At 40.2% G+C, this 121,896-nt stretch overlaps 2 protein-coding genes across 2 annotated transcripts; one reads left to right on the top strand and one right to left on the bottom strand.

The window, feature by feature from the left end:
* Positions 1-5,413: 5,413 nt before the first annotated feature.
* On the bottom strand, positions 5,414-92,487 carry LOC126455645 (UDP-glycosyltransferase UGT5-like). Its single transcript, XM_050091414.1, has 6 exons — positions 92,366-92,487; positions 55,386-55,623; positions 54,699-55,294; positions 26,349-26,571; positions 25,964-26,183; positions 5,414-5,880 (listed from the first exon to the last, which is right to left on the bottom strand). Exons 1-6 carry the CDS (start codon positions 92,393-92,395, stop codon positions 5,595-5,597), a joined length of 1,593 nt encoding a protein of 530 aa, XP_049947371.1. The 5' UTR covers positions 92,396-92,487; the 3' UTR covers positions 5,414-5,594.
* LOC126459114 (double-stranded RNA-binding protein Staufen homolog) lies at positions 19,993-20,600 on the top strand. The gene is made up of 2 exons (XM_050095837.1): positions 19,993-20,137; positions 20,190-20,600. Exons 1-2 carry the CDS (start codon positions 20,030-20,032, stop codon positions 20,403-20,405), a joined length of 324 nt encoding a protein of 107 aa, XP_049951794.1. The 5' UTR covers positions 19,993-20,029; the 3' UTR covers positions 20,406-20,600.
* Positions 92,488-121,896: the final 29,409 nt, after the last annotated feature.

Here is a 121,896-nt window from a genome sequence, read left to right as displayed (position 1 = left end):
TTTACTTGTATTTTTCAAACAGTATATCATTTATGTGTTTCCCATGCTCACAAGAGCAGTTTGTTTATGTGACACTTATCCCAAAAAGGCAGTTTTTGTAGCAATCATTATTATACCCCAATTATGTAACCATGGTTGTAGATCTTTAACATTTTCATACCATCAGCACCACCACCTCCATCACCATCACCACAGTAGCCATGTTGCGTGCATGTCCTTTATTTCTATCTCCAATAGCTTATTTAGGAGCTCAAGTTGTCCACTTTTCCCAGCCTCTCAAACTCGAGGGCTTCTCAATTTCTTAACAATTAATTCCCCCACAGCATGCATATTCCTTGTTAATTTTAACTTAGGCACACTCCCTTTTGAATTTCTAAGTTTCTTCCTTTCTACTGTCCCTGTGCTTTAATTTCCTCTTTCTTGGAGTTGAATGTGATGGGCCAGGCTCAGTCACATAAATTTTTTCCTCTTCATTCTGTGCGTCAGCCTGTAGGAAAGGTACTGTACTTTACACAACCTGTCCATAAATCATTTGGTATTAAATAGTTACAGTATGAAGTATCAATCTACATATAAATACTATGGTTTATGCATAAATGAAGTGGTATTGTGGTTAATTCAGTTACCAACAACATGCTGTAAAAGTGTACCCCACTTTTAATATATACAGCATCACACAACCATTATTGTACAGATTGATTTCACATATATTTTACAATGTTTGAATTTTATTTGCTTTGCAAAGCTCCATTTTTGTTCAAGCAGGAGTTTAATTGATCACTTGGTTGCAAGACTGAGTATTTTTCTAACAGGTGGTTTTGAATACTTTCACACTTCAGCTCCCTCTGCCAGAAGATACTTTGGAGAAAATTGATGATGGCTTTGAAAGGAAATGGAACTTCTCAAATTCCTTTGGATTTATTGATCATAAACGTGTTGCCATTGAATGCCCAGAGAACAGTGAAAGCATTTATTTTAATTATAAAGGACATCCCATCATTGTTCTAATGACCATAGTAGATGCCAGTTATTCGTTTACCTGTTACAGTGTGGGATGCCAATGGTGGAGTATTTAAATACATGTACTATGTTCGCCACCCCAAAACAATTTACAGGCAGAGAACTGTGCTTTCCATATGTTATGTTCACTGATGACATTTTCCCATTATTCCAGAACATAAGTACATCATTCTCTGTGGATCTGGGAAAAAGTTTTCCAATACTAGTATACATTATAGACACAGCAGGGCTCATTGCACTGTGGGAAAAGCATTCAGTTTAAAGATGTCTGCTTTTAGGACATTAAAAAAAACCAATGCAATTAAAAGTGGAAAATGTTATTTTATGTGACTATATTGTGTGTACTTGCACAACTGTCCATGAAAGCAACCAAATCTAGAAATATTTACACTCCTTTCAGGTCACTGGATACTGTGGATGCTAGTTCAGGAGAAGTAATTGCAGAATCATGGAGAAACATAACTTGTTCTGATATACTTCTTATGGCTGTACCAGGTACTCCAAAAAACCACCAATTGACGAAAAAAAAAAAAAATCAGAGTTGAAGTTTTAGAATATTTTATGACTGAAAGAAGATCAGTGCCCTTGTAACACAAGTATATTTCAAACTAATCATGAGTGTAATACAGATCTCATAAATATCTAAATCTGTGAACCTAAAATGTATTAAAGAAAATTTTACTATCTTATGCTTCATACTGTCTGCCTCATTTGTGGCATTGTATCTATCATGAGCAGTGGCTTATTTGTGTCCTTTAGAAGAGATAATGCCAGAAAAGCAAACCAATGTGATGTATAACTTTCTTCTGCCACACTTCCACTCTTCCCGTTTGGGAGTTTTCATATTCCTTGCAGAAATGAGAATGGAGACTTCCAGTTCCTCACCCCACTGCAAAGTCAAGACCATACTTGGTGGCATTCTGCCACAGAGTTTTATTCAAATAATCTTTCAATGGAGGGTTCCATAGCACTTCACTTTCCCTGAAATCTTCAATAAATTTGACTCTTTATAGAGTTAACAGACATTACTGCCACCAGTAAGTCCCTTGAAACACAAAAACGACTCGGACACAAATGTGAGCATCAGCTGATCACAGGTACCTGTTGTCTGCTAATAAGCACAAGAGATTATCACCTAAGACAGGAAGCAATGTGCTTTTATGCATGGCCACTGCTTTGAGGAAATTATGTGTGCAGAAATTGACATGTATACCTGTGCTGTTGGAAATGTAAGTGCATACACAAAGCTGAACAGCAAAAAGGCATACTTTTTTTTACTTCTCTAATATTATAGTATTACTTACTTTCAAACTTTACATACCTCTGATATGAGGATATTTGAACTATGAAGTGCAAGAAAAAATTAGAACTGTAAAATAGCCATTTTATTTCAGCAACATCCTCCCGCATTTCAGCAACTTATCAATGACAAGACATCTTCTGTTGAGAAAAACAGTATTCATACTTCGATCATTTTCCATTATTTGTATATTGAGAATGGAGAACAAGTTAAAGTAAACATGAACAAAGTGAAGTAACCATTAAGAATTCCATTAACAACTATCTTTAAACTGCTATAAGCCTTTTGTACTAACATTAACTTTGACTTAGTAAAATTGGTAGGAAAGCCATTACTTTCAAAAAAGCTGCTGTTTCCTCAGTTATGTTAAATAGCTGCTGTTTATCACCTATTGCTAGCTTAATATCTCTATGATGGCACTGAAGTGAAAGAGGTCTGATCAGACCTACTTTTCGAACTTATATCAATCTTAAATTATAGATAGTTCTTTGAAGCAGTAACTAATAACTTATGGTTTTAATTATACAGGTCTCAATTTCACACTTCATGGCACTTCATATCACAATATAGATCCCCTCCTCCCTCTGGATGCCACAAAAGAGTTGGATTATACACAGCAATTATTTTTCTGCCTTATACTGTGATTCTGTAGACCAAAATTTTACTGAAACTGTTTTTTGTTATCAGTGACAATATCATGGAGGAGTAATTATGCTAGGAAGTGGCTGTAAGATTGGTTCATTTGTACCTCATACACACAAAATACTGGCATATTAATATAATGTAATTGGATAGATAAAAAAAATCTACTCAACAAACAGTGGCAGGACAGCACACACTCAAAAATGTTTAACTTATGCAAGAATAGTTGAGGGGGAAGGAAGAAGGGCGAAGGAAAGGACTGGAAAGATTTGGAAAAGGGGTAAAGTTCAGAAAAGTCACTCAGAACCCCAGGTCAGGGGAGATTTACCGAACTAGATGAGAAGGAAAAACTGACTGTTGGGGACTGCACCAGACAAGATTTGAAAACCAGAGAGCTTAAAGGTGGAAGATAGGGTAATTTCCACAATAGAATTACTGCTAAAACATCATGCATGAGTTATTAACAGTAAAATGCAAAACAGATTCGCGTATTTAACAGAGACGGAGGGGAGAAAGCAAAAAATAGACAGGTTAGAAAATGAAAGATGTAGAAAACTAAAATGGAGTGGAGAAAGGAGTAGGTTCTGTGGAGAAATGCTGAGACAGAAGGCATTCATGTAAATTAAGGCCAGGTGGGTGGCAAGAACAAGGACATGTTGTAGCACCAGTTCAAACCTGTGGAGTTCTCAGAAACTGGTATCTAGGAGAAGAATCCAGGTGGCACGTGTGGTGGCAAAGGCACCAGGGTCATGACTGTCACATTGTAGAGCATGCTCTGCAGCAGGATATCATATGTTGGTAGTATACACACTCTGCCTATGACCATTCATCCTAACTGATAACTGGGTGGTAGTCATCCTGATGTAAAAGGCCTGACAGTGTTTACACAACAGCTGGTCTATGACAAAAGTCATTTCACAGGTGGTTCACTCTTTGATAGTATATGTTTTGCCATTTGCATATGTGTTCATATGTGTGTTAAATCTTATGGGACTTAACTGCTAAGGTCATCAGTCCCTAAGCTTACACACTACTTAACCTAAATCATCCTAAGGACAAACACACAGCCATGCCCGAGGGAGGACTCGAACCTCCGCCGGGACCAGCCACACAGTCCATGACTGCAGCGCCTAGACTGCTTGGCTAATCTCGCGTGGCTTGCCATTTGCAGGGCTGCTATAGTCGGTGGTAGGAGGGTGCACAGGGTAAGTCTTGCTATGTGGATGGTCACAGGGGTAGGAGCCATATGATAGGGATATGGGTGCAGAATGAGCATTGGGTCTGACAAAGATATTGGGGAGACTGAGAAGGTGATGAAAAGCTGTTCTAGGTGTTGTGGGCGAAATCTCTCATTTCAGGGCATGATTTTAGAATCTGAGGTGAGAATGGTGGTGTATTGCTGTAAAAAGTCTGCATATGAACAAATATGTCTGCCTCGAATGCCAAGCTGTATGGGAGGGAACATTTGACATGGAAAGGATGAAGGTGAAGGAAGAAGGATGAAAAGGGCTGATCAGTCCTTTTCATTCACCCTTTTTCCTTCCCCTTCAACTCTTCTGCCATGAAGGAGCCACTGGCTCCGAAAGCTTGCATAAGTTAAACCTTTTTGTGTGTGTGAGTTCTCCTGCCAATTCTTGGTGAGTAGATTTTCTTATCTATCCAATTACATGTCAAATACTGATTATTTTTGTAGCAATTTAACATAGCATAGATAAAAGCTGCCACAAACAGTTCATAGCCACATGTTTTTTATAATATCTTTCGTACTAAGATTAAGTTGATACGATGAAAATTTGGCATAACCCTCAAGCCCCAAAAGGTCTTTGTTAATCGGCCATTTACAAGCATCACAACAGCTTTAAAAAATTGACAACCAACAATAACTAGCAGCATTTGCAAACATCAGAGGGTTTCTATGCTTTCATGATGATGAAACATCAGGAAAATCATTAAACAAATGTCAGCTGATGAACTTGAGACTAAAATCAATGGGCAAAATTTGTCCTGAGCAGGTTCCTTCCACAAATTTATGTGAACCTCCCAGCTTCAAGAATCATTTGTCAGATCAACAACTGAATATGGATTATCACCTGTTCTCTAATAACAAAGTCATCAGACTCAGTGATCAAAAAAATCTAAAATCTGTGACTAACGCCTCTGTTTTTGATGCTTTCCTAAAAATCTTGCTGAAATGGCATCCTAAGAAGGAAAGGAAAGAATCAGAATGGCTTAGCCCTAGTAAAGGGGTGGAGTCCAGAATAACGTTTTCTTCCTGCACCTGAGACTACATTGCTATGCATCTATCATTGGTACGAATACAAAGCTGGACTGAATGTCATACATCAGTGGTTCATTTGGATGAAGCACAGCTCATGAAAAGGAAATATGTGGATATAAGTTATTATCCATTACATACTTTTAATCTGTGACATAGGTTGATAACTGCTCACATTACACTGGTGAATGAAATTTTCATCCTGAAAATTTAGAGTAATTGGCACATGCATAGTTGTGCAAATAATATTTCTTACATGGAACATCCATGAATGGGATAACAACAGTCAAACAGTTGTGACAGCCGGCACTGTCTATCTACACTGTAGAAGTCTGAAGTCCAAATGAAGTCACAAAATCACTTATTCTTCTTTGATTCAACTGTGACTTTTGTACCGATTTGCCTATAAACATAACTACACAGAGCATACATGCAAAACAAGGAAAATACAGTCACAGCAAATACTGCAGCAACAACATCCAGCAGAGCTAACTGCCACCAAGATAGGTCATGTGCAGCGACCTGCAGATGTACTGCACCCCGATGTCTCAACACATATTCTGTCCAGAAGACAGCACGCTCCAGTGGTGATTCTGGCTGGTCACGAAACTGTCGTGACAGTTCTGCTGCTCGATTTGCATACCTGCAATGTTACAAGTGATATATTTTTCTAGTGCTTTTGCTTAGATGCTCAGGGTGTAGTGTATGTTAGATGTCTTGTTACAGCAATCAGTAAAACAATTTTTTATATTATACTGATCAACCAGAACATTATGACCACTGACCATATATCAGTTTAACCCATCCAGGTGATAGCAGCATCACCTGGTGAGGAAAGATTGCTAGTCAGACACATGCACAGAGCATTTAGTATCAGTGAGCATGCTGTCAATGTCTAAAATGAGGAAGGCATACAATCTGAGTTTGACAGAGGGCAGATTGTGATGGCCTGGAGGCTTGGCATGAGCATTTCAGAAACTGCACTACTTGTTGGATGTGCGAGGAGTGCTGTGGTGTGTGTCTTCCACACATGGTGCAACCAAGGTGAAACCATGTCCAGATGTCTTGGGGTTGGGTGACCACCCTTCGTTACAGATGTCGGATGTTGTAGGCTGGGCAGACTAGTAAAACAGAACAGGCAGCAAACTGTGGTGGAACTAGCACCAGACTTTAAGCTGGGCAGCATACAAGTGTGTCTGAACACACAATGCACTGGACATGCCTATTGATGGGCTACCGCAGCTGACAACCCATGCTTGTACCAATATTAACACCACAACTTCAGTAATTACAACTGAAATGAGCACATCACCATTGGCACTGGACATTGGTGCAGTGGCAGAGCATTGCATGGTCTGATGAATCCTGATATCTTCTTCATCATGTCAATAGGAAGGCACAAATCCATCATCTTCCAGGGGATCGGCTCCTTGACACTTGTACTGTTGGTTGGACACAAGCTGGTGGCAGCTCCATTATGCTCTGGGGAACATTCACATGGGCATCCATGGTCTAGTGGAGCTTCTGCAAGGCACCATGACGGCGAAGGAGTATCATACGCTGGTTGCAGATCGTATACACCCCTTCATAACAATAATGTTTCCTGATGACAGCGGCATTTGTCAACAAGATAATGAGCCAAGTCACAAGGCCAGGAATGTGATGGAATGGTTCGAGGAACACAGTGGTGAGGAGTTCCAATTAATGTGCTGATCTCCCAAGTCGCCAGATCTGAACCTGATCAACACATCTGGGATGTGATTGACTGTGGCATCAGAGCTCATCAATCCCCCCCCCCCCCTCCCTCCTCCCAGTATTTATGGCAATTAGGTGACTTGTGTGTGCAGATGTGGTGCCAACTCCCTCCAGCGACCTACCAAGGCCTCATTGCTTCCATCCCACCACAAGTTGCAGCTGTTGCCCATGTCAAAGGTGGACATACTGGCTATTTGGTATGTGGTCATAATGTCCTAGCTGATCAGGGTATATAACAATAACAGAAATTACTGCATGGGAAAATACATAAAATAAGCAAAAAGAAACCATTTAACTATAGAGGACTGGCGCATGGCAAACAGAAATAAGGAACAGAAAACAATTAACATTAGCTTTCAAGCTCTTGCTCTTTTTCTAGTAAGATACACACATTCCCACAGACAACAAAACAGATTCCCAAATGTACTTACTTGTGGAGCAGTGAGAATGATTACTGTTATTGAAAGTTATTGAAAGTAGTTGCTCAGGTAGATGGAGGTGAGGAGAGGGGATATCAGGATAGTCTGAGGCACGTCTTTCATCAGATGACTTAGTGGTTGCAAAACAAGATGAAAAGAGTTCATAAAGTACAGCATATAAGGGAGAGAGAGAAGGAGAGAGGGAGGAAAAAAGGGGAGAGGAAGGTGCTGGTGAAGGGGGAGAGTAAGGGAGAGGGGTGGAAAAAAGTGTGAATGGATGGGGTGGAATGGGGGAGAGAGAGGGAGAGAGAGAGACCCCCTTCTCACTTTTGTTCACACCACTCCTTCCCCACTCAGGTCATGTACTGCCTTGCTGCCTTCTCTGACCACTCTTTCTCCTCCCCCCCCCTCCCCATGTGAACTCATTATCTCTCCCTCCTCTCTCTCTCTCTCTCTCTCTCTCTCTCTCCCCCCCCCCCCTCTCCTTCTTCCCCCTTTTTTCCAATGCCCTCCCCATTTCCTCCACCTCTCTCCGTTTCTCCTTTCCTCTACCAGTCACTCTCTTCAACACTACATTCCTCTCCTTTCCTCCACTATCCCTCTCTCTATCCCCTGTAAGCTCTAGCTTCTGAAGTCCTTTCATCTTGTGCAGCCATTAAGTCATCTGGCCAATGATTTGTCTCACATGATCCTGCTACCTTCTCCTAGCCTCATTCATTCTTCCCTACCACCTCCCAACCTCCATCTACTGGGGCCACTACTTTTAATAATTGATATTCATTAATAATTCTCACTGCTACTGTGAGTATGTATGTTTGGGTGCCTGTCTGTCATTTGACAGAATACATCACAAAATTTAAACCAATAAATAAATTAAGGCTAAAAGTTTAATTCGTAGAAACATGAACTTTGTTACAGGAGTCACACTGAGAGCTAATATGCAATGGAAGCATGTGGCATTTGCCTCAACTCAAAATAAATTGGTTTCTTTTACAGCATTAAATAATTGAAAAGCTCCAACTGATGTGCACACACCATTTCTGAGAATAGCCTCATCCGACTTGTAAGAGCAAGGACTTTCACACACAGAGTCTAATTCAGTCAAATGGAGGCAGTGTATGGCTTTGTTAGAAACTACACAATGACTGCTAATCTGAGTCTTTTAAAGATGTATATTAATTACTTTGTCTTATCTTGTTATTATATTGGAACATTTATTTTGAAGAATTTCAAGAAAGCTATCATCTTCTACATCTGCTTAAAAATATTGGAAGTTCTCCTTCATGGTGAGCTCTATGGGACATATTGGATGAGTCTGTGAGCAAGTGAGAGTGTTTATATTTTCCAACATGGATAACAATGCCATAATGTATCTGAAAATGATTTTTGTTGATTGTCATGCAGGTTACCACTACATACGCTGACACATGTTCTGAAAAGACCTCACCTAAATGTATGTTTAATGAACCTACCAATATTAGGTGTTTGTACCATGTGTCAATTGATAACAATTTCACTTACCTGTCAACATGATGAGAATTAGCTATTAACTTGAACTATTTTGAACAGAATTTCATGATAAACTGGTCAATATGTACATTCTACTCCAACTGATTGTCTGGGTGGATACTGAATATAAACCAAGAAATGTCATGATCCAAGTATACATTTCTGGGTAACTCATGCCTCTGCTAGAAAGCAGGACAGAATGGGTTGAAACTTCTTGGCAAATTAAAACTGTGTGCCGGACCGAGACTCAAACTCAGTTTTAATATGCCAGGCACACAGTTTTAATTTGCCAGGAAGTTTCATATCAGCACACACTCCACTGTATAGTGAAAATTTCATTCTAGAATGGGTTGAAATCTGAAGCAGAGGAGTCTTTGGCAACACTATGAATATATATCAGAAAGGTAGACTCCCAAAAGGAGGTAGGAGTGTTTATAGTAATAAAACAACAAGTGGAAAGCACAACAGCACACTTTGAAGTATAAAAATAAACAGAAAAAAGTGGCAGTGTGCAAAAAAAGTGTGCGATGTAAAATATAAGAAATGCATAGTTCCGCAGAGTAACTACATAATAAAAAAATAGGAGAGAGAGAGAGAGAGAGAGACAGAGAACAAGCTTGTGTCAATTTCTTGTAGTTGCAAAGACAGAATGAAAATACCTTCAAGAATTGTACAGCAACTATGGGCAATACAGTCACACAAATAAGGAATTTAAAGCAAAAACATTAGCTCCCACGAAGTCCAAAATGAATTACATTGTGTACTAATACTGACAATAATAACCAGGGCCAGTGGATGTTAAATAATAGTTGGATGTTTTCACCAACTACCATATTCAGGAGCATTTGTCATAGAGTCATTCAGAAAAGCCTAATCTTAATAGTATGGAAATACCCCACAAATTTTGTAGCAGTAGGGGATGACTGTAACCTGCACAGTACTGACTAGAAAAACTATGAATGTATAATTGGCAATAAGGATAAATCACCTTGCAAAATAAAACTGACTGCATTGTTTAACAGACTATGTTTAACAACTAGTTCAAAAAAATCCACATCAGAAAGAAATGTTGTGTGTGTGTGTGTGTGTGTGTGTGTGAGAGAGAGAGAGAGAGAGAGAAAGAGAGAGAGAGAGAGAGATAGAGATTTGTGATGATAATGATGCTATTACTGGTCACCAAAGGCAGTAAGGTCATCAAGACTGCTAGGAGAGAATGTGTATTTGGATTAACTGAATAGAGAGTCACTAACAAATAATTAAAGGACAAAATGAGAACATTTAGATCACATATGACAAACACAGACCAATATTGTGGTTAAAGTAGAAAAAATAGTCTAGATAAATATGTACCAAGTAAAGTAATCAAAAACAATAATGATGGGTCTTGGTTTAATGGTATCATTTGAGGAATTTTGCAGAAACAGATTGCACTCTTGCTACAGGAAAACTAATAAAGAAAACTTAATAGCAACTTGTGCAACAATAAGAGGACCTATACTAATATGTGGAACCTATATCAATTTTCAGTCATATCTTTGCAAAAGATCCTTCAGACAATTCTAAAAACTTGCATATGATGGATACTGACATAAGCACACCCAGTATTGAAAAACAATTAAGACTGCTTAAAGTGAACAAGGCACCAGGCTCCAACTGAATTCCACTCATATTTTGGGCTGATTATGTTTCAGAATCAGCCCTTTTCTTGGGTCAATAATCTCATGCATAAAAATAGTTTCTTGGGCTTGTAAAGAGCATAAGCCACTACTGTTTACAAAAAGGGTAAAATATCAGAGGCACAGAATTATAGAAGAATATTGATGACATGTATGAATTGCAGGATTCTAAAGCATATCCTAAGCTCAAACATGATGATGTTTTTTGAGAAAATCAAGCTTCTACCAAAGACTCAGCATGGATTCAGCAAACATCACTCATGTGAAACACAACTTGCTTAGTTCATACAAAAAAATCTTGCAAACTGTAGACGCAAGTGAGCAATTAAGTTCTGTCTTTCTGTATTTGTAAAAAGGCATTCAACACTAACACATTTCAACTGCTAACCAAAATATTGTCATGTCAAAACCACAAGACAATCCTGTGTGCTTCAATATGATGTCTTCTTCAAGGAACTTTGCTATTTCTGGAACTTTGGCAGTTAGCACAGCATTGGTGACAACACACTGGGTGAGACAATCAGTGAAGACTATTTTCTATCGATTGCCGTTTGTCAATTTTAGGGACCTCACCAAGATGTCGATTCTAATTTAGAGGAATGGCACTGCTGCTGGTGGGATTGGTAGCAGATGCTCCAAAGTTAATTATGGTACTTGCATCCATTATTGGCCGTGACTCACCTAGCATCTAACAGATTGGTAGAGACATGCAGTTATACATTCATCTGATTCTGTCTAGAATCCCAGTTGACCAGATGTTGGAACATTGTAGACATGCTGCAGGTGACCAGGTGTTGGAACATTGTAGATATACTGGAGGATGGCTGGCAGTATATGAACTGAGATGACTAGCAACCATTTCCTCCCCACTGGATCACAGTTCCTCTTGTACAATGCTCCCTTTATTAAGTGGAATTCTCCTTTGGTTTGTTCCTCTTCCTTCATGGCTTCTATGGTTTTCAGCATTGTTGCATCTTCCCTCTGTTCAGCAGCAATGCCATTTAAAACAATAGTGATAGAGTTCTTCCACATTGCTGTGTCCCATGAAGGGATCCCTAGAAAGGCAATCGGCATCCTTGTGTTCATATCCCCTATTGTATACTACTGTGGCATCATACTCCTAAAGTCTAAGTTCCCATCTCACCAACTGATCTGACAGATCCTTCAGGCCAGTCAGATGGCATAGAGAATGGTAGTCCATCACAACAGTGAATGGTTTGCCAAGTAAATGTAGCTGGAAATTATTGATGGTTCAAACAACTGTAGGGCACTTTTTCTCAGTTGTAGGTGGAGTAGTTCATCTCTGACTTGGAGAGAACTCTGGAAGCATAAGCTACCACCTTCCTGAATATGCAGTACAACTGCACCTAACCCATAACTGTAATGTCAGTGTGAAGTTCTGTCCCCGGACTCTTGTCAAAAAGTACTATGACTGTAGAAGATGTTAGTGTCTTGTTGAGGAGAAGGAAAGATCTTTCTTGCACCTCATTTCTGGAAAATTTGGCATTTCCCTGGAGAAGTTCTTGCAAGGGATATACTTTGGTACAAAGTTCTTTATGGATTGCTGGTTATGCAAGCACATTCCAAGAAAACTTCTCACAGCATAAATGTATTTAGGAGTCAGAAAATCTGTGACTGCTACCGTTTTCTCTGGATTGGGATAGATTCCATCACCATTCTTTTTCACTAGAACACCTCAAGATTTTTATTTATGGTGTGGTGAAGAGCCACTTTTTCAGTTTCCGATGTAGGCCTGCAGTCTGAACACACTTCAACTGGGCCTTGAGGTTCTTCAAATGTCTTCGATGAAATGACAATGTCATCCAGATAGCAAAGAGACAGCTACCACTTAAGGAATCTAAGTAGGTTGCCCATCAAACATCTGAAAGAGCTAGGAACATTACACAGGTGAAATGGCATAGCTTTGAGTTCATAGAGGCCATCAGGGTTTATGCAGGTGGGCTTTTCCTGATCATCAACCTCAATTTACCAGTAAGGCTACTGCATGGTTGAGAAATGCTCTTCTCCTTTCAAGCAGTCACCGCAGGAGAGGACCAAGAATATTGTGAACATTCAATTATGTCACCTTGTAGCATCTCATCCACTTCTTCCCAGATTATCCATCGTTCAGCCAGTGATATTATATATGAGGAAATTAGAATTATATTAATACCTTCAGTTGCTGACAAGCGTTGATATACATCAATGGGGACAGGTGAAAATGTGTGCTCCGACCGGGACTCGAACCCGGGAACTCCTGCTTACATGGCAGATGCTCTATCCATCTGAGCCACTGAGGGCACAGAGGATAGTGCGACTGCAGGGCCTATCTCACACACGCCTCCTGTGAGACCCACAATCTCACCTTGTATGTCCACATACTACATTCGTAGTGTCTCACCCCAACACACTCATTACTCGTGGAAGACATTCTTACCAAGTCCCGTAAGAGTTCGGGGAATATGTGTGCATCAGCACAGAAGAAGGAGGTCATGGCTGGTATTGCTAGAACTATATACTTATATGGATGTGGTGTCTGTTCTTTCGGACATGTCTGAAAGAACAGACACCATATCCATATAAGTATATTATATATGAGTGTTGGCTAATTGGTGGATGATTCCCAGTAGTGATATGGTGTTGTACTATGGGCTGCCTTTTCTCCACTCTGCATTTGAAAGCATCTGGAAACTGACACAGAATGGCTGTCACTTGTTGACGTTGTTCCTCGATCAGGCCAGATCTTTCCTACGTTGTTTGTAGTGATATAGGAGCACAGTTCTTCATCAGTTACACTAACCTACCCTTTCTGGACTGGTACAGCTGTTCCTACACACATACCTTTAGGCACAAATTGTCACTGTTAGTGACAATTAGCATTCTAAAGTTCTCCTCAACCCATACAGTACCTATTACCATTGCTGGCATGTAGAATCCTTTTGGGACCTCGGGTAGCTTTCTGCAGTTGACAAAAGCTTCACAGTTTAATTGAGCTTGATGTTGGTAGGATAATGTCTTCAGTGGCAAACAACCATCCAGAGCGATCTTAGTTATGTGTGCTGGTTGGAACAGCTTTATCAATCTGGAGATCTGACCTTCCACAGTCTATGACTCCTTGTGATGCCTGCAAGAAGTCCCATCCATGAATAACATTACGAATAGATCCAGTTAAAATGATAAATTTGTAGTGCTGTGTTTTGCCATACATAGTTATTCTTGCATTAGATGTTCTTGTTGACTGGGTGTATTTCCCATTTGTGACTTCAAGCGCAATTGCTTTTGTATTATGGAACAAAGCCTTCTTTAGTTGATGAGAATAAGCATCCACTATTGCAGAAATGAAAGCCCAAGTGGACTACTGCCTGGACAGGTTGGCTATTGATGATGACATCATTGATATTTCCTGACATCTTGATGACTGTCAGAGAATTTTCATCTGTGGTGCCCCATCTCCACAAATAGTAATCTCACTTAGTTTTCTTGAAGTCGACAGCTAAGTGTACTGTGACAGAGAATGTCTAAGGTGTGTCGGTTGATACCTGGCAAAACAGTAGTCATTGAAAACTCACATGCTTTCTCTTCAGTAGTGTGCATGTATCCAGGGTGCCTACAGTGGAAACACAGCAGTGTTGTTGTCCTCTACCCTCCAAATGACTGTTGTTCTGTGGGGCATTGCACTTGGTGGAGGAATTGGTTGGCTCCTGCTATGGTCAGATTCCAGGTTGTCATTTGATGGTTGCAGCATTAATTCTGAGTTGACTCAAGTCCCTTCTTCATGGCATGTTTGACTAGAGGCAGAGATTGATGTTAACAACTGATGCACCTCCTCTTCAATATTCTCTACCACCTCCTGATATATGGGGTGAAAAGTCATGGCTGCTGTCTCTTGTGTACTCAGTTTGAGATTTCTGACTGTCATACACTGCTTTATCTCTGCTCTTACTATCTGGCATAGAGACTCATGGTGGTCTCCCACAACTGCCACAAGGGCCCATCACTTGACATCCCTTGACAAGGGACCTTGTACAAGTCTTGTGGGGCCCCTTTCATAAAAGGCGAGATTTTGTCAGCTTCCAACAAGCTACAATTCATGATTTGGTACAGCACCAAAACATTCTTTAAGTACAATGTTTCATTTACCGATGATGCTGAATTCTGTTATTCAATTGTTCATGTGTTAAGTAGACTTGTTGACTGTTGCCAAATGATTTCTTCGGATCTGCCTCGAATTTGTTCCAGCTATTGACCTTCTCTTTATTGTTCTCAAACCACTGCTGGGCTGTGCCATCTAAGTAAAAGTACACATTTTCCAAACACATCAAGTCATTCTATCTATTATTTGGTGACACAGTCAAGGCACTCAGCCATTTTGTTGGGTCCTGACCTGCATCTCTCGAAAATAGTGATGGATGCCTGATGCATAGCTGACTTCTTGTAGGTTTGGAATCTTCTGTCTCCAGAACACACATATCTTAGGAACAATGTACTACTTGTATTCCAGTTTCTGTCTTATAAGCAATGACTTGCTTTGCCTAACTGGATCCATGGTGATGTCAACATTTCGAAGTACACAGCATTTCCACCAAACAATGTCGCCTCAAAACCACAATCAAGTCCAAATCTGAAGGCAGGGTCATCAATGAAGTACAACACTTGGAAATGGAAACACATTTATTACCAACACCATCACAGAACCAGAACAGAAGTGATATCCTGGTCAGAGATTGCAGGTAGTTATACAAACTTTAAATATTCCAGAGTGCTGATATTTATACAAACATCAAATGTTCCAAAATATACAAATATTAGGTACTTCAAGTACCTTCCAGAAACGATAAATACTAAATAAAAATTAATTGCTGATGGTTGGGTTTGAACACGCAACCCACAGCATAACAGCCAGTGATGCTAAGCAGAATGCCACATGCACCTCAGCTCAGAGAAATATAATCTTACAAAGTACCATTGCAGACATGTGATTGGCTGAATGAATATTTAATAGAATCCAGAACATTATACTGGACAGCAAATGTTCATGGAAGCATAATAAGACCTCTGATAGTCCTAACATACATAAATAATGTATCAGGTAGGATCAGAAGCACTATAAGATTGTTTTCTAATGAAACTGTCGTCTGTCGGAAAGAACCCTCATTCAGTGACCATTAGGAAATTTCAATGATCATTAGGAAATGCAGAAAGACATCAAGAGGATTTCAGATTGTTGTAATCAATAGTAGCACTCATTAAATGGGGATAAATGGAAGTTAACACCTATAACAAAGAGAAAGAACCCAGTTACAGGATTACTAGTGAACATATTGAGCATGTCACAGTGTATAAGTATTTAGATGTAACATTAAGAAGTGATATTAAATTTAAACAGGTGAATGGAATTCGTAGATTTGTTGGAATGGTTCTTGGAATGTGCAATGGAGTGGTAAAGTAAATTACAAACAAAATGATAATGAAGCTGTTTGCAGTTTTTGTCAAGAAGTCATGACAACTTGCATCAAATGAATTCAGAGACCTGCTGTTAGGACTGTAGCTGACTGCTATAGCCGAAACTTAAACAGATTTCCTAGGATAAATACGACACAGTTTTCATGAAACTTTGTTGGGTAAACTTCAAGAACCTGTATTTAAGGAACACTGTGCAACCACTCTGTTGCCTCCATGGTATGTTCTGCCCAGGTACTGTGAGAACAAGATAAGAGAGAATCAGTGACTACAGAGGCATAGACACAGTCGTTTTCCTCACACTCCATTTGTGAATGTAGTAGAACAGTGAAATGCTGATATTGGTAAGAGGTACCTTCCACCCTTCCCTGTACAGTGGTTTGTGGTGTATATGCGCAAGTGTAGATTATATGTGCAAATGTAGATTAGTGTTTCAGTCTGAGATATTCTGAGTTTTGTATTACTGATATGCAGCATCTTCTTTTATTGCTTCTTTTATCCAAATGCCAGGAAATAAAGTTTCTGATCAGATTAGATACATGTCCTCATAGCCACAGAATGTGACATTCTTTGATAATGTCAATGATTTATGCTGCCAGTAACAAAAACTGCACAATCAATACAGTTTAATTTGCTGAAAATGTTTGTAGTGAAACTTAATTTAGCTTTCTCAATGCTCTATTCCTTAAGAAATTCGAATTATGAAGTAAGAAAATCATTTTACACAGAGTGACCATACAGTCTTCTAAAAAACAATGTCTTCTTCACTTTTGTGGATCCTCATCATTAAAGTTCATCCATTATCAGACAATATAACTTGTCCCATTTGAGAGCTAATTATAGTATGAGAGCTAATTATAGTATGCTGTAAACCTCATATATAACTTAAGGAACTTTGATACTAACTGATGTTGTCTCAGAGGCGTTACTATAGTCAAAAGACACCACCTGCAGATGAACCTAGGGAATGACAACAAAGCCTGATAGCTTGCCTCAGGAGTAGAAGAGTGAAGGGATGTGGCCACAAGCCAAAAGTGGTGCACACTGATTCATCGCATTGCTGCCTGGAGGCAGACATTGATGGACTTGACAATATGGCCAATTTGGTATGGAATATACAAACAAAATAGACACATTCTGATAGTAGTAAATTAAATGATCTCTGAGGGTTAATGACTTAATAAGATCATAAGTAGTAGTAGTTGAAGTATTAGAATTAATGTTTGTGTAACTAGCATTAGTTTCATTAGTAACAGTTTCTGTACAAAAATCAAGGTGATGGTAATAGTAATATGGCCTGTCTATGATTGTAATAGTTGTATTGTGTGGAATTGCAGTAGTGGTATGTGCTATTGAAACAGTACTAATAGCAGTAGGTGATAAACATAACTGTAAAGTTAATAACTGTAAAGTTAATTAAAATAGATTGAAATAATGGCTCTTTTTCCGTCACAGTAAAGGGATACTTGACAAAATGGAAAAAGATGTCATATGGAAACAACATTGTAGATTAGCATATAGGTAGTCATTTAAATGTTAGAGCGATAGGAGCAGAAACAAATAAAGATAAGGAAAAATAGCATAATAGACTCTGCAAACATAATTCATTATTTGAATAATGACACATTTCACACAGCAAGAAATTTACATATTTAGCATGTCTTTGCTTCAGAGGATGTCAGTGGCTGTGCCAAGGTGGATACACCTGCTCCTGCCAGATCACCGAAGTTAAGCACCATTGGGTGTGGCCAATACTTGGATGGGTGATTGTCCAGGTACAGTGCACTGTTGACATTTTTCCCTCTGCTTTTGTGGTAGAGGGGACAGGAGGGGTGGTGGTATGACATCCCTGATTACCAGTCTTTGTGCCAAATGTTCTGGATTCAATTCCAAACCTCTCCACAGTCTCTTATTTAAGTGAAGGCATGCGACACTGTTGATGGTGATCCATCCATCAGAGGGGGATGATAAGCTCAGTGGTTTCCATGGTGCTCTTTGAGAAGAGTAGGCTATGTGCCGGCACTGGGTTTCACCCACTTCCTTCTCTCATCATTTCCAACATGAACGTGACACACACCCATTACAGTCACCTACACTTAATACATTCGGCAGAGGAAAGGTGCCTACAGGCATAAAGGATAGGGAAAAATTTTCCAAGGAGCTAGCTGATCCTGCCCTTTGGGGTCTCCCAGCCATTCATGCCATATGAATTTACTTTACTTTACTACAGGGGATGCTAGAAACAGTAAGTACCCTTAACACTTATCAAGATATTAAATCTTTTTAATTATGCTTGAAGCAGAAAAAAGGGATGCAAAGGCAGGGATTTGAGAGAGAAGGTTTAGCTATTCTTTTGATTCCCCTTTGATGTAAGCAATGGAATGTGAAAAATCAGCTGGAGGTCAGTAAACTCCCTTAGGCTCAGCTTTTGAAGCTTTCTAAGGCCAACATAGAGCTGTACTCCCTAGCAGCCAGGCTCACAGTTCTTCGTTACATGGAGCTAACTTGCGTATCAACGCACAACTTTAAGGATAACTATTACCTGTTAAAAGAAAAAAAAGACCCTCTCAATATCAACAGGTGTAAAAAAGTTGACTGTCATTATTTAAATCCATGTGGAAAATATTTGATATGGTTCCTGAGAATTAAAATGCTGTAATATATTACATATGACGAAGAATTGGTGTGTAACAAGATGTACTACCATCATTAATGTATATTTTCTATATAAAACTGTAACAACTTTGATAATTCAGTGACAAAAAGCAATTTAACGAAAGATATATTGTGTCTTTTATAATTATACAGTTATGTATGCAGAAGAAAGATATAAGTAAGTGTAGGTGTTAAACTCATGTATCAATAGGGTTAGAGAAAATGAAGACTGTAACATGTGAAGAGCAACAACTGATAAGAAGCAACATGGCGTCCGGTACAGTTGTTTATAGTGAGAAAGTGAACAAAAGTTATAGTTGTGTGGTGAAAAACGGAACATACATAAATCATGACAGTGAAATAGTGAAGCTAAATGAACGTGTATCAAGCCTGCAATTAATTGTAGATGTACTAATGCGGGACATTGCGCATTTAGAAAATGAAAATGCCGAACTGAAAAAGGCGCGTAATATCCCGATCGCCAAAGCAAGTAAAACACGGAACTGGGAGCACAGGACTAGCATGATCACGGAAGAAAGAAGCGAAAAGGTGATAAATACAACGAATGGAACGAACCGCGGCAATAAAAGCAGTTTCAGTGTCCTACCTACAATAAACGAGTGCTCTGAAGTGGATATAGGCCTAAAGGCAGAAACAATAAGGCAACATATGTTTACTAGGCCAAAAAGGGTTGGTCGTGTGAAACTCAGTGACTGTAGAATTACTGTGGTAACAAAAAAGCGTTTTCATGCACTAGATTCAGATATAAATGTGGAATCCACGGAAAACTGTGACGACAACAACACGCCGAATCTATATAGTGACAAGCACATGAACAGAAACTTCCGCAATAAACGTGAAGACAAACTCAAAGTGAAAATATTCTCTGACAGCCATGGACGTGAGATCGCAAAAATACTACGTTACAGTCATTGTATACAAGCAACTAGTATTGTCAAACCAGGTGAACCCATCCAAGAACTCGTTAGAAACATAGAAACTGAAAATGATCGTCATATTGTCGTCATAGCAGGAGCCAATAATGTATATAAAAACGACCTCCACAGTGCAACACGAAACCTTAAAGCAATACTAAATTCAACAGGAGAGAAATCAGTTTTTGTAGTCGGAATTCCACATAGGCATGACCTTTCGGAATGGTCATGTGTGAACGTGGAAATCATAAAAGCAAACAGGCAATACTCAAAGATTTGCAGGGCCTACCCAAATGCATATTTTATAAGTATGGACTCCTTGCACGAGACATGGCATGCACCTTAATAACAGAGGCAAGAAGATTCTGTGCCAAAACATCAGCATGATACTGAAAGCATCTGACAACCAAGAAGTAATTGCTGCTCTTCCAGTTCCTTGCTTGACGCAAGCAGAGCCTGAAGAAATGGTTACTTCTATTGCAGCAGTAGAAGTAGAGGTGGAAGCAGCAATTGTACCTACACACATAACAAATGCTGCAGCAGCAATACCTACCACACTTCATCAACAGGATTCAACAGCAGCAGAAGATGAAGCAACATCCAAATCTCCACTGTCACCAGTTGCCACAACAATGCCTACAGCAGCAGCAGCAGTACCTATCACACTTCACCAGCAAGATTCAACAGCAGCAGAAGAAGAAGCAACCACCTTATCTCCTCAGTCACCAGATGCCACAACAGTGCCTCCAGACACCATAACAGCAGTTACATCAATTCCTCTAGTAGCAGCTTCATCTACAATATCATCACAAGGAGGGAAGAGTAGGTATACAACAGTAGATGTGCTACCACTCCAAGTGAACAATTTTTTAGTAAAAGGCAACAAGAGGCAGAAATCCAAAAGATAAGCCCTGAAAAACGTTTGAAAACCAATCACCATAGTGTTCAGTGTGTTAGCAATAAGAGCAGGGATCTTAAAATATGTTACCTTAACGTTCAAGGACTGAAAGATAAAGAACTTATCATAAATGAGTTTGGACTTGATAACCAGTTTGATATTTTTTGTCTGAGTGAACACTGGGCTAATGAGAATGAACTTGCAGTTGCCAAATTTGACAATTTTAGTATAGTAAATAGCTACTGTAGGAAAAAGCACATTAGAGGTGGTGTGGCAATTTATTCCAACCAGTCACTCAATTGTACAATAACCAAACTAGACCTAAATTCCTTGTGTGATGAACAGCACTTTGAAGTTACGGGTATAATCATTAATAGTCATAAGCTAATAGTAGTATCCATGTACAGATCACCAAAGGGAAGCATTAACATATTTTTAGAAAAAATGGACATGCTATTGAGTGAATTAAGTAATATTAAATGGCTACATTATGATATTGCAAAAGGAGGTGATTTGAATGCTGATTTTGATGTTACTAAATGTAAGGGTAGTGTTGCAGATCTGGAAAACTTGCTAAGACAATACAATTTACATCATGTTAATAACAGGCCCACAAGAAACAAAGCATGTTTGGATAACATCTTTGTAAACTTCAAGACCACTGAAAACATATGCGAAGTTGTAGTGTTCCCATTCTCTGACCATGACTCCATATCTCTAAATTATGCAAGTAAAATTCCCCTCAATAGGAGCAATGCAAACAGACCTGTCCCAACAGTTGTGATTACCAGACCCATAACTGAGGATAAAATTAACACATTTCGTAATTCCCTTGCTGACAGAGACTGGTTTGGCCATTGTAGTGTCGATGGACATTACACACCAAGTAATGATCTGCCAGCCAAAATAATATTTGATAGATTTTTTAATGCATTCTTGACCCTATTTAACCATAGTATTCCCATAAAGAAAATCAAAATAATGGACAGCAGCCCCAAATCCAGATCTCAAAACAGACAAAATATATAGTACACTAAACAGCTGACAGATCTAAAGAAACAAGTTTTGTTACTGTACAACATATACAATAGTATGAAGTCTGACTGTGCCAAATCAGCCAACGTGGAATGCAGGAATGAATACAAAAAAGCCATCCTGCAAGCCAAAAAAACCTACAATGCCAACAGCATACATAATTCCACCAATAAATGCAAAACTGCTTGGAAAGTAATTAACAGTGCTGCCAGAGATACTAAAAAAGACAAAATTAATATCCCACCACAAACACTCAATGAGTTTTTTATTAATTCAGTGAAAGAAATAGGAGACGCAATTATCAAACCAGACATTAGTCCATCAGAGTTACTCTCCCAAAATTGGGGTAGACAGTCACTAAATACAAGCATGGTAACCTTCTCCGAAGTATCGCCTAGATATGTACAAGGGGTCATAAAACAACTGAAATCATCTGATAGCTTAGATATATATGGCATATCATCCAACCTGCTAAAAAAAGTGTGTGACTGCATTCTCTACCCCTTAACCCATTGCATAAACAAGTGCTTACTTGAGGGATATTTTCCTGATGAGTTAAAACTGTCTAGGATCGTCCCAGTATACAAAAAGGGAGATAAAGACTCTCCATCTAGCTACAGGCCTATTTCAATAGTACCCACATTCTCCAAGGTAATAGAATGCATCATGTACCAACAATTATCATCTCACTTTGAGAATCTAGGAATAATTAATGCTACACAATACGGGTTTAGGAAGAATCTGTCGACCATTGATGCAATCAACACGGTAGTCAGTTACATCCTCAAAGTTTTTGAGAACAAAGGCTTTGCTCAGGTCTCATTCTGTGACCTAAGCAAGGCCTTCAACTGTGTTGAGCACATGCCACTACTAGAGAAACTAGTATTGTACGGCATCAAAGAAAACAGTCTCAGACTATTAAAAGCTTATCTCAACAACTGTAAACAGGTAGTTTGTGTTGGTAAGGAAATGTCAAACATAGAAAATGTTAAAGTAGGTGTGCCTCAGGGATCTGTACTGGGGCCCTTCCTGTTTCTGATAATGATCAATGACCTCCCCTCGTTTATTAGATCCACCACTGTATTGTATGCAGATGATACGACTTTTCTACATAGCAGTAACAGTCTTAATGATCTTAAAACCTGTGCTGAAAATACACTCACTCATGCAGCATATTGGTTCAGAGCAAATAGTTTCCTGCTAAATGAAAATAAAACTCAGCAGATAATCTTCACTCTAAGAGACAAGCCACTATCTGATGACCCTAGTTCTGTAAAATTCCTGGGAGTTTATTTAGACGATAAGTTATCCTGGGGCCAACATGTAAACTATATTAGTAGTAAACTATCTAGAGTAATTTATTTATTAAGACAACTCAGTAATTGTGTACCTGAAACATACATCAGATCATCTTATTTTGCATTTTTCCAGAGTATAATATCCTATGGCATTATCTTGTGGGGTAACTGTAGTCATATACATGACATCGTATTATTGCAGAAGAAAGCCATTAGGATAATTACAAATTCTTCACATAAGGCTCACTGCAAACCCTTATTTACTAAACAAAAAATTATGACTGTAATAAACCTCTATATATACAATGTCTTAATCTTTACGAAGAAGAACCTACAAGATGTGAAACGTAGAGAAAATGTACATTGTTACAACACAAGAAGCATCAAACACATATACACGCCTTACCACAGACTATCAAAATCAATAAATAGCTATGAAGTCACAGGGCACAAGCTATTTAATAAGCTGCCACATGCCATACAGGATCTTCCTGAACATACATTCAAAGAAAGACTGCATGAATGGTTTATTGCCCACCCGTTCTATGATATCAATGAATTCTTCAACTGTAAAATGCAGTAATCCAACAGATGACCCACTGTACATTTATTGTAATATAAGCTAAAATATTTCAGTAGTCAATACCTTATCACACTGTATTATAAATTGTAACTTCATTTGACGTTGTCAATTGCTGTAATGGCCTAAAGACAATAAAATCTTTATTATTATTATTTATTATTATTATTATTATTGAAGTATTTGTCCACCAACTTCCTTGCCAATTTCCATATTTATCAAATGTACAGAAGTTATGCAGAGTGTCCCAGGAGTAATGCTCAATCTTCAGGGATATGAGAGGAAAGCTCAATTAAAGTAAGAAACTTCATATGGACATATGCCCTATTCCAAATGACTTCTGAGATAGAACACATTTAGAAGGAATTGGAGTGAACTCAAAATTGAGCCCTGTGAGACTCCCTTTGTGATTTCTCCCCAGTACAATTAACTGGCCACCAAGATCTCCAGGCCTTATGCCATTATATTTTTGATTTGGGGTTGGATGAAGGCTGAGGTGTTCAAACAAATGGTGAATGTAGTGAATACATTAGATGACTGTTTGATCATATCATGGACACTGCTGCCCACATAGGGAATGTATAAATACAAGCAACACAGCATGTTCTCCCTAGAGTGCACAAATGCACTGAAGTTGGTGGTGGGATATTTGAACATTTATTGTGAATTGTACAAGGGCTGTAATGTGATGTGTTGGTTTGTTTACCGGTCAGTTTGGGGGAGGGGATCAAACAGTGAGATCATTGGTGCCATGTGATATGTATGATAATGTTTAGAGATGACTGTGTTAAAAATATATATGAGGGCTTGTTGAAAAGTAGTGCTTCTGAATTTTTTTACAGAGAAAACACTTAAAGTTTTTTTTTAAAATAAAACAAACATTGTTAACATTCTAAATCTTTATTCTTCAAGTCTACATATCTGCAGCACTCTGCCACTAAAGGGTTCTTAATTGTAGCATGTAACATGACAGTGTGTAATGTAGCTATGCCGTGCCTGAGAAACAGTGTGCTGTAATCAAGTTTCAAATTTGAAGAGTTCACCAACACATGAAACATCCTCTCCTTCAGCATGACAATGTCGGGCCACACATGAGCGCTGCGACATCTACAATAATTTGATGCCCTGGATTCACTGTGACTGATCACCCTCCATTCGGCACCGACTTGGCCCCGTATGATTTTCATCTGTTTCCAAAGTTTAAAGAACACCCTGAAAGACTTCACTTTAATAGTGATGAATCAGTGCATGCAGAGGTGAGGTTGTGGCTCTGTCAACAAAGTGAAACATTCTACAGTCAAGGTATCAACAAATTGGCCTCTTATCAGGAGAAATGCGTTCATTACCAAGGTGACTACGTTGAGAAATAAATTTGTACACTTGAAGAATAAAGTTGTTGAATGTTAATAATATTTGTTTTATTTAAAAAGCATTAAGAGTTTTCCATGTAAAGCATTCAGAGCCACTACTTTTTGGCACACCCTCTTATATTGCAATTGTTTCTAAAATCATGTTGCAGTGTTTACCATCTGGTGCTCATATAAGCCTGACAATGTGCTGAACATTACAGAAAATAAATATGGTATTGAAGTACATCTAATGTGTTCTGTTTGGAAAACATTTGGGATAGGGCATAAGTCCAAAGGACGTTTTCTTTTCTTTTTTTTTTCCCTCCCAACTTACCAATTTGTCTCTACCCAAGATTTGCAATGATTTGAAGCATAAATGGGGCTGAACTAAGTTGTTAGTTCAACAACGTGATTTTTTTTTCCAGTTTAAAGACTCGTCAATAGGGACACCTAAAAATTATGAAGCTTCCGTCCAGGTTATTATGTGATCATTATGTGTTTCATTAATCATTGGTGTAGTACCAGTACCTCTAGATGAACAAAACTGAATGTTGTGTCATTTCAAAATTGAGACAGAGACCATTTGCAGAGAACACTGATGACCATTTCTTTTGTTGCTGTATGTATTTTTGGTTTGAGCATCATATTGAAAGTGGTATGTCTTACCTTCTTTCAATTTCACAGCTAGCACACAGGCAATTGTTCAAGGATCTTCAGTTTAATAGACAAATATGAACTCAGTAACCTACCCTTACAGAATAAGTGTTGCCATTTTATGCTAAGTTTGTTTTTTATACAATACTTTTCCATCTTTATTATTGTTCATTTTATGAATGTTACCCTTTCTATACCACTTCGGAAATGTCTGCATACTGTAAATATATTTTGTCTTCATCATTAGATAAAAGAAATTCTAGTTGTTAAAATTATAGATTAAAATCCTATGCTTTTTAGGATCACATATAATTTTCCAGTTTATTTAAAATCTTTCTGAGTTGCTGTTACACAGTCTACTGATGCAGGCATAGTCATAATGTCTTCCATAGAATACCGGATCATAAGCACTACTGCTAGTTATCACTTGAGAAAGGCTTTTTTTGATATAAGTAAGCCCAGAGTGTGCTATATAGCTGTTCTGAATCAATAAATAAACATACCTTGGATTACTCAAAACTTCATTAATTGCCTGTAATAAGAACTCCTCTGTTACATTGGAGAAAAACAGCTTTATTGCATATCCTTTGCCTTCTGCCTGATTGACATTTACTCTTTGATCTGAAAAAATTGGTACTCCCAAAACAGGAACTGCGTGGTAGACAGCTTCCTGAAGGCTTAGTAAGCCTCCATGTGTTATGAACAATTTGACATTCTTATGTCCTGTCAAAAATAAATAATAACACCACATTATGATAGAAATATTGTTGCATTAGATTTTCACGTAAAAATGCATTATCTGTCAATTTAATATAACATCTATGGTGCAGCTATAAATTCAAGGACATACACAATATTTAAAAAAAAAAATTAAAACTACAATATTACCTAAAATGTCATTCTGAGGAAACCATTTCCCAAGATGAACATTTCTTGGTTTACCAGGCATTGTATCTTGGTCCCATTTCCAGAGTACTGTCTGGTTTAGCTTTGAGAATGCTGTCATAAAGGCAAGAAACTTGTCTTTTGGCATATCTGATGGTTGTATATTTGACCCCAAACTAAAGAATATTACTCCTTCTTTGGAATTGTTCAGTATCGCTTCAAGATCCTAAGATATTAAAACATTAGTAGTACTGAAAAAAATACTTTATTCATGGAGCTCTTTTGTGTTATTGTAATACATAATGAGGAACACAATACTCATTGTCGGCATGTGATAACTAATGCTGTGAAGTGGTTAAATTATTGTTACTATAATGAATGTTTTGTTTATTATAGACCACAAAGTACGTGTAAAAAATATTTCAGTAATGATAGTTCACAAATTTTCTTGACCTTACAGTTCAGGAGAAATAGTAACATCAATTGGCTTTCATTATCTTCAGATTGCAAATCCATCATATAAAATGCTTGACAAATAGGAAAAGTAAATTTGAATAAAAGCTTAAAAAATTTATCTTGAGCAATTCACATTTCATTGAGAAATGTTTATTATAATTTTGTGACTTACGTAATCAAAGCTATCATTCATTTACTTATTATTTTTTATTGCTTATTTCGCCTGACCAGATTAGATCCTTAAGGCCCTCTCTTACATTTAACCAGGAACAACACACCCCAAAGACTAAAAAAAAAAAAATTCCAATAATAATAACAACAATAATAAAGGGCATTTAGAATGATATAGATAAGCTTAGCACATTGGAAGCTGTGTTTAGTACAGTCATGAGTGGACTGGGTAAAAGAAGAGAAGATTGAAATGACAGTGACAGTGGCTGTTGGGGAAGAACATAATATAAATAGAGAACTCTGCTGACAAGGGCTAGGAAATAGTTGTGAGGGAGGGGAATTGATGAAAGTGAGCTCCACAGGATGTGGGAGAGATGGCTACCACGATAGAAAATGGACCAGTAGCTGTCTTTTAAAGTTTGAAAGAAATTTAATTTGTCTGACATTTTCGGTAGATTGTTCCAAAGCCAAGTTCCTGATACAGAAAATGACTTAGAAAATATGGCAGCTTTATTTGATGGTGGAGAGAGAATTTTACTTTGTTGGAATTGAATATTTCTGTTGTGCTGCTCAGATAGTAAAGCAACAATTGAAGACAAATAAGAGGGAGCACAATGATTGAGAAGATAATAGAGCAAACATAGTGTATAATAGTCTGTACACTTATCAGCATGTAGTCATGATGACTGTTCATAGGTTGGTGTGATATGGCCAAAAAAGCATAAATCATAACTATGTTATACACAAACACCCATCGCCAATTTCAGCCTGCATGAGCTTTCATACAAAAGTCCTTAGAGAATAGCATCACCATAGTGAAGTATGGGGAGTATTAGTATTTCTAAGAGCTTTTCTTGAGGTTGAAAGGAAATAAATTTTTCTATATCTCTGTAGTGGGTGAAGTGATGCTGATACCTTCTCACAGATTGCAGTTGTGTGTTCAGTCCAGTCTAAGTGATGGTCCAGAATTATTTCCAAGTTCTTTGCAGAAGAAGAAAATGTTATGTCTGTGCTGTTTAGGATTAATGGTGGAAGAGATTCTCTGAACTGAGGGCTAATAAGCCAAAGGGCTTCGATCGCCTATCATTGTGTCCTGAAATGAGGGACATCCTACCTGAGATACTTCCCACACCTCCATCGCCCATCCAATCTCCACAGCATCCTAGGCCATTCCTACATCACTCCTAATCCCAACCCTTTGCCATAGGGATCATAACCCAGGTGCAAAGCCTGCCCAATCCACCCACCCAGCACTTCCTATTCCAGCCCTGTCAGAGTTTATCCTACCCCATCAAGGGCCAGGCCACCTGTTAAAGCAGCCATGTCATTTCCCAGCTCTGCTGCAATCACTGCACAGCTTTTTATATTGGTATGACTACTAATCAGCTGTCCACCAGGATGAATGGCCACCACCAAACAGTGGCCAAGAGCAAAGTAGACAACCCTGTGGCACAGGATGCAGCTGAACATAACACACTTTATTTCAATGGCTGCTTCACTATCCAAGTCATCCGGATCCTTCCCTCTGCCATCAGCTTTTCTGAACTGCACAGATGGGAGTTATCCTTACAATATATTCTCCGCTTTCGTAATTATCCCGGCCTCAACCTATAGTAACATACTGTCCCCACACCCTCCACACAATAGTTTCCACCCCCTCTGTCCTATCATCTCCTCCCCATTCTCATCTCCCATGCTGTTTATTTGCAGCCCTCTGCTAATGCATCTGCCCGTCTTTCCCCACTCCTATCCTTTTTTGCTCCTTTTTACCCCACCTACCTGTCACAAAACATCCTGACACTGCACCTGTTGGCAGTCTAGTCACTGCACACTGCACCAGACAGCATTTGTCTCTCTCCCCGCCCGTACTGTACTATCCCTTCCCCTTCCTCATCCTCTCCAGACTGCTGCTTGCATCTCACGAGATTTTGGATTCCTAAGATGCTGAGCTGGTGGCCGTGTGTGTGTGAGATGTGCTTGTTTGTGTGTGTCTGTTTTACTGACAGAGGCTGTGGCTGAAAACTATATGTGAGTGTCTTTTAATTGTGTCTGTCTACAACTTGACATGTCTTCTTTATGGTGAATAGCAATCTGTCTTTTCCTACATTGTTGATATTCCTACCTGGAGTTTCCACTGTTTGATAATAGTTGCCCGTTATTTGTCCATAGCTTATTTCAGTTCATCAGTCAGTTTTATAAGTGCAGTTGTTGTGCAGCAATTCTGCTGGAAACTGGACTGGTATTCATCTAAAAGATTATTTGATGTTAAATAATTAGTAATGCAATTCATGAGCTATACATTCTAAAGCCTTGGTTAATACTGATGGGATGCAATTAAACTAAACACTTTTTACTGAGATATATCCACTTGATTAAGTAACACAAGATACTAATAAAAACCCTAAGAAATTGTGTAAATGGTCAGCATGTTGACATATTTTCTGCTTATGATATGCACTGTAAAATTTACTTGATCCACATTACAGACAGAGTCTGCAGCTATTTATGGACCATGAGGTAACTAGCTTAACACTTAGTTTAAGAATCCTGAAATAAGGTTGTATATGAGGAAGAGACCTGTAGACACTGGAAGGATTCAGATATATTCTTATTTTCACCTTGTCTAGGGCATTAGAGGCCATGGCAAGTAACTATAAGGTATTTCTGGAAGCGTATTTTATAGTCTAAAAGGATTACATTCTTTCTCTAACTGTCAGCTTTCTTCCCTGTTTCCAGACACAGTTCTGCTTTTGCTTATTGTGGAAGCCCTTGAAGTAGTTGTCCAGTGATTAGTACTTTGTTAGCAATATCTTCCTCATTCAGTCCAATGGTCCCAAGATCCTTTCTTCCTTCCTTCCCAGAACCATTTTTCAAAGGTATTAGGCTTGTTGTCAAGTACATTTAAACATCTGCTTCATTAGTAGGGTTGCATTCATCCAGAACAGATATCCTTGGAACTCTAGTCATCATTTTCTTATTGATGCAATCAGCCATTTGTTGTTCCTGTACAACTTGTCCTATGATCTATACTGTCTATCTATTATCTAAAGAACCATTATTTTATGAAAGACATTGCACAAAAACTTCTCAGCTTCTCATAGTCCATCCTTCCCTATTATAGCAACATGGACTGAATAGGGCTGCTATGGTGTAGAGGTGATGGAGTGGCAGATTATGGAGACAGTGGTGTTGGCCTGTATGGCTAGGAAAACTCCACTGCAAGATAGAACATATTTTATTTAGTCTTGAGCTACAATACTGATGTGCCGCAATGCCCTTGTATTTGCCCTCTACAGGTGTGTGGTCTGCTGGCAATGCCTTTGATATTGGAAAGTCACAGTGGCAGGACAACTATTTGATGTCAACATCTAGCTTTGCTGGCACTGTTTACTACTTTCAGCAGTGCATGACTCAATTATCACCATGTTGCCCTGAGCAAGCGATGCCAGTGACAAGAACACGTTCGAAGCTTGCCCTGGTGCAGATGGATGGTGGCAGTACTGCCCTAGCTGCAGATCACTGCCCTCCCAGGTAGGAATTTGGCTGCTACCAAGGAGCCTGGTGATGGCTCATCCATCATATCATCGTAATTCCGCAGGTGTGGAGTTAGAACTGAGTACTGAACCCAAAGACTCCACATCACTATCTCCAACTCCATGTAAGTTATAGCGTGGAGTGTTTAATCGTCTCTGACCCATGAGATCCATACTTATTGCTGACACATGCACCCATGTGCTCAATAAAAACTTGTGCTTTCTACCCTTCACTATTCCGACTATACTACATTCTGCCTTTGCAAACATGTTAGTTGCATTGAAATGTATCAAGAACCCTGTGCGGTGGACCCGTGGCTCTCTTTTGCGTTTAACACCAGCTTATTCATCCCTGTTTCCCCTTACCATTTTTGCAGTCATGGTGTCCAACCACAGCACATCTATCACAATGAGGTTGGCAAAGTTGCCTCTGCACATGTTCAGCCCTGCCATATCTATAACACTGCACATTAGTGGAGAACTCTTTCTTATTCTGCATTCCAGTTATTACATTAATTTCTTGAAATCCCCTGGCTATTCTGACCACAGAGTACCTGTTCTCACCCATCTAGACCTACCATGCAACAGACTCCCTTAAAATGTGCCCAGTGCCCTTTGTTCCATTTCATGGAGTATGATGCTATTTGTCTCATCACCCTCCCTGCTCATATGTCAGCACATTACGCTTTTATTGACAGACTATCCAACTGCTTGCAAAAAAAAAAAAAAAATAATCTTGCACTATTTTCCTTCTTGTGCTTTTGTAGCAGGCCTTTTCTCATTCGTCAAATATCTGACACTTCTTAGTCCCTCTGTACATCTGACATATGCCTTTGCTTATCTACCAACCATAAATCTTTCACCTGTAACATCTGATCCTGTGACCCCACCCCATACTAGCTGCTAGTTGCAGGTCATCCAAAACCACATTACATCATCAGTTGACTTTCCAGAAAAGTGCACGATCAAAATGACTGTGGCTGGATGTAATAAAGGTGTAGGTTGCTCAGCTGATTACAACTCTTAATCTGTAGCTGCAAGCTATTATGCAAGTCTGTATTAACTGCTCTCAATTGCACCATTTCAGTAACCAATGCTTGAACTGCCTCCCGACTAGTGGCTTCCTGCATTTGAGTCTCTGTCATTGCAGATCCTTAATCTCCAATACACACCAAAGAACACAAAATGCACTCAGAACAGGCTGTATGACACAACACACACTTAAATCTTATGTTTTATCATCATCCATGTTCACACTGCACTGACCAGCCATATGCCCTGATGAATTACAGTGCCCTCTCACAGGTCATAAATAATGTTCCTTTGTATTACCACAAAATTGTGAAAGATCAACCAGTTCCCCTCGCTGCACAAACCTGACCATCAAGTCTCTGTGGCTCACTCACATTGACTCTATGCCCTCTACACATAAAACAGAGATACCAACCACAAAAACCAATAGTCTGCTCACTCACCCCACAGTTACACAAAATTTTGTGCTGTGTTTGTGAAGCAATGCAGATACCAAAATGCTTCTGACACCACTCTATATCAACATGCAGTGACTGTGTCCAGCTGGTGTAGAGGTACTGGTGTGGTTGGTTGTGGAAATGGTGATGCCAGGCTAGGGTAGGAAACACTGCTGTAAGATATAACATATTTTATTTAGTCCTGAGTTACAATGTTGAAGTGTTGCTACACCACCAGATATGTCCTAGGCAAGTGTATGGTCTGCTGGCAATGCCGTTGATGTTGGAAGGTTGCGGAGGTAAGATGGCTGTTTAATGTTTGCTAACACTGTTTATCCCAATCAGCAAGGCAAGCCTAACTTGGCACTGTGTCACCCTCAATGAACAGTGCCAGTGACACAAACATCCTCTGAATTGTCATAGGCATCCACCACTACCAGGTTGGAAGCACACACAGTATTACTGTCCTGGTTGTGAACCACTGCCCTCCAGGAATACAAAGGCAGGAGTTCAGCACCTACAGGGGAGCCTGGGGATGAATCATCTGTTGTGTCCACAGGTGCACATTTAGCACCAAGAACTGGTCTGATGGAGATTGACTTGTTGTTGCATTCGGTCTGTAAGACTGGCAACCAATCTGGCACAATGTGATGGGTTACCTACATGCCATGCAACCACCCTGCACCAGAAAACAGAATTGTAGCAGTTTCACTAGGCAGCCCAATCAGTGCCACCAGGAGTCACTGACTGGGTGGGGAACTATTTGTATCCATGACCCATATGACCTAAAATAGTTCCTGTGATATCCTGCCACACAACAATTTATAGGCCTGTGCACCACCATGCACCATAGGTACAGACGGACATCCTCTTCATTACGATGTTGCTGCTTGCTGCCAACCAGCTATCTCCTCAACAGACACCACAAGGCCTCTGCAGCTTCACTGATTGTTGAGTCTCCATTGTCGGATGTCATAACCCGGTTCAGAAACTTTGGTAGAACATTGACTGTATTCTTTTCTTCAAGGAGTTATATCATTGTGCACGTACTGAAAGTACACTCTAGTGGAACTTGGCTTTCATGTGCAACAGTAGGACTTTGTAAATATTAATTTCTGGAAAACTCAACCAAGTAAGAGACTTTGAGCTGTTGAACAGAGGCCTTCAGCCTATCAGTCATTTTTGAATGTTAACCGTGTTTGGGTCATCACAGCATACTACTTTTCCAAGAAAATGTATTTGTGGAAAATTAATGACTTTAGTTCTGCCTATGTGGATTCCTTAGTGATGGCTGCCCAGACTGGTGTCGGGAGCTGGCTGACCCATAATGTGATGATGAGATGCATGGACTTGATATTGCAGAAGGTGTTGCCAGACTGCACGTAACTGTGCTAAAATCAGAAGGTATTTATAATGATTAATTGCACACTTGTTGGGCCTATGCATTACTTCCAAGCATGTGCAGATCACACATATGTGTCCCAAAGGTAAAGGAAATATGCCACAGGCTGATTAATAGTTGCATGGCCTTTCTGCAATGTCTCCATGAATGCACAGCATTACCCGGCTGTCTTGTGGTGTACAAACAGGCTCACTTGTGAAATTACGTTACTTCTGCACCTTCCTGCTTGCCTCACACATGGCTGCAATGGACCTGCTTCTCACCCAATAATGCCCCAAAATAAGTGATGGTGTTACACTACCCGTAAGAGGTGTTCAACTTTGCGTTGACATTCAGTTTCAATCATTGTGTTATAGTGCCTCAATTTAGCTTTTCTTGAGATTGCCTTTGTCTTGCATATGATGCATGTCCTATGAAAAACAATGGCCATCTTCCCTGTTTTGCTGTCACTGACTTCTTTTTTGATGGTTTTGATATGTGCTATTTCACCAGTTCACTTTTTCTATTTTACCATACTCTTTTGTTAGGTGATGAAGCACTTTTTGGATGCTGGCCCTTTTCTCAGAAGGAACTTGAAGACAGCATTTCCTGCTTTTTCTTTTGGCACGGTCCCACAGTCTCTCTGTTTCTTAAAAGTTCATCGGTGATATGTAAGGCAGTTGACTCTCAACACTGATCTTTGAGTCTCAAATGTGAACTATGTGAACTACTTCAGCAACACTTTCCTGGCTAATGCCTTTTCCTGTTCTCAGATGACATTTTGTAACATGCAGCTGAAGGGAACTGGGCACAGTCCATAGGGGGACCCCAAGTCTGAATTAAAAACTCTTTGGAGAGTTCCACCATTAATTTTATTTTTGAATGTGAGGTTACTCAATAATTTCTATTGTTTTTGGGATAGATAGATTAAATAATGGTATGATAAATTTTTTGAAATCGGATTTTAAATTGTGAAACATTGTCCAGGGGCAAGTGTGGAGTTTGATTGGTTATAAACCACAATTTAAAACTTAAGAAACAGAAGAAAGATACAAAATTAAGGAAATGGGACCTTGATAGGTTCCTATAAACAGAAGTTGTTGAGAGTATTAAAGGTGACATTGAGCAAGGACACGAGAGAAAGGCCTGCATATTAAGAGCTCAGATGCCAAGAAAGTACTAAGCAAAAACGGGAAAGCTAAAATGAATGTATAGAATGGCCATACAAGTGGAATGAACTTGAAGAAAATATTATAGAAAGGGAAAAGGAAGTAGATAAAGTTGATCTGGGAGATATGTTGTTGCAAGAAGGATTTGACAGGACGCTGTAAGACCTAAGTCAAAAAGTGAAAGATATATGAGACTGGCAAAATATCCTCAGATTTCAACAAGAATGTAATACTTTCAGTTCCCAAGCAGGAAGATGATGAGAGGTGTCATTATTTACTGGACTATCAATGTTGTAGGTACTGACATGAGTTGTTTGCAGAAGAATGGAAAACTGGTAGAAGCCAACCTGGAGTTGATCAGTTTGAGTTCTGGGAAATGTAGAACAAATGAGGTAATACTCACACTACTACTTATCTTACAACTACAGTTATAAGATCAAAGGATGTGAAAAGGAAGCCATAGTTGAAAAAGGAATGAGACAGAGTCATAGACTTCTCTTTCGTTATTCAATCTGTACACAGAGGAAGCGATGAAGGTAACCAAGATGAAATTCAGAAAATCAATTTGATGTACAGGGAGAAGGTATTAAAAATTTTAGGTTTAGCCAAGGCAATGAAATTCTGTCAGAGATAGTAAAAGACTTGAAAAGATGAGTTGAATAAAATGGATAGTATCTTGAAAAAAATGTTCCAAAGATATAAAACTAAAACACAGCTGATGGAATGCAACTGAACTGAATCAACAAGGAAAGCATTTCTGAGAAAAGGGAATTTGTTAAAGATGAATACAAATGTAAGTGTTAAGAAGTCTTTTCTGAAGGTATTTGTCTGGAGTATAGCACTGTACTGAAGTGCAACAGTACCTCCTGTGGTGTCACCACCAGACACCACACTTGCTAGGTGGTAGCCTTTAAATCGGCCTCGGTCCGGTAGTATACGTCGGACCCGCGTGTCGCCACTATCAGTGATTGCAGACCGAGCGCCGCCACACGGCAGGTCTAGAAAGATTTCCTAGCACTCGCCCCAGTTGTACAGCCGACTTTGCTAACGATGGTTCACTGACAAATTACGCTCTCGTTTGCCGAGACGATAATTAGCATAGCCTTCAGCTACGTCATTTGCTACGACCTAGCAAGGCGCCATTATCATTTGCTATTTATCTTGTGATGCATGTACCGTCAGACCGGTGTTCACCAATTATGGATTAAAGTTAAGTATTCCAGAAGCTACGTACTTTTTTTACTAGACTCCACTCCTTTAACTGTTCCAGACCTCACGCCAGCCTGCGTGAGCTTAAACGCGTGCCTTATGGCTACCCATCACAGTGGATTGGCTGTCTTGCCAGTCCACAACACCTCCATTATGACAGCTGCCACCCATTCCATATCAAACAATCCCTTCCCTACAGCCTAGGTCTTCGTGGCTAACAAATCTGCTCCAGTCCTGAATCCCTGAACCATTACACCAATAACCTGAAAACAGCTTTCGCATCCCGCAACTACCCTCCCGACCTGGTACAGAAGCAAATAACTAGAGCCACTTCCTCATCCCCTCAAACCCAGAACCTCCCACAGAAGAACCCCAAAAGTGCCTCACTTGTGACAGGGTACTTTCCGGGACTGGATCAGACTCTGAATGTGGCTCTCCAGCAGGGATACAACTTCCTCAAATCCTGCCCTGAAATGAGATCCATCCTTCATGAAATCCTCCCCACTCCACCAAGAGTGTCTTTCCGCCATCCATCTAACCTTCGTAACCTCTTGGTTCATCCCTATGAAATTCCCAAACCACCTTCCCTACCCTCTGGCTCCTACCCTTGTAGCCGCCCCCAGTGTAAAACCTGTCCCATGCACCCTCCCACCACCACCTACTCCAGTCCTGTAACCCGGAAGGTGTACACGATCAAAGGCAGGGCCACGTGTGAAAGCACCCACGTGATTTACCAACTGACCTGACTACACTGTGAAGCTTTCTATGTGGGAATGACCAGCAACAAACTGTCCATTTGCATGAATGGACACAGGCAGACAGTGTTTGTTTGTAATGCGGATCACCCTGTGGCTAAACATGCCTTGGTGCACGGCCAGCACATCTTGGCACAGTGTTACACTGTCCGGGTTATCTGGATACTTCCCACTAAAACCAACCTATCAGAACTCCGAAGATGGGAACTTGCCCTTCAACATATCCTCTCTTCCCATTACCCACCAGACCTCAACCTCCGCTAATTTCAAGTTGCTGCCGCTCATACCTCACCTGTCATTCAACAACATCTTTGCCTCTGTACTTCCACCTCGACTGACATCTCTGCCCAAACACTTCGCCTTTACATATGTCTGCTTGTGTATGTATATGTGCGGATGGATATGTGTGTGTGTGTGTGCAAGTGTATACTTGTCCCTTTTTCCCCCTAATGTAAGTCTTTCCACTCCCGGGATTGGAATGACTCCTTACCCTCTCCCTTAAGACCCACATCCTTTTGTCTTTCCCTCTCCTTCCCTCTTTCCTGATGAAGCAACTGGGGGTTGCCATACACCCAAAATTCAAGCTTTCGCAACAAACGGTTGCTTCATAAGGAAAGAGGGAAGGAGAGGGAAAGACGAAAGGATGTGGGTTTTAAGGGAGAGGGTAAGGAGTCATTCCAATCCTAGGAGCGGAAAGACTTATCTTAGGGGGAAAAAAGGACAGGTACACACTCGCACACACACGCATATCCATCCACATATACACAGACACAAGCAGACATTTGTAAAGGCAAAGAGTTTGGGCAGAGATGTCAGTCGAGGTGGAAGTACAGAGGCAAAGGTGTTGTTGAGAGACAGGTGAGGTATGAGCGGCAGCAACTTGAAATTAGCGGAGGTTGAGGCCTGGCGGATAACGAGAAGAGAGGATATACTGAAGGGCAAGTTCCCATCTCCGGAGTTCTGACAGATTGGTGTTAGTGGGAAGTATCCAGATAACCCGGACGGTGTAACACTGTGCCAAGATGTGCTGGCCGTGCACCAAGGCATGTTTAGCCACAGGGTGATCCGCATTACCAACAAACACTGTCTGCCTGTGTCCATTCATGCAAATGGACAGTTTGTTGCTGGTCATTCCCACATAGAAAGCTTCACAGTGTAGTCAGGTGATTTGGTAAATCACGTGGGTGCTTTCACACATGGCTCTGCCTTTGATCGTGTACACCTTCCGGGTTACAGGACTGGAGTAGGTGGTGGTGAGAGGGTGCATGGGACAGGTTTTACACCGGGGGCGGTTTCAAGGGTAGGAGCCAGAGGGTAGGGAAGGTGGTTTGGGGATTTCATAGGGATGAACTAAGAGGTTATGAAGGTTAGGTGGATGGTGGAAAGACACTCTTGGTGGAGTGGGGAGGATTTCATGAAGGATGGATCTCATTTCAGGGCAGGATTTGAGGAAGTCATATCCCTGCTGCAGAGCCACATTCAGAGTCTGACCCAGCCCCGGAAAGTACCCTGTCACAAGTGGGGCACTTTTGGGGTTCTTCTGTGGGAGGTTCTGGGTTTGAAGGGATGAGGAAGTGGCTCTGGTTATTTGCTTCTGTACCAGGTCGGGAGGATAGTTGTGGGATGCGAAAGCTGTTTTCAGGTTGTTGGTGTAATGGCTGAGGGATTCCGGACTGGAGCAGATTCGTTTGCCACGAAGACCTAGGCTGTAGGGAAGGGACCGTTTGATGTGGAATGGGTGGCAGCTGTCATAATGGAGGTACTGTTGCTTGTTGGTGGGTTTGATGTGGACGGACGTGTGAAGCTGGCCATTGGACAGATGGAGGTCAACGTCAAGGAAAGTGGCATGGGATTTAGAGTAGGACCAGGTGAATCTGATGGAACCAAAGGAGTTGAGGTTGGAGAGGAAATTCTGGAGGTCTTCTTCACTGTGAGTCCAGATCATAAAGATGTCATCAATAAATGTGTACCAAACTTTGGGTTTGCAGGCCTGGGTAACCAAGAAGGCTTCCTCTAAGCGACCCATGAATAGGTTGGCGTACGAGGGGGCCATCCTGGTACCCATGGCTGTTCCCTTTAATTGTTGGTATGTCTGGCCTTCAAAAGTGAAGAAGTTGTGGGTCAGGATGAAGCTGGCTAAGGTAATGAGGAAAGAGATTTTAGGTAGGGTGGCAGGTGATCGACGTGAAAGGAAGTGCTCCATCGCAGCGAGGCCCTGGATGTGCGGAATATTTGTGTATAAGGAAGTGGCATCAATGGTTACAAGGATGGTTTCCGGGGGTAACAGACTGGGTAATGATTCCAGGCATTCGAGAATGTGGTTGGTGTCTTTAATGAAGGATGGGAGACTGCATGTAATGGGTTGAAGGTGTTGATCTACGTAGGCACAGATACGTTCTGTGGGGGCTTGATAACCAGCTACAATGGGGCGGCCGGGATGATTGGGTTTGTGAATTTTAGGAAGAAGGTAGAAGGTAGGGGTGCGTGGTGTCGGTGGGATCAGGAGGTTGATGGAGTCAGGTGAAAGGTTTTGTAGGGGGCCTAAGGTTCTGAGGATTCCTTGAAGCTCTGCCTGGACATCAGGAATGGGATTACTTTGGCAAACTTTGTGGTGTTGTCTGAAAGCTGACGCAGTCCCTCAGCCACATACTCCCGACGATCAAGTACCACTGTTGTGGAAACCTTGTCCGCCGGAAGAATGACGATGGAACGGTTAGCCTTCAGATCACGGATAGCTTGGGCTTCAGCAGTGGTGATGTTGGGAGTAGGATTAAGGTTTTTTAAGAAGGACTGAGAGGCAAGGCTGGAAGTCAGAAATTCCTGAAGGTTCAGAGGGGGTGATTTTGGGAAGAGGAGGTGGGTCCCGCTGTGATGGAGGATGGAACTGTTCCAGACAGGGTTCAATATGGATAGTGTCTTGGGGAGTTGGATCATTAGGAGTAGGATTAGGATCATTTTTCTTTGTGGCAAAGTGATATTTCCAGCAGAGAGTAAGAGTGTAGGACAGTAAATCTTTGACGAGGGCTGTTTGGTTGAATCTGGGAGTGGGGCTGAAGGTGAGGCCTTTGGATAGGACAGAGGTTTCGGATTGGGAGAGAGGTTTGGAGGAAAGGTTAACTACTGAATTAGGGTGTTGTGGTTCCAGATTGTGTTGATTGGAATTTTGAGGTTTTGGAGGGAGTGGAGCTGGAAGTGGGAGATTGAGTAGATGGGAGAGACTGGGTTTGTGTGCAATGAGAGGAGGTTGAGGTTTGCTGGAACAGTTGTGAAGGGTGAGTGAGTTGCCTTTCCAGAGGTGGGAAACCAGGAGATTGGATAGTTTTTTAAGGTGGAGGGTGGCGTGCTGTTCTAATTTGCGGATGGCCTGTAGGAGGATGCTCTGAACAGCCGGTGTGGATGTGGGAGAGGAAAGATTGAGGACTTTGATTAGGGATAGGAGTTGACGGGTGTGTTCATTGGCTGAGTCGATGTGTAGGTGAAGGATTAGGCCGGTGAGGGCTATGGATTGTGCAGTTTGGAACTGGTGTAGGGACTGATGGAAAGAAGGATTACAGCCAGAGATGGGAACTTTAAGTGTGAGGCCTTTGGGGGTAACGCCAAATGTCAGACAAGCATGAGTAAATAAAATATGAGAGTGTACTCTGGCTAGGGCGAAGGCATGTTTGCAGAGGGAATGTAAATAAAACTTAATGGGCTCGTTGTGGGGGTGTTGTGAGGGTGACATGGTATTAGTAGGTGGAAAGTGTAAAATGAGGCTGAAATGAAAATGAAAATAAAAATAAAAATATATGGGGAGAGATAAAGGTGAGCTAGAAAGCAACTGGAGATCTGGTGTGAAAAAAGGCGAAAAAGTGTTGATTAGAGCTGGGCTATGTTGATCCTGTGGTGAACTTGGGTTGGTAGACAGCAATGTGCATAAAGGTTAGGTGGTTGTGTTGCCGCCAAAACACGTTAAAGGGTGGAGAAATTCGGGAAAATTTCGAAAAAGCTACGTGTAAATGTATTAAAAGGAGTGGTTTTGTGGTGGCAGATTATGAAAATGAGGCTAACAATTGTCTGACGAAGAAATAATGACTTTAAAACCTGTGGGAAGCGGCTAAAAATGATCAGTGATGTGAGAAAAACGGAAATGGAAATAAAGCAAAAGTTATTAGAACTAGCCGAAATGGTTGTTTAATAGGTGAAAGGAACTGTTTGTGAACTAGAAACTGTGGATTTTATAGCAGCGGTAGTGTTGAAAGCAGAAAAAAAATTTTTTTTTTTTGTTATGGTTTGGAAGTGGTTTACGTATTATTACGTATTATTGAGTATATATCGGAGGGATAAAATTGTATAGTAGATTACGGTAAAAAGAAGAAGGTAAATACAAAGTGAAACTACTGGCAAAAACAGAAAGAGAAAATAAGACGACAGAAAAGATTTCGAAATGCAACAGTGACAATAACAAACATAACTGTTGGGTTCAAATTAATGATATGAATATAATAGAGGGAAACATTCCACGCGGGAAAAATATATCTAAAAACAAAGATGATGAGACTTACCAAACAAAAGCGCTGGCAGGTCGATAGACATACAAACAAACACAAACAAACACACAAAATTCAAGCTTTCGCAACAAACGGTTGCTTCATCAGGAAAGAGGGAAGGAGAGGGAAAGACGAAAGGATGTGTGTTTTAAGGGAGAGGGTAAGGAGTCATTCCAATTCTGGGAGCGGAAAGACTTACCTTAGGGGGAAAAAAGGACAGGTACACACTCGCACACACACGCATATCCATCCGCATATACACAGACACAAGCAGACATTAAGACTTACCTTAGGGGGAAAAAAGGACAGGTACACACTCGCACACACACGCATATCCATCCACATATACACAGACACAAGCAGACATTTGTAATGTCTGCTTGTGTCTGTGTATATGCGGATGGATATGCGTGTGTGTGCGAGTGTGTACCTGTCCTTTTTTCCCCCTAAGGTAAGTCTTTCCGCTCCCAGAATTGGAATGACTCCTTACCCTCTCCCTTAAAACACACATCCTTTCGTCTTTCCCTCTCCTTCCCTCTTTCCTGATGAAGCAACCATTTGTTGCGAAAGCTTGAATTTTGTGTGTTTGTTTGTATGTCTATCAACCTGCCAGCGCTTTTGTTTGGTAAGTCTTATCATCTTTGTTTTTAGATATATATATTTTGTACAAGGCTACTGCCTCTGGGTGCTGGAGCCTGACAGTGGCTATGTCTAATGAGTGCAGCAATCTGCTGAGGTGGTTGGTGGTCGTAATGGGGAGGCAGGAAGTGAGGAGGGGAGGGATAGAAGAGTATGGGTGGGAGAAGGTGCTGTGCTATCTGTGAAGGCAAAGGTGAGGTGAAGGGGCAGGGGGGTTACAGAATGAAGGATATGATGCAGGGAAAGTTCCACCTGTGCAATTCAGAAAAACTGGTTATGGAAGGCAGAATCCAGATAGCACAGGCTATGTAGCACTCATTAAAATGAAGCACATTATGTTAAGCTACATGTGAAGCAAGTGAGTGATCCAGCTATTTCTTGGTCACAGTTTGGTAGTGGCCATTCATCTGGAAAGACAGCTTGTTGGTTGTCATGCTCATGTAAAAAGTTGCATAGTGGTTACTATTTGGTTTGTAGATCACATGGCTGCTTTTACAGACAGCCCTGCCTTTGATGGGGTAGGAGATGCCTGCGACAGGACTGGAGTAGGTGGTAGTGGAAGGATGTGTGGGACAGGTTTTGTATCCATGTCTACTTAGGGATATGAGTGAGGGGTAGTGTAGGGATGGACAAGGGTAATACATAGGTTCTGTGGCCAGTGGAATAGCTCTGTGGAAGGGGTGAGGAGGATAGTGGAGAGTATATTCCCCACTAAGGGCATGAAGAGAGATAGTTGAAACCCTGATGGAGAAGTGATTCAGTTGCTCCAGTCCTGGGTGGTACCAAGTCATGAGAGGAGTACTCCTTTGGATGAACAGTGGGTATGTGGGAGGTGGTAGGCAACTGCAGAGACAAGGCATGGGAGATCTCTTTCTCGACAAGGCCAAGAGGGTAATTTCAGTCTATGAAGGCCTCGTCTTTTTGTCAATAATACATATACAAAAGTTATTCAAAATACTTAATTTCTTATTCTAGACGAAATTCATAAAACTTTATTAATCACTGAATAAAGTCATGATTAATTAAGACAATAGTATTTTTAGGTCACCTGGCTAAATTTTCAATGAGCTAAAAGTTGCTTATTTCTAGATTGATCCACCTCATTTGAAAGCCCCCATTCTCCTCTTTTCAAAAAACATTTTACTTTTTACTTTTACTTTTTCCAAAATAATATTTCAAAAGTTATTTGAAATTTTTCTGGCTGTCGTGTACCAGTTTTAAAATGTAACTGTTTTCAAAATTCAGTGCCATACTTTAATAGCATTGACTTTTCTTGTTAGTTTTTTAATTATTCTGATTAGAACATTTCATTTACTTGAGTATATTTACTGAATTTTGGGAATCCCCCTTCACAACATACTGCTTTCATATGAAACAGTACCAATAATTTTGTCATTTTCTAATTGTACTGCTATTAGTTAAACAAACTTATGTGACTGTATACTGTGTCTATATTCCTTTTAATTTTTCTTAGTTTATGGAAGAACTTGATGCAAATTAAGTACAGGTCAGTGGCAAGAACCAAGGATATGTTGTAACACCAGTTCCATCTGCAGAGTTATGAAAAACTGGCATCTGGGGGAAGAATCTAAATGGCATGCATGGTGAAACGGCCACTGAGATCACAACTGTAAGGTTGTAGAGCATGCTCTGCAACAGGATATTGTGTATTGGTAGTATAGATCCTCTGCCCATGTCCATTCATCCTAACTGATAACTTGGTGATAGTCATGCCAATGTAAAAGACTGAACAATGTTCACATACATTTGGTACATGAAGTGTCATTTCACAAGTGGTCCTCCCTTTGATAGCACTCCTATATGTTTTACCAGTTACAGGGCTGGTATAGGTGGCAGTAGGAGGCTACTTAGGTTAAGTCTTACTGTGGAGACAGTCACGGGGGTAGGAGCCATGGAGAAGGAAATGGGTACAGAAAGAGCATAGGATCTGAAAAGAATATTGTGGCGATTGGGAGGGTGACAAAAAGCTATTCTAGTTGTGGTGGGCAAAATATTGGGCAGAATGGACCTTACTTCACAGCATGATTTTAGGAAGTCACGCTTTGTCGAAACAGCTGATTAATACTTTCAGGATCTGGATAAAGCTCGGTGACAGGAGGTGTACTCATAAGTTGTTGTTTGGAGGGATCAACAGCACCAGGATTGGATGTGCTAGCCCGGAAATCTTGTTTTAAACTAGGCTGATGGAGTAATTATGTCCAGTGAAGGCTGAGGTGAGAATGACTGCGTACTGCTGTAAAGAGCCTGCATCTGAACAACTATGTCTGCCTCGAATGCCAAGGCTGTATGGGAAGGAACATTTAACATGACTCGATCAGTGCTCCTCTTACACTGAACTTGATTGGTAAAAATGAAACAATGGAAAATCTGGGATGGAATGTAGCAATATACACTGGTGTTGCTGCTCGCAGTCTGGCTTCAGTTGCCAGAAGCTGCAGTCACCTGTGTGTGAGCTGCGTTTGCGTGAGTGTGTGTGTGTGTGTGTGTGTGTGTGTGTGTGTGTGTGTGTGTGTGTGTGTGACAGAGAGAGAGAGAGAGAGAGAGAGAGAGAGAGAGAGAGAGAGACTGTAATCTCTTTTTGATGAAGGCCTTACTGGCTGAAAGCTTATTTGTGACAGTCTTTTTGTAGTGCCTATCTGTGACTCAGCATCTCTGCTATGTGGTGAGCTGCAACTTTCCTTTTCATAATATTGTTGAACTTCATTGGTAGTTAAAATTTTGTGGTGGAAAGATTTATCTTTAATAGCAAATTTCATTAAGGAATAAATATATTGGGAAGCTGTAGTTAATATCCCTAGTTCCTAAAGAAGGTCTCTACAGGATGTCCTTTAGTTCATGCTGTGACAGTTCGCCTTCTTTGTTTCTTCATTTGTTTTCCTCAGTGTTGATGTACTGGCTGAAAAAATAGGGGTGGAAATGCAGTACTGTTTACTGTAAATGATGTAGCCAACAGGTACACATTTGCATTTCACAGCTGTTTACTTTAACTTTTCACAACCCCCGATATACACATTCAATATGGCCAGCGCACTATTGTTGAACTTACGATACGCCTCATTAATAGGCGAACACGCACATACTGCTACAATAGTTTACTGTTGAATATTTATGAGCAGTAAAAACATCTACATCTACATCTACATTTATACTCCGCAAGCCACCCAACGGTGTGTGGCGGAGGGCACTTTACGTGCCACTGTCATTACCTCCCTTTCCTGTTCCAGTCGCGTATGGTTCGCGGGAAGAACGACTGTCTGAAAGCCTCTGTGCGCGCTCTAATCTCTCTAATTTTACATTCGTGATCTCCTCGGGAGGTATAAGTAGGGGGAAGCAATATATTCCATACCTCATCCAGAAACGCACCCTCTCGAAACCTGGCAAGAAGCTACACCGCGATGCAGAGCGCCTCTCTTGCAGAGTCTGCCACTTGAGTTTGTTAAACATCTCCGAAACGCTATCACGCTTACCAAATAACCCTGTGACAAAACGCGCCGCTCTTCTTTGGATCTTCTCTATCTCCTCCGTCAACCCGATCTGGTACGGATCCCACACTGATGAGCAATACTCAAGTATAGGTCGAACGAGTGTTTTGTAAGCCACCTCCTTTGTTGATGGACTACATTTTCTAAGGACTCTCCCAATGAATCTCAACCTGGTACCTGCCTTACCAACAATTAATTTTATATGATCATTCCACTTCAAATCGTTCCGCACGCATACTCCCAGATATTTTACAGAAGTAACTGCTACCAGTGTTTGTTCCGCTATCATATAATCATACAATAAAGGATCCTTCTTTCTATGTATTTGCAATACATTACATTTGTCTATGTTAAGGGTCAGTTGCCACTCCCTGCACCAAGTGCCTATCCGCTGCAGATCGTCCTGCATTTCGCTACAATTTTCTAATGCTGCAACTTCTCTGTATATTACAGCATCATCCGCGAAAAGCCGCATGGAACATAACCATATAATTCACAGTTCTTTCGGAATAATCTGGTACGGAAGGAACAGGCACTGTCATTGTTTTAACATGCCATATGATCATTTCATTTCAACATGCGGCCTTATTTAACAGTTACATTGGTACATTGTTGTTGTTCTAACCAACACAGGTTTCTCATCTGAAACTTGGTCATGGAGTGACTGTTGGGACCACAAATTAGGCCCTTATATATCCTCACAATAATAGCTACTGAAACTTCACATTTTTTGATGTTTAATTTACAGAAATTACAGTTAAAATTTAATTCATTAAATTAGCTGAATACATTGAAAAATTCCATCTTTTAACAATTTCTTCTACTACAAGAGTTGGGCCAAATTATTTGTTTAAATCATAAAATAACATATATAGTAATGCAAACAATGCTCAAGACAAAACTGTAAATTACTTGGGGATTAATTAAGAACTGGCTTTGCTAACATGTTTCCGACTAAAGTGAAATAGATACTTTAAGAATACTAGCATTTAATCTTCCAAATGTTTACAGATATTACAGAATTTATAATTGTTTATATGTCAACAACAGAATTTAAGTTATGAAACAATTACTGATTTCCCCTATAACAAAAGATACTAACTAGGAATAGTCAAAATAAATGAGAAAATCAACATACATAAAACTAAGCACAAAATTAGATCTGGTATTATATTATTTAAAACTGAGGGCCAACCTTTCTTTCTCTTTTTTGAAAATGCAGATTATATTCATGTATGTTAATGGTAATTAGTTAAAAGATAAAAAATGAATTCTAAGGAGGCAGATGGCAAAACAAGAGAGGAAGTAAAAGTATCACAGCTTGCTTCATCACAATGCCACAAATAATTCTTATTATAAGTTTATGTACCAGGAAAACTTTAGCTTGGCTTGATGAGTTACCCTAAAGGATAATCCCATATTGTAGTGCTTCGAGAATTTCGGGGTAATACTAGAAACACTTGGCTCTCCACCGTCTTGAACACCCGATATTTTAATGACAAGGGTGAGAGACCTTTCTACTGCGCCACACATGTCTGTGTGTGCAGGAAGGACAGCTGTCATGAGGAGCCAGGAGCTGTGTCAGACGAGCGGCCCTGGCAAGTGGTTACAAGCAGCACCCTAGAAGTTATATCAAAACGTCAAAGAGCATCTGGATAATGTTCCATGGTGTGTGGTGTCATGAGGATTGTTACAGAGAAAAATGAAAAATGTTTTATTTAGAGGCTGATATTCTCTGTTGTTTGACTTACTAGGAGTAAGAACTGTTTTGACAAGGGTTATTAAAACCAAAAGAGACTGTAGTGATATATGTTAAGTACTAAAGTTTTCCAGACGGGGTTGATTTGCGAGACTTGAAAGCATATGTGAAACTTGTGTAGCTGTTTTATTGTGAGGAAGAAAATATAACAGAGTTGATATGAAAGTATTCAGAGAGTAAGAAATCATTTCAAAAGTGGAGTAGTAGTTCAGTATCATTTCCCTAACCAGCACAAAATCTTCGGAGAAGAAGCATTGTGAAGATTGATGCAGCCGTCTGCCCTGAGAAGATCGGCTGCACACAATACGTAAATCACCCGTGAGAGACATGTGAGTCTTGCACCCAGTATCACACAGTCTCTGGTCGTCAGGAAAGCATTAGAATTTAACATTATGGAATGAAAGTAAGCAGAGTATGTTGGCTTTTTAATTTTTATATCCCCTATGTCTGACAAAGTTCACACTGCTAATAGAGATTGTTTTAGGTGCTTCAGCAGTTCTGTGTTGTGTTCCTCCCAGTTTGAATTTATTATCAAGCTATAATCCCAAGAATTTAACACGGTCTACTTCTTCTATCTATTTGTTGCCATATTTTAGGCATATATTGGTGGGAAACCTCTTACAAGTTCTGAAATGCATCTCATGTGATTTTTCAAACTTTACTGACAAAGAATTGCCTAGGAACCATTTATTAATGCCCATGATAGTTTCACTCACTGATCTTTCTAAGACTATATTTGGTTTGCTAATTATTGCAGTATTCGTATCACCTGCAAACAAAACAAATTTGGCATCTGGCAATGTTCTGATGGAAGGTCATGAATATATACAAGAAAAAGCAAGCGCTGTACGAAGGAACCTTCTGGGATGACACATGTAATTAGTCCCCAGTTGGATGTTATCTGATTTGTGCCTCTTTCCTAATGACACCCTTTGTTTTCTGTCAGAGATACAAGAATTTAACCATTTTGCAGCATTTCCTGTTAACCATAATATTGTAATTTACTTCAAAGGATACTGCGATTTACACTGTCAAATGCCTTCAGATCACAAAATGTACCAGTAGCCCGTAATTTATTGTCTGATGAATTAAGTACATCCTTGCTCTATATGTAGATACTGTTCTCAATATCACAACCCTTTAGAAATCCAAACTGAGACTTGGACACCATATTATTTGTTGTCAGATTGTAAACAAGGTGACTGTATATTACCATTTCTAAAATTTTTAAGGAAGCTGGCAAAAGTGAAACTGTATGGAAAGTGTGTGGTATTTCTTTATATCCTTTCTTGCAAAAAGGCTTAACTTCAGCATATTTAAACCATTCAAGAAAAGATCCACCAATAAATGACTAGTTAAAAAGACAGCTTAATATGTTAATAAACTCAGCACACTCATTAATTAACTTCATTGATATTTTATCATAATGATTAGAATTTTTCAATTTTAAATATTTTATGGTGGACATTACTTCTGCCTGGGTAGCGAAGTCATATTCAAGTTAGTGAAGTTATGTGTACTCTCTGATCTGCGGTACTCCAAGGCAACATCTATTGCACATGACAAACCCATCTTTCCAGTAACAGTTATGAAATGTTTGTTAAAAAAGTTTTGCAACACTCTGTTACCAATATATCATTTACTCTTAATGGTATTTTCCCCTCTTCATGTCTGGTTCTACCAGTCTCCTCCTTCACTGTATCCCAAATTATCTGTATTTTGTTACCTGATGTGATTATCTTTTTCAGGTGAGTCAGGAGAAAAGGTACATGTTTTGTCGGAAGATTGCATTACTGATTCTGAACAAAAAACTTGATGTGGACATATGCCCTATTCTGAATGGTTTCTGAGATAGAATACTTTTAATGTACATTTCTATTTATTTCCTGCATTATTCATTGTCATTGTTTATAACATACCACAGTAATATAGAGGAAGTTGAGATGATCATTTTGATACAGGACGCTTTTCATCTAGCAAGTCGGAAAACTACCACAGATTGGCCTCCAAAAAGTACCTAACCTACAGTGCATGCACATCATACGAGATTTTCAATATTCCCACAATCTGTCTGTGTAAACTGTTAGCCCTAGACAAAAAATAAATAGAGCCTTTTTGTAGCAAATTTAATTTAGTTTAATTGTGCACTGAGACACATTTTCGTTGTAATGTGTGGTTTTTTGAGTTATTACAGAAAAATGTACAAAAGTTATATTAAATGTGTTCTATCTCAGAAACCATTCACAATAGGGCACATGTGCATATGAAGTTTTTTGTTCAGAATCACTAATACTATCGCATCTCAAAGCGTGTACCTTTCCTCATGACTCACCCTGTATTTTCTTTGATGTCTATAATACCACCTTTAATATTTTGTAATATGTCTTGTAATGTGCTATAGCATTAACATCACAGTTGTTTCCTACTGACAGATACAGTTTCCTTTTTCCAGAATGAAATTTTCACTCTGCAGTGGAGTGTGTGCTGATATTAAACTTTCTGGTGAGTTAAAACTGTGTGCTGGACTGAGAGTCGAGCTTGGGACCTTTGCCTTTCACGAGTACTCTAGACTCTAGAGCACTTGCCTGTGAAAGGCAAAGGTCCCGAGTTCAAGTCTCAGTCTCGTACACAGTTTTAATTGGCCAGAAAGTTTCAGTTTCCTTTTTGTTTTAATGATACCTTTATTCCTTGCGTAATACATGTTTTCTTTGTCGTCTCTGGTTTAACTTGAGTAAGTTTTGGGGGAAAACAAAGATAAAATAAGTACTTTGTTAATAAAAGTGTTGTATTTTTCATTCATGCCATTAGGCTGTTTACATTGCTCCAGTACATATCTTTAAGGAGTGTCATAAAATAATCAATTTTTGGGTTACTGACCAGCCTCTTGAATTCAGATTTAATAGATTTTATATCCTGCTCAGTATTAACATTTAACAAAAGTAACTGCATGTCACGGTCTGAGATGCCATTGACTATTGGTTTTGTGATATTATTTTGTTGATTAGATCTTCATATAAAGATACTATCAATGGCTGTTTATGAGCAATTAGCTACCCTAGTTCAGAAGTTTACTGTAGGAATTAAGTCAAATGATAGTGTTGCTGACTAATAAATTCTTGTTTGGAATTTTTTAAAGAAATTCTATGTTAAAGTCACCAGCAACCACTATTTATTTGTTTTTTTGTTGGTAAATAGGCCTGTTGAGCTCCAAGGTGATTTATGAACAGATAAAAATTAATGGCAGGTGCTTGATATAAACTTGCTATTATGAAGAATTTATTATGAAATTCTACTTCTATTGCACATGCTTCCATATGCTGGCCTAGACACAATTTCTGAATGTCTATGTTCTTAATAAGACAATTCCTGATGAATGTGACAGTTCTTCCTTTCTATTTTATGCTATACAAACATGAAATGCTAACCTAAATCCTGTAATACTCAACACATCCATACCAGTGGTCAAACGACGTTCAGAGAGACAGATTCTGTCAACTGGGTTTAATGACTAATTCATCCATGCAGATAATTAGTTCATTAATTTTAATTTTTAGCCCTCAAATATTTTTATGAAACAGAGGTAGCTGACAGTCCCCACTGATTGAGTTAAAAGTGGGTGGAAATAAGATTTCTGCTGATGCTGAAAATTTTTAACCAACAGCTGTTTGTGCTGATGCAATATGCCAGAATTATGTCATTTGGTTTCTTTCTCAAAGTGAAGGTTTGTTTCGGTCTTAACCTTTCTTAAAACCTGGTTTCTTTCTGTCCTAAAAAAAGGTTCTCAACCCTGTAGCCACTGGTATTTTATCACTCATGATAGTAATTCCCCCCCCCCACCCCCACCTTAAATTTTCTGCTATTAGCAAAGCCAGTTTACCCTCCACTTTCCTGTTGAGGTGAAGGTCATGCCTAGTATAATCCCACCTATTGAGAGAACCAACAGGAACCACACCAATATGTGACCCTGCACTTGACATAAGCAGCCATTCCTGCACCTGATTAACTCTCATGACTGAAGAGATCAAATGAGGTTGCTCATAGCATCTGAGAGCAGATACAAACTCAACATTGGTATGTCTTGATGCTGACACAAACTTATCAGAGTCCTGATTGTACAACAAGAAGAGTTCAGGATTAATCAAACAATTGAAATTCCAGGCTGGAATGTCAGTAATACAAGCAAAAGATAGACTGTTACTCACTGTATAGATGACAAGCTGAGTTGCAGACAGGCATGACAAAAAGACATTTACACATTAGCTTTCTGCCAAAGCCTTCTTCAGAAAAGAAAACATGCACACATTCATTCAAACAAGCAAGCAAACCACACGTACACAACTGCCATTTCCAGCAGCTCAGACTGGAAATCAAGCAGATGGGGGTGGTAGGGTATGGGTGGGGGGAGAGAAGAGCTCTGTCTGGAGGAGGAGTGTGCAGTGACTAGACTGCCAGCAGGTGCAGTGTCAGGAGGCTGTGGGGCAGGGAAGTGGGGAAGGGGGGAGGGCAGGGGAATGAAAAAGGAGAGGAGTTGGAAAGGGGAAAGACAGGCAGGTGCATTGGCAGAGGGCAGCAAAAAAAGAAGATGCCCAAGGCCTAGAACAGGTAGGAAGTCACAGGACAGAGGGGCTGAAAACTGTTGGATGGAGGGAGTGGGGATGACAGGTTAACATAGGTTGAGGTTGAAACGGAGACTGTGTTCTAAGGATAACTTCCATTTGCACTGAGTATTGTGCCCCTGCGTGGCTAAACAGCTGCCACACAAACTTGATTAATGTCCAGTTGAACCATACTATGTGGTTAATAACTGGGGCAATCTGACCAACACCGATTATATTGGCTTCCTCTGTTGAGCAACATTTATCCACCCAAAATCTGCAGAAGTGAGGCATTGCTTAGGGAACACTGATGGCTATAAGAGAACCTGGAATTACCCGTACACGAAGGTTTACCCGGTTTACGATGAAATAAACTTAATCAAGAAACCCACCATTATGGCAAGCAGAACAGCTAGATGACAGTAATACCAGGGTGGGAGACCCGTGGGACCAGAGCAGTCAACTTATTGAAAATCCTGAAGAGTATGAGTGGTTCTGAAAGTATAACTGTGATACTGCTGGCACAGAACTCGACAGGAAACTGTGTGTCAAATTAAACCGAGCTCGCACTGGCTTGGACGATGCGCAGACACTCTTTACAAATGGGGTGCTACAGAGTCTCTGGTTTGTGGCTGTGGGTCTCTGAAGCAGACAACCAAGCACATTAGAGATGAATGCCCCTTGCAATCCTACCAGAGAAGTTGGTGTGACCTCATGAAAGCTGATGATACATCTCTTTTATGAATTAGGAACCGAGATACTGACATTTAGTTAGTTTTATAAGTAGTTTTGTATTTTCAGGTTCCTGTTATATATAGTATTACTAATGTTATATGCCGATAATTTTAGAGTGCATGTGAGCCATACAAATAAAGAAATAAATAAATCCCCAGGGTGGTCTAGTTTGCTCTTGGTCACAGTTTGGTGGTGGTCGTTTTCCTGGTGGACAGTTGGTTGGTAGTCACCAACATAAAAAGTTATGTAGTGGTTTCAACAGAGCTGGAATATGACACGGCTGTTTTCATACATGGTCCATCCTCTGACAGGAGAGAAATAGGATGTGCTGGTTGAGTGGACTGGGCAATCTTGCATCTAGGTCGTCCACATGGTTTTGTCCCTGTGGCAAGAGGTTCTATGTTACAGTTGCATTCCAGTCCAAGCTGTCAGAGATTTCCAAAGATGGTTTTGGCTAAAACTAATGTGCTAGTATTTTTTCATTGTGCCTGTCTGCAAATTGACACGTTGTCTTTTTGGTGTGTAGCAATCTATCTTTTGCTTACATTGTTAGAGTCGAGGATTATATATGCACCAGGCTCAAAATAATCTTGTCATGAAACTATTGTACAACACAAATATTTCAGAACCTATTCTTATTACTTACTTAAGTACTTTTATTTAATTACTTTTTGTCTGCCAGCAGACTGAAGTAATTAAGTACAGTGATATACACAGCCACAATGCCAGGTCCAAGAGTAACTACCTCAGACAAAGAAAAAAATTCAAAATGATTAAATTAATGGACTGGCATGGTATGACAAAGCGCTACAGTCACTGGAAACATGTAACCACAGACAGTTGAAATGAAAGATAAAAATATTTTAACTATTAGAAATCTGCATTCATGCAATAAATTTTGAAGTAAGCCTATTAAACAGTAAGGACTCACTCATGTACAAGTAATTATAAAGTCCATGAAACATATTACAAAACTGGTACAGGTAAATGGCTACTAAACAGAATGTAACAAATGATATAGAATATGAAAGACAAACTTCCGAATTTTTTTTAGAATGTTGCCAACAAATTAGTTTCGAACACTGCCGACTGGGGTGCCACCAAATGTATTGCTGAAAATAATGGCAAACCAGGCAGAGAATGCATTTTATATGCTAGCTAGTAGGGAATGTACAAAGAGCTTTCCATGGCAAGTTTCAAAAAACACCACCAGTTTAAAATAGTGCTATGAAGTAATATAAGAAATTTGAGGAGTATGGTTGTTTCTGGCGTGCAAAATGCTCAAGCGGACCGGGCATGTCAGAACAAACAGTGGGCCATGTGAGGGAAGTGATGTTGGGAGGTTTTAAAAAGTCTACCTCTCAAGCTATTGCTGAATTGAACATCCCTCAGCCAACAACATGGAAAAACTTTTGTGAGTCATGACAAGGTTGCCTGTTAAACCATGTGCAGTTCTGCACTGACATGCAGAACCATCTTAAAAATAATGACTTCACAAACAAATTAAATTTCTGTTATGAAATGACTTATCTTTCTGGAAAGGTCACCCCACACAACACATGCACACGGAGGGGGGGCAGAGAATTGACATAAGACGTTGAAGATGTCTGGGATTCTGAGAAATTTAATGTGTTCTGCATAATGTCCAATAACGCAGTCTATGGATCCCTCTTGCTTGTAAGAGAGCGTTCAATGGTATTCTATTTTGTCATGCTATAATTGTGTTTCATCTTGAAGCTGATAACAGGGATTTCATTTGTCAACAAAATGGCACCCCTTCTCATTTCCACAATTGTGTACGAGATTACCTGTATGTTATGTTACTACATTGTTGGAGAAGCCACATTGCAGCAGGTGACCTGGTGCAACTCATGTGGCCATCACCATTTTCAGACTTGATACCTTGTGTTTTCCTCTTGTGGGGACATGTCACCACAGAACTTCAAAGACAATACCACATTGCAGCAGCTGTTCTTACCATGATTCCTGATATTCTGGGTTGGATAGGGACATCGTTAGACTACCAATTAGATGTGTTCCACTTGATAAAGGGCGGACACATAAATATTTATAAACATTGTGCCTACAAAATAAAATAAAATAAAAATTTTTTAAAAATCAGAGTTTGTCTTTCACATACAATATCATTTGTTATGTTGTTCACGGCTATTTATCTGTATCTATTTTCTGAAATATTTTATCAACTTTATGATTACATGCAATCCAGATTCTTTATTTTCAAGCATTTTTATAATTAAATAAGACAGTTTAATAAAATTTGGGATTTACAGCGTGTGTTAAGCTAATGATCCCTATAATACTAATGCATGTAAAGACTATACAACTACTACCTGTAACACTAAGGACCATATGTACAATGTTCGCAAAAGTCATGATGACTCCATCCAAAAACATAAATAAATAAATAGGTAACATGATCATAAACTCACCTTTGGAAGGGCTTTTGCTGGCTTTATTTGCATTCCTCCAACCTGAATTGTGTTTGGTGTCAGTGGTCTTGGAACTCCCATACTTTCATGAGTGTTTACAAAAAGCAAAGAAGCACTTCTGTGTAATTCCTCAACAGAAGGTAAAGAGTGTATGTTTCTAAAGTTAGAATTCATGATATCTTGCTGAGTTGGCAAATAAGAAAATGAACGCACCAGTTCACCTAACAAGCTATACACACTGTTGATTACTCGCTGCCTGAAATTCATGTTTACACCAAAATCTAGCATAACATCTGGAACATAGGCATATGCACCAGGATTGCCAACAGGGTTGCCAATCAAAAATGTTAGGGCATTTGGTGTCTGATATATGATACTAGCATTATACTTGTAAGCAAATCCAAGGAAACATTCTGTGAAAAATCCATTCATTATAAGAAGATCAAATTTTTGATCATGTGAGATAATTAACTCCTGCACTTCTGGTACACTAAGAGCATTCTTGCATAACACATTTCCTAGGTCCTTCAAGTAGAAAATCAAAGGAAATGGACTTCTTCCACCCATTTCAAATAGTGTGATATTTCCATGAGACTCTGTAAATAATAAAATTATATTAGTAATAGGTTATTACAATACAAGACAAAAAATAACTTTGCTTCACATGATAAAGAAAAATTTACTTACTTATCATGCCACCAGCAAGATTTAAGGAAATAACCCTTACATTGTTGGCATGAGACGACTCTGGGAAAGGGCTAATAATTGTTAAATTATGTCCTTTCTCCGCTAACTCATCCAGCAATGGTTTTACAAAACCCACATGACTCTTACTTGGAAGTACAGTAATTGATAGTATGTTTGCTCCCTGACATTGGTTTATGATTTCAATCAGTAAGAAAATGTGTAGCCAAAGGTTTTGCATCTGAAATATGAAGACACCAATATCACTAACTGACAATGCCAGATAAGAAAAGAAAATTTTAGAAAATTAGGTATTACAATGAACTACCGCTGAACGTTTGTGACAAGATAAATTACATGCAGGACTGGGACTTGAATCTGGATCCCTGTCTTTTTTTTTTTTTTTTTTTTTTTTTTTTTTTTTTTTTTTTTTTTGGGCAGTACACTTTCCAGCAAACCTCATCTCTGCCAGATATTAAAAGCAAAAATACGTTCTGTTAAATTGAATGCATACAAAAGATCTTAGAATGAAACCTATGTCAATTCTCATCCCAGTTACGACATGGAGGGTGGGGAGAAGTGTATGCAGAAATAAATGTAAATAAAATGTTTAATAAGTTCATGACAATATTGTGGAAGTATTTCCCAAAACACTGCATTTGACTGGAGCTAAAAAAATTTAAAAAGAAGTTATTGCCAGAGGAATAAAAAAATGCCAAAATTGATCCAGCTTTATCAGGATTTTACAAAAATTACAGGAGAACTTATAGGAAGGTATTGCTACCTGCAAAAGAACTTACAGACAGTAAAACAATACTGATGGCAAATAACAAAAGCAAAGCAATCTGCAACATAATGAAACAGGAGACAGCAGATGTTGGACAAAAACATCTGGAAACACAGATTAAAAGCAAAGATGTTCAAATCATCAACCCAAAGGAACTAGCAAACTTTCTGAGTAAATACTTCAGTGGCATTGCTAAGAAACTGCAAGAGAAACTTCCAGACACACATGTTCTGCACCACAGGACCAGACACCACATTCACTGGCGCTCTTTCCAACAACAGAGAAACAGCCGGCACAAGTAATACACCAATTAATCAATAAAAAAATCCAGAGGATTAGATGAGATCCCAGTCAGTGTCCTTAAGAAATATATGAACAACATGAAAACCCCATTAACAATAACAGTTAATGAATCTTTCAGATCTGGCTGCTTTCCTGAATAACTGAACAAGCAAAAGGTTGTAATGTAGAAAACCACAGGCCAATTTCTTTGTTATCTTGTGTATCCAAAACTATAGAAACCATAATGAAAAATAGACTAATGAAGTATCTAAGTAAAGACAACCTTCTCAGCAGTGGACAATTTGGTTTCAGCTCCGCAAGAGGAACAGAGTTGGCTATAGCACAATTTTCTAAAGTCATACTCGAAGCAGTAGACAAGGGTGAGAATGCAATGGATCTATGAAAGGCATTTGACATAGGTGACCACAGAATTTTGCTACACAAATTAGAACTATAAGGAATTAGCAGTACGGCAAAGAATTTGTTTAAGTCATACTTGAAAAACTAGTGCAAAGAGTTGAATCACATACATTTCAAAAATAGTATCACATCCAAAACATATTAATACAGGCATACCCTCAGGGAAGTGTATTGGGCTCAATCCTTTTCCTTATATATATATATATATATATATATATATATATATATATATATATATATATATATATATATATATATATATATATATATATATATATATATAAAAAAATAGAGGGAAACATTCCACGTAGGAAATATATATCTAAAAACAAAGATGATGTGACTTACCAAATGAAAGTGCTGGCAGGTCAACAGACACACAAACAAACACAAACATACACACAAAATTCAAGCTTTCGCAACAAACTGTTGCCTCATCAGGAAAGAGGGAAGGAGAGGGAAAGACGAAAGGATGTGGGTTTTAAGGGAGAGGGTAAGGAGTCATTCCAATCCCGGGAGCGGAAAGACTTACCTTAGGGGGAAAACAGGACGGGTATACACTCGCACACACACACATATCCATCCACACATATACAGACACAAGCAGACATATTTAAAGACAAAGAGTTTGGGCAGAGATGTCAGTCGAGGCAGAAGTGCAGAGGCAAAGATGTTGTTGAATGACAGGTGAGGTATGAGTGGCGGCAACTTGAAATTAGCGGAGATTGAGGCCTGGTGGATAACGGGAAGAGAGGATATATTGAAGAGCAAGTTCCTATCTCCAGAGTTCGGATAGGTTGGTGTTAGTGGGAAGTATCCAGATAACCCGGACGGTGTAACACTGTGCCAAGATGTGCTGGCCGTGCACCAAGGCATGTTTAGCCACAGGGTGATCCTCATTACCAACACTGTCTGCCTGTGTCCATTCACGCGAATGGACAGTTTGTTGCTGGTCATTCCCACATAGAATGCGTCACAGTGTAGGCAGGTCAGTTGGTAGATCACGTGGGTGCTTTCACACATGGCTCTGCCTTTGATCGTGTACACCTTCCGGGTTACAGGACTGGAGTAGGTGGTAGTGGGAGGGTGCATGGGACAGGTTTTACACCGGGGGCGGTTACAAGGGTAGAAGCCAGAGGGTAGGGAAGGTGGTTTGGGGATTTCATAGGGATGAACTAAGAGGTTACGAAGGTTAGGTGACCGCGGAAAGACACTCTTGGTGGAGTGTGGAGGATTTCATGAAGGGTGGATCTCATTTCTGGGCAGGATTTGAGGAAGTCGTATCCCTGCTGGAGAGCCACATTCAGAATCTGATCCAGTCCCGGAAAGTATCCTGTCACAAGTGGGGCACTTTTGTGGTTCTTCTGTGGGAGGTTCTGGGTTTGAGAGGATGAGGAAGTGGCTCTGGTTATTTGCTTCTGTACCAGGTCGGGAGGGTAGTTGCGGGATGCGAAAGCTGTTGTCAGGTTGTTGGTGTAATGCTTCAGGGATTCCGGACTGGAGCAGATTCGTTTGCCACGAAGACCTAGGCTGTAGGGAAGGGACCGTTTGATGTGGAATGGGTGGCAGCTGTCGTAATGGAGGTACTGTTGCTTGTTGGTGGGTTTGATGTGGACGGACGTGTGAAGCTGGCCATTGGACAGCGGGATATTTGTGTATAAGGAAGTGGCATCAATGGTTACTTTTTTTTGGGGGGGGGGGGGGTAATGGATTGGGTAAGGATTGCAGGCGTTCGAGAAAGTGGTTGGTTTTTTCTGGGGGCCTTGCTGCGATGGAGCACTTCCTTTCACGCTGATCACCTGCCACCCTACCTAAAACCTCTTTCCTCATTACCTTAGCCAGCTTCATCCTGACCCACAACTTCTTCACTTTTGAAGGCCAGACATACCAACAATTAAAGGGAACAGCCATGGGTACCAGGATGGCCCCTTCGTACGCCAACCTATTCATGGGTCACTTAGAGGAAGCCTTCTTGGTTACCCAGGCCTGCCAACCCAAAGTTTGGTACAGATTTATTGATGACATCTTCATGATCTGGACTCACAGTGAAGAAGAACTCCAGAATTTCCTCTCCAACCTCAACTCCTTTGGTTCCATCATTTTCACCTGGTCCTACTCCAAATCGCATGCCACTTTCCTTGATGTTGATCTCCACCTGTCCAATGGCCAGCTTCATACGTCCGTCCACATCAAACCCACCAACAAGCGACAGTACCTCCATTACGACAGCTGCCACCCATTCCACATCAAACGGTCCCTTCCCTACAGCCTAGGTCTTCGTGGCAAACGAATCTGCTCCAGTCCGGAATCCCTGAAGCATTACACCAACAACCTGACAACAGCTTTCGCATCCCACAACTACCCTCCCGACCTGGTACAGAAGCAAATAACCAGAGCCACTTCCTCATCCTCTCAAACCCAGAACCTCCCACAGAAGAACCACAAAAGTACCCCACTTGTGACAGGATACTTTCCGGTACTGGATCAGATTCTGAATGTGGTTCTCCAGCAGGGATACGACTTCCTCAAATCCTGCCCAGAAATGAGATCCATCCTTCATGAAATCCTCCCCACTCCACCAAGAGCGTCTTTCCGCCGTCCACCTAACCTTCGTAACCTCTTAGTTCATCCCTATGAAATCCCCAAACCACCTTCCCTACCCTCTGGCTTCTACCCTTGTAACCGCCCCCAGTGTAAAACCTGTCCCATGCACCCTCCCACCACCACCTACTCCAGTCCTGTAACCCGGAAGGTGTACACGATCAAAGGCAGAGCCACGTGTGAAAGCACCCACGTGATCTACCAACTGACCTGCCTACACTGTGACGCATTCTATGTGGGAATGACCAGCAACAAACTGTCCATTCGCATGAATGGACACAGGCAGACAGTGTTTGTTGGTAATGAGGATCACCCTGTGGCTAAACATGCCTTGGTGCACGGCCAGCACATCTTGGCACAGTGTTACACCGTCCGGGTTATCTGGATACTTCCCACTAACACCAACCTATCCGAACTCTGGAGATGGGAACTTGCTCTTCAATATATCCTCTCTTCCCGTTATCCACTAGGCCTCAATCTCCGCTAATTTCAAGTTGCCGCCACTCATACCTCACCTGTCATTCAACAACATCTTTGCCTCTGCACTTCTGCCTCGACTGACATCTCTGCCCAAACTCTTTGTCTGTAAATATGTCTGCTTGTGTCTGTATATGTGTGGATGGATATGTGTGTGTGTGCGAGTGTATACCCGTCCTTTTTTCTCTTTCCTGATAAGGCAACAGTTTGTTGCGAAAGCTTGAATTTTGTGTGTATGTTTGTGTTTGTTTGTGTGTCTGTCGACCTGCCAGCACTTTCATTTGGTAAGTCACATCATCTTTGTTTTTATATATAAAAACAAAGATGATGTGACAGACACACAAACAAACACAAACATACACACAAAATTCAAGCTTTCGCAACAAACTGTTGCCTCATCAGGATAGAGGGAAGGAGAGGGAAAGACGAAAGGATGTGGGTTTTATGGGAGAGGGTAAGGAGTCATTCCAATCCCGGGATGATGTGACTTACCAAATGAAAGTGCTGGCAGGTCGACAGACACACAAACAAACACAAACATACACACAAAATTCAAGCTTTCGCAACAAAGCTTTCCCTCTATTATAACCATATATATATATATATATATATATATATATATATATATATATATATATATATATATATATATATATATATATATATATAAAATTTCCAACAGACTGTCAGATAGGGAGAAAAATACTGTCTGCTGATGACAGCACTGTAGTGATTACAGACCAAAATGCAACACAACAGAATGAAGAAGCTCTCAGAGGTGTCCACAACTGGTCATTAAAGATTAGAATAACTTTAAATGTAAAAAAGACCAACTGTATAAATGTCCAACTAAATAAAAAAATCAAGTGCTACTACACTTAAAGTAAATGTTGTACTAGATTGTGTAACTGATACCAAATTCTTGGGAATGGATGTAGACTGTCAATTGAAATGGACTTAACATGTGAGAATTTTGGCAAGGAAGCTATCTTCAGCATGTCTATGCCCTGTGAATCCTTGCACGAGTGTATTGTATTGTATTGTATTTATTGGTCCAGTAAATCTTACATGTACTGTACAGCACAACAGATATTGGACAGGTCAAAGTATATCTTACAATTAAAACACTTTAGAAACTAGAAAATTATGTTCACAAAATTTTACAGCACTTCATATACTGGGCAAGTCAATGTGTAAGTTATAATGAAACCACATTAGAAACTTGATGTTTACAACTGAATACATGTATAAGCCAATATTAATGATTACAGTATTTGCATGATCCTCACTTAAGCTGTAAGGATTTTTGAGGAACTATTCTACACTATGAATTGACATGTACACTAGAGAATTAGATTCACAGAATTTTACTTCATATACTGGGCAAGTCGGTATACAACTTATACTTGAACCCCATTAGAAACTTGAGAATTACATCTGAATGTATTTATAGGCCAGTATTAATGGTTACAGTATTTGCATAATCACCACTTAGACTCTCAAGGATTTTGGAGGAACTCTTCCACACTATAAAAGCAATGTGTCAACAGATATTCTTTTAATGCTGCTTTAAAATTTTTTACATCAGTATTTACTTTAATTTGCCTTGGCAATTTATTGTAGATAATTTTTCGATGGTGTAATGTTCCTTTTTGGCACAAACTGGTTTTTGTATGGAATACATGAAAGTCAGTTTTCTGTCTTGTATTATGATGATGAACATTTTCATTTTTGGGGAGGATATTAGGATTTGTTATTGTATATTTCTTTATAAACATTGCACTTTCAAATAGGAAAATACATGGAAGGGGAAGAATCCCCATCCTTTTAAACAATGGTTCCTTTTTATTCCAGCCATGATTCTCACTATTCTTTTTTGCATCCTGAAGAATTTTAGGCAGGATGGCGAGTTACCCCAGAAAGTGATCCCATATTTTAGGACAGAATGTATATTAGAATAGTAACCTGTCATTAGACAGTCCTTATGACAGCAATTTTCTAGCACTCTTATTAAATAACACATGGTACTTAGCTTCTTTAATATGTTGTCAATGTAAGTTTCCCATCTAAGATTATCCTGTAGCCAGACCCCCAGAAATTTTGTACTAGGCTTACTTGCAATATCTGTGTCTGACATCTGAATTCTTACATCCTCTTCAGTGTTTCTCTTGACATTATGAAAATTTAATGTTACTGTTTTACTTTTATTTATTATTAGTTTGTTTTGGTTGAACTAGTTTACAACATTTGTTAATGCCTCAGACAGTCTTGTCTGTAGTATCTCTGCAGTCTTCCCACTGACTAATATGCTTGTGTCATCTGCAAACTGGATAGTGCTATGGTACTGGTTGGTTGATGTTAGGTCATTTATATATATCAAAAATAGGATGGAGCCCAGTACCGAGCCCTGCGGTACTCCATATTTTACTGCTTTATAATCAGAATAGTGTCTTGTTGATTTATTTTCTTTGTGAAAATGTATTTCTACTGTTGCTTGCAGTCAGTAAGATATGATCTAAGCCAGTTGTTAGGCATACCTCTGATACCAATTCTTTCTAGCTTCTGCAGCAATAGGGTGTGGTCTATGATGTCGAAAGCCTTAGACAGATCAAGGCATATGCCAGTTACTTTTTGTCCACTATCAATTTTTTCGAGTACTTCACCCAGAAATTCATATATTGCTGTTTCTGTTGATCGGCCTTTCTGGAAGCCATGTTGGGTTGTGGATAATATTTTGCACTTTTCTAGAAAATCTAGCAACCTCTTATGAAAAATTATTCTAGTATTTTCGAAAATGTAGATAGCAAGGCAATAGGTCTATAATTGGCTATGTCTTCTTTCTTACCCTTTTTGAACAGTGGGTTTAGTTTCACTGTGTTTAAGCAGGAAAGAAAGACTCCATTTGTTAATGAACTGTTGAAAATTTGGGCTAATGGTATTGCAATGAGGTCACCCACATTTTTAATGACATAATCTGGAATCTCATCCACACCTGTTGAAAATTTTGTTTTTAACTCTCTAATTGATAGTATAATTTCCTTAGGGTTGGTTGGAGTAAGAAATAGGAGTTGCAGTTTCTATTTTGATTTGATGATGTTGTAGCAGGATTTTTATTTGAAGATTTTATGTCAGAGAGTAATTTTTCACTAATATTTGCAAAGTATGTATTAAAAGCATTGGCTACTTCTTCTGGATTTGTAATTTTTTTGCCATCTTGGATTACCTGGAGATTTACGTTTTGGGAGGTCTCATTTCCTACTTGTTCTCTGACAGTCTTCCATATGGCTTTCATTTTGTTCCTGGTCATTTTTATATGGTGATCATTTGTTGTTTTTTTAGCTTCTTTTATGACTTTGTGAAGCACTCTCATATAATTCTTGAAATACGCCAGAAATTCTTCTGTAACATTTTGTGTTTTTGAGATTTCATAAAGTCTCCTCTTTTCAGCACATGATATTTTAATGCCTTTCGTCAGCCATGTAACATTTCTTTTTCTAGTTTTTAATGTTTGGTTTTTAACTGGAAAAGAAATATTGAAATAATGGGAGAATATTTCCATGAACATGTCAAACTTTTTACATGTGTCCTCATAGTTGTCTATATCATTCCATGTTTCTTTTTTTAGTAAGTGCCTGAAGTGTTCTAGGTTGTGCTTGCTAAAATTTCTACCTTTTCCTGTCATTTGTTGTTCAGTATTTCCTGCAGTCTCTACTGGGAATTCAATAAACTGTGCATAATGATCACTGAAACCTGTATTCATATTTCCAGATTTGTGTAAATATTTATCTGTATTTATTAGTATCTGATCTATAGCACTGCTTGACGATTTGGTGACTCTGGTGGGGGATTTGATAGTTGAATGTATATTGTAGGTTTTTAATAAGGCCTGAAGGTATAAGCTGTCTTCTGAGTTCTTGTTGAAATCTATATTAAAGACCACATATGATGGTTGTGTTACTAACTATTTTTATACTGTTAAGTGCCTTCTCAAGATTTTCAGTGAAAGTAGTTATGTTTCCATCTGGGCTTCTATATATGCAAATAACAATTATATTTAAATTTGTCAGTTGTGTAGCAGAAATTTTGAAGTTTTGCTCTTCCCCTAGCTGGTTAGTGAACTTTAAATTATCGTGTTTGACGTCCTCTCTAACATATATGCATGTTCCTCCATGCATGGAGGTTTTTCTACAAAAAAAAGATGAAAGGGTAAAGCCCTCTATCCTTGTGTGATGTAACATATTTTCTGATAACCAGTGCTCACTAACACACATAACTGACACTTCTTTTAGTTCATCTGATAACAATATTTCTATCTCAATACTTTATTTGATAAAGATTGTACATTTTGGTGCAGGAGCATAAATTTCGACGATGACTTATTTACTAGGTTGTTTTGGCCTACCTTATGTTCGACAGCTGCACATGACATATCATTTTTAACACTTTTACAATTGAAGTTTTCTTTACAGAGTGATGTTTTAGAAGATGAAATCAACATTTCTCTAGAATCACTTGCCATAAAAAACGTTGTGGTTTTTTCCTGTTTCGTGTTGGGCGAGTTGACTTGTAGTGTGATGGCGTTTCTGCTGTAATTTTTGGAGTTGTAATTTGAGGAACTGCAACTAGGCTAGATGGGGATCCTCTTGTGCAGCATTTTGTGCCTCAAAGTAGCCCACTTTGGATATATGCATTCAATCCTCTGTTATGGGCCAATGTTTTAAGGAATATGTGCTGGGAGCGTACAGACTATTTCCAAGTTACAGAAAAGAGCTGTATGAACAGTAATGAATGGTAGTAACAGGGCACACTGTAAAGAATTATTCAAAAAATCTAGAAATTCTGAAAGTTCCATGTGAATACATCTTTCTCAACATAATGTGTATAAGAAAAAAATCTTAATCTGTACATCGCAAACAGCACAATACATGACCATGGAACCAAATCCAGACACTTTACATCCAAACAGAAGAAACAGCTCAAAAACCCAAAATAGTGTATTACACTGTAGAATAAAATTTTATAACAGACTGTCACAGGAAATAAAAGATGTAAATGTTCCCCACACCTTTAGCTGAAGGCTAAAAATTGTTCACTAAATAATAGCTATTACATTGTAAATGAATATTTAAAACAACTGTAGATAGTAACTTATTATTCATGAACATTGTACTATGTAACAATTTATGACATGATTAGAAAAGTAAGACTAAGTATGGGAGCTATAAATACTGTAAGAGGCATGTTTATTTTAATAAGAAACACTTTAAAAACATTTGACAACACCCATCAATGTATATTGTTCTATGGATGAATAAATCAATCAATCATGAAACAGCTCGAAGTTTTGTTCTAAAATACTAAATTTTCTCCTTCCGTTCTGCTCCATCAGTGCTCTTCACACTGTATTCTTCAAAGTTCACCTTTTATAGGCAGCTTGTTCGTCAATCTTCTCCCTCATGATCCAATGTTATCTCTTTAAATTCTGCTGCGTAACCACTTCTTTGACGAGAAATTTGGGCAGCTCTCTGAGAGCTGAACACAACCCAGTTTCCTGCAAGTTTCTACCCAAAGTGATAAACTTCTTTCTATTATAATGTAACTGGATAAATGAAAAAATCTACTCACCAAGCAGCAATAGGAAGACATTCATATAAAAAAAAGGTTTTATGTGTGTAAGCTTTCGCAGATAGTGACTTCTCCTTCTGGAAGAAGGTTCGAAGGGGAAGGAAGAGGGGTGAAGAAAATGGACTGGAGAGGTTCAGGAAAAGGGTTAGAGTTCAGAAAAGTCACCCAGAACCCCAGGTCAGGGGTGACTTACCAGACGGGACTTGAAACCTGCGAGCTTAAAGGTGGAAGACAGGCTAATACGTAAGACAGAGATTACTATTGAAACATCATGAACAAATTAATAAGAGTGAAAAACTAAATGCAGTGTATGTAATAGAAGTAGGAGAGGGATGGGAAAAAAACAGACAGATCAGAAAATAAAAGTTGTAGGAAACTAAACAGAGTCAAGAAAGGAATATTTTGAATAAATGCTGAGACAGAAGGAATTAATTTAAAGGTGGATGGTGAGAACCATGGACATGTTGTAGCACTAGTTCCCACCCGCAGAGTGCATAGCAGTCATGTTGTAGAGCATGCTCTGCAACAGGATATTGTGTGTTGTTGGTATACACCTTCTTTCTATGCCCATTCATCCTACCTGATAACGTGGTATTGCAGAGCATGCTCTACAATATGACAAACATGACGTCAGTACCCGTTTCACCACACATGCCATCTGGATTCTTTTCCCGAACACCAGTTTCTCAGAACTTCACAGATCGGAACAAGTGTTACAACACGTCATTGGTTCATGACACCCAACTGGCCTTAATTTACGTTAAATTTCTCCTGTCTCAGCATTTCTACATAGTAATTACTGCTTTCTTCACTGCATTTTAGTTTTCTACATCTTTCATTTTCCGACCTGTCTATTTTCCATTGTCCCACTCCCAGCTCTATTACATACAATGCACTGAGCTTTTCACTCTTATTAACTTGTGCGTGATGTTTCAGTGGTAATCTCTGTCTTGCATATTACCACGCAAAGAAATGTGCTCACACTTGAAAGCTGCTTGCATCAGCAGAGTGCTGTCATCCATGAGACTGCGCTTTGAAAGAGCAAGATTTTGAACTTCCAATAGAGCACACCACAGGTGAGTGCCTATTTAAACTCTGCTGCACTATGTTCGCACTTAGTTATCCTGTGATTACTGCTTCTTAACATTTGCCTTATCTTACTATGTCCAGTGTAAGTTACGGTGATTGGCATATACGCCACAGTCTAATAAAGCTGTACTAACATTCTTGTTGGTGTTGTGTGTCCAAGTTACAACACAAATGGCAATGATGATTCCCCCCCCCCCCCCCCCCCCCCCCGCCCCTGTGTTTTTCAGTCTCTGGTTGGTCCTCCGTTATGACTACAATGTATGACGGTGCTATTGATGAGATTTTTTACAGCGGCTGGTTGATCAGCAAGGGGTTTCTTGAATGGTGTTGCAGCATCTCAGTCAACAGCAAGAAGCATATGACACAGTGCAACCAATCAAACCCAGGTATTGCAAACACTTGTCCTCTTTTGGCCAGTTCATGTCCATCTCAATCTACATCAACTGCTGCACTGCCCCTTGCACCTCCTGTTTTGCCTGTTGCTAACCTGGTCAGGGTTGTCCCCCACCATTTTTGTGTGCTTCCCATACTTCAACAGGCTCATCACAAACAATGTGATGAGCCTGTTGAAGAATGGGAATCATACAAAAAATGGTTGCAGCAGCATTTTCACATATTTTAATTGACTGATTTTATCTTATGCTATGCTTTCTTTTTGTCTTGGTTATTGCCTTGCATATATCAAGTCCTTTGCCAACTGGCAACCCTGCAGGTTCCATCTTCACTCTCTTTTGATAATATGTGCAACCTTCTTTCGCAATACTATTGTAAACAGATGCACATATTGCTGTTTGAGTTGACTTCTATTGGTACCACAATTAACTGGAACATTCCTTTATGACTCGGGCAGCTGAGCTTCATGGTTTAAGTTGTCATCATCACTTTGTCACTGATGTATACGAGTTACATACTGAGCAAACAGTTCATGATGCAATCATTCGGTTGATTGGCAGTCATGGGGTTTGTGAGTGGGCCCTCCAATTTGAAAACCCCTCCCTCTCCAAGATTCTGACTATTGCACAATCATTTGAGGTTTTGAGGGTTGTGGGTTCTGAAATTGAATTGTGGTGTGAGGTTGCACAAGTTCAACTGCTTCCACCTCCCATTTATCAGATGGTTCATAGGGGTACAATATGGTGGCAACAATCTGCATACAGGCAAAACATCATGGCAGCCAGCCCACTTCACAAGGGCTGCCATGGCTGCAGCAGCAGCACAGCAAGCCAAGTAAGGAACTACAATGCAAGCTCTCCACACTCCCTCTTGTCCATCATGTTTTGTCACTCATGATAGGTTGGGTTGTCCTAAGCAGTGTGCCACTTGCCACCAGTGCAACATAATGGGCCACATTGCTCCTGTTTGTAAAGCAAAATTTCAACAGCCTATTGCAGATGCTTACATGGATGTCATTGTGTATTGGCAGTCTACATTGTGCCCAGTAAGCTTTTTATTGATGTCGAGGTTTATTAGAAGGTTTTGCACATGCAAATCAACACTGTTGCTGCTGTGTCACCACTTAACTTGCAGTCATACATGGACTTGGGTTCTGCTCCTTTAGCGCCAATGTCACATACATTAGTCACCTACAATAAACAAAGTATTCTCATATTAGGTAGTTTCTTGGCCCCAGTCACATATAAATCTGTGGTTGGCCCACTGACTTTTCTGGTGGTGAACAATGCGTGCACCAAAAATTTGTTTGGTTTGGATGCCTTTAACCTTTTTGGGTTTACTATTTCTGATGAAGTTAATCTCATCTCTGATCAAATGCCTTACACACGACTCATCTCTTTATACTTTGAATTTTCCACCTGTTTTCTGTGGGTTTGGGCTGTGCCAAAAATTTCAAAGTCCACATCACCATGAAACCTTTGGCCAAACCCCATCTCTTTCAGGCTTGCCTGGTGCCAAAGGTGCTCTGTGACCAAGTCAAGGCAGAGCTCGACTGACTCATAGCCTTCCAGGTTGTCCAACCATCACATCCAGCAAATGGGCTACCTCCTTAGTCAGTGCCAAGACACCATCAGGACAGTAATGCCTTTGAGGTGATTTCAAAGTTTCTGTCAATGCTCAGACTATCTTTGACACGCATCCCTTGCCGTGCCCTGGCAAACATTTTACTAAGCTCACAGGCGGTCAGTATTTTTCCAAGATTGACCATCTGGTGTGGCCAGTGCCCCGGCAATTTTCTGACAGTTCTCGAACAGTTCACAAAGTCTGTGCTTGGTTGTGACAACCATATTGTTATATTGTGGTCTCCAGCTCCTCCACTGCTGAACATCTCACCAACTTACATACATTCTTTTCAGTGTTACAGGCCGCTTGGTTAAAATGCCACTTTTTTTCAACCTTCTATTGTCTATCTTGGGTTTGAGGTTTCAAGTGCTGACATCAAACCACTTGAAGTCTTAGACACATTACTAGATGAGAATATGACTGGAGATATTTTCATGGAGCCTCCAGACGTCAATATGGAAGCAGATGAGGATTCACGAGATGAGAATGAGGTCAGTAAATATGTTACTTTCCATAAATTCACAATTTTGCAATTGATGTTTTACATATCACTTACCAGTGTTGCATATATCATTGATAATTTATCATCTTGGCAGTTAATGACTAATACAGCAGTCAGACTTTCCAAAACTGAAAGACAAGGCATCGATTATGACACGGCCACTTTGGCAGGACCTTCACCTTTGCCTGACCCAGCTCCACATTCTATTCTACCTTCAACCAATGGTGGAGCTATACCAACCCCTTCATTGTCAAACATAGTGAAATGGAGCAATGAAAGAGAAGTATGTTCAAACAAATTTCGGGCTTGCAGCCGGTCGTCGTTCAATACTTCGCATGATATTTCAACTGGGCACCTGCCAGTCATCTTCAGGTGAGCCATCGCAGACTGGCGATAACGTCCTCCGCTCCGCAATATATAGCGTACTGTAACTAATCTGTGCATGCGTCGAAAACTTGATAGTTGAACCAACACTGGCCGCTGGCAGCGCCCTCGCTGGTGGAATAGCGGAACTCAGTCGCCCTCTGCGTTGCTGTTTGCCACGGCCGTCGACGCACTCTGTCGTCTTCGATTTGAGCAAATCGTGGAGATGATGGGATTCCATGCACTGTCCAGTTGGTAGCTGCTGTCACGGTTTAACAGATTTTCCGCCAGTCGTATTTTTATGGATTCTTTAATAATGGAGTCCCAGAAAGACATCGCTGTGGACAAAATCATTGTTTTCTCATACTCCATTGAATGTCCAGTAGAAATACAATGTTCAGCAATAGCAGACTTGCTTGGCTGCAAAAGGCGGGTGTAACGTTGATGTTCAGTGCAGCATTCTTTCATGCCAGTTGGTGGCATGAGGAGCAGCTCACTACATGAAAAGATATCTTGCACACTGACAGAGATTGGGGATGACCCAGCAAACCGGCCCCAAGCAGTCATAATTTTAACACACTGACAGAAAACAACCTCACCACCTTTAAAAAATTAATGTAAAGTAATGAAATTACAGGAATACATTTGTCTAGGTAACATTCCGTGGAGGCAGTTACTGAACTATGTGGGAAAAAAAAAGTAAATTAGTTACAAACTATGGTGTGCACATACTTTATTCAACATGTAAACGTCACTAAAGACATTTGAATTTACGTTATGACATGTTTGATATGCCTGCCATCATTGGTGATGATGTGGTGGAGACAAATAGGGAAATTCTGCATGACCCACTAAAGTGTCAGAACAATGATGCTGTCGATGACCTCCTGAATGATTTTTTTTGTTTGTTTTGAGGTTATTGCTGTACACCTTGTATTTAATATAGCCTCACAAAATGAAGTTACATGTGTTCAGATCTAGACATTATGGCAGCCAATCGAGGCCCATGCCAGTGGCCTCTGGGTACTCAAGAGCCAGAATATGGTCCCCAGAGTGCTCCTTCAGGACATCAAACATCTCCTGCTTCAATGTGCTTGAGCTCCATCTTGCTTGAACCCTATCTTGACGAAATCAGGATCACTTTGGATAATGGGGATGAAATCATCTTCCAAAACCTTCACGTACCATTTGGTAGTCCCCGTGCCATCAAGGAATATAACACCGATTATTCCTTGGCTGGACATTGCACACCACAGAGTCACCCGTTGAGGGTGAAGAGACTTCTCGATCACAAAATGTGGATTCTCATCCCCCCAGATGCTCGAGTTTTGCTTATTGATGAACCCATCCACACGAAAGTGGGCTTCATCACCAAACCAAACCATATTCACATCAAAGTCCTGTTCTGAAATTCTGTGGACAATAGTGATGGCAAAACACAACAACTGTTCCATGGCCCCAGGGCTTAATGGCTGGTGGGTTTGAATTTTGTATGGGACGAGATCCAGGTCTTCAACAACACTTTGTCGCAGTGTCTCCCGGTTGATTGCCACCTGTTGTGCAGCTTGTCTGATCGATTTCTTGGGGTAAGTTTGAAACAGCACATGTCTTCTCGATGTTTTCAGGCATTTTCACCCTTTTTGGACAACCAACATTGTCAACACTGCCATTGTGAAAACCACCCATTCTCTCAAACTTGCAAATCAAATTCTTGACAGTTAGCACACTTGGACCGGTTGTTTTCAGCTTGAACTTGGTCGCAAACTTCCTTTGAGCCACATTTTGGCTGTTATTTCTTGCATACCAGACCTTCACAAGTGCTATATGGTCAGGCAAGGTGTACTGTGACATTTTTACGTGCAAATAGCCAACAACAACAACGACAACAACAACAACAACAAAGCACATCCGCATATGCATGTGCATACTAATTCCCATCATGCCCTGCAGCCAACCATGCAATTTGAATGTCCTAATACAAACCGTTCAATAGTTATGGTGATTTTATTTCATGTAGTTCAATAATTGTCACCCTGTATTTAAGTGATTAACATTGCAAGACCACAGGTTAATGTAAGAGTGAGATGAGCCATTGCAAATATGAAATGCTGGTCTGTTATGTCACTGTGGTGCCAAATGCTGCTTAAATAGCTGCTGCAGATGCAGTGCGATGCACCACAGCCATACGCTGAACACAATGGTCTTTCCTCTTGGGAGAGCCACATGGTCATCTGGAGCCTGGGCTTCTTGCAACCGTACTTTCTTGTCACTGCTGCTGCCAGCAATCATTTACAGTGGCTACATTTCTGCCAAGTCTTTCTGCATTATCACATATGGAACATCCAGCTTCTCATAGCCCTATCACAATAGCTTATTCAAACTCATAATGTTGATAATGGCATCTTTGTCAGCCTGAAGGCATTCTTGACTAATGTCAACTCACTGTCCAATCTCAAAGGTAACTCATGATAACGACCGTTACAGCATGTCTTTAAAGCAGACTTGAATTGTATCCTCATGGAGGTGCGACTAGTGCCACTCTTTTGCGACTAGCATGAAATTTGAAGAGACATCATCTTTCAGGTACAAGAACATACCTACCAACTTTCATTTATGTCAAACACCTCCTTTGGAGTTGTGATTTTTTTCTGTCAGTGTGTTAATAACAATAGTCCATTTTTGATAAATAACATGCCAGGAGAAGCCACTGGTCATAACTGCAGCATTAATGCAATGTAGTTAACTTCCAGTTTTGCAAAACAAATGACAGAGACAATGTCAGCAGAAAATATATAAGGAGCTATAACATAGTATCATGCAAGACATAGTAGACTTTGCAGTGCACTAAATGAATTTGTCTGTGCTTATATATGGTCCAGCTGAGATATCTGTTTTGGTTATGAGTGTGGTCTATTTCCATTTTCAAGGTAGATATATTCATCAGTATCAGAAGTGTATTACAGGGAAGTTCACTGTGCTTATTTACAACAAACACACTGTGACAGCATTCTGGTTTTTCATTTCTTAATAGCAGCTACCCACAATCCTATCAGAAGCCACACTATTAGTTTACTTCATGACAGCATCACTGATGAGAAGGGACAGTGTCAGAAGGCACTACAACATGGAGCAAGTACAAGACTCTAAATGCTTTCTCACAAGGTTAATTCATTTAATGTTTTTATCAGGTGAGAACCAACAGCCATTAAGTTCTTTAGAAAATGCATTTTAACAATCAGCTGTTTTATTTAACCTATACATCACCTACTGGTTTTGGTCATACGCCATCATCCCTCACTGTGAGGCAAAACAGATCAGTTAAAAACATATCTCATTTTTCTTTTAAGCTGATTCAACATTAAGGTTGTCACAGTGAAGTCATCCAAACAACTATCATAACTCATCCTTGAAATACTAAGCTACAGCTTCAAATTGATAATAGATTACACCATTGAAAGGTACAATAAGTTGCAAACTTATCCTGTTCAGCTTGAACAAAACTAAAAATGTGTGCAAAATGACTTTGTCCCAGATGTCAATAAACAGTAACGCACTATACACTGTTGACCTCAAACGGATTGTATCTATGTCCACTCTTGTCATACGCAGCAAGAATATCAGGAATAGCACCAAAATGTTGACATATTATGGATAATAGACACAGGAAGAAATCTGCAATAATTTCTGCAGATTGAACACTGTGATGACAAATAAATTCATGTTGCAGTATATTACTCAACAATCAAATATGTAGTGTGGACTCTGCCACTGCTACAGATAGCTACAGATTTGTGACCATGACCAGATTTACCATTGCCTCAGCTAGTGGTTATAGTGTTACAGCTGCAAATGGAGTTCTCTGTTTGATAGTTTTGTTCTAGTGCTGTTTGAATGACTTACAACAGTGATAAATTAGGGTTTCTTCTTGCTTTTATTTACACTACTACAAAAACTAACATGGATTTTGGGTAACCAAATGTGTGTTGTACTTGTGTTTTTTGTTTTTGAATACAATTCATGAGTCTTCTGGCAACCTCGATCCAATAGCTCATGAGAGCAGGCATAGCGGCTTGCTTTATGAGTATCAACCAACAATACATAAAAAAGTTGCTGTACAGATTCAAAGGAACCATTAGTGACATGGATTTCGATTCTATCCAACATTTAGGGATGAAACAAGAAGAGAACAGAATGAAAGTTTAGGGGCAGGAGATGAGGTATGGGCAGAAATAAAGCTCTGGGGATGGGTCGTAAGTCATGGTATCTCAGTCAGTCTGCCTTTGTTGGCAGAGAAGTGTGGACAGGTCTGTTTACATCCTCATCACAGTGCATCCCCTGAAGTTGTTTATGTACTACATCAGCTTTCACAGAATTGAGTTTCTTTTGAAGCAAATGGCCAATTTATATTGGAAATCAATGCTGAAATTCAGCTTTTTGAATGAATATGCACATACCAAAGTGCTATAACTAGAAAGATTTGAGACCATGTGAAGTTACCTTCTTCTGATCTTGTTGGACCCCACCTCTCAATTGTGAGCAGTGTGGTTTATGTTAAATTACTAACTGATGCTGCAGGTAATGTGAATTTAGAGAAGATGAGGGATGGGTTCAAATTCCAACATTCGGATGGCAACATTGGTTCAGTGACAGTGGATCACACAGGTCTCAGACTCAGGATGATCCACATATTCGAACTCCCATTCAAAGTGCCGGCAAACTATGTGGTGACAGCACTCAGGCCCTACAGAATCATTCACAGCCACATTGTGAAGCAGTGGACACAATTCACCACCTACCCTCAACTGAATGGAGTGTGGCAGGTATGCATTGAACTCAGTAATCATGCTTCATCCTACCTCTACATCAGCAGATGCAGCCAATCATCAAATATGATGGCCAGCCAAAGACATGTCTCTAATAACTGGTACAATGGGACATATCTCTGCCATACATTTCACATGGTTTGCAGAGTTTCGATGCAGATGTAGCTGCAGTTGTAGATATAGGTTGCAGAAAAGAGGGCCATATTCTTTCAGAGTTTCCACAGTGATGGATTGTCCAGCTCCAGCCTACAGATCTGATGCCTTTCATCACTCCAACTTCTTTACATCTCAAATATGTAGTATGTGGATCCCCGATCAGATGCATGAGCCTGACCACCCACAGGACCTTTCGCAACTAGCAATGTCAAGACAGGACAAGGAGGGGCAGCCAATGTCTAACAAAAGACACCCCTCATGCCCCACTGGATCTGGAAGGAGGTGAAAAGAAGTTCCATGTGGTGGTATGGAAGTTGATGTGATGTATGTACCCACAGTTGCCTCTGTACCAGGACATCAGGACTCACTCACATCATCTGACACAGACACACACTCTCGGAAACAGCAGTTCCCAAAGAGGCATAAGAAGCTAAAGATGACAACAGCCAGTGTACCCATGACATTGTCACTAGCTGATGCGATCTCTCACCACCACGATGCAATTCCAATGGAGAACTCAGTGGTGGATTCTGACACGTGTTCTTTCACCGGGCCATTAACTTATTTGCTCTTGTCGAACTTGCAGTGTTTGATTGCCAACCAACCTAACAAACAACACCCTGTGTCACGAGAAGTATCCTTGTAGCCATTATGATCCACTGAGGAGTCTTCTGAAGATATTACCACTCACTTGATGGCTTGGGCAGATGATATAGTCCCCAGATCTTTGGCTGGGGATGCACAGGCGACTACTGCCTAGGCACTGCAGGAATGAGAGAATGTGTTGTGCAGCAATGAGGCAGCTCGGCTTGGTTGATATGCTGCAGTTACACCTCCTCACACTGTTATGGACGCCCCCCAGCCTGAGGACCAGTTGCAAGCCTACAAGATTGTCTCCATCAATCTCAGCATGATCAGCACATGTATAAAACATTGAGTGCTGTGCGACGTTCTCAGAGTGGAAGACATGGATGTTGTTATCCTGCAGGAAGTTTTCTGAGACCTTACCAGACTTCTATGGGTTTACTGCTTACGTCACTCCAGCTGCTACAGAAGGCAGTGGAATGGCCGCCCTTGCACAAGATGGAATAGAGGTAACCAATGTCATGTATTTGCCATAATCACAGGGACTGGCGATAATTATGCAGGGGACTCGAGTTGTTAATGGATGTGCTCCTTCTGGGACTGATAAAAGGTGGGACCGATCGCGTTTTGTATGCGGAAGAAATTATGCCTCTCTTCTTGGAGCACTATAATCATGTCACTTTGGCAGAGACATTAATAGTGTGCTCTCTCAGGAAGACCAGCAATCAAACTACAATCCACGGCTCAAACTGCATTGGTACAACACCTGTGTCTTACTTGTACATTGGAGGTGTTACATGGTGATTGTCCTGCTTTACTTACGTGACTAGTCATTCTGCCAGCAGACTCAATCACATCTATGTCTCCTCTGACCTTGAGACAGAAATTCTAGGGGTGGAGTGCTGGCTCACAGCTTTCTTGGACCATAGAGCTTACATCTGCATGGCCAACCTCTGGAGGCAGATGATGTGGAGAAGTCGAGGGTTATGGAAACTGAATGTGGATGTCATGTGAATGTGAGGTATCTGTCACTGCTTCTATGGTGACTGGAATGTGCCACACCAACTTTACAATGTGTGTTGGTTGATTATGTTAGGGAAAGATTGCTCTGGCACTGACATAATTCTAGGAATGGAATGCTGGCTCACAGCTCTCTCAGACCTTAGAGCATACATCTGCGTGGTCAACCTGTGGAGGCAGGGGGTGAGGAGAAGTCGAGGGTTATGGAAACTGATGACAAACATGATGAAAACTGGTAAATGCTCTGGATCTCCCTGATGGTACAAGGATGGAAACCCGGGCTGACATCACCCGTGCATTCATCAAGAACTCTCACCAACTACGAGTATATCAGGAGGTGCACCACAAGGTGTGGCCTTGGTAGCAGTCCATCTGACCCTCAGTGATGATATGACATTGGCATCCCTTTTGGAGGAGATAACGAGCGATGATGTTGTGGAAACACCAGGACCAAATGGTTTTCATTGGAAATCTGCTGGACCTTTAAGGATCTGATGGCCACTTGGCAGAAGCAGATGTACCAGAAATGCTCTCATTAGTGGTTCCCATTCCACTGGCTTTCATGTTAAGGTCTCATTATTCTGGTGCCCATATCAGCTGGAGGCACATGGTTGAACATTACTGCCCAATCACCCTCTTCAACTGTTATTTCAAGGTCTTCAGCAGAACCTTGGCAATATGACTTAAATGAGTATTGCACCCAGTTATTTCATTTGAACAAACATCTTTTGGGGAACAGGACAGCAATATTCAGACAGCCCTTAGCGACTGTCAAGATGTGATCATCCTTGCATCTACATGAAGGTTGTGTGGTGCCCTCAGCTCCATGGACTTTGACAGCACATTTGATAACATGATCCATTCTTACTTGGCTGCTGTGATGGATCATATGGCCTACTCAGTCGCCTTTACCCACATGATCATGTGTATTCTCTGCAATACCTCCTTGAGAGTCACAATTAATGGTGGGGTTGAAGGACATATCTCTATTTTATATTCAGCCCAATAGGGCTGTCCTATCTCAATGATCTTCTATGTAATAGAGATAATGTTGCTTCTACGTGGGCTGAAACAACGTCTTTTGGGGATCATGCTGAGAAGATACAGTTTCCAATGTCATACTTATGCAGATGATTTAATTTTTTCTACCGATTCTGAGGAGGAGACCCAGATGCTGCTAATATGAATCTAGCCATTTGGGAATGCAGCAGGCAGTAACAGCAACATACTCAAGTCACATGAGAAGGAAATCGGCAAAGGGCTCCACGTGGGGAATGTCGTCCCACTGCAGAAAATAAATACACTTCGGTGTTTGTGCATTGTATTTACAAAGGATGTCCACCATATGACAGTGCTGAACTATAAACACCTTTTACAAGCTCTCCACTTGGGCTACCTCAACTTTAGATATGGTACAAAAGGTCACCTTCATTGACACCCACATGGTGTCCCAGATATCTCATTTGGAGCAGATCCTACCAGTGACCCCAGTGATGGTACAGTGGATCTCGGCAGCCTTAGTTTACTTCATTGGCAATGGACTTATCTTCAAGATACGATATGATGTCTTCACCTTCTCCCTTGCAGTAGAGAACTGGGACTGATCAATATTTGAGCATTTTCAACATCAGGCTCAAAATATGGATCCATTTTTGACACAGCTTCAACTGTCTCCTCATGGCTGAACTGGCACCTCCATACTGACTGCCCCTTATGGCACTCTCTCACATCGCCTGCACTCTCCACATCAAAACGTTCTTCTTTTATTATAGCTATGTGCACACGAATCTTTCCTGTACCAGGACACCTATGCCATGTGATGTGTATGGCCAGCTTATGATGAATTGCCACTGGAATATGGTTGAAAGATATCACCCGGGAGTGACATGGCTTGCAGTGTGGTGAGCAATTCACCAAAAATATTTTACAATGAAGATCCACACCATCTGGTTGCATCATCAACAAAAAATTTCTGAAAAGATGTCAACTGCACACCATTGCTCTAGCTCACTCCCCATTGTGCATGTGGTGTCGTGTGCTGACATATGGACCTTTTGCAAATGTGTGACATCTAGTTCAGAAGATGCAAGCCCTCTATCTTCAAGTGCCACCCCACGCAACTGAGCCCAAAATGCTCTTTTGTCCAGTCAAGACCTACTTTCCCCAATTAAAGATACAAGCAATTGACTGGACCAAAAGACTTTCTGTGCACTACCTGTTTTGGGATGATCTGAAAGATTTACTTGACTTTAGGACTTTCTTACAGGAACAATAATATCAAATTGCAGTACACATCCATATAACGTCAGACCTTCACTAATTACTTAAACAGTGTATTCGAGTATCCCCCTTCAGCTGGGTAGTACTGGATAAGAAGTTGATTCTGGTGTACGCTAATATGAATCTCAATATGAACAATTGAAGAAAGTATTCTGAGACCAAAACTGACATCTCTCTTGCACAACAGCGAGGTTGCAGTAATTAGTGAAGAACAGTTTATGAAACGTGTACAGCTTATTTAGAAAAATGGTCAACAAATGTCAATGAGTTTTTCATTTTTAAATGGATGCTGCTGGACACAGAACCTGAATCCAGCAATGTGGCAAGGACAATAACATTTTTACAAGGCAGAGGATTGTCAGTAAATGATAGTTTATTGTTTGACCAGTTTTCTTTACTCAAGCAGTTCCCTGAATCAGAAATCAGCAAACATAGCGATAACTGTGGTAGTAAAACATGTCAGGAGAAATGGACCTATACGAAGAACAGTATTCTCAGTTGCTGAATCTGTGTTAATTCATCTTCCATATTCCAGGGGATAATGCAAACATGGTACAAGTATTCTCTCTCGTGAATGTGCGATGTACTGAGGAACAAAACTGATTTGAAGTAACAATGGTCAAAGCAATAATTAAATGTGTTTTCAATTATCAAATAAGTTGCTCCAAGTTTTATGAATAGATCATACAGCAGAAAGATCTTCTCTCCAAAGTTCAGAATTCAGATAAATATGAGGCTTAGGATAACAAATTATGTGAACTTTGCACTTCAACATACAGTGTTTCAGTAGACAATTTTTTATCTCGTAGTAATAGTTTCAAAATAAAAAGTTCTTTTGTTACCAGTACTAATAAAATGTCATTACCATTTGAATGTCCTACTTTGCGTATTATTAAATTAATTACAGTGTAAAGTGTTAATTTGTTTATTTATTTTACTAAATCAATTGAATACAGCAGCAATTTGCACAAATATTTCAATTTTATAACGTTAAGAAAAAGTGTCCTGAAATGCCCTGGTTTATGATTAACTAATTATGGCCGTTTTTAGTTAATTTTAGAAAAACGTCACGGTTTATTAGCAACAAATTCTCTCAACTCTAAGCTGGAAGTACAGAACAGATAAATGCATGGTTGGTCATCTCTTAGGTAAGTGGCCATTGCTGGGAAAACAGTTTCATACAAGAAAATGTGCCAGCACTCTTGTGAGTTTTTGCACTGATGAGCTCCAGAAATAGCATGGCTAACCCAAATTAAAAAGTCACTTCAGACTGAACAGAATGCATTATTGGAGAAAATTGGAATGAGAAATGAAATGGAGCATTTTTTTGTTTAATTGTGCTGCTTAATTGGATCAATCATCAATGACATTAATGTACAGTCTTGTTTCTCTTTTAAAGGAAGTAATTATAATAACGAAGAAAAAGAAAACATTAGTCCTCTTTAAGTTGCATAAAGTTAAGAAGTTAGGAACTGTTGGGTTCTTTTCTCTGACATTCAATAACAGTATCATAAACTGACAAAAATCAAGTCCATAAATTTTCAAATGTTGTGTTTCACTTTCTTACTTGCATTTTTCCTCAGAACATAAGCACCCACTTCTATCTTTTCAACAATTTTTTTCTTATTGGTACTTCGTCCCATTTTGCCCCATATGGTTCGGGAATGGTCTGTTGGCATGTAACACTTGTATATTAAATTTTCAGTAAAGAAGATTTAAAATTGACCCTATATAAAAGTGACTTTAAAAATCATTAAAATATGTGAGGGAAATATGGTTTAAAAGAGACAATATCAGCAACAATCCAAGTTTTTCGTTACGATAAAAGCTACTTTTTTGTTCGGGTACATAAATAAAGCTGTAAGTTTCCACTACTGTTTGGCACTGTTGTTGGTAATGGAGGTGTGTGGTTTGGGACTGTTAGGGAGTAAGAATGAATGAAAAAAGCGATTTGTTAATTTGAGAAAAAAAAATTGAACAGCAGGTGAGACACTTTTTGTGAGACTGTGTTTTGGAAAGAATACTGGATGAAAATGGTGAAAAGCACTACAAGCAAGCTGATGGAAGGGGAAGGAGTAGAATGCAGGGAATAGGAGCCCTGTCATTGTAAAATGGGAGTTCTGTTAAATGTGGAAGAATTTATAGAGTTCTGGCTATATTTTGCAGTCGGGTATATGAGGGGGAGAGGATGCTGAAAGTTTTTTTGAGGTAGAAGATTTAGATGAGAGGTGTTGGGGGAGGGGGGACAGGGGGTTGGAGTGAGTGTGACAGAGCATGAGGGTTGGTAGATTGGTAATCAGAAGTACATTGATTAAGATGTTGTTGTAAAGTTTGTAAAAAATGTTAAAGATCTGTAGCTGTTCAGTGTGGCAGGAGGATTAATAAGTTGATACAGAATTCGAGTGGGAGGGACAGGCAAACAAAGAAGAAAAAGTGAACTGCAAGGCATCTGAAAATTTAGAGTGGCAAAATTTTGGTTTAACTAGAGTTACCAACTGAAAATTGTCAAAAGCAGGATGGTGCTTTACAAAAAGCCTGATATCTTTTTAAAAAAGCCTGACGATTTACGTTAGAATAAATAAGTTACTTATATTTGACACAGTGGGGCGACAAACAAGCTCTAATCTCAATATGAGCAGAAAATAATACATTGAAAATCTGCTGTAGTATTAAACAATGGTATTTAATTGTTACAAATGGAATACAATCAGCTTGAGGTAACTCTCAGTATTTTCCAGTGGTGTATTTTTCATCACAATGTTCTACTGAGAAAATTGGGCTAAATTAATGTCTTGAAAAATATGGCTTTAAAATTCCTCACAGGGCATCCTTGAAATTTGACTAGTAAAATTCCTTTGACAGGATCTATCAACAAATGTTTTGCCCATCGCACAGCTATACGAGAAATAAAACACTTGCAGTAGATGCATTGCTACCAGAAATCGCAAAGAAAAATCGGCACATTTTCAATATTTCTGAAAACGTTTCGACATCGATAATTTTTCAAACAACGAACGCTACTGTTAATATAGTTCTGAGTTTACATCCAGTATTGTCAATTTGGGACAATTCTTGATGTTACAAAACTGATACATCAATTTGGAATCAACTATTTTCACATCTTCGATTTGTAAATACTTGAGATATGGAAGAATGCCCTCAACACAAAAGCCATTTATGTCTTTAAGCCATTTGAATTCTTCCATTGCCTGCATCCATTTTTTCTAGGTATTCAGTGCAAGTTCCATACAAACTAGATACATTTTCGACGTACGCCTGGCACTCTTTTTTCCAATCCAGCGTCTGAAAAGGAATTTAACGCTTGCCTGGTTTTGAGGGATGTGGGTTATTCTCAAGTTCGTTTTTCAGAGAAATTCATAAAGAGAAGACAAATAAAAGATGTTGCAATTAAAATCACTCTATATAAAATTTCTAATTTTTGTAGGCACAGATCTCCTAGCTCCTTCGCTGAGAGAGGACGAAGATTGTAGTGCTGGATACAACTGCAGAGTTCTTTCTATCGCTAGTTACGACGATAGCCATTTGGTCGTGGAGTAGTTTGGAAGCTGTTTGTAATTTGCGTCCACAATTTCACAGAAATCTTTCAGTTCCTCTGTGCGAACTGCTTACACATGAAAAACGTTGAACACTTCCGTAACAAAAAGTTCTATATCTAAAAGGGAGAGTCAATTCCTTGTTGCAATGTATTGCGTAATACACGTGCCAGGCATCCAGCTCCTATTTTGATTTCGTTTAACTGTCGTTTGAGAGCAGAATACATATTTTTTCTCTCGTGTGAGCACCCATCCTCGAAAAGAATGCACTTAGAAAATAGGAAAGTTGTGCTTTCTCGAAGTATCTGTTATATATTTTCGTTTGGACATCTTTGTAAGCCAAAGACTTTTGTTTGAACACCAGTGTCTCGTAACCAAAATACTGAATACAATTGGAAACTTTCTAATAAACCATAATTACTGATCACCTCTGTGATCTGTGTAGTAGTCGGCTGGCTTCGTGCCGTTCTCGTAATGTCTAAAGTCGCGGCCAACACAAGCCACTACAGTACTTTGTACCATAACACTAAGCATCCGATATGAATATTGTGCTGATCCGTGTGCAGTGTTGTGCGTACCGTCTTAACATTATTTACAAAAGTGAGTTTAGAGGCCTTATCTGGTCCTCGTAGCGACTCGCCTTCAACAATCGTGTTACTTCTGCGGTACATAACCTATTAAATGTTCGTTCATTTTATAGGCTGTAAACTCGCTGGGGCTCCGGGACAAATAGGCAGTGCTTGTCTCAGCAGCCAGTGAGCTACGAGCAGAGAGTGAGCATCCTTTGCTGAGGTGCTAAAGGCATAGACCATAAATAATATAGACGAAGCGTGACGTCATTACACTGAAACCAATACCTAAGTCACGTGATTCGGGGCAGGAAGCCGAGTTCCTGTTACCACGCACTGTGTAGAGTGGAGCTAACAGTTTTTCTCATTTATAGTTGAAATCAAGCACTGATTTTAACAATTGAACCATTTGGCTTATTTCTATGACACCTGTAATAGTACAGATAAACTAATTTCTGTGAAATTCCTAATATTAATGCAATGGTTAGCATGTTTACATTTGGCCTGGTGAAATGTAGTGACAGTTCTGTTGATTGATTGATTGATTGATTATTGTTGTAGAGACCTCAGAGATAATCTGAGGCATTACAAAAGTCAATATTACATAGTATAAATGTTACACAAATAATTACAAAAACAAGAAAAATATTACACAGTATAAATATTACACAAATAATTATGGTACCTTCACACAAAAACAAAACAGAGAAATTTCTGGTACAAATTGATATTGCATAGTAAATTTAGTCAATTACAGACTTACTCATATATAGAAGCATATAAAAACTGATCACAAAGTGTAGTCATACCATATTCTTTGCCTCCCTTAAAAATTCATCAGTTTCATAAATGCTGAGCTCAAGAAGAAATTCTTTTACTTTTTTTTTGAATTGTTGAATTGGAAGATCCGTGATATGTTGGGGTATGGCATTAAAAAATTTTATGGACTTGTATAAGAAGCACTTTTGTGTTTTTTTTAATAGTTACATCAGAAAGAAACTAGGTCCTGCTTGTTTCTCGTGTTATAATTATGTCGCATGTCATACTGTTGATAACTCGGATAGTTTTCCTTAACATACATTACACACTGTAGTATAAATATTGACGGCAGGGTTATAATCTGTAATTTTTTAAAGCTTGGCCTACAGTGAGCTCTGGGTGCCAAGCTACATATCAGTCTTATTGCCTTCTTTTGTAGTTTGAAGACATTAGCTGCCTTGCTTTGATGTCCCCACAGTATTGTACCATAAGAAATGTGACTGTGTATTAAACCAAAATAAACCACTTTAAGTACTGGCACATTTAGACAAAGATGCAGCTTCCTTAGAGCAAATATTCCTTTGCTAATGCTGCTTCCCACTTTTTCTATATGGCTACCCCAGGATAATTTTGAATCAATTGAGATTCCAAGGAAATTAACAACATATGAGCTCTGCTCAAGTTCAGTGTTATTATTCCACGATACATACAGGTCTTGTATTTTTTTTTTTTTTTTTTTTTTTTTTCGATTGACACAAAGGGAATTAGCTTTACACCAATTTACAACGTTGACAGTGCACTGGTCTGCTTCATATTTCAAGCAACAAAATTACAGTTCTTCAGTGAATAATTGTTTTTGTTGCACTGTGAGTCATTTCGTCCACCGTTTCCACAGGCATAGAAGACAAAATATCAGTTTGACAGGCGGCATACTTTTCTCACAATTCCTCAACAAAACCTGTGAAAGGTTTTGTTATGCTTTTAGAAGAAATGAAATGTTTATATCCATAATGTACAGTTTTTATGCAAAATAAGCATTTATATTTTATGGCTTTTGTCACAAGATAGTGATGCCAGTGTACAAGATTGCCAGTTTACATTAAAAGATCTCCTGAGGGAACTTGGCTGGTTCATTCAACAAGAAATGATTTTGTAGGTGTAATTAAGTCTATATTCATCTTTAATTGTGTATGACGCTGGCTGAAGCAGATTTGACCCACAAAAGACTTTCGTATGGGCATATAAACTCAGCAAAGACCTGCTGGAAGTGTTTTTCAGTGCTGTAATGAGTCGTGGAGGAGCGGAATATGAATCGAGCAGTCTGAAGCTGCTTTCAAGAGATTCTTGGTACACATTCACATTGGCACATCGATCAGTACTTGCATCTGCCCCTAGCCCAAAGTATGGAACTTAGTCATTCAAAGTTTTGACAAAAACATCTACAGTGCGAGGTGCAATGGCATTATTTTTGTAACTTCTGTTGAAGTTCATCCACAAAATAGATTTTGTACAACCTCAAATTTTGGAAATAGTTTTTTTTTATTTAATTTGCTTGTACAATCCATCGATTTGTACGAACAATGGTGGAAAACAGTGAGGTAGGCTAGAGTGTCTTCTGTAGCTTGAACGTTTCTCACTACAGGTGTATTTTTTATTGCTCACAAAATCGAGCATTGAGCCAGATGTGGAGCTGGTTTGTACCATCCTGTTAAGTTTTTCATCGTTAAGGTGCCTTTCTAAGTCGGTAGCTCCCTTATATTCTACGAGGCGTGTTTTTTAAGTAAGTACCGTTTTGAAATTAAAAAAAGACGTGCTAAGATATCTCAATAATTTTATTTTTACATGAAAGCCTGTACCTTAATCTACTTTTCTACATAATTTCCGTAAATATTGACGAACTTGCCATAACGTTGCACCAGTTTTTGAATACCCTCCTCATAGAAGCCTGCCGCCTAACTTACTAACCACTGCATCACCACTGTTTTGACTTCGTCATCGTCTTGAAGACGCTCACAGCCCAGGTGTTACTTCAAGTGCAGGAACAGATGGTAGTCACTGGGCGCAAGATCGGGGCTGTACGGAGGATGATCTAGAGTTTCCCATCGAAAAGATGTGATGAGATCTTTGGTCTTATTCGCCACACGCGGACGGGCATTGTCTTGCAGCAAAACGATGCCCTTGCCCAACTTCCATTGACTGTTGCTTTGATTCTGGTGTGACGTAGGCCACCCATGTTTCATCGCCCGTAACAATTTGGCTTAAGAAATCATCACCGTCGATGTGGTACCGCTCAAGGAAAGTCAATGCACTGTCTAAACGTTTGGTTTTGTGCACATCCTTCAACATTTTCGGTACCCAACGTGCGCACAATTTTCGGTAATTCAAGTGCTCGGTCACAATGCCATACAAAACATAGGAAAGTCATCCCGCAAGGAGGAAATGGTAAAGCGTCTGTTTTTTCTCACCTTATTGTCCACTTCCTGCACCAAACTCTCATTAACGACCGAAGGACGCCCACTCCGTTGTTCATTATGCACATTTGTGCGGCCACCTTTAAATGCTCTCACTCACTTTCTTACCATTCTATCACTGATAATGTTCTCTCCGTAATTTCCACAGATCTCACGATGAATATCGATCGCTTTTAGGCCTTTAGCACTAAGAAATCTTATAAGAGCCCGTACTTCACAGTCGGCAGGACTCACGATTATCGGAGGCATCTTAAACACTCAGTACACAACGTAAACAAGGAAGAATCAGACTGTAATAGCGTCAGTGCGTAGATTACGGTACAGGCTTTCATGTAAAAATAAAATTATTGAGATATCTTAGCACGTCTTTTATTAATTTCAAAACGGGACTTACTTTAAAAAACACGCCTCGTATGTTAAAGTAACTATCACACATTGCACAATTAGCTTCACTTTCGTTTCTTCCCAATATAAAGCACTAGTTTTTTTGTTGTTGTTTGCTTTTCTGAAGCTTCACTTTCGTTTCTTCACAATATAAAGCATTGGTATTTTGTTTTTTGTTTTTCTGAAAACTTTCACTGTCTTTTTCTTCTGCCGTTACTGTCTGACTTAAAAAACAACATACTTCGTATCAGACATTAACTAACTAACAAGCTTTTTTTTTTAGAGTGTGGAAATATCGAGACAGCACTAGACAAACTAAACATCTCGAGTCAAGATATCGTATAACTATTAACTGTTGTCACTTTGAACATTGTCACCGCATTTCCGAGTGCAGAACTGCTGATATAACCAGCAGGGAAGAAGGAAGATACCTACATACAGAGATTGGAGGTAATCAATTTACAGACGCAACCGCCGGGGGATCCGTCTATGCGCAGAAAGGTCGCGATTTTGCAAGTGTGTAGCGGTTTGCCTAGACCGCTGCTTGAGGCGCATACCTCGGGGAAACTGCAGGGCGACTTCCATAGTCTATCTCTTCAGTGCATTGGCGGATAGTGCTTCTTATTGGTGTTGGAGTCTAAGAACGTAAAAAGCTTAAGAAATTCGTTTTGTCGTTACGCCAGTCTGCTCATTCCACGTTAACTGATAATCGCGTCATTCCTCATTTTGAAATTTCGTTTTTTACGCACGTTGAGTTTCTTCCTTGTCTATTATTTTTATTGCAGATAACAGCAACTTGTAAGGTACCTCACAAAACAGAACTGAATCGAATCCGTTATTTCTAACTTTTGATTACAGCTTACATGGAAAATTAGAAACTGAAAACAAAAAGATAGACATTTAAGCAACTGGTAACCAGGTGTACGGTCAGTAAGGAATATAATAGTCTTGTAGGTAGGCGACGTGCGTCACAGGAATGTTGAAAAGAACTAACAAGCGATTTGAAAATGAGGTTTCATGCTCGACAATGACAAGAGCAGCGGAACTGCTCTATCGAAATCACGGTTATATGATGACTGCTTCGTATCCCGTTTTCGAATATAAAAACCGATTACGCTTAATCTAGATTTCGAAAAAGTCAATCATGTGAACACATATGTAAATAAGAATGTCGTGGTACGTCGAGCGAGGAACAAATAACTGAGATTTTCGCGTCTCTAAATAAACAGAGTTTTTTATTTATTTTTTATTTTTATTGGTACGTGACTATCTGGTCTGTCGCCCAGGGACGGTTCAAAGTTGCGTGGGTCACTAATCAACTATATTTAGGCCAATTCATTTCTTAAATGAGTCTTTTTATTTAGCTGTAATATGTGAAGGTAATGTCAAATTAAGTTTCATTTCATTAATTTTCTTACTAACAGAGGCTACTTACTACACACCTTATTCTTGTATCATTATCAGAGCAACGAAATAAGCATTACTTCAGACGCTAAACTTACCCGCCACAAAAGACTCTCCACATCTCCATTTTCGTACCAAGGGAAAAAAAAACTTTTGTGTACGAATACGTCTCCATTATAAAATTGAAATAAAATGTGTGGAGCGCTTCAGCTTCAGCTTCACCACTGGAACTGCTGAAGTGGGCAAGATGCTATTGCCGTTTCACAATGAGAAAAGCAGGATAACAAATGTTGCAGTTTTTACCATAGCTCGAATTACCGGCAACTTCCCCACCGTTGCAAGCGCTGAATTGCCAATTCGTACATGTTACCTCCAAATTTGTTACAGATTAATACACCTCACATTAAAAACTGCAATGCGCGCGTACCGGTATTACAAAGCTTAGACCTCTGGAAACACCACAATTCCGTGACACAGAATGTCGCGACACGTTGGTTGGGAAGCAGTGGAAGCTGGGAACGTAAAACTGCGACAATTGACAGTACGTTACATGAAAACTTTACAGAAATGCGTTGAGACATGGTAGGCAAACATACCGCAAGCGAACACTGTAGGCAAACTCGGCATTAGTGTTATGAACCTGATACAATATCGCAAAACCAGTTTGTTAACTCAACGAATGGCTATCAGAGTTTGAGATTATTCTGGTTACCCTGCTGTTTCGTTGACCAGCGGTGGTGCGAAGGTTCATCAAGAAAACGTTTTTAGGCAAGCTGAGTGAACAATATATAGCAAGTTCGTAATAATGCACAGCATTTTATAGTGGCACAGAGCGTGTAAATAAAAGCCGTGAGCAAGTCTGTAATACGTAACATGTCGTTTAATAAAAATAAATTACGTCTAATGTGTTCTTCAGACGCTCAAAAATGCACAGTGCTATTCTCAGTTCAGAACTGCAAAACGTTAATTTTCCTCCACAAACATTAGTAGTGCGGTGTCGGCCTCTTGACACAGCAAGGACCGCAGCACGTGCGTGTTCTAAAAATAAACTGCCTCTTCTGTCACAAGTAACGGTAACCTACATTGCTATAGAGAGCAGCTCACTGCATTAGGCTACGTGGCTGGCATTCTGTTTAGGCCCTAGCACCTGTGAAACATGAAGTTATCTAAGGAATGCACTTTTGTCTTATCCCTGGAAATTATCCTCTGAGCAACAGTTCAGGGCTGAAACACTTAAATGCAGAGAAATATAACAAATACGCAACATGGCAAAATAGGGATGGGGAAAGACGACCGGTTAAAACCGATACCCGTATTTTAGTTCTGAATAACAGGTACGTTTCGGTATTCGTTTGGTCTCAGTTCTAACCGGTGTTTACTTTCTGCAAATAATCGAGTAAAAAATCGAAATATTAATTATTCATAGCAGGAGCGTTAAAATATTTCCTTTTTCACATAAATCCTTTTTAAGGAATCATTTTTATTCGTAATATATGGTTTGAAATATTGAGTTACAGGAAATGGGAAAAGCGATCAGTGCCATTTTAATAACAATGCCTACAGACGAGCAAGAATTGGTACGGCTTTGCTGAAACAGTAGTGTCCTTGTTGCCGTGTCGTGGCTAACGTTGCGTGCAGAGTATAAAACTTGCCTCATCTGGTCTGTACTGTTGTTTCTCGGTGACATCGCCGAACATTCGTTGTGTTGCAGATCGGCACCAACCTTAGTCTGGAAATATTTAACGAGGCAACGCAGCAATGAAGTACAACGCTTTATTTGCTTTGAAAGATTAAAGATTTATCTGCCACTTGCATGAAACCATAAGAGGATGGAAATTATGGTAACAGTAATAAATTCAAAACTTAATAATTAATTCATGGTTCACAATAAAATTAGAAAATAGCTGATCTGCTGCCTGTGTCTACATATTATGCCTTTATTCGCTTGTAGCAGCCTATGAAAACGAACAAATTAACACGAAAATCTAAGTTCTTCAACCTCAGTTTTTCACCTTTTAGCACCGACTATTCGTAACGCCCAAACAGTGGTATGATCCCTGGTAGCAACATGACTTTTGGCATAATTTCGAAGAATTAGATGATGATGATCGTACGGCATTGTTGGCCGGGAGGCCCCATGCGGTGAAGTTCGGCAGCCGTATTGCAAGTTCTTTTTAGCTGACGCCATTCGGCGACTTCGCGCGTCAATGATGATGAAAAATACACAACACCGAGTCATCGCGAGGTAGAGAAAATCCCTGACGCCGCCGGGGATCGAACCCGGGACCCCGTGCGCAGAAAGTGAGAACGCTACCGCAAGACCACGAGCTGAGAATCAACAGGAGAATACTGGAGGTTTTTATACTATCCAACCACTAGCGACTAGTGGACGGACTAAGCTTTTTTTTTCTGTCTAATACTTTTATTCTACGAATTTTGAAACTGAAACAGTCAAAAATTTTGCATTTTTTGTTAGTTTTGTACGTTTATCTCTGGAAATAATAGGCAGAAAAATCGAAAATCTGTTATTTCAGAAACGGGTTATTGTGACTGGTTTTAACAGTCAGATTAAACCGGTCCGCCATCCTTATGACAACATGTATGGACAGTGAAGGACGTACCCGGCGTTGAATAGGGAAAAAGGCTAGGAGGGAGGGAGGGATGGCAGCTAAATCCGCCCGCTCCCCCTCTGGCACGGACTGGTTCAAAAAAATGGCTCTGAGCACTATGAGACTTTTCATCTATGGTCATCAGTCCCCTAGAACTTAGAACTACTTAAACCTAACTAACCTAAGGACAGCACACAACACCCAGCCATCACGAGGCAGAGAAAATCCCTGACCCCGCCGGGAATCGAACCCGGGAACCCGGGCGTGGGAAGCGAGAACGCTACCGCACGACCACGAGATGCGGGCGGCACGGACTGGGCTCACTTCGGAATGGAGCGTTAATTCAAGGTTTGTTACTGTACCCCCCCCCCCCCCCCCCCACAATCCCCTCTAAATATAACTTGCCGTCGTCCTCACTTTTAACGAGCCAACAGACACCTAAAGTTTTAAAAATAATGAGTATTATTTTATTTAAATTATTGTACTTAAATATTTTATGTAATTTGTTTACATCAGTGATCTGTCTCTCACTTCAGCATAACTTCAAAGAATTTGCATTTTAAACAAATACATCATCCGAAAGGCATTTGTCCAAAAACTGAGAAGTACCTACGCCATGAAACTGTTTTAAGAACGATAACACCAAAAAACTTTCAAATCTAATAGCTTCATAATTCAAACAGTATAAAATTTAAGGGTGTTCGCATCACTATCAGTATTTGACTTTGTTTTAGGTCTAAAGACTACGGCATTGCATGCATAGATATGAATCTTTTCCATCTACGTTCGAGAAAGTAAGTTTTTGTGTTACTTTTCCTTTATGGACCGTCTTACCCCTCCTATGCTGCATTCCCTCGACTTCATGTGGTTTGTCAGTTCCACCTGTGGAATAGATAATCGTTTCAGCATGTTGCCGGCAGCCAGGTACAACCAGCCTGCTTCAGTGGGCGGCGCTTCCCCTGGCGGGAACGTTTTGTACAGGCAGCCAGGCCACGATCCATTCACGTGGGCTAACCCTCCAAAACGTGAGTGGAAAGAAGCCGCTGTTAAACGAACTATAAGTCTCTCTGTTCAAATTGCTTGCGATTTTCGAAACTATTTGTTTTCGCGATGCTGTAATCTCCGACAGTTAGTTCGACAATTTCGAACTTAATACATGTAAAAACGATTTTAGTAAAATGTTCTGTGGGGGTATGACTCCCATGTCTGTCCCCCCCTCCCCGCCCCCTCCCCCCGTCTCTCCCTGTGGAAGAACATTTATAGCATATTGAGGCGTAGCAAATCACGTTTACCTAGCGCCATTTCGCAAACGGCATCTTAAGCTCATGTCACTGAAAAGACGTGTGGAGCATCACAACGTGCTTGAAAAATGTGAGCGGCGCGGGATTAGCCGAGAGGTCTAAGGCGCTGCAGTCATGGACTGTGCGACTGGTCCCGGCGGTGGTTCGAGTCCTCCCTTGGTCATGGGTGTGTGTATTTGTCCTTAGGATAATTTAGGTTAAGTAGTGTGTAAGCTTAGGGACTGATGATCTTAGCAGTTAAGTCCCATAAGATTTCTTACACGCTTGAACATTTTTTTTGAAAAATGTGATGGAAGTTACTGCCAACAATACTTCCTTGAAATTCAAAGGAAGTTTATACTATTTCAATATAAGTTTTATAGAATTGTCACTTTTCTGGCGCGGAACGATTTTACGTTAAACCGCGCCTCCCCCCCCCCCCCCTCCCCGCCCCCTCTGCGCCAGAACTACGCTTGTTTCTTCTTAATGTGAAACAAAGGTTCTTTCCAGATTTAAGTCTCGAAAATTTTCTCGCTGATGTAGTTGGTATTACAATCGACTAAGAAAACATCGTCGTTTAGTCTAGCGAATCTGGGGAGAGCGCGATTATACAAAATTTCTTATTAGCTCAGCCCGCCTCCCGCCTAACCAGAACAAAATCCTGGATTTGATTCAGAGTTACGTGCCTGACAACTAAACAGTATGTACAAATGCCATGCAAACAGTACTCGCTCGGACGAACAGATTGTAGGTAGCATGGAATATCACGAAGTGATAGCATTAGTACGTTCGTTGTTGTACGACAGAATACCCTATTATTCTGTGCATATCACGTGACTTGCTATGACATACCATATTGTTGACAAAGCTCTTGCGCTGAATATAAATTAAATCAATACGAAAATAGCCGATGCGGACATCGCTTACCTGCAGTTTACTCTTGAAAATTACGGACATTTTGTTTCTAAAACTTCTCTTCACGCGCTGCGGAGCACAGTCAGTAACACTAACCTATTCTGTTGCTGTCCGAGTCTGTGGCAAGATTAAACTCTCGGGCGCTGCGTTGCGTCAGAGTCCCAACCTCCGCCGACGCTGCTGCTGTTCTGTTACGAGGAACTTCGTCGCTTTCTATTATAGCGCGCCTTTGCCACGATACTGTTATGATGGACGCGCAGATAGTAGAGGAAGAGAAGAAGGACGAGAGGAACACAACACACGGCACGTCCTTTATGAAAGCTCAGTGGCGGACGCAGGAATACGAAACGTACGCGTATTAGGACAGCAGCTCACATCCTTTATTTTCATTTCGTAACTCCATGCGACGATTCCCGTTAAAGCTGTGTGAGATGACACACAGTCGTTACGTCCATGCCCACCAGCATGGATAATCCCTTGACTTCCTAAAAGAATTCGACTTGGTACCAAACAAACGCTTATTAACAAAGTACAATCCTATGGAGTATAGAACGAAATTTTTCACCGACTGGGGATATCTTGCTACATAGGGCGCAGCATGTTTTCTTTATTTTTTTGAAATCTTGAATTGACTATGATCGACAGATGTTGAAGTAACTCCATATGTGCGCCAGGGACGTGTGTTAGAATCCATGCTTTTCACGTTGTATCTTAATTAGCTGGTAGACAGTATTAATAGTAACCTCAGACTTTTCGCAGATGATGCAATTATCTTCTACGTAGCACCATATGAAAATAGTTGCACAGATATTAAGTTAGACCTTGGTTACATTTAAAAGTGTTGCAAAGATTAAGGACCAGGTATAAACGCAAAGAAATTTATAGCTGAGCACTTCACAGAACCCAAAACCGTAGTATCTTATAATTATGACATCAATAGACCACATTTGGAATCAGTCAGCTCATACGAATACTGAGTGTAACGATTTGGAGGGATATGAAATACAATGATCAGAGTCGAGAGCCGGTTCAAGAATATTTTCCCACATAAGCGACATATTTGGCGCACCTTTCTTCATTCCTCCCACCCTCCGCACGTAACATAGACATTAGTTGGCTTTGGGTTTCCCCTTGGGTTCCTGGTGAGACCTTTGGAATAAATTTGAACTAGTCATCTTTTAAAATAAGTACGATACAGACAACACTCGGCGACAGAAATAAATGTCTTAATCTTATTCCAGTGCTAAATATTAACAGAAAAACAATTCGTTTCCATTTAAAGTAATTCCTGACATATTTAAAAGTTTTCAGTGAAAGCAGGAAGAACTGAAACTATCGTATGGTTGTAGCTTCAATAAAAGTGAGTTATCTATTAAATGAGTGAAAAGATTGAAAATATAAAATTTCTCTTATTTTTGGATTAATAATGGAACTTTATAATTTACAAAGTATTTCAATTTCCATCGGAAATACAAAAAAAAACATTTAATTTTACATTGACGTGCTAAATATGAGTCATTGTTTAGCTATGCAAGTTGTATTTTACATAATTACGAGGAAAATGTACCGCTAAGGGATATAATTTCATAAAATTTGCCATAAAAGTAGTTGAAAATTGATAAGCATGGTCAATATCTCTATGTATGCGAACGGAAGCGATAACACAAATTTCTGTGTAATGCAAAGCAGAAATATTATATTAATAGTCATGTGAGGAGGACGCGTGCAACACATATTGTAACAAGCAGTGCTTTAGTTGGATGGGAACGGCTATCCAGGACTATTTATCCCAAACTATGTCTACATAAATTTTATTGCAAGCAATAATCACGAAAATCGTTGAGTTTGCAAGGAAACGTCTGTTTTCCCACGATTACTGCCTACAACTACACTACAGCGATACTTGTGGCCCTAGTGTTGGCTCAGTTTTCGTTGGAGAACGGAAACGGAGTTAGTATTGCATTTGCGAAGTGGCCCATGTCTGATTAAAGAATGAGTGACTTTACTTTTATATCGTCTTCTTATTTTGCCATCATGAGTTTAATGAGTTCGCTGAAGAAAAGACCAACCAACCACAGAAGAACAGATGAAACAGTTAATAAAAAGCAGTTTTTTAAGAACTTAAGCAGAGTACTTGATACTGAAAATCAGTGTTCAATACCTGCGGCTGACGATGATGCAAGTGATGCAAATGTGATGACTTGTGAATCTTCAGATTTACCTGATTGTTAGAGCGAAGAACAACACAAATGATTCACTTCTGAAAATTCATGATTTGAAGTGAAAAATTTCCAGGATGTCGTGTTTGCCCTGAAATCATTGCATTTTGTTATGAAAATACAAAGCGGCGCCGTCATTAAATTTTCAGAGGAGTGGATGGAACGTAAGGTTAACAGCAATTGTGACAACAAAGTGACGAACAGTTTAGTTTGAGGGAAAAAATTCATATACACAAGATTTCAGCTTTCCATAGAGCTTTTGAGTGGAAAACTGAATGTAACAACAAAAGAATTCACACTGTAGACAAAATGAATGCTAAACATTTAGAAATTACTGTTTGAGACTTTCCCGACGTAATAACTGCTTCATTGGTTCACGGGCGTCGCGTCGGATAATGTTGTGGAAGCTGCACAATGTTTTAATGTCTTCTTACTCTATGATTCTTCTACTACGACATTATAGCCCCACCCCTTGCCGCCTGCTCTTTTCTAGCGAGCCAGCGTATAATTTCGCGAGCCACTGCGGCAAAGCACTTGAAGATGACGAGCAGGTTTCGTTGAAATATTGTATAGCTTCCACATTATCCGACATTTACAGGGTGATTCACGAAGGTATGCAAATATTTTAATATGTTATGCAAATATTTTAATATGTTATTCTACAAGTAAAACTAAAGAAAAAAGTTCGTATAAACATAGGTCCGCAAATGTTAAGTTACGAAGTTACGGCTAATAAAAGATTTTGCCTTCGCTAATATGAAGCAATCACAAAACTGTACAAGGTTAAAGTAAAGCACAATTTCCATTTCTTTATTGTTATTGGTCTGGTGAATCTAATAAAACATGTCCCAGACGTGTATCTGCAGTTCTTTTCCATAACATCGAGAGAAGTTACACTGGTTGACTAAAACTGAACCATCAGTCTCGGCAGGCTGGAGTTGTCGTCCGGTGGTGTCCCATACGTGCTCGATTGCAGACATAACTGGCGATCGATCAGGCAATGCAACATGTCGACACTGTGTAGAGCGTGTTGCGTTACAACAGCAATATGTGGGCGACCAGTATCCTGTTGGAAAACACACCCTGAATTACTGTTCATGAATGACAGCCAATATGTCGAATCACTAGATTGACGTAGAAATTTGCGGTCAGGGTGCGTGGGATAGCCACGACAGTGCTCTTGCTGTCATATTTAATCACACCCCAGACCACAGCTCCAGGTGTAGGTTCAGTGTATCTAGCCCGCAGATAGGTTGGTTGCAGGCCCTCAGTTGACTCTCTTCTAACCAACATACGGTCATCACTGGCGTCGAGGCGGAACCGGCTTTCGTTAGAAAACTCAACAGACCTCCATCCTACCCTTCAATGAACTCTCGCTTGACATCACTGATGTCGCAAATGGCGGTAGTTTGGGGTCAGTGGAATGTGCGCTAGAGGATGTCTCCTTCGGAGCTACCCTTGAAGTAACCGATTTATAACGGTTCGTTGTGTTGCTATAGTGCATATTGCCGCTCAAATTGCTACTGCAAGTGCAGTACCATGGGTCAGAGCTATACGCCGAACGCGATGGTCTTCCCGCTTGGTAGTGGCAAATGGCCGTCTGGTGCCCATCTTATTGCGACTGTACATTCTCGTGGCAACCGCTGCCAGCAATCATGTAGAGTGGCTACATTCTTGCCAAGTCTTTATGCCATATCGCAGAAGAAACATCCAACTCCTCTTGGTCCCATTAAACGACACCATTCAAATCAAGTTAAGTCTTTGTCGCCTTAAAGGCATTTTTGACTAACATCGACTCACCAGGTCCACTCGAACGCTCATGACAGTTACAGCGTGTATTTAAAGCAAACTTGATTTGCACCCCACAGTGGCGCTACTGGCGTCACTCTTACGTGACTGGCACGAAATTTGAAGAGACATCATCTTTCAGATGTGGAAACATGCCTACCAACTTTTGTTTATGTCGCACAACTTCCACTTGGTGTTGCGATTTTTGTTTCGTCAGTGCATTTATTGCGGCACTTCCGCGCTGTAACGATTACTCTATGGGAACAACTGCGTTAGAGGTGAGTTCCCATAAACGTTTTATTCCAACTAAAGCAATGATGACTTGTATCGTATCGAAGTACTATCGTATTTCTTTTTAAGGCGGGACATGGGTGATATACTACTGGCTATTAAAATTGCTACACCACGAAGATGAGGTGCTACAGACGCGAAATTTAACCGACAGGAAGAAGATGCTGTGGTATGCAAATTATTAGCTTTTCAGAGCATTCACACAAGGTTGGCGCCGGTGGCTACGCCTACAACGTGCTGACATGAGGAAAGTTTCCAACCGATTTCTCATACACAAACAGCAATTGACCGGCGTTGCATGGTGAAACGCTGTTGTGATGCCTCGTGTAAAGAGGCATCACAAAGTCGTTTCCGACTTTGATAAAGGTCGGATTGTAGCCTATCGCGATTGCGGTTTATCGTATCGCGACATTGCTGCTCGCGTTGGTCGAGATCCAATGACTGTTAGCAGAATATGGAATCGGTTGGTTCAGGAGGGTAATACGGAACGCCGTGCTGGATCCCAACGGCCTCGTATCACTAGCAGTCGAGATGATAGGCATCTTATCCGAATGGCTGTAACGGATCATGCAACCACGTTCCGATCCCTGAGTCAACAGATGGGGATGTTTGCAAGACAACAACCATCTACACGAACAGTTCGACGACGTTTGCAGCAGCATGGACTATCAGCTCGGAGACCATGGTTGCGGTTACCCTTGACGCTGTATCACAGACAGGAGCGCCTGCGATGGTGTACTCAACGACGAACCTGAGTGCACGAATGGCAAAACATAATTTTTTTTGGATGAATCCAGGTTGTGTTTACAGCATCATGATGGTCGCATCCGTGTTTGGCGACATCGCAGTAAACGCACATTGGAAGCGTATATTCGTCATCGCCATACTGGCGTATCACCCGGCGTGATGGTATGGGGTGCCATTGGTTACACGTCTCGGTCACTTCTTGTTCGCATTGACGGCAGTTTGAACAGTGGGCGTTACATTTCAGATGTGTTACGACCCGTGGCTCCACTCTTCATTCGATCCCTGCGAAACCCTACATTTCAGCAGGATAATGCACGACCGCATGTTGCAGGTCGTGTACGGTCCTTTCTGGATACAGAAAATGTTCGACTGCTGCCCTGGCCAGCACATTCTCCAGATCCCTCACTCACTGAAAACGTCTGGTCAATGGTGGCCGAGCAACTGGTTCGTCGCAATACACCAGTCATTACTCTTGATGAACTGTGGTATCGTGTTGAAACTGCATGGGCAGCTGTACCTGTACGCGCCATCCAGCTCTGCTTGACTCAATGGCCAGGCGTATCAAGCCTGTTATTACAGCCAAAAGTGGTTGTTCTGGGTACTGATTTCTCAGGATTTATGCACCCAAATTGGGTGAAAATGTAATGGCATGTCCATTCTAGCATAATATATTTATCCAATGAATAGCCGTTTATCATCTGCAGTTCTTCTTGGTGTAGCAATTTTAAAGGCCAGTAGTTAATTTTAGCTTAGTTAGATGCGGACTTGATCGAAAAGTTTACATTTTAAATACGTTTGTACTAACTAGAAGAATACGTCTTATTGAATTCAGTGGCGACTCGTAACTACACATTTGAGGACTCATGTTTACTGGAAAATTTTTGCTTATACTATCGTTTGTTCCACCCATGTCAGTTTACGTAATTAATTGTGATGCACTTCGAGTATAGATTTTGCGCTTCGGCGCCTCTCTCAACATGGTGCCCTAAGCCGCTGCTTGCGCCGCTTGGGCCTTAAACTGGTACTGGCTGTCATAGATAAGCAGGTGGCAGACTTTGGTTAATGGGCGAGATATTGAGAAAATGTAATCAGTCTACGCAGAAGAGTGTTTACAAAATACTTCTGCATGCCATCTCAGAATACTGCCGAAGTGCGCTGGACCCCAGATAGGACTAACAAGGGACATTGAATATGTTCGAAGAAGGGTTGCACGAATGGTTACAAGTTTATTTGATTCACAGGAGAGCATCATGCAAATGCTGAAAACCTGATTTCGCAGCCATTTGAATATAGAGTGTCTAACAATACCTCGGGAGTTCGAGTCTCGGTCGGGCACACAGTTTTAATCTGCCAGGAAGTTTCATATCAGCGCACACTCCGCTGCAGAGTGAAAATATCATTCTGGAAACATCCCCCAGGCTGTGGCTAAGCCATGTCTCCGCAATATCCTTTCTTTCAGGAGTGCTAGTTCTGCAAGGTTCGCAGGAGAGCTTCTGTAAAGTTTGGAAGGTAGGAGACGAGATACTGGCAGAAGTAAAGCTGTGAGTACGGGGCGTGAGTCGTGCTTCGGTAACTCAGTCGGTAGAGCACTTGCCCGCGAAAGGCAAAGGTCCCGAGTTCGAGTCTCGGTCGGGCACACAGTTTTAATCTACCAGGAAGTTTCATATCAGCGCACACTCCGCTGCAGAGTGAAAATCTCATTCTGGAAACATCCCCCAGGCTGTGGCTAAGCCATGTCTCCGCAATATCCTTTCTTTCAGGAGTGCTAGTTCTGCAAGGTTCGCAGGAGAGCTTCTGTAAAGTTTGGAAGGTAGGAGACGAGGTACTGGCAGAAGTAAAGCTGTGAGTACCGGGCGTGAGTCGTGCTTCGGTAGCTCAGTTGGTAGAGCACTTGCCCGCGAAAGGCAAAGGTCCCGAGTTCGAGTCTCGGTCGGGCACACAGTTTTAATCTGCCAGTAAGTTTCATATCAGCGCACACTCCGCTGCAGAGTGAAAATCTCATTCTGAATACCACCACTTGCAAAGTAGGTTAGAAATCAGATTAATAATGTTGCTCACGCAGCATATATTCGCTTTATCGGGCAACAACAAAGTTGTTGACTGTGGATGGTATCTTCAGAATGGAAATAATGAAGTCACTGTAAAAAAGTCATTAATTTTGGCACTTATCTTGAATGGATTCCCACGTAGATTTCGTCGAAGTTGTTATGACTCATCTTGTTGATTCTAGGGTGATTCCACTTTGACTGCTAGAAGATCCAGATCTGTATTTTAGCAATATTTGAAGACCTAACAAATTCGTTTTTCAGGAAATTCTTAATGATCAAACAATCCCAGATCAGAACAATGGTATGGTACAAATAATTTTTGACTTGGTGTTCACGATCCACATTTTTATTAAACTTCTTGTAAATTCACATATACTTCTTAAGAAAACAGTTCTGATCAATCTTCATATATTTAATTTCCACTTTAACCAAACACAAGACTTGACTGCTCTTTTACAAAGCGAAATAACAACCTAACTTCTGCAAAGTGAAACAAAGACTGCTCTGTGCGCATTCGCGCCAAAACGGTTACAAGTAAGTCAAAGATTATGACAGTCTCACAGAAATGAATACACACAAGAACCATATCACTGTAATAGATCGATACATCGGAGTACCTATACATTAATAAAACGAAATGTGAATATTGTCACAAAAATATGTCTGTTACTTCGCAGAAAAGTAGTACGATATTACTGGTATCGAGAACTGGGGTTGGAGTGCCGTAATGGTCACGTAAATAAAGAACCATTACTGGTGACCAACATTTGATCATGGTTCTAAGGGAGGTGGCCAACATCTAACAATGATTTTAAGCGAGGTTTATGGAAGATTCAATCACAATAAATTCCAACTACACAACTACATCGCATGTGTGACAATGGGGACATAAACATAAAAAAAAACTGGCACGCTTTGCTAATATTTAGTCTATTACGTCGTCGGGTATCTTATTTTTGGGGTAACTCAACAAACCGAGAGAACGTTTAGAGTACAAAAGCGTGTAATAAAACTCAACTGAGGTGTAAACCCAGAAATGAGTATTACACTCAAGGATTCTATATACGTTTATCATACATGGTGTTCGACAAGGAATGATCAGTTTCAAGAATAGGACGCGAACGATAATTCGAAGCAAAAAAGGACAGTAAACACGGGCTCTAAAATGCATAAAGCTATGAGCTTCGGTGCTGTCAAACAAATTTCATCTACTGCAAGTACTTTGCTCTCCATATTTTGATAGGTAGTAGTATGGACCAAAACAAGAAGAAATATCCAGTTAACAAGGGTTCCAAAATGCATACCCTAAGGACTATGACCACCTGCCCACTGGAAAAAATATGCTTCACAGCAGCGAAGATGAATCTCTTCAAGTATCCATTTCAGAGTCCTTGTTTACTAGCCTTTTTAGCTTCGAGCAGTCGTTCCTGCCATATTCTTGATTATTGATCATTCCTCCTGTGACACCCTGTTTTATATTTTCTGACTTGTTACATGCCTGCGAGGATCCCCTCATATGTGGGTCTATGGAATGAAAAATGAGTCTAATCTAATCCGAGCAAAATAATTTTTATTGTATAATACACAAATATATGCATAATAAAATTTAACTAGTAAGCACATATATATTACGTGTATTCTGCAAGTACTTATTTAAATCTACAAAGTAGAGTTATGGGAAACACCCTTCCGTAATTTATTCCCACAAGCCATACCTCTGTAGCTGTACTATGTTTGACAGTACGAAAAGCTGTTGTTAGCTCACCTGCCCCGTTTTGAATATCACTGCTGCTGTTAACGAAATATCAATAGTACCTCACGGGATTAATAACTAGTTCAGTGATCACTGACGAAATATACGGCAGAAGCAGGCGATCAGTAATGGATCCGGTAGAATTAAAAAATACTGCTGTAATACGGGAGATCCTGGGAAATATGTGAGAGTTGGTCACCCTACTTGAAGTGATGCCAATTATCTCACGAGAGCCTACTTACAAAGTTTGAAATACCAGTAATGAGGAGTCTATGTGCTTGCTCCTCACATTGATCGCGAAGTCAAGATAAGACAGCGAGCACGGAAAGGCATTTGTCGAGTTATTGTTTCCACGCACTACACGCGGATGGAGCAGGAAGAAAGGTCATGCTGTGGGAAATGCTCCTATGCCGTGCACTGGACTGTAGTTTGCAGAGAATGGATTTCGATACATGTTAGATATCCTTCCTCCCACTGACTACATACCTATCGTTTATAGAATGTGAATACAACATTTGGGGGCTTCACACCATATTGTGTTTTAAAAACAAGAGATCATTAAAGCCCGTACTGCAGTTTATATGTGTGTGAAATCTTATGGGACTTAACTGCTTAGGTCATCAGTCCCTAAGCTTACACACTACTTAACCTAAATTATCCTAAACACAAACACACACACACCCATGCCCGAGGGAGGACTCGAACCTCCGCCGGGACCAGCCGCACTGCAGTTTGCACAGACTTTAAAGTATTAACTTAATGTACCGGCCTGGTAACTATTTTCTGGATCTTGATTCGACAGCTATACACATTCCTTAGATTTATTACATTTGGGATTATTTTTAGAAAAAGTGGATCAATTTGGAGAGAATTGTGTCTCGAGAAACGATTTCTTATCTCTCGACCCCATTTTTCTGTTTGTTGACTTGTTGACAGCGAAGATAACGTCACTGTTGACTCAACTTTTGGTATCGGGCGAAGTAGAGCGGTGGAAGATATCGGACATTCGGGAGAACAGCGGTTCAAATCCGTCAGCCTCACCGTTGACGGAATGTTAAGTACTGACCTTCATACCTCCCTTTTTTCGTTAAAAATACTTTCATACTACACAAGATTTACATCTTCTCCAGCGTGAAGTTCTGTGCTGTATTTCCTGTCCATGACATTAATGAGCCACAACGTTATGATCGTCAATATACACTGACGGAAAAAAATCGAAACACCAAGAAGAAGTTGTGCAACATAAACGGAAGTTTTTACATCTGAAAGATGACGTCTATCAAGTTTCACACCGGGCTCGTAAGATTGGCGCTAGTAGCGCCCACTATGAGGATGCAAATCAGGTTTACTTTATATACACGCTGTAACGGTCGTAAGCGTTAGTTACCTTAGAGATTGGACGTGGTGAGTTGATGTTAGTCAAGAATGCCCGTAAGGCGGCAAAAACTCCATTGTCTACAGCTCACAGACAAGGAACCCGAGTGCGAAGTCGCTAGTTCAATCTTTGGTAAGGCTAATTTGAATGTGTTTTGTTAACAATTATAACAGGAAACATATTAGCCGCTAATTACTCAGGATGTGCATCAAGAGGGCGACAGAAAATGAGTATCCAGGAGGTGCAGACAACAGCCTTCTGTGGGATGTATGCATCACACTTCACAAAATGGACGTCGTCGAGATTCAAGATATGTTCAAAACAAGCTACGAACTTGCACCATGAACACAGAGTGAAAAACGGAGTGCTACAGTGATCGCAAAGTTTCGCACAATCAAGATCGAAGCCCAAATCCTTGGAAGCTGTAGACAGTGCATGACGTTCATCTAGTTCTCCCTCCACTCTTAAAGAATGCATATAGAATCATATTGGTGTAACGGAATGATGAGAGCTGATGAACTGTGATCGCACGCAGCCGAATGGTAAACAGCCAGTGAAACTGGCTAGCCTATAAGGAATAGCTACAGATAGCGCAATAAAATGTTTTATAAGCATGGAAGAAACATACAGTACATCCAGAGGCTGAAATTGTCCAGTGGTTCTAGGTGGTATGAACTGAAATGTCCCACGATTTTCAGGAGAGATAGTTTACTATAAAGGATTATGATTTTTATACGCAGGGATTGAAGAAAACGCAAGTTATTTTGGTCATCTATTGGCCAAAAGCAGTGCTCATACGACAGTTGTAGTTCTCGTACGACCATTTTCTCACTCTCGCTTGCTGTAAGATAACTATTCCCTACTGCCCTTACAAGATCACGCACGACGGAAAGAACCGTAGGCGGCAGTGCACCTTCAGCTTCTTGCAGCACAATTAAATAACTTCTCAGCCTATTTACCATCCAGATTAAGAGTCGGCATAATTGTATACGAATGCATTAAGGCTTTGATGTTAGTTGATCTTGATACAACTTTCTTGGTATCTCTAATTTCCAGCGTTCCTTTCATATGCATAAATTCATTTATCCCATTTAAAAATTTTCGGGCCGATTCCGCTGTTTCCCGAGGATTGTCAAGTTGACTCTGTGTTTGAAATTTCGTGATATTACGTCTTCCAATCCTGTACCACTCTTTGAAGTTATGCAAAAATTCACTGCTTCCCTTGAAGTCACTGCAATCCATGCCGCACGCCGATGGGTGTGCATAACGTAGCAGGTCACTATCATACACATACTGTAAATTGTATCGAGCGTCCTCGAAAAGCGGAAACATCAGTTTCTGTAACAAGTGCGCCTTGTCCTCCCTTCAGTATCCGTAGTTGTTCTTATGGTGCGACTGACTTGGTCATAGTTTTTCTTCTATGCTGCGGATGATCATCCTTGTACGTAATTATGTTTAGTATCCACTGCCTGGACAACGATTGCTCTTTACTACGTATCACTGGAGACGGGATTTGCACCTCTCTGTCCGACAAGCATCAAGAATTACATGGTTCGACAGCTGTTTCAGTATCATTTTCACTTGTTAAGCACGTATCGTCAGTACTGTACTCCGCATGTACATTGTTTGCACAGTCGAGTGTATACGACACCACACATTCCATTGACTCATCTTGCAGAAACGCTAATAAATCATCTGCCACTTGTTTCCCACACTGCGAAATTCCTTGTGTTCCTTTCAGACAAAAGGTCAACTTCGACAACTGTTGTTGTAGACATAATGCAATGTTTGCTTTGTTTATCGTTGCCGTTGCTTTGCCTTGTATCTACACCACTGTCACTGTAACACTGTCGAGAGTTTCTCGTCAACTAGGCAGTTCAACTATGCTCCGTAGCCTCATGCAGTGCTCATCATTGGATACCTCCTGTCGCCATTAACAGCCGATATTGTGGTTGCGTGATAGACAATATGTGGTGTGTCGAATGCCGTAAACGTAATTGGCCTTTCGTGACCTTGCACTCAAAGGGTTCCTTGCGAGTTTGACCGATATTGTGTAGTAGGTCCACGAGAACTGGATGTTCCTTCTGCTATATTCCAGAAAGACTTGGCAGGGATGTAGCCACTGTACATGACTGTTTGCTGCGGTAGTTACGAAAACGTGCGGTCGTTTTAAGATGACCTGGCGCTACTGAGAGGGAAGAACGTGTTCGGAGTATGGCTCTGGCGCATTCTATTGCATCTGCAGCAGCAATTTGAGCAGCAGTTCGCACCGCAGTAACACAACGAACTGTTACAAATCGGTTACTTCAAGGACAGCTCCGAACGAGACGCCCTGTAGCGTGCATTCCATTGACCCAGATCACTGCCATTTTGTGACTTAAGTGATGTCAAGCGAGAGCTCATTGGAGGGCACCATGGAGGTCTGTTATATTTTCTGATGAAAGCTGGTTCTGCCTGGGTGCCACTGTTGATTGACAGTGCAAGATTAATACAAGCACGAGGTAAACCATTGCACTTGTGAAATGGTGGTACACTGATCAACGGTGTAACAGCCAGAAAGTAGAATGCAAGCATGCAAACGTGCATGCTTTATGTTGTACATATGTCAGATGTACGTCTGTAGGATGGAATTCAATGCCTTTTGCATCTGGTCAGTCAGTACAGGGACGGTTAACGCTGTTTGTGGATGACGCTGGAGTTGTCGTCCAATAATGTCCATGTGTACACAACTGAAGACAGCTCTGATGGGCAGGCCAAGGCAACAAATGGTTCAAATGGCTCTAAGCACTATGGGACTTAACATCTGAGGTCACCAGTCCCCTAGACTTAGAACTACTTAAACCTAACTAACCTAAGGACATCACACACATCCATGCCCGAGGCAGGATTAGAACCTGCAACCGTAGCAGCTGCGTGGTTTCGGACTGAAGTGGCTAGAACCGCTGGACCTCAGCGGCCGGCGCCTAGGCAACATGTCGACGCTTGTAGAGCACGTTGGGTTACAACAGCGTTGTGTAGGCGAGCGTTATCCTGTCAGAAAACACCCCCTGGATGCCGTTCATGATTGGCTGCACAACAGGTCGAATCACCAGATTGACGCACAGATTTTCAGTCAGGGTGTGTGGGATAACCACGAGAGTGCTCTTGGTGTCGTACGAAATCGCATCCCAGACCATAACTTCAGGTGTAGGTCCAGTGTGTCTATCACACAGATAAGTTGGCTGCAGGCCCTCAAATGGACTCCTTCTAACCAAAACACGAGAGTCACAGGCACCGAGGTGGAACCAGCTTTCATCAGAAAACACAACAGACCTCCACCCTGTCCTCCAACGAGCTCTCGATTGACAGCACTGAAGTCGCAAATGGCCATGGTTTGAGATTAGCGGAATCAGGCTACAGGATGTCTAACTAGGAGCTGTCCTTGAAGTAATCGAGTTGCAACAGTTCGTTGTAAATTGCTGCTGCAAATGCAGAATGATGTTCCAAAGTCCTACATCGGAGACCATCGCCTTCCCTCCCTGTAGTGCAACTGCCCACCCGGTGCCCGGTCTTCTTCTCGTACATTCTCGTGACCACTGCTGCCTGCAATCATGTACAGTTGTTACGCTGAAGACATTCTTGAGTAACATGAACTCGTCACGTACAATCTCCAAGGTAACTAACGCTCGCGATCATTACAGCGGGTATTTAAAGCAAACCTGATTTGCATCCTTATACTGGCGCTACTAGCGCCACTCTTATACGAGTGCTGCGAAATTTGAATAAACATCATCTTTCGAATGTAGAGACACGTCTACCAACTTTCGTTTACGCCGCAGAAATCCATCTTGGTGTTGCGATTTTTTTTCCCGCCAGGTATATAGTTCCAGAGACGTTTTCAAGTCTCAGGCATCTGTGATGTGTACAAGTTGTCTCAGATCTTTTGGGTCAAATTGAAACAGGTGGTAATGAGTCCACGACTGTTTATATTGAGATAGGGAATCAGTGGTCGGCAATGAATAGTTATTGTGTTCTGGAAACACACAGTGTACATCGCATAGCAACAGTGTAGCTCATAGTACTTGTTCAAAGCGACGATTGCGAGCTTCAATGCATATATCGCAATGACGCACACAGCTCTGCCACACTCTACCGTAGATCCTGGGTGTCTGTCGAACACTGGAACATGCAGCGGGTGATAAACAGCCTACATCCCTAACCACCAAACAGACATACTGTACGCAACCTAGCTTATAGAAAGTGATGACAGCATTCATGACACTGGCGCAATAATCTTTGCCACATGTACACCACTATCTCTGGTATCAGTTGTCCATCGTATCATGTAGCTTGTAATGGTCCATGGTGTGGTGTGTTACTGTGTACACTACCAGAGACTGAACGTTACTCGTCACCAGAGCTGGCATCCAAGCACTTAATGCATGGTGCAACAGGACGTGGTGCTTATAAAGCAGCAAAAATGTACAGAGATTGCTTTCCCAACTGGTCCCATCATAACTGGAAGAAGTTTGTATCCATGGTTACCAGCTTACACTACAGAGAGCCAGCCAAGGTTCCAGCCAAATATATGTATGAATATCATACTGTGAGGAGACGGTGTTAGATCATGTGACTAACCACCAGCAGTAAGCACCCATCAATCATCAGCTTGCCCATGAAATGCACACTTCAAAATATACAATGTGGTGGAACAGATATTTCTCCCCAATCATAAAGAAACGTGTGCAGGCAATGGGACCAACGGATTTTCAGCCCTGCGTTTACCTCTGTTAGTGGATTATCCACTACAGTGCTGTAGAGTTGAACTTTGTACAGTTTGCTTTGTTTACAGATGAGCCCCATTCGCCCATGATCGTGTTTTAAACAACCGCAACAGCCATATCTGGAGTGAGAGCAGTCCCAAAACCACTCACGTCAGTGGCCACCATTAACGATGGGCAGGCAATGCCAAAAATCACCTAAAGGACCTTATTTGCTGCGTCTCCATTTGACTGGTCCACGTTACCTGGAGTTGCTGCGAGATGTGCTGCCACGGTTCTCGGAGACTGTACCCCTTGTTGCCCATGAAACGTTGTGATTTCAACATGATGATGCACCAGGTCACTTCGATATTAATTTCTGTGACCAACTGAAGAACACATATCCTCATCGTTGGTTGGAAGGGGAGGTTCCATCCTGCGACCAGTATGATCACCGGATCTCATACCTCTGGACTTTTTCTTCTGGGGTTATGTCAGGACGCTTGTGTATGAAACCTCTGTAGAAACGGATAAAGAACTGCCTGCTATGGTCTAAGCTGACTGCCTCTTGATACACAGATGCCATGGATCTTGAGAGAGTGTGGCAGAACTTCATGCGCTGTTGCCATGCATGAGTTGAAACGCTATTGTCGCTTTGAACAACTATTATGAGTTCCATTATTGTTATGTGTTGTATGCTGTGTTAGTCCATAAAATAATAAATATGCATTTCCGACCATTGGTTCCCTGCCTCAATGTAACAGGCCGTAGTCACAGTATCACCTGTTTCAACTAGATACAAAAGGCTTGAGACATCCTGTGTATGCAGACTGAAGCGACGAATGAAAATTGCTAGATAGCCCATGCAGTTATGCACAGCCATTGTGCCAGGGTGGCATAGTGGCACATCTGCCTAGTGAGCAGCTCGAATCCCAGCATTCGTCGTTTCAGTCTGCATATACACTACTGGCCATTAAATATGCTACACCAAGAAGATGACGTGCTACAGACGCGAAATTTAACCTACAGGAAGAAGATGCTGTGGTATGCAAATGATTAGCTTTTCAGAGCATTCACACAAGGTTGGCGCCAGTGGCGACGCCTACAACGTGCTGACATGAGGAAAGTTTCCAACCGATTTCTCATACACAAACAGCAATTGACCGGCGTTGCCTATTGAAACGTTGTTGTGACGCCTCGTGTAAGGAGGAGAAATGCGTACCATCACGTTTCAGACTTTGATAAAGATCGGATTGTAGCCTATCGCGATTGCGGTTTATTGTATCGCGACGTTGCTGCTCGCGTTGGTCTAGATCCAATGACTGTTAGCAGAATATGGAATCGGAGAGCTAAGGAGGGTAATACAGAACGCCGTGCTGGATCCCAACGGCCTCGTATCACTACCAGTCGACATGACAGGCATCTTATCCGCATGGCTGTAACGCATCGTGCAACCACGTCTCGATCCCTGACTCAACAGATGGGGACGTTTGCAAGACAACAACCATCTGCACGAACAGTTCGACGACGTTTGCAGCAGCATGGACTATCAGCTCGGAGACCGTGGCTGCGATTACCCTTGACGCTGCATCACAGACAGGAGAGGCCTACGGTGGTGTACTCAACGACGAACCTGGGCGCAAGAATGGAAAAAACGTCATTTTATCGGATGAATCCAGGTTCTATTTACAGCATCATGATGGTCGCATCCGTATTTGGCGACATCGCGGTGAACGCACATTGGAAGCGTGTATTCGTCATCGCCATACTGGGGTATCACCCGGTGTGATGGTATGGGGTGCCATTGGTTACTCGTCTCGGTCACTTCTTGTTCGCATTGACGTCACTTTGAACAGTGGACGTTACATTTAAGATGTGTTACGACCCGTGGCTCTACCCTTTATTCGATCCCTGTGAAACCCTACAATTCAACAGGATAATGCACGACCGCATGTTGCAGGTCCTGTACGGGCCTTTCCGGATACAGAAAATGTTCGACTGCTGCCCTGGCCAGCACATTATCCAGATCTCTCACCAATTGAAAACGTCTGGTCAACGGTGGCCGAGCAACTGGCTCATCACAGTACGCCAGTCATTACTCTTGATGAACTGCGGTATCGTGCTGAAGCTGCACGGGCAGCTGTACCTGTACACGCCATCCAAGCTCTGTTTGACTCAACTCCCATGCGTATCAAGGCCGTTATTACGGCCAGAGGTGGTTGTTCTGGGTACTGATTTCTCAGGATCTATGCATCCAAATTGCGTGAAAATGTAATCACATGTCAATTCTAGTAAAATAAATTTGACCAATGAATACCCGCTTGTCACCTGCATTTCTTCTTGGTGTAGCAATTTTAATGGCCATTAGTGTATGTGTCATAGATGTTTGGGACTTGAAAAGATATTCAGATCCATTTTATTTTGACGAATAGATTACGTTCCCAAACGGCTGGGATTCGAACCCCAATCAGTTCAATAATTTTGATCTGTCACTTACCACGTTTTTCACCGCTGTTTGTTAAAGCGAGAAAGAACACCCTGCACCTGTTTCGTAGTCCACGTTGAACTGTAGGTCCCACTATTACTAGCTTGGTAGAAACGCTCAGATATCGAAGGGAGGCAATAACAAATAGAGCTACTATGTCCAGTAAAGCACATCTCACTTTAGAGTGGTAAATCTTCATCCAATACAGCTAATGTCAAGGAATTCAGTCAGTGAGTTAATTTCGAAGTATTTCGTACAAATCAACCTTTGGTTTGATGGCAGATTTACCTTTTTTTTTTAAAAAAAAGTGACACAGAACTTTGGTTGGGATTTAAATTTGGCACACGTTTTTAATGGACTTTGAAATATCCTGCCATCTATGAAAACTGCAACGCCGGAAAGGATTAAAGGATCAACCACTACGCCACCCTGGCACAATGGCTGTGCATAACTGCGCGGGCTATCTAGCAAAGGATTAACTTCATACTAGTGGCCAGAAACGTGACAGTATAAATGTTTAGCTTACATACGTGTCTGGAAGAACAGACACTTGACGATCTACACCTGTACGAAATACTTCGAAATTAGCTCACTGACTGAATTCCTTGACATTAGCTGTATTGGATGTAGATTTACCACTCTAAAGTGAGATGTAAATATGTGCTGGACCAGGACTCGAACTTGGATTTCCCGCTTATCGCGAGCGGTTACCTTCACCACTTCGGCTATGTTTAGGTTTACTTTACTGTGTAGTGTATAAACAAGGTGTCCGAAAAGACTTTCCCTGATTACATAAATTGATAACTCAGGCTAGAAGTAAGATACAAATATGAAACTTGTGTCGAATTGTTTACAGCTATCAAAGTTTTTTTTTCTGTTTTAGGTTCGCAGTACGTAAGTAGTGGATGAGGTGCAGTGCCCAAGAAGCCATGCTAACCAATCAGGAGAAGGCACAGTATGTCACGTGCTACCATGAGTCACAGTCACCAACCACAGAGCAGAGACACTTCCAGACAACATTTGGAAGGAGTCCACCTGATGTCAAGAGTATTAAAGCCTAGGATGAGAAGTTCAAGTACACAGGATCGGTTGCTGACCTTCCGAGATCTGGTCGACCAAGAACCTCAGCAGACAGCGTGGAAGCTGTAAGGCAGTCTTTTCTGCGAAGCCCGAAGAAGTCTGTGCGCAGGGCCTCACGTGAATTACAGATGCCAAAATGCTCTCTCCATGGCATTTTACACAAACGTTTATTGTTTCGTGCATACTAAGTGCAAATCGTTCAGGCCTTATTGCCCAATGACAGTACACGTCGATATGACTTTGCGGTCGAAATGCTATCACGTATTGAGGTCGATGATGGTTATCTCAGACGAATTGCCTTTTCCGGCGAAGCGACCTTTTTTGTCAGTGGAGTAGTGAATCGCCATAATGTGCGCATTTGGGGTTCACAACCCCCTGACGAGGTCATGGAGTGCACCAGAGGCAGTCCAAAGTTGAATGTTTGGTGCGCGCTATTGCACAATCGAATTATCGGGCCATTCTTCTTCACATCTGCAGTGTATCTGGACATGTTTCAACTGTATGCCGTTTCTCAGCTGCTTCAGTATCACCCCGATGTCTTGTTTCAGCAAGACGGTGCACCGCCTCATTGGGGTTTGGACGTCCGTGCCTATCTCGATATGACCTTTCCTGGGCGATGGACTGGCCGTGATGGGCCAACGGTTTGGCCTCCACGCTCTCCTGGCATAACCCCATTAGACTTCTTTTTATGGGGTTACGTCAAGGACGAGGTCTACCGAACACGTGTATCAGATCTTGAAACCCTGCGGCAACGGATAACCACAGTCGTTGAATCGATCCCTCCAGTGATGTTGGCTAATGTGTGGACGGAAATTGAATATCACCTAGATGTGCTACGTGCTGCCAAGGGTGCTCATGAGGAAGTTTACTGATGTGTGAAAGAAACTTTGATAGTTTGTAAACAATTAGACACCAGTTTCATATTTGTATCTTACTTCTAGCCTGAGTTATCAATTTATGTAATCAGGGAAAGACTTTTCGGACATCCTGTATTACAGTGGAAATTAAGTATGATGTGAAACCCGCATGTGCTGGAAGCCTATAAACATCTGTGAATAGAAATCAAAGAGAGCTTATGTATGTTATTGGGAAATCTGTCTCCTCTATACCGTTTCTTTGCAGATCGACAGAGTATCAACAGTGTTTGCCGTATAACCACGATTCGTTACGCCCCTGTTGGAAGAAGGCAGTTATGGTATACTATGCTGTGATCACACTGTGTGGTCTAGTATGCGTTTCTCAATACGTGTAACCCTTTTGTATCCACTACTTCCAAACAGACATCACTGTCGAAACAGCATGCTCTGCGAGAAGTGGAAAGCTACGGTGGAACAAATTCGTTTTTCAGACTCAGATCTCTGCACATTGGAAATCGCTTGCATTCTGCCGTTTTGCCATCTTATACCGATGATACCAACACCTATTACTATCTGCTCTCACGATTGACTGCTAACCTGTCTCATTTCGTGAGATACTAACATCTGTTAACAATAAAGTTTTTTTCCATTCAAAACATAACATTATTTCAGAATTTCTACAACCATTGCGAAAATTGGCAACGAAACGATTAATCAGATTAATGTGTAAAACGTATCAGAATGGAGAATTTAGGAAAAATATGTTCCACACAATGTTGCTAGGGGTGTTTTACGCCAACAATATATGTTCCCAGACGATGAACCAAGTTTGGCAGAATTTTTCTGCTGGCGTTAAAGAGTAATATTTAAATGCCACGACTTCCTCGCCTGTACCCGTGCCAGCCGCCAACATGAGTAACGTAGAAGTAAATATCTACGGTGTAGTGAAGCAACTTAAATCACTTAATAAAAGCAACTCTTTTGGTCCAGACTGTATACCAATTAGGTTTCTTTCGGAGTATGCTGATGCATTAGCTCCATACAACCGTTCGCTCGACGAAGGATCCGTACCCAAAGACTGGAAAGTTGCACAGGTCACACCAGTATTCAAGAAAGGTAGTAGGAGTAACACACTAAATTACAGGCACATATCGTTAACGTCGATATGCGCCAGGATTTTGGAACATATATTGTGTTCAAACATTATGAATTACCTCGAAGAAAACTGTCTATTGACACACAGTCAACATGGGTTTACAAAACATCGTTCCTGTCAACACAACTAGCTCTTTATTCACATGAAGTGTTGTGTGCTATTGGCAAGAGATTTCAGATCGATTCCGTATATCTGGATTTCCGGCAGGCTTTTAACACTGTACCACACAAGCGGCTTGTAGTGAAATTGCGTGCTTATGGAATATGGTCTCAGCTATATTACTGGATTTTTGACTCCTGTCAGAGAGGTCACAGTTCGTAGTAATTGACGGAAAGTCATCGAGTAAAACAGAAGTGATTTCTGGCGTTCCCCAAGGTAGTGTTATAGGCCCTTTGCTGTTTCTTATCTATATAAACGATTTGGGAGACAATCTGAGCAGCCGTCTTATGTTGTTTGCAGATGACATTGTCGTTTATCGTCTAATAAAGTCATCAGGAGCGCAAAACAAATTAAAAAACGATTGAGGAAAGATATCTGAATGGTGCGAAAAGTGGCAGTTGATCGTAAATAACGAAAAGTGTGAGGTCATCTACATGAGTGCTAAAAGGAATTCGTCAAACTTCGGTTACATGATAAATCAGCCTAATGTAAATGCCGTAAATTCAACTAAATACCTATGTATTACAATTACGAACAGCTTAAATTGGAAGGAACACATAGAAAATGTTGTGGGGAAGGCAAACCAAAGACTGCGTTTTATTGGCAGGACACTTGGAAAATGCAACAGATCTACTAAGGAGACTGCCTACACTACAGTTGTCCGTCCTCTTTTAGAATACTGCTGCACAGTGTGGGATTCTTACCAGATAGGACTGACGGAGTGCATCGAAAAAGTTCAAAGAAGGGCAGCACGTTTTGTATTTTCGATAAATATCGGAGAGAGTTGCACAGAAATGATACAGGATTTGGGATGGACATCATTAAAAGAAAGGCGTTTTTCGTTGCGACGGAATCTTCTCACGAAATTCCAATCACCAACTTTCTCTTCCGAATGCGAAGATATTTTGTTGACACCGACTTACATAGGGAGAAACGATCACGAAGATAAAATAAGGGAAATCAGAGCTCGTACGGAAAGATAGGAGTTCGTTCTTTCTTCGCGCTATTCGAGATTGGAATAATAGAGAATTGTGAAGGTGGTTCAATGAACCCTCTGCCAAGCACTTAAATGTGATTTGCAGAGTATCCATGTAGATGCAGATGTAAGGGTTCAGTACCCCAATGGTAATTTTAAATTGATACTTTGTCGTATGTGTACGAAGTTTGGCTGAAACTGCTCCACGTGTTCCAGAACTTTGTGGGCTCCATTTCTCCTGGCATCATCATCATAAAGAAAATCACAGATAGTCCTCTAACCATCTGGCAACATATATAGATGCATATTAATTCTCAGAAAATACATGACATACATTCAAGGTTTACCACTAAATGACAACACATACATAATCCCATTTCAGATTCAACTCTTAATCTTGGTTCAACTCGTGAAGTGTGGTCGGCAGTTTCAGCTTCAATCTCCCACAAACCACAAACACTGGCTGGCAGAGTGCCGCCTAAGGCAGGCTTGTTATTAACAGTCTACTGTGCTGTAGTAGCAATAGGATCAGCTTCTGTTACAACTTCCTAAATCTGGTTTCACCGGAGTAGGAAAGGATGGGGTAGAAAATCAGCCTTGCCCTTTCAAAAGGACCATTCCGGACTTTGCCTGATGCGATTTAGGGAAATCACGGAAAACCTAAATCAGGACGGCCAGACGCGGATTTGAACGGTCGTCCTTCCGAATGCGAGTCCACTGTGCTAAGCACTGAGCCACCTCGCTCGATACTGGCTACTAATACCACCAAAAAAGAAAATAAGCAACAATCTCAAAATCACCTCACAAAACACGGAGTTACATAAATATTTATAATTCCAGAACTGTTGAAAGTGGAAACACTGCAAAAACCAGTTTTCAACGTACAGAACATGTATTGCCACTCCATGAAAGGAAATAATTTGCATCAGATAGAGAGAAATTTTTTTAACAAGATGCATACTAATATTATTCATAAAATAAAGAAAATATTTGTTAAGCACCTCAGAGAAAACAAAACCCATGTTCTTTTTTATCAAATAACCTACAGTAAACAAACGCCTCTCTTAATCCAGGCAAGAAAATCGACAGATGTATGGTGTCTGTAGAACTGGATGTGACGTCACTATTAGCAATGGGTTTCCACATTTTGTTATTAGTTTGATAATATACATGCATTTTGCAAGACATATTTCAACCAGCGCTTTCACAATTATTTGCCCTCATTCAAATTTTGGCATTATATAATTGCTCAAGTAAACCATTTTTCTTTCTAAGCTCTGCAGTGTAGTTGCATACCCATTCGTCTACGTTTTTGATTGTTATTTGTTATTGAAACTGAATTTATTTTAATTATATATTGTATTATGTTATTCACTGTTTGTGAAAATATGTAAAAAAATAAAGGTTGTCAATGGGCCCTCTGTTCCCCCCCCCCCTCCCTCTTCCAATTCGTGGCTTTAGCCATGCCAACTTTATTGTAGTAGCGCAGCTTAATAAGATTATGTTTTTTGTAAAATGTTATGTATATGTTTTTCTTTTTTTATGTAATACTACACGTGACTACTGTGCCACCTATCATTCACCCGTTTTCTCCTCCACCCCTATCCTTTTCTATAGTTACGTTTTATTGTTATTGTAATTCCCTTGTTTTGATATATTGTAACGATGTATTTTACGGCCTTTGCTATGTAACGTCATATTTCACACACGTTGTTTTAAGTTGTTTTCCATCTGTATTTGGCTTGTCGTGCGCGTTCAACACTATCCTGCTCTGCTATTTATTCACGTCAACTGGCGGTCACATTTGTTACTTTGTACGTAACATCGTACTTTAAAAAAAAAAAAAGAAAAAAAGCCGTAAACTTTTGTAATCTTTCTACAGATATTCTGAAGATGAGTTTCCTCGAAATGACTCAATGAAGTTGAATTGCCGAACATCAAGTGTTTAAGTTTCCTCCAGAGATCATAACAGCGGTATATAAAGAAAGCTCCGCAACTATAAAATGATCGCACCCATTATACGTGACAATGTCACATCTCCAATTCATAATGCCTATCTGCGTCACTGAAGAGGCAAAGTAATTTTATTTAACCAACAGGAAGATTATGGCAAATCAATTAAAAATAAGGTTCAACAAGTCATGCCTGACCATCAAGGTTATTCCACTTCAAAGGTTTGTAGTAAGTCAGTGAGTTCACAATGCATTGAAAGTAAGTTTTAACTATTGTGGCTGAAGAGTGAAGTCGGGATAGCCTATAAGGCAAAAGGCGCTATAAGTCGTTTAGCTTCATCTCCGCAGGATCGTCTTCAATATGGGTTGACTTCGTTACAATTTGCAAATATGTCTGTTCTTAATAATGACTGCCTTTTCTGGGAAAAAGTCCTTCATTCAAGGTAAATACCAGCGCAAACTGCCCCTCCTTGTCGCGGGTCAACTACGTGTGAATACAGAGGCCCTCATACCATTACACATGTGTTTCCTGAAAATGTGGTTAACCCTAGCAACGTCCCTCTATCGGGTGAAGTTGCTAAGTAAAGGCTTAAGATTAAGTCTTCCTGCTAAAGTTGACAACACTGTTATTAGAAAAATCTGTTACTGACGTCAGAAGTGCTTGTGATCGAACCGAAATTTCTAACCTTTTTTAGTCAGACATTGATGTAAAAACTTTTAAATCTCTGAAAAAAAGAATAAAATGTTCCATATTCTAAGCATTCTCTGAGGTGATCGCCAAAAATCTTGACACTAAATCACATGAAAATAATGTTCTTGTAACAAAAACGGACAGGGAAAGTTCAATGGTCCTTATTTCTGATTAGGATTACATTTCAAAAACTCGTTTTTTTTAGACAAATGACATTATTGAGGCGAAGAAGAACGTTTTGCATAACTTCACTTATTTATTTTTTTGATTTATTTATTAGTTCCCGTTCCGTTGGTCCAGTATATAAGAGAACTGCATGAATGTAGAACGAGTCATAATAATACACGAGGACAGTACTTATAGATACTAACAGATACAGGTTGTAGTATATGTATAGGAACAAAACATTCTAATAATTACAGGCTTAGGCATTTCCAATAGTGAAGAGAGGTGTAAAACAATCAAATAGTAAATTACTAATATTCCAGATCACAAGTTACGGATTTGATAGAATTGAAGTACATCATTGGCCTGAACGAAGATTCCTATGCTAGACCTGAAAAATTGTGTCAAAGCATCAAGCTTTCTTTCTGAGTCCACACTTAGCAAAAAAGGCTCCCGGTTATGATCACACATTTATCTATGCTCCGCCCCCAAATCAAACTTCATAAGACTAATTTTCCCGTCAGACCGATTGATAGTGGGCGCCAAGCTACAAATCTTGAGGTGAAGGAAGCTTTCACATTTGTTCAAACCTGTACTGTAAAAACCAATTGCGAAATGGCAATTGCTAGTAGGAACATTGTTGTTCCCAGAGAGCCACTTCCTGTTTCTCTCGATATCACTAATATATAGGCTACACCAACATCCCCACTGACAAGACACTTGAGATTATAAAACAAAACGTCGTCAGGCATAATAAAATTGATATTGGTGACATTTATGAACTTTTGGAATTATTATGGATATCTTTATCCTTTAATGGCAAGATTTGGCGCCAAAACAATGGGATGGCTATGAGCAGTTCCCTTTCAGGTCTTCTAGCGGATTTTTTAAATAAATAGTTTGGGAAATAAATTGTTTAGTCTCCATCCCAATATAGCCAGAAATATAATCCTCTTCGTCAGGTACACAGATGACGTTTTTGTAGCGAAGATAACATTAGGAAAATTTTGCACTTTCCTTCAGTCAGATGCCCTCTAAAATCCATTTTACTATAGAGCTGAAAGACCAGTGTACTTCAAACTTTTGGATTTGACAGTAACTAGGGAAGACCCTAACATGCCAATGAATATTTATCGTAAGCCACTGAAATAATTATTAACATGGACTCAGATCATCCCATCACCGATAACTGGGCAAACTACTTTCTCTGTTCAGTAGGCTTGCCAAATTACAATTAAGGATGAATCTATCAGAAGAGAAACTGATACTATCGTTCAAGATGAAATGGCCAATGGATATGCTGAAAGCTTTATTCGTGCAAGGGGATATAAAATCCTCAATCAGGGGAAAACCATGTGCTGTATCGTTTTTGAGAAAACCAAACTTGCTTTCTTACCTTGCTTTGGCCCTATTTGTGATAAAATAGGTTATATCTTCAAGAAAGCCAATGTAAAAATAGGCGCACGTACCAAAAAACCCTTGGGTTATTTCTACGCCATTGCCTTGATGGCAGGCCAGACAAATTTAAAACATCTGTGGCATGCAAAATTTATTGCGAGTCGTGTGATAGCGCTTACATAGATCAGACTGAGAACGACTTTGCCACACGTTTTGGGGAAGACACTTATAAAAACAACAGTACCCTTCAGAAATAAAGACCAAGTTCTGTTACTGATTAATGAAAACTTGGAAATCTTACATATTTAGTCCAAAGGAAGGGATTTGGAAATTCTTGAGGAGCTTGAAATTTATATTAACCGTCCTAATAGAGCTTATAGAGTGGTTTCCGAACAAACAGGGTCGGCTCGCCTATAGCTTTTCAATGTGTTTGATTGCCTGTTGCTTGCGTAGATTATTTCCAGGTTCCAGTACACATCCTACTTATTATTTTTCTTCTGTGGCATCATCCTTTTACGCATGGTTCTTGGGGCGCAGCCCCGAATCCTCCCGCGGTCAGAAAAATGGCACCGAATCCTCCTACGCCCGCAAGGGTCTGAAAAACGACGAGACCGAATCCTCACATTTGAAGCAGGTAGCAGTTCTAAACGTTATGAATACTTCAAGCAGGCAAAGGAATGCATATGAAGTTACAGTAGAAGATGTAAAAAATTTTCGCATGTATTGTATGTTTAAAAGTTTTATCTTATTTAGATATTTATTTTTAGAAACTGGAATCATTTATAGCCTTGATTTCTTCATAATTGATTTATTAAAATAGCAAATCATGATTTCGCAACACATATTCTATCTCAGTGTTCATTTTATGAATTATGGTTACATCTCCAGCAAATCTCGACATACAACATGGGCACAGCACAAAATTATTGTGTATTGAACACGATACTGCAAAAAGGATAAATGATAAATTTGACTCAGAAAAAGGCCGAATGTTGTAGGCCTACTTTGATGAAAGCTCCTAGTTCTTGGAAATAAGCTTTAAAGAAAATGCACTTGGAAAATATCAGTTCGTTTTGCGTTACCCAGAGTGCACCACGAGGAGGCGAACTGATTCACACCCCAAAAATATTCACGTTTTAAATTTTTTATTTTTTTGCAATTTTAAGTATATTTACAAACAAAAATCATCTTATCCTAATATGTTTATGTACATCTAAAAATCACAATTATTTATTGTGTAGCTCCTGGTCTGATTTGTATGAAACTGATATTACATACTGAAATCTGGAAATTTTACCAGCTTCGAAATTTGCCACTTGCAACTTAGTTCTGCCCACATGGATGGAGGAAAGAGTACATTCTCTTCTATGTAAGTTTCTATTAAATAGTGGCAAAAAGATTGCAATTTTTCCGATGCAGATATCTCTGCCATGAAATCGTCAACAAAACAGTCGCCAACTATATCAGGAGCCAGCATGGGCAAACCAAATATGTACGACAGAAACCTCCCAATTTCATTTTTTGCGCAGTAGTCATGTGCAAGCCCGAATGTTTGTATTTTCGCCACCTTTCAGCAGTTTTTGAAAACCGAAGGTGTTACCTTTCAAAACCAACATTTTCCTTCCCTTCCTACTTACTGAAACTGTAAGCTCGTCTGAGGACATGTTCACTCTCCGACGATCTGCCGTTAACTGCGAAATGCCCGCAGGCAGCTGTGGTCATAAGCGCACACAATGCTCTATCGCATTGTGTCAGACTGGGAGGATGCAGTCATGTTACCTACTTACCAGGTTTCGGGAGAATTCGGGACTGCGCCCTGGTTCTTGTGCCTCTGTTACCTCCCCCCTCCCCAATTTTTATATGATGCGCGATGTGACTTTAGTTTTCGTTTATAATTTGTCAGTTAATTTCTGCTCTTGCACGGTGCTCATGTCACCGTTCTCTTTAAATCCGATCCATGTTGTCCCTACCTTTTTCTAAAAAAAAAATTAATCCCTCACCTCTCCCCCTTCCCCTTATTAATTTTCCTGTTCCACTCCTCCATTTTTTGTCCTTACTCTTTATTGAGATACCCAGCATTTACCAATTATATGTATAAAGCCTATGTAAATCCACTGTGAACTACATTCTATCATTTTGTTAATATACATGCATTTTGCAATGACACATTTCAAACAGCACTTTGACAATAATTTGCGTTCATTCAAATTTTGGCGCTATATAACAGCTGAAGTAAACCGTTGTTCTCTCTAAGCTCCACAACGTGGTAGCATGCCGATTTCTTCATGCTTTCTATCATTGATATTTATTATTAAAATTGTAGTTATTTTATTTATGTACTGCGTTATTCACTGTTTGTGAAAATATGTAATAACCAAAGGTTGTCAGTGGGCAGCTCTGTCCCCCTCCCCTTGACATTTTTAATTTTAGCCATACGAATTTTATTTTAGCGGAGTAGTTTAATAAGAATCCGTCTTTCGTAAAGTGTAATGATTAAGTATTTCCTTTTTTTATGTAATACGACACACGACCACTGTGTCACCTACTTTACATCGGTTTCCTCCCCCGTCCCTATCCTTTACCTTCAATTACGCTCTATTTCTATTGCAATGCCTTTGTTTTTTATATAGGCCTACACTGTTGTGACCAAAGTCGTGGGATAGTGATAAGCATACATACAGATGGCGGTAATACAGCGTACACATAAGGTGACCCTTATTATTCAACTTTCTAAAAGTTTAGTTCCGACAACCTCTCCCCCCCCCCCCCTCCACCGTATTTTGTTTCACCAAATAAAAAAACTTTATGCCCAAAATTTTAGCTCAATCAGACAACTACGAGATGACCCTCATCCAACATGAAGTTTCGAGTTCTGTTGTCTTAATTTTGTTACGCTGTTTCTCAAAATTATTGTTGCTGTCGTTATTATGAAATAAAATCTTATTGTTATTGACACTTATTTTTAATAACCATATTTTAAGACTTTAATCCTAATATTGTAAGATATAATAAATATTATAAATTTTTATAGCAAAACGTTAATATCGTGTTTTTTTCTACAGTCTAAGAGATGTAAATCTTGCAATGAGGCAAATGGCCATACTGACGATTCAGGAAGCTTCCATTTTTTGGCAAAAAGCACGAATTCCTACTAGAAGGAGAGACTATTGCATTGAAAAGTTGCTCAGTCTTTAATGAATGGGAAGCTCAACAGTTAAATTTGATTACTACTTTAGGCAAAGAAAAAGAAAAAAGAGGTATCTTTGAGGAAATTAAAGAGTATCTTTTTGACATACCTCATTCTGTTGCTTTATGACAAATGAAAAATGAAGCCGATAAGAAATTTTTAACACTTCAATGGCAAAAAGTCGATCTAGCTTCATGGATATTGTTGATAATGAACTAAAATGCAGGGGAGAAAAAGCACAGAAACAAACTGTAATGACTCCCATTACAAAAGTGCAATGCAAAACTTGAAGAGATGGTTATTGTGAATGACGTTGCAGAAGGAGGAGTTTCTCACAAAAGAAGAAACTGAGAAACAATTTGTTGACTGGATTACTGCTGGAGACTGTGAAAGACACCTGATTGCTAATAAATCTTCTCCTAGGAATAAACAATGTTGAGTGTTCATTCAATGAAATTATATTTTGATTCTACAGAA

This window comes from Schistocerca serialis, chromosome 1, assembly GCF_023864345.2.
Source record: "Schistocerca serialis cubense isolate TAMUIC-IGC-003099 chromosome 1, iqSchSeri2.2, whole genome shotgun sequence".
NCBI lineage: Eukaryota > Metazoa > Arthropoda > Insecta > Orthoptera > Acrididae > Schistocerca > Schistocerca serialis.
Note: the sequence above shows the minus strand (reverse complement) of the source record. Positions and strands in the feature narration are given on the sequence as shown.

What these genes read in the sequence shown, in the direction of transcription:
- LOC126459114 (XM_050095837.1), top strand. Translation starts at nt 20,030, where the DNA reads ATGATACTGAAAGCATCTGACAACCAAGAAGTAATTGCTGCTCTTCCA. An exon ending in CTTCTATTGCAGCAGTAGAA is followed by an intron (nt 20,138 to 20,189) that starts GTAGAGGTGGAA and finishes ATGCTGCAGCAG; the next exon opens with CAATACCTACCACACTTCAT.
- LOC126455645 (XM_050091414.1), bottom strand. Translation starts at nt 92,395, where the DNA reads ATGTCCGTAATTTTCAAGAGTAAACTGCAG. An exon ending in TCTTGCTGGTGGCATGATAA is followed by an intron (nt 55,295 to 55,385) that starts GTAAGTAAATTT and finishes TATTATTTACAG; the next exon opens with AGTCTCATGGAAATATCACA. An exon ending in GAAGTTTTGAGTAATCCAAG is followed by an intron (nt 5,881 to 25,963) that starts GTATGTTTATTT and finishes GTAACATTGCAG; the next exon opens with GTATGCAAATCGAGCAGCAG.